This window comes from Lytechinus variegatus, chromosome 9 (genome assembly GCF_018143015.1).
Source record: "Lytechinus variegatus isolate NC3 chromosome 9, Lvar_3.0, whole genome shotgun sequence".
Classification (NCBI taxonomy): domain Eukaryota; kingdom Metazoa; phylum Echinodermata; class Echinoidea; order Temnopleuroida; family Toxopneustidae; genus Lytechinus; species Lytechinus variegatus.
This window is the reverse complement of record NC_054748.1, coordinates 2324008-2460607: the sequence shown is the minus strand read 5'-3', so window position 1 is coordinate 2460607 and position 136600 is coordinate 2324008. Positions and strand designations below refer to the sequence as shown.

Below are 136600 nucleotides of genomic sequence, written 5' to 3'. Positions count from 1 at the left end.
AGATGGATTTTCATCATTCTTTCACAAATAATTTTTCTCAAATAACGCTGGGATTTATCAAAACCCACTTATAGTAAGGGTGAACTTCCCCTTTCAGTGCTAGTAAATTTATTACCGTTTTAGTCAAATAAAATGTAACACCTCACAAATCCCCAATTTAAGAAGAAAAAAAGTAATGATTGCATGATCGTTGTATATGGTTGAAAAGAGTATCTTCTAAATAATTTGATACCATATTTATGTTGTATGTGTTCATGCTTGGATTATCAGTAGTTATTCTTTACAGTGATTTAAATTTTGATGTGCGCCAAAGTAAGGCATGATTGCAATAAATGAATCCAAATGCTAGTGATGTCGTAGTCCTACATGAGTTGGTAAACAAATTTGCTAATCCCTTTTTTATGAAATTAATTTGAGAATTTATACCAAAAGTATTGATTAAACAGCTATAATGTAAATCACTGAAAAGGTGTTTTGAAATAGATATTATTGCAACCCTTGTAGGATTATGACACTGACATCTGGATTCATTCATTGCAGTCATGCCTTACTTTGGTGCAAATCAAAATTTACATCACTGCAAAGAATACCTCTTGGTCATCCAAGCATTAACACATACCACATAAATACAGTACCAAATTATTTGGGAGAACATGCTCTTTCAGGCCATAAATGATAATTATGTGTTCATGACATATTTCCTCCTTGAATTGGGGATTTCTGAGGTATCATTTTTTTTTTACTCACTCAGTAGTGCAGCAGACTACAATGTAATTGGCAAAAGTCTAACGTAGCAATCGATTCATTTGATTTTATTGTATAAAGACAATTACATTTTCTGGCCTGTATTCTGAACTCGGATTTGAATTAAAGTGATTGGCTAACATTGGTTTGACTTTTAACAAATCTGAGCTAGATGGTCACACTTGTCACCTGTGTCTGTGATATGTTACAAAAATGAAGCACAGAAAAAATTGTGTTCGAAAATTATTATTTAGTGCTTCAAAAATTGAAATATAAAGTGGCCAGAAACACCATATTAATTTCATCCCATACACTTATGTGTACTATTTAAGTGTCTATAAGACGCCCATTTACAAAATTGGGGTTTGCCTTGTAGTTTTAGCTTTTCATTCTCAATAATGGTTGTTTTCAGAGTCTATTAGTTCTAATACATGCACTTGTACACATGTTTCAACTTAGTTTGAGAATTTTTTAAATCGGCTGCTCACATAGTTAAACAATACCTTTAAACCCCAGTTTAAAGTTGTGGTTTATCCATGGATAGCCAATTGAGGCAAAAATCCCTTACAGTATTCTGGTAATAACTGAAGTATTTGTCTTCATTATGAAAGCCGAAGGAAAAAAAATAAGAAACATTGGAAATATACAATATAAACATAATTATTGAATTTTGGCTCCCCATAATTTCAGCACAGAGTTAGACAATGGTCTAAGTTAAACCTGACTTCGGAATACGGGCCACTATGTATAACTGGCAATAGCTTGGGTTCCATCTGACATTTGCTCCTGTGATATTCCACGCATTAAGCCAAAGATAAACCTGAACTGTGAACCTAACCCTGATCTTAATCCCCTTTTTTTCATTTGAATTTTAAGAAACCCGATAGCAATCACGACCATACCTTCACCTCATCTCTTCAGGGAAATTAACAGAGGGGGCAAGTAATTATGGCAGGAAGAAAATGTGGCATTCCCATTGGGTGAGACTCTTGATTGAACTGCAACAATTGCTTTGGGCTTTATCTTGTCTATAATGTCGGGTAACGGTTACAATAGGGTTTTACATTGGATTTAGGGTAGGGTATACTTAGTAGTCACTGTGTTGAACCCAAGGTCAAAGTTGGCCATTCGATTACTGTGTGGAATTTACAGCAGAGCATTTGTCATCGTAGCAAAAGTTTTAGAACCGTCAGAACAATTTATTTTCCTCCATCTTTTTTATTCCAAGCAAGATGACAGAGTAAAATTACAATGCATGGTTGAAATGAAAATATTGATAATGACTTTGAGCACCAGCAAACGCCGGAAGCTCACCTTCAAGAAGAAATAAAAGACTGCCACGACTCATGAGGCTCTCTACAATAAGCCAGTTCGTAGTTCCTTTCTGCTCATGATCAAATGATTCTACGCATGATCAGAGGAAGGTCATTTGTACAAAGTGACATGGTGGCTTTATATCTAGTGAGATAAGCACCAACTTTGATGTCTTAATCATTCATATATTTTTCTGAATTGTGGTTTTCATTTATGTCCACAAAAAACAATGTGTGTCCACAAACGACTGGTATTTCAGTTTGCCAAGTACATTGTGCAACATGCTATGATATGCATTCAATGTAGGAATGCAACAAATACCTTCATAAAGTGTTCATTGGAGTGCTTTCTAGTCACCTGGTCTATTCAATTTCTTCATCCTGCTATGTAAGGCAAGCTTATGTAATATCCGCTTTGAAAGCTGCCTACCATAATGAAAGAAATGAAAGGTCATTTTACCAAAATTGTCCATGAAGTAACTACGAACTGGCCTATAGCTGGTACACATATAAAATAACATAATGTAAACATAAGTATGCTGAACTATTGACCTAATTGGACTTGTCAATTTATACTCCATAATTTATTTAAGCTATTTATTAGAGGATGACGATGCCATAAAGTAACTTGAAGATAGGCTTGCTGTTGGACTGTTGTACTAATATTTCTTTTCCAAAGGGAAACGCTCATTTGGGTTTGTATTTGGTATTTTGATTGCCAAATGAACACATTCTTGCCATATTTGTGAATATTTCAGTTCTATTGAATCTTTTCTTATTACCTATATTTTGTGCAGGTTGTATATATACCCCAGATGTATTTTATCCTTAGCCAGACTTTTTATGTGAATATTAGAAAGTTGAAGATTATTTATTGATGAAGGTGTATTGATTGTGGCCATACATCTTAAACATTGTGCCAGGAGGATACATCGTTATATTGTAAACAAAATTTCAGAAGGTTTTGGAGGAATGAGATATAGTCACAAAGAAATAATGTATTTTTGAGCAAAGGAAATAAAAACTTTTTAGACAAGCAACGTTTTGTAGCATATATTTTGTCTCTTAGTATTTTAGGTTTTTGTTCCTCTTGTGAAAAATGAGAACTTTCGAGACATAATTTCTTTCACAATTGCAGAGGCAAGGGAGTACCTCTGGTATATCACTGTGATACATGACCAGAAAAAAAAAATAGAGGAGGGGATGGTGTGTCTACCAGCGTGTGGGCTTAGTAGGTCGAGCCTCTGTCTGACAACTGGAAGGTTAGGACTTCAAGCTGCCGCAGAGTTGGACCAAAATGATATTAAATATTTAAGATGGGTATTACCTCTACTCCGTTTGGCTTTCAATGATTTAATGGAGGGAGCAACATGGATCTGGTGCAGCCCTGTGGCTGGTGGTGCCAGGACCAAATGGACAAATGAATGTTCAGAGTACACCCATTTCAGATTTCAATTTTGAACAATATGAATTTGAGATGTGAAGGGCATGTGCTGCATTGAAATTGATGAAATGACAAAATTAGAAAAAAGGTACAGTGTTTGTTGTTGAAGTTGGATGCCATGATATTTCTGAGCTTTACCTACCTATGTGTCATTTAAGTGTGCATTCTCTTGAAATTCAAAAGAGCAAGAACTAGTTTATTCTGGGCATGTTATGTTGGGGTTGCATTTGTTATTTATGGATTATTAGGCCTACTACTCAACATGCTCAAACACATAGCCATACAATTTGTGATCTGGGTCTATATTAAACAGCCAAGATCTTGGCCATCAAAGTTGTGTACCGCTCAATGTCGTACCCTTGTAATGTGCTATAAAAGAGGCAATACATTTCACCGGAAAGCGACCTCACAGTGAAGGGGAGAATGCTGCTGAGATTCCCTTGGGCATACAACAGCACTTTACTCTGCATAGGGTCAGTCCTAGGTCCTGGGATCCAGAGATCGACCTCCTGGTATGGTTTGGAGAGATTATAGAAAACACGGATGTCATTCACACTTGAATGGCTTTCGTCAAGTATAATGGGAGATGCGGCCACTATGAAAACCTCAATTCCATCCTGATCACCAAGCTTGCCTAACGTGTCAAACTGGTAGATGGTCATCGATAGGGTGCTTTCGTTGGATGGGGTGATGTGCCACGTGGTGATGAAGAATTCACTTTGCCGAAGTTCACAGTCAGTCGAATGGACCAGTTGGGGTATCCCAAGATAGAACTTGTCAAGGACTGTGATGTTATGCTCACTGAACTCCAGTGTGGGTTGTTGAAATGAATTATCGTAGTAAACGTCATAATCTGGCAGTTAAAACAAAGCAAGGTTTTTTTTCTTTTGTGAGAACAGTCGCTTCATTTGCACTCGTTAGCACAAGTATTCTAGCATGAAATTGCTTCATACATTTGTCATCCATGCCATTTGGCATTGGTTGAGAAGCCAATTTATTTTTCAGTACAGTGCAATTCCTAGATATTTACTGTAATTTGGTCAAGCTTAAAAATCGGTGTTCACCTAAGCAATGTTCTGTTTCAACGACGCAACTTTATGTTGTCAGACAGGATGGTATTAAATCTTGGGAGATATCTGTGGCCCATAAGACATAACGCATCGTTGTCTGAAATGGCGTTTGAATCAGAAAGTTGATTTTTTTACCAGTAAACATAACTTAATCGCAGGTTTATCCTGTGCTGAGTCCTAGAAGGACTAAGACATGTGAATAGAGGTAGAAGTGAACTGGAAAGGGGAGAAAAAAATAGGAGGTGGGAAGATTTGGTATTTTCATCTGAAATCAGTGTAGTCGTTAAGGACTGTAACCCAGAAAATGTCGAGAGATTTGAGTAATTGGAATGATCAAAGAAGATTGGCTTGAGTCTGTTAGTGGAGTTGCAGGGCAGGAGAGCAGACTCAAGGTTTTGGGGGATGTCAGGGGCGGCAATGTCTCCCAAAAGGTATAGGGGGACAACCGGACAAGGGGCTGGAAAATTTTACAAGCAAAAAAGAAGGGTTATCACCCCCACAAGTAAGGTGACCTCGTCCAAAGTATGTTTTATTTCGATTTTAAATAATGTACTTGTTTTTATTTCAAAAGACCAAAAATTGTAGTGGGGACATTTGTTATTGTATTCCCCCTACTATTTTGAGTGGGGGGGACTGATCTTCGTCTTCTTCCCTTATCCACTTTCTTTAGTCCTATTAGGACGCACAACATGGTGTACCGTAAGCCACTTCTTAGATTTTCCATACCACCATGCAAAGTTGCAAACCATCATCTAAACAAAACTAGTGCCACGATTATAATGTTCTGTTTACTGTGGCTCGGCACGCCATGACGGTGTTTCATTAACCCTAAATTGCGCGGGGGGCGCGTTTCCGTTTTACACCCTGGCGAAGGCATATTCCGGAAAAGTAGCCAAAAAGCGACTAGTAAAGAGTCTACGTCTACGTTTGTTTACATTATCAGCTGGGCGCGTGATCCAAAGTCCGCACCGAAGTTATCCGCAGAACATACCGTACTTGCAAATTCAGCTGAGCTTATACTCTCCAGGTACCGGTTCAATACGAATGTTTGCCTTGATCATTTGCCTTGCCGATTTGCTGTGGCCCGTTGCATAAAACTTTTTACCTGAGAAAACTCAGGTTATTTTTACCGGAGTTTTTGCCCTGTGTTAAAGTCAATGGCAGAAATCAGACTAACCATAGTTTTCAGTTTTTACCAGAGTTTTCTCAGGTAAAAAGTTTTATGCAACAGGCCCCTGATGTCTGTCTTTCTCTCTATCTGTCCCCGGGGGGCCACTTCCATTCACGAGTGGATACCATGCACAACCATGGGGTCTCGAAAAGCACCCTAAACACGTAATTTCCATATTCTGAAAATGCACCCCTTAACAAGTATTGGCGTGTGAAACCCTACCCTTAACAAGTTTTGGAAACAAAACGATACTCTTAGCAAATATTCCCCGAAATGAACCCACAAACAAGTACAGGAATGTTTTGTTACGGGTCCTTCGGTCTTTACCGTATTTGGTTTAGTACGATCCCATCTTCTACACCTCGTGCAAATCAGACTCTAAACACGAAGTGTTGGGGCAAAAAGGACATCCTTTATAAAACATTTTAATTTTCTTTTATCATCCTCGCAAATTCGACCCTAAATAAGTAATTTTCCTAGCGAAATAGATACCATTTTTTCATTATTTTTGTGTTTTTGACACCCTTATCACGTTACGTACGTAACGTGCCCTATCGTGAAAAAGACATCCTTTTTACGTGTTTTTTTGGTCGCGCATGGTATCCAATCGTCAATGTAAGTGGCCCCCCCCCCCGGGCTATCTGTCTATATATCTATCTCTCAAATTCTATCTCTAGCTATGTAACTGCAGGATCTATCTATCTAATAATCTTCTCTGTCTCTCTCATTCTTTATCTAACATCCATCTATCTCAAATTCTCTATCTCTCTCTATCTATCCATCCATCTGTCTGTCTCTCTCTACCTACCTATGTAACTACAGTATCTATCTGTTAATTTGTCGCTCTTCTCTCTCATTCTTGATCTATCTGACATCTATCTATCTCTCAAATTCTCCAGCTCTCTCTCTCTATCCATCTGTCTGTCTTTCTTCTATCTATTTATCTATCTATCTATGAAACTACAGTATCGGTTAATTTGTCTATCTTCTCTGTTTCTCTCATTCTTTATCTATCTAACATCTATTTATCTCTCAAATTCTCTATCTCTCTCCCTCCCTCTATCTATCTATCCATCTGTCTGTCTTTTTCTTTATTTCTCTTTTTCCGTCCATATATCTATAACATATCTCCATCTCTCAAGTTCTCTCCCCCATCCATCTATCTATCTTCTATCTATTTTTGTATACAGTATCTATCTATCTGTTAATTTGTTGATAATCTTCCCTGTCTCATTCTTTATCTATTTAACATCTATCTATCTCTCAAATTCTCTCTCTCTCTCCCTATCTATCTATCTGTCTGTCTTTCTCTATTTCTCTCTATCTATATATCTATCTATCTATGTATCTATCTATCTGTTAATTTGTCTATCTTCTCTGTCTCTCTCATTCTTTATCTTTCTATCTATCTAACATCTATCTATCTGTCTCTCAAATTCTCTATCTCTCTCCTTCTCTAGCATCTGTCTGTCTTTTTTCTCTCTTTCTCTTTGTCCGTCCATATTTCTATCTATAACATCTCTCTCTCTTTCTCTCCCTCCCCCCCCCCTCTCCATCTATATATCGACCTCTCTGTCTCCCCCCCCCCTCTCTCTATCTATCCATCCATCTCCCTCTTTCTCTCTCTTTCTATCTATCTATCCATCTCTCTCTCTCTCTCTATTTCTATCTATCTGTCTTTCTTGTCTCTATCTATTTATCAGTCTTCTATATCTATCTTTCGGCAGCTTCTAAGTGTATCAATCCATCAAACTTCAATTTGTCTTTCCATTATAAGTATCTGTTTATTTTTATTTTGTCTGTCATTCTATACATTTAGTTAATAATTTATTTTTAGAAAAAAAATATAAACAACGCGACTGCAAAAGCATGTTCGGATTTCACTCCTGACTGCCGCTCTCTCTGTACATGAAGTGCCGAGGAACTCTGTGCTCTGATCAGTAACTGTGCAAATTGCATGCGGTGGTGGACTCGCCTGTGTCGCACGCTGCATGCAACCTGAACCAGCGACGTGTGTAGACTCTTCACTAGTCGCTTTTTGGCTACTTTTCCGGAAAATGCCTTCGCCAGGGTGTAAAACGGAAACGCGCCCCCCGGCCACACAACAGCCAAAAATGCCCGGCCTAGTTAGGGTAAAAGCATATTTACAAACAGCCATTCCCTGATCGTTGCCATAGTAACAGAGATGGATGTTTATCGGAAAAACAAATCAAGTATTTCTGAGATTGTGACACTTTTAGTGCCAACATCTTTATTAAACAGTTCCGATATGAAAACACTCTTGTGCGACCTGTGTTTCGATTGTCCTCCAAAATACCATGAGCATCAATTTGCAAGGCAACAATTTATTTTTTGTACATTTTTTGGTACATGTTGTCCAGGTATGAGCCCTTCACATTATTTGGGACGGGCGATCCACCAATCACCTATTTGATGGTAGATACATATTGTTATCATGACAGGGTAACATTTCGGTGTCCATTTACCTTGTTCGCAAAATTCTCCAAAGAAGCAGGGATCGCAGATGCAGTAGAACCCTATTGTTGGATCATCGTGGCACGTTCCTCCGTTGACACAAGGATTCAAATAGCACATCGATCCTGTATAGGAGAATATAAAATAAGACCCATAAATGTTATATGGAAAATTCCTTTTATAGCAAAGGTCGCAAAGACAGAATCCTATGTTTTCTCCATTCATACAATGATGTGCCTAGCATGTGTTGGAATGACTTTCCAATGTTTTTTGTTAAACTTCAGTTATATTATACATAGACCAGATTTTGAACAACATTTGATGGAAATAAAAGTAATTGGGAATATGATTACATCGTACAAGAAAGAGTCATCGTTGTCTCCCAAGTTTCACATCTTTAGAACAGAACAGACTTGTCATGATAAAACTTGCCCCTTTCCTTGCCTGTCTTGGATTCAGTATTTATGTTGGTTCATTCCCGTGGATCAACACACAACTTCAACCTACCATACAAGGTACACCAAAGAATTAGATATCCCTGATATTGTCTATAACGACTTCGACCGAACATGCAGTGAGGGCGATGTTGATATCCATCATTTGGGTTTTCTTGTTGCTTCCCAGCCCCGTGTGAGCAGATGTAGCATCTAGACGAGTGATCATGTTTTGAATCTGGTTGTTGATGTGTGACAAGGGCGCCACATTCGTGAAGTCGACAAGTCGTCAAGATTTAGTGTTATTCAAGATTTAGGGTTAGGGTTAGGTCCAGATAGTCCAGACAATCCACAATCTGCAGTTGTCCCTGCTTGTTTACCGGAAGAAATAAAACGTTGACGTAAAACACTTCACTTTAAGGTTTTCTTACAGCTGGTCTGCATGGGGACTCCAGCAATTCATTTGCTTGTGGGTGCGCCTGGTGAATGACACCTTTCTAGGACACAAAAGTTGTTCAACTGCATTAGGGCTTCACTGTCAAACGCCTTCTCATAATCAGTGAAATTGATGAGGGGTGGCCCACCTGTAAGGGACTGCTCGACAATTGTGCATAGCCCGGCAATTTACAAAGTACATGATCTGTTCTAGTGAAGACTAGACCAAAAGCTCCAGTCTCTGTATTTTGGTTGTTCCCCTGAAGTACAGTAAAATGTCAGAAATTGTTGAATAAATCACCAGAAACGACGGTTATTCCTGTCTAAGTGAAGACTTGCCTGTTTGTCCCGGAGCTTGGCGGTCAACTGCATCCTTCATAAATCCCCCTGCCGTTGTTGCATTCCCAAGTCGGTCTCCTACAGTAGCTCGTAACAATAACTTTATTCCTCTGAGCTGGGATTTCCTTCCTATCCAAGATCTTACTGAAGAAACTCGATCTCTGGCGTGTTGGCTACTGCTTCTGTGATGTCGAATAGTCCTATATCATGTATCATCATGAAGAGGTTAATTTATCATCCTCTTGAAATGTTCTGTGGGTTGATCCTGTATATTTTGTTGCCAATTGTTTATTATTGTATTGCAATGACCTGTTTGTCGAGTCTCCTCGTCAGCTTCTTGGTCACTTGGTACGATTCCTTCTCTCTCTCTTTTCGCTGCTCTCTTTTCTCTCCTCTTCTCGCTTATCAGTTGTGCATTCTTGTGTTGGCTGCTGTTGTCCATTCAGTTCATTATGAGGACAGTCGTTTTTCCCCTACCGAGCTTCCATTATACTGATGGTACTTGCACATATCCATCCCTAGAGTTCAGGCTCCTTCCTGGGAACTTCCGCACAAGTCCAGCCATGAACGTAAGATTTCTTGGTGTGCTGCTTAGTGATATTGGGTCCCAAAGTCTGTTGCTGTCTTTTTCCCGCTCTTGTATTGTTTGAGACATGTTGGCAGGGCTGATCCGTCAAATTTAGACGGCAAATGACTACCATCTTGGAGTCGATACTGTTTGGTTATTAGTCTCTTTTTTTTTGCTTTTCGAAACTCTCGATAGGCAAATGTCGACCCATTCTAAAACAATTTCGGAGAAGGTGAACCCCTTCCCAAATATTTTGCAACATAAACACTTACTGGCTAGTTGGCAAGTGTTTCCTTCGTAGTTCTCCTGACAGTCGCACGAAAATCCGCCCGGACTCTCGCTGCAGGTTCCTCCGTTTAAACAAGGTGAAGAAAGGCATGCTGAAATTCAGGGAAGTGGTTAAACATGTTAAAGATATCTAGAAAATCAGTTTGGAACGCTTAGTACTGAAATCGAAGTGAGGATGGTTTCGTGTGGATGGGTATGTTTAGGCAGTAGAAGATCGTCATGACGTCGGGTGGGCACACTTTACGGATATTCCAATAGTCTATAGGCTCATCCGTATGTTACTTTAAAAAATTTCTCGTGTTTAACGTTATCTTCTTACTTTATTTTTATTATTATTGTTGTTATTGTATTTTATTCATGTATTAACTTTTTATCTGTCTGTTTCATATCTGTTTGTCATTTCTTTATTTATTTTAGGAGGTGGGTGTCGTATTTTTCGTTTCTAATAAAGGAATTGCAACCGATAAATACCATCCCCCCCCCCCCGGAAACTTGAAAATGATGTTTACCTGGAAGTGTGCAATGTAGATTAAGGGTACTCCCTTTCCTGACGAGTGAGGACCCTAACACGTTCCCACCGAGTATTGCCGAGTATTTTAGCACCAAGTGGATCGACTCTCCGTGTGTGGTACGAAGAAATGGGCACGTTAGGTTTTGGTTTAGGCAAGGTACAATTTCCATTTCTTTCTGGGCATGAATTATTCCTACAAGTGAACACACAAACCAGTCAAACTTTCGTTAAATAAAGGCAATGACTCAAATAGTGAATTCGAATTTAAAAAAAAAATCAGAACTCAAGTATTCGGGTATTAACAATATTATCTCGTAAGATAATAAAGAACATATTTTATGGAATTTGATGTTCAGCCTTTCAAAAAGTTGAATGTTAAAATAGCAAATACAATAATAACAAATGCTGAGGAAGATTTGAGGATAATCTATCAAAGAGTTTTCAGAAGGTATTTTTTTATTTTGACGTCTGGTGCGAGCAGTTTCCCTTATATCGTTTAGTAACACAAAATCAACAAAATGGCTTTAAAAATGAAAATGGTTTTTATAGTACCTTCAGTATATCACCAGACAAATAATTTTACGACCACTCTTGAAAGAAATGAATAGTCTTCATGAACCGTTCAACGATTGAAATTGTATATGTTTCTATTACATAACATATGGTCATCTGCTCGTATAGTGACGCCAGATGTCAAAGAGTAAAAAATCTATTAATTTGTGTTATCTTTAATAGATTATCCTCAAACCTTCACCGATATGTTTGATTTTTCTGTTTTTTACAGCAAAGTTATGTTTATTTAGTTAACTCCACCTTTTATTATTTCAACTTACCAATAAATGCCAAGTTGTACATCAGAATAAGCATGTATGAAGTTTTTAAATTTAGTCCCATTGCCGTAAATTTGAGGTACTTAGATTATCCTTCATTAATAGGCGCCAACACCATGGGCAAGCTTGTCGAGTAATAACCGTGACAAAACAAGATCATCGGCATAATACGGTTGTTGGTCACTAAATTCTGGTTCATATCTGAATTCTAGTTCATTACGTAGCTGCGCCATCGAACGCTTGATCCTTTCACATAAATAGACAATTCGACCACTCCAAATACGTGAGATTGTGACTGTTTCGTAGTGACAGCAAACACATTCACTCTATCTATTAATTATTTATTTCTTCTTACACCCCCAGAACTTTCTATCTATTACATTTCACGTAATCCCTAGAAAGGATGGTTTGTTGGCTTTATTTGAACCCCCCCCCCCCTTATATAAAGTTAATGATAATTCATCATTAAAATTAGCATGCTGATTTATTTATTTATATATATATATATATATATACATATATATATATATAATCATAAAAGTTATAGTAAATGCCGTAGAAATAAAATCATAGATTTTAAAAGGAGCATAGCTCTAAAAAATGAAAGGTAAAGTCACACTCTTCGTCAGTGCCCATGATGTGACAAAAAAGAGAATTCAAAATCCGTTTCTGAAACAGTCGTGAAAAACACGTCTGTTCATGGGCATACGGATTGTGAAACTCACCTTTCAAAGAAATCAATGCGCTGAAGATGGAGGAAGCGCACTGTAAAAGACGCATCTAAAGACGCGTTGCCAAGACTGCAAGATGACAATGGCGAATCTCCGGCTCCAAAACAGGAAAATCTGAAAAGGGCCTCACCGCCAACAGTCGAAGTTTAGCAGTAAAAAGTACCTGAGTAAAATAGAAATAGTCTGCTTCGGCATATGGAATAAAATAATCATAAAAGTTATAGTAAATGCCGTAGAAATAAAATCATAGATTTTAAAAGGAGCATAGCTCTAAAAAATGAAAGGTAAAGTCACACTCTTCGTCAGTGCCCATGATGTGACAAAAAAGAGAATTCAAAATCCGTTTCTGAAACAGTCGTGAAAAACACGTCTGTTCATGGGCATACGGATTGTGAAACTCACCTTTCAAAGAAATCAATGCGCTGAAGATGGAGGAAGCGCACTGTAAAAGACGCATCTAAAGACGCGTTGCCAAGACTGCAAGATGACAATGGCGAATCTCCGGCTCCAAAACAGGAAAATCTGAAAAGGGCCTCACCGCCAACAGTCGAAGTTTAGCAGTAAAAAGTACCTGAGTAAAATAGAAATAGTCTGCTTCGGCATATGGAATAAAATAATCATAAAAGTTATAGTAAATGCCGTAGAAATAAAATCATAGATTTTAAAAGGAGCATAGCTCTAAAAAATGAAAGGTAAAGTCACACTCTTCGTCAGTGCCCATGATGTGACAAAAAAGAGAATTCAAAATCCGTTTCTGAAACAGTCGTGAAAAACACGTCTGTTCATGGGCATACGGATTGTGAAACTCACCTTTCAAAGAAATCAATGCGCTGAAGATGGAGGAAGCGCACTGTAAAAGACGCATCTAAAGACGCGTTGCCAAGACTGCAAGATGACAATGGCGAATCTCCGGCTCCAAAACAGGAAAATCTGAAAAGGGCCTCACCGCCAACAGTCGAAGTTTAGCAGTAAAAAGTACCTGAGTAAAATAGAAATAGTCTGCTTCGGCATATGGAATAAAATAATCATAAAAGTTATAGTAAAGTTACATATATATATATATATATATATATATATATATATATATATATATATATATATATATATATTCATCTACATATCAGGCCTGAAAACAGTATACATTCTAAATACTATTTTTGCAATCATGTCACGTACAGTATTTAACTAACTATGCGAGCTGATTTGTTTTTTATGCATGCCTATTGACCAAAAGGGAAACGTTTTAAGCACTGACTGACATATGATGAAAAAGAAATATATCTATAATGCGAGTGCGAAGAGCGAGCTTAAACTTTCTTTTCAAATTGAAATCTTGAAACAGGAAAGCTCTTCTAAGCACAATAATCATAAAAATAATAGTGATCTTACTATTTTTTTTCATATTCGGAACTGAAAAGGGACAAAGTTCAAAGATTGTTTGTATAGAAATTCATTCAGAGCATAGTATTTTACTAAGAAATATGATATTCAGGCCTAAAAATTAGAACATTTAAAATCCTGAACACCTTACCTATCAAATTACTTAAGAAACGCGAGCGCACGAAGCGCATGCAGTTTTTTTTTAATATACATTAAGACCTAAATATTAAACGTTTTGAGCACTTTTATGTATTCCCTTACAAGACTTCTCATTCATTTTTGCAAACAATACTTTTCTTTAGCGTTCTATTTATCATGTTTATAGCATGTATAATGTATCTCACCCGCGGTTTCTTTGCAAATTTGCCGCATTTCTCTCCCATGGTTTTAGAGAGGGCAATATTTCATCCATGCCATTTTAACCTCCGAAATGCTTTGAAACATCACGAATCTAACTTTTTGTTTAATCTTTGTCTTGATACCATCGGTCCACTTTCAGTAAAAAGAAACGTGAGGTAGGAAAAGTCAGAGTATGCCTATTAGAGTGTAACCATGGTCCCTATTGAATGCTATCGGAATTCTGGCATTTGATTGGCTGAAGCTATGAATCTTTTATCAATAACAGATAAGAAAAAACAAGAACGATAACCATCCAGTAAATAGTACATTAGTTTGATCTCCATCTTCCAAGCATGGACCTACTAGTATAGTTGTCAATATTCTCCCCGATTCAAAAGATAGGGTATATAAACCTGAACTTCATTTTAAAGAAATGTCATACATGTACACTGTCTTACGCAAACATAGGTTCATCATGTTTATTGGAGATTGGAAATATGTCTTATTTCTATTCAGCCTCCTGTATATTCAAGTCGCACGTATGTTATTCATTTACATTAATTTCATCTGTCTTGTTTTATCCTATTTATTGAGAGCGTACACTTAAATTTAAGTCGTATTTTGAAAAGCAAATGTTATTTGAAAAATAAATATCTGAGGAACATATTTTTCTAACATTTGAACTATAATTTAAACAATTAATGTAACGTTTCCAACAATATCTCACAGAGTACAATTATGACTAAGTCGTAGCAACCATTCAAAATTAAGTCGTCTTTTAAATTATCACGAATGTATCCTTTGGAAATACGAGGGCGTCTTGTAAAAACGTCCTATTGTATTTCATTTAGTAAATTAAAGCAGTGATGCAAGAACCAGGATTTTTTCATCTCTATAACACCGTATAATATCATTTATTTTTCTTCTAGTAGTAGCATGCATGTATTATTTACTATATATATGACGTTATACTTTGTAATATATTACTTATTGACATGTTTCAGAGATAAAGGTTTATGTTTTCATTAAACATTCTTGGTGCAATATCAAATGTGTCATGGTTAATTATTTTGATTATTGAAATAATTTATTTGCAAGTTCTTTGTTTTTGTAAAATATGTTTGGTGAAGATTGTTCAAGAATTCGGGAGTACAGAAGCTGCCCTGTATCTCTCGTCTGCGGAACGTCCACACTGCCGGACGATTCAGTCGCTATCATGTCGATCAAGAGCCATGTCAATGCAGAGCAACTAGTGAACCTATCACAATCTGGCAGAGGGGACAAGGTGGATTGGATTCACGCTCACAGACACGAATCAAATCGCTGCATGTTACGAGGTATTAAGTGGAGAAACCAGGGCCGTCACCAGCTTTTTTCTAGGGGGGGGGGGGGTGCTTTTTATGAAAAAAAAAAACAAAAACACAAAAAACAACGTATTAACTCAATTTAATGCAGTTATATAGCCCGCCGGCCAGAATGGATATTTCGCCTAGATCTTTTTCAAAAGAGCCCTCAAGTATCCCTACCCCCCCCCCCTTCGGTTTTTTTTTTTTTTTTTTTTTTTTTTTGGGGGGGGGGTTCTGAAGGGGGGTGCGTTCGCACCCTCCGCACCCCCCCCTGGCGACGGCCCTGGAAACTATTTTGTTTTGACGAATAATAATGATGATAGTAAACACAAGGTAACATTTACGAAAAAAAAAACATATTAATATAATATAAAAAAATGATAAAAACAATTAATAAGAAATTAATAGAATTATATATGTATACTGTGTCTGATAATTTTTATATATTTACCCAGGTGTTTTTCTTTTATAAATCATGCCTGAGACAAGGTGGTACAGTATATTTACGGTGTAATAAGAGAATGATCAGGTAAATATGTGTCTTTAATGAAACTACGACTCTCTAAATAATTTAGCCTCTAGTCACACACCTCTCGGATTGATACTATAGTGTCCGATCCATATGGAGTGAAATGTACATTCTCATAGAGTGCATATTATAGCTCCTTTTGGATTGAACTGTTCATTTTTGTAGATATTTTAACTCTAAAACGGAGGTAAAGTACACACATTACAATTTCTCTCCAAAGCTTGTCCCCTTAATTGTCTCAGGGGGGGGGGGGGGGGTGGGTTATTTAAAGGTTGTCAACACTTACTAAATGAAAATTTCATTGAAATCTTTGGTTTTGGTTGGCTAACAGACACTGGCCTCTGACTGTTACTGTGGTGACTGTGGGAGAAAGACAACTTATCAATGCTGACAACGCTAAGAAAACGGTCACTGCATAATTCAATAGAAAGTATGTATGGGGCCGGTTTATAAAGTTGTTCATAAGTTAAGAGCGACAATAAGAACGACTGGTGAACCTTTCTTATGCGCTAAACCAACGCCAATTGTATATGCCATTAACCACAAGAATTTATCACCAGTCGTTCTTAAAGTCGCCCTTAACTTACGAACAGTTTTATGAAACACCTACCAGGCAATGTTTCGTATCCTGCCTTTTTTTTTTTTGCTTTTTCACCTTTCTGACAGATTGTCTTTCATATCCGTGTATGAATGATGGCGTTTGCCAGGAGACATTTGATGGTTATATCTGCCGTTGCGCAGGGTTAACCACGGGACATCGCTGTGAGACAGGTAGGCTATTATGTCATAATTCCATACCGCCCTCCTTCAGTGGATATATGAATGCGCGTATAAACGAAGGCGTCATAGATGCAACAGCTGCATATCAGCAACGCATGCAAGGCAATGGCGTCAGCCTCTAAGATGGCGGAGAGATGACGCCAATGTATATTATTGATTACATAATTGTAATAAATAGCCATGTCAGAGTAATATGATACTAAAATGGCCACAAAAGAAAGAAATTATTAAATGGGACCGAGGTAAACTTGAATTTTCAGTGTGTACTGAAAATTGAGTGCTTAAAAATACAACGATGATGATCGATTGTATGAAATGATAATGACTAATATTCAATATTGATGATAAGATTAATGATAAGAAGAATAACTGACACGCTCACCAACATATTTCATTGTACATGATAGTACAATGACTGTCTCACACAAACACCCCACCCACATAATCGCTGAAAAGTTCACACAAACGCCCTCACCCACATGATCACTGAGTCTAACATTAAAGGTCGGTCCCAGGTCGTTAAAGGTCGGACCCAGACGTAAATAATCATATCTGATTGATACTTTTTTTTTTTTTCATATTGTTTTATTCTGATTCCATGAACAAAAATATATAACATTTCAAATTAACATTTCAAAACACATAATATTTTACATTTCATATTTGGACATTTTTCACTAACTTAATACCAGCATAAATCATATATAACTTAAAGGAGAAACAATGAAATCAGTTATAAAAATGTTTGAAACACCACTCCTCCCCCCCCCCCCCCCCCCCGCCCCAATCAAAAAGTCTTCCCTTGCACATTTGTGGAGGGCTATTTATACATGGAATACAAAGAACAAAAACAAAGTAGACCCAAATCCAAAACAAACCAATTAACAAATAGATATACTGACACTCGGATCCCCTTAAAAAAAATACATATAATATGCCTAACACTTTTCCTATCATGTATCAAATATTCAACAATGATTTAAAACTATATGAGATTACTTGGCTTGCACTCATCAAAGACAAAGCAAATCAAAAAAAGAAATCGACAAGTAAAAAAAAAAAATAATGATAAATAAGTAAAAAAAAAAAAAAAAAACATCCCAAAGAATCACCCATCCCAAAGGAAAACTTCATTATCCCTCCCCCCCAAAACACACATACACACACCCTCACACACACCTACACAGTCACTTTCTCCCCAATCACACCTGGATATCGCCCTCAGTCCTGCCATTTCGGTACATTCTCTCCCATTTTAATAAATGCTTGTCTAACTTGTTCCTTTTAATAGCTATTGCTTTTTCTTCATTTCGATATTCTACGACTCTCTGAATACTCTCTTCTTGAGTAGGAACTCTACCTTCTGACCTTGATCTAAAAATGATATATTTCATTAAAAAGATTACCGTGTTACAAAATTTCACTTCAAGATCGGATCCATTAATTCCCACATGTATATCTTTCCACTCTGCATTTTGAAGCTTTATCAAACTAAGTTTTTCAATGACCCTCTGCCATAAAGCTTTAACATCATTACAAAGCCAGAATAAATGTTCATAAGATTCCGGGTTATGTTTACAGAATGAACAGATATTAGTATCTTTAAAACCAAATTTGAACAAATGTTCGTTGGTGTATATTGCACCATGAAGTAATTTATATTGAAATTCTCTTACTTTTGGTAAGATTATTGTGATTCTAGGTCTTATAAATATTCCTGAGATTTCTTTTTTTGAGACATCAAAATTATTGTGGCCATCCCTTATTTGTAAAGTATAGAGATGTTGTAAATTTATTACAAAATTTTCATAAACCTTTCTAGAAGGGACATCTTTCAGTAAAATTATCTTTCCAAACATCTTCAAAGAGATATTGTACTTGTGTACGTCATTCGAGCATAAATGGTGGAAATTCCCATTATATTTTCCGCTTTTCAAAATTACATCAGTTAACTTCCAAATTTCCATGATATTTTCAGCACTCAAACCTAAATTATGAAAATAATCGATTGTTCTCACCTGCTCTTCCTCGAGAATGTGACCTACTAGATAAATATTTTTCTTAAACAAGTCTTCATCAAAAATCATTTTACCTCTCAAAATATAATCTTTATTATTGAAAAAAATTGGATTAGCTTTTCCTGCACTAAAATTCCGATTTTCCTCCATATCTTGCCAAGCCCTTAACATATCAAAATAAAACACTGGTGCTTTTAAATTTAATAATTTAACATCGTAATTACAGAGTGAAATAAACCTACCTCCCACTTTTCTAAAGCTATAGTCAAAATAACGCTTCCAGCCCATATTTCTTTCCCCATAAAGCAACCGTTTTAACCACATTACTCTTTGAGTTTTCACAAATAAATCAAAATCTATCATCCTTAAGCCGCCATTTCCGTAGTCCTGGTAACAAATGTCTCTTTTAATTCTGTCTTTTCCGTTCCATATAAATTCAAAACAAATTTTCTTGATCTCTGTTACTACCCACTTTGGAACAACTAATGATGACGAAACATAATTCAGTTTTGACAAGGCATATGTCTTAAGCAAATGTACTTTCCCCATTATTGTCACGTCTCTCTGTTTCCACCATCCCAGAATCCTTTTTATTTTACTCAAAATCTCCTTATAATTCAGGTTTTCCATCCTCTTAACATCCAAGGAAAAATATACGCCTAAAATTTTCATTTCCGTTACAATATTGCCAAATGGTAGTGTTCCCAGGTCATTCCTGTTTTTTCCTATCCTCATTATATTAGTTTTTTCTATGTTAACCTTTAAACCGCTTAAGTCATGGAAAGCTTGGAATATGTCCTGTATTCTTTTAATTGATGTTTCATTCCTAACAAACAAAGTCATGTCATCGGCATATAAAATTTGTCGAACTTCAGAATCACCAAATTCCACTCCTTTAATAACACTATCATTCCTAAGCGCGTGAGCCATGGTTTCTATAACTACCAAAAACAGATACGGTGAAAGTGGGTCACCCTGCCTTAACCCTTTCTTAATATCAAAATAGCCAGTGGAGAAACCTCCATTCATAACACAACTACTAATTCCGTTATACATGGTTTTAACCCAAGAACAAAAATACTGTCCAAACCCAAAAATTTCTAATACTTTAAAAAGAAAGTTATGTGAGACAGAGTCAAAAGCCTTTTGGAAATCGACTGCTATAAGGAAAATCTCTTCCTCACAGTAATTGTTACAGTGAAAAATTACATCATCTATCAAACGTATAGCTTCACCAATGTGTCTGTCATTTATATAGCCAACTTGATCAGGAGAAATAATGTCATTCAAAACGTCCTTTATTCGTTTTGCCATTATTTTTGCGATTATCTTATAGTCAGTGTTTAACAATGTAATTGGTCTATAGTTTTTAGCATATAAAGGATTTTTGCCATCTTTTTCAATTAATGTTATAACACCTTGTTTTTGAGAGGTTGATAAACAACCCTTTTCAAATGCTTCGTTTAAGACATCTACCAGTAACCCTCCTAAAAGCGGCCAAAATGTAAGATAAAATTCTACAGTAAACCCGTCGTTTCCAGGAGATTTGTTAAGTTTCATACTTTGTAGCGCTTTATAACATTCTTCTTTGGTAATTTTTCCGTCACAAGTATTCATACTTTCAACACTTAGGTGCGGTAAGTCTTTACAAAATACACTGTTAGCTTTTAAGTCAGCCTCTATATTTAAATTTCCTGAATACAACTTTCCGTAAAACTCTCTAAGAATTAACTGTATTTCTTTCATTTCTTTCACTACTTCCCCAGTGTCATTGATCAGTATGACAAAACTCAAACACACACACACACACACCCACATGATCACCGGAAGTCTAACACACACCCTCACCCACATAATCACTGAAAATCTTGAACAACCGCCCTCACCCACATGATCACTGAAAGTCTAACACACACCCACAAGATCACTGAAAGTCTAACACACACCCTCACCCACATGATCAGTGAAAGTCTAACACACACCCTCACCCACATAATCACTGAAAATCTTGAACAACCGCCCTTACCCACATGATCACTGAAAGTCAAACACACACCCACATGATCACTGAAAGTGTAACACACCCACACCCACATGATCACTGAAAGTCTAACAGACACCCACACCCACATGATCACTGGAAGTCTAACAGACACCCACACCCACATGACCATGCACTGAAAATCTAAAACACACCCTCACCCACATGATCACTGAAAATCTTAAACAACCATCCTCACCCACATGATCACTGAAAGTCTAACACACACCCTCACCCACATGACCACTGAAAGTCTAACGCACACACACCCACATGATCACTGAAAGTCAAACACACACCCACACCCACAAGATCACTGAAAGTCAAACACACACCCACAAGATCACTGAAAGTCTAACACACACACCCTCACCCACATGATCACTGAAAGTCTAACACACACCCACACCCACATGATCACTGGAAGTCTAACAGACACCCACACCCACATGATCACTGAAAGTCTAACAGACACCCACACCCACATGATCACTGGAAGTCTAACAGACACCCACACCCACATGATCACTGAAAGTCTAACATACCCTCACCCACATGATCACTGAAAGTCTAACATACCTTCACCAACATGATCACTGAAAGTGTAACACACAGCCTCACCCACATGATCACTGAAAGTCTAACAGACACCCACACCCACATGATCACCGGAAGTCTAACAGACACCCACACCCACATGACCATGCACTGAAAGTCTAACACACACCCTCACCAACATGATCACTGAAAGTGTAACACACAGCCTCACCCACATGATCACTGAAAGTCTAACAGACACCCACACCCACATGATAACCGGAAGTCTAACAGACACCCACACCCACATGACCATGCACTGAAAGTCTAACACACACCCTCACCCACATGATCACTGAAAGTCTTACGCACACCCTCACCCACATGATCACTGAAAGTCTTACGCACACCCTCACCCACAAGATCACTGAAAGTCTAACACACACCCTCACCCACATGATCAGTGAAAGTCTAACACACACCCTCACCCACATAATCACTGAAAATCTTGAACAACCGCCCTTACCCACATGATCACTGAAAGTCTAACATACCCTCACCCACATGATCACTGAAAGTCTAACATACCCTCACCAACATGATCACTGAAAGTCTTGCACAACCACCCTCACCCACATGATCACTGAAAGTCTAACACCCTCACCCACATGATCACTGAGAATCTAACACACACCCTCACCCACATGATTACTGAAAGTTTAACACACACCCTCACCCACATGATCACTGAAAGTCTAACACACACCCTCACCCACATGATCACTGAAAGTCTAACACACACCCACACCCACATGATCACTGAAAGTCTAACACACACCCTCACCCACATGATCACTGAAAGTCTAACACACACCCACACCCACATGATCACCGGAAGTCTAACAGACACCCACACCCACATGACCATGCACTGAAAGTCTAACACACACCCTCACCCACATAATCACTGAAAATCTTGAACAACCATCCTTACCCACATGATCACTGAAAGTCAAACACACACCCTCACCCGCATGATCACTGAAAGTCTAACGCACACACACCCACATGATCACTGAAAGTCAAACACACACCCACACCCACAAGATCACTGAAAGTCAAACACACACCCACAAGATCACTGAAAGTCTAACACACACCCTCACCCACATGATCACTGAAAGTCTAACAGACACCCTCACCCACATGATCACTGGAAGTCTAACAGACACCCTCACCCACATGATCACTGAAAGTCTAACAGACACCCACACCCACATGATCACTGGAAGTCTAACAGACACCCACACCCACATGATCACTGAAAGTCTAACACACCCTCACCCACATGATCACTGAAAGTCTAACACACCCTCACCCACATGATCACTGAAAGTCTAACATACCCTCACCAACATGATCACTGAAAGTCTAACACACACCCTCACCCACATGATCACTGAAAGTCAAACACACACCCACATGATCACTGAAAGTCTAACAGACACCCACACCCACATGATCACTGGAAGTCTAACAGACACCCACACCCACATGACCATGCACTGAAAGTCTAACACACACCCTCACCCACATGATCACTGAAAGTCTAACACACACCCTCACCCACAAGATCACTGAAAGTCTAACACACACCCTCACCCACATGATCACTGAAAGTCTAACACACACCCTCACCCACATAATCACTGAAAATCTTGAACAACCACCCTTACCCACATGATCACTGAAAGTCAAACACACACCCTCACCCACATGATCACTGAAAGTCTTGCACACACCCTCACCCACATGATCACTGAAAGTCTAACACACCCTCACCCACATGATCACTGAAAGTCTAACACACCCTCACCCACATGATCACTGAAAGTCTAACACACACCCTCACCCACATGATCACCGGAAGTCTAACACACACCCTCACCCACATAATCACTGAAAATCTTGAACAACCGCCCTCACCCACATGATCACTGAAAGTCAAACACACACCCACATGATCACTGAAAGTCTAACACACACCCACATGATGACTAAAAGTCTAACACACATGCACCTTCAACCACATGATCATGCACTGAAAGTCTAACACACACCCTTACCCACATGATCACACACAAATTCTCAACAATATTTTGGAATACACACACATTTACTATTTTCTCACACATGAATTATAGTTTGCACACACACACCATCATACACATGTTCGTTATCGCACAACCTTACCCACATGCTTACCGATATTTTCTAAAACACACACACACATACTGCCTATCGCACACGATGTGACCCTCATGCTCACCGATGGGCTCGCACACACACATACCCTAACTCACATGCTCACTTATGTTTTGCACATACAGGCTCAATGTCTTCTCTGTAATTTCAAAAATTAGTGTTGTGTACTTACTATTTGCTCTTTTTTTGCTACGTTAAGATTTCAAGTAAATATGTAGTTTGATTTAATTCAAAGGCTTTCTGTGACCTTCTTTTCTCTTAATCATCTGTTTTATTCCTACCTGAAACGCTGTCTCTTTACCAGTTATGGATGCCTGTGGATGTCTCAATGATGGAGTATGCTCTGGGATGCAAGGAGAATTCCGCTGTGATTGCCTGGGAGGCTGGGGAGGGGAACGATGTCAAATCAAAAGTAATAAACCAACTACTTATTTAACATGTTTAAATTCCCAACTTTCAATAAAGTGCCAGCGCCAAAGTACGGCATGCAATGTGGGCCTATCAGGATGAGAAAATCCTCGTTACATATTTAAGATGTAATTTTGACAACTTTTCAAAGAAGCAACGGATTTTTACCCCTTTTTTTAGTATATGCCTAATTGGTACAAGGTACCGCTACTTTAGAGTTTCCCCATATCACAGAACCCTTCCAAGAACATAGAAATTTTATCGTCAAATGGCTTTTATGCCTTTATGACAATGAGCATCCAGGAAGTCTTTGTACAAAATTGGTTAATCAAAATAGCAGTTTCGTCCTGGACTCTTGGCAAGCGAAATATCCTTTATTCGTCAGCTCCGAAATTTAGAATGAAATTGCTGTTCCAATTTTTTCGATAAAGCTCTCCCGGGTGTCATATGACAAGAAATTTCATTACAGTTACTGTGTTCTTTGATTCGATCTGCATCACGGTACTAACACTCCCTATCCACTAATTCTGCATAAATTATTGACTTCTCGATGCGTTCTAAGTTGCGGCGATTAGGTGATGAGTTAGAACTAAAACTTTGTGTATATTTTAGGACCAGCGTCGTGTCAGGCTGAGACTTGCCGAAATGGAGGGACTTGCTACGATGATCCTAACATTGGATTCTACTGCTTGTGCACTGGGTGTTTCTATGGAGAGTTTTGTGAACGTGGTAAGTCATTGGAAGCACGCGGGTTTTGTAGGCTTTATTAACAGTCCTAAATAAGTTGTTCATTGGTATCACATGTTTATCATCATCACATCATCCACATTTCTGTCAGATAACTATTGCATGCGGTTCTTTCATTAAAAAAAACAGATATTGTGATATCTTATCTTGGTTTCAAGTGTTGGTTGGTTTCAAGGACACCATTATTGGTATATAGGAAGTTGATTGATTGATTGGTTGGTTGGTTGGTGGTGATTTTTTACCTGATTGCTAAGAAAGCATCAATGCTTGTAAGCAAGCAACCAGAGGTCCCCTCCGAAGGACCTGGTACTGAGGATTAATGCCTTACCAACGGGCACTAGCGCACCAAGTGGAAATCGAACCCGGGTCACTGTAAAGATGCAAGACATCTTAATAAATGATACTTTAGTCCATGTTTACCGAGTCACGGTGTTCCTTTATTCGTGTCTAAAACGTACAGTGAATCTAGCTGATCACTCTCAGCATAATCACATAGCATAGACTATGGTGTCTTCGAATCACAACATTACATCTCTCCCTTTTTTCAGAGATAAAAGCTTAACCTTTTGTCTGGTACAATATGAGACATAACATTTTAATTGCACTGGGCAAGTGTTGTCATGGATATTGGCTAAACATTGTTTACTTCGAGATTTCAAGCTTTGGTATCTAAAACACTGTCTGGTATTCTAATTATTAAAACTGTGAGCTATTGACTGATCAATAGACAAATATTTGTTTCAGGTTTTGTTCGACTACACGTTTGGCTGGTATGTATATCAAATTCAAAACAATAAAAACCTATAGCTAGAGAAAACAAAACATCAACAAAGTGACTACATCTACTGATACATTATGCATACTGTACATGTGTACATTAGCAGGCTTCATACATGTCATCTCACAAAATTAGCTGTATAATTTTCCATACATCCACCTCCTCCTCTTAAGGGTGAAGAAGTGCATTTTGTAAACAAACACAATCTTGACAGTACCAACCTTCAGACTCGAATATATGGGATACATGAATACATTTGAAAAAAACACATCATAGTTGACATATTGACAACTTATTTACAAGGAAAACAATATGTTGCCTAAACAATTTGGGATAAACCTGCAATAAGATACCAGTATACGGAACAAATTCAGGATTTTCTTTGCATAATAAAAAGTATCGTGGTGCAGATGCATTGCCTTCTCTTTTTTATGTGTGAATCAAGTAGAAAATCCGAAAGATAGAAACAATAACCTGTGAAAAAGAAAATTCTGCCTTATTAATTTTTTTTTCCAATGTAACATGCACCATGATAAGTGAATTTCTGTCGAGAAAAAAAATACACAAATATGGCAATAATCAAATTTTGCATAATTATTTTGTAGGCCTTGTGGTTTGTTGTTTTCTTGTTATGAAAATTTGAAGAACAAAAGCAAAATCCTGTGTAGGAACAGTTACGTGAATCAAACATACATGTGATTGTTTAAAGGCACTCAAAACAAAAAATCATGACGTACATAGAGAAAATAAAATCAAACAAGATATTATCACTGTCTTGTCCTTTCAAGTGATTACTGTTTTGTCATTTGGCCTTTTCTTGGCTAGACAAAATCATCGTAACGCCTAGGGCGTCTGCGTTCACGGATTGGATTTCTCCGTGGAATGTCAGGCATTTGCTCATTGTCTTGTTCATTGTCAGAGCAGTCAAAGTCAGAGTCAGTGTTATCCACAACTAGAGACATATCTAGCACCTTAAAGAAAGAAGCATTTCGAGTTATTGTTTGCTTTCCACGACGTGCAGTGATCATGGATCCTTTGGTGCTGACGACAAAAGGCTTAGGGTCGAAAGGGGTCGTGAACTTGTCGACGTAGCCATCACGCTTGACAAAGACTTTGTCACCACATTTGAGTGGCGTCAAACGCATCTTCATGTGTCGCTCCGCGTTTCGCTTCATTCGCGATTTATTCTGACTGTCGCGGTCACGAACACGAGAATTTTCAACTTGACGCGGAACTTCGGGGAGACGCGTACGCAGTGGACGGCCAAACATCAGTGTCGCCGGTGCTTCGCTAGTGGTCGCGTGCGGGGTAGCTCTGTAGTTTCGAAGAAACCGGTATAACTCCTGTTTCCACGATTTGCTCTCAGCGACAGCTGTGCGGACGACCTTCTTCAGGGTATGCATCAGGCGTTCAACTTCGCCATTGGCTCTCGGCCAGCGGGGTGTAATTTTCCTGTGAGAGAATCCGACATAGTGTGCGAATTTTGCGAATTCTATGCTATTGTATGGAGGTCCATTGTCGCTTCTGACAACTTCTGGGACTCCAAACATGGCAAACACGCGATCTAGCTTCGGGATAACCGCTTTCGCCGACGTGGAAGTTACGATTTCCACAACGGGATATCTGCTGTGGTCATCCACAATGACGAGTAAATGCTCTCCGCTGGGCAGATCTGCGAAATCTATGCTCACATTGACCCATGGACCGGAAGGTAACTCAGACATATTAATTGGGTCACGAAGATTGGACGCGGATGTGGCTTGACAAGGAATACACTGCTTGATTTTCCTTTCAACTATGGGGTCGATTCCGGAAACCAAACCTTTTCTCGAAGGAGCTGTTTCGTCTTAACAACTCCCTAGTGACCTTCATGGGCGATATCAACAATACGCTCTCTTAGCACCATTGGAACCACAATGCGAATATTGCGTAGAACGAGTTCAGAGGTCGCGTTTACTGTGAGATCATCTTTTACAGATTTCAGGCTAGCGATTTCATCATTACGCGATTCTTTCACAACCTTTTCCCATGAGCCTGATTTGATCGCTTCCATGCATAGATTGAGACATTCATCAGCTTTGGTTGTATCTTTGATGTCTTGCAGAGACATCATTTTTGACACCGCATGCGCACTGATGAAATTGATATGCTGCTCAGCAGCCTTCTCCTCGCGGCTAGTGGTTCGCGTGGACGGTAGCGGGTGTCGCGAGAGATAATCGGCCGGATTTGTCTTGCCCGGCTCGTAGGTGACACAGAATTCATATTCCTGCAACTTCAAGATCCAGCGCTCGATACGCGTTGGTGGCTTACTATTCGCGTTATTGAAGAGACTCACGAGCGGACGATGGTCAGTAATCACCGTGAAATTACTGCCATACACGTAGAGGTGAAAGTGAAGAATCGCCCATGTGATGGAAAGAGCTTCTCTTTCCGTCTGCGAATAGCGTTGCTCAACGGGTGTCAGGGATCTGCTCGCGAATGCGATCACCGATGTTTTTCCATCCTTGGCTGTCTGTGCGAGTAGAGCACCTAGACCTACTGGACTCGCGTCGACGATCAGCTGCGTCGACTTTTCGGGATCAAAGAACGCATTTGTGGATTCCTCCGAAAGGCTATTTCTAATCTCCTGCATTGCTCGCTTGTGTTGCGAAGTCCATTCCCACTTCACCTTGTCCTTTGTGAGATCACGAAGTGGAGCGGAGAGTGTAGCCAGATTTGGGATAAATCTGCTACAATAGGTTACAAGTCCGAGAAGACTCCGCACTTCCTGCACATTAGTGGGGTCTTGCGCAGAAGCGATGGCCTGGACTTTCAGCGGATCAGGTGAGACACCATCACTGGAGAAAACATGTCCGAAGAACTCGATCTCACGCTTGCCAAACTGACACTTCTTTCTGCCTAGTGTCAGGTTGCATTCTCTCAGTCGTTGTAGGCAGGCATGTAGGCGCGTATGATGCTCTTCTGGCGTGTTAGCGTAGATCAGAATATCATCACTGATATTCAGGCATCCATCAAGTCCTTGCAGGGCAGTCTGGATCATGTGCTCAAACACCTCAGCAGCTGAGTTTACTCCAAAGTTCAGTCTTTTGTATCGGAAAAGACCGACGTGCGTAGAAAACACTGTCAGGTGTCTTGATTCCTCCGATAGTTCTATCTGGTGATAGCCTGCGTTCAAGTCCAGTTTGCTGAAGATATTCGCGCCATTCACCTTCTGGATGATGTCATCAATGGTAGGTGTGACATGCCTTTCCCGCTTAATTGCACGATTAGGGGCACGCATATCAACGCAGATCCGAATACCATTCTCACTGTTGTGCTTTTTCACAACCTGGATGGGTGATACCCAGGGAGTGGGCTCACCTTGTACTGGCTCGATGATGTCAAGCTTCTTGAGACGATCAAGCTCTTTCTCTGTCTGCTTCCTTACATGAAAAGGTACGCGGCGATGTTGGTGAGTAACTGGAGGGACATCTGGGTCTACATGCAGCGTACATGTGGTTCCTTTCAGCTTACCGAGTCCTTTGAAGAGATCGGCATACTGGTCCTCCAGATCAGTGGCAGATGGAATCGCATATGTAAGTGCAATCATGCGAAGTGCGATTCCCCTATTGCAGCTCAGAAGGGTGTCGCTGTCCCCTTCAACGACATGGAAAATAGCAGTGGTCGTGTTATCTTTGAAGCTGATCGTGCACTTGAATGTGCCAATTGTTGGCAGCGGTTCATTGCTTCCATAGGAAACTATTTTCACCTTGTGTCGATTCCTGTTAAGTTTCGGGCAGTCAGATTGTATGTTTTTCTGCTCATGACGTTTACAGTTGCACCCGAGTCGATGAGAGCTTGAACTGGAGTGTTGTTTACGCAAACTGTAGCTCGAGGCTGGTCAGTATCCGATGAAGAGAGTTGGAAGACATAATCACTATCACTGGTCTCCTCTGCATCCTCTACAGATGTTAGCGCATTAGCCTTGCCTCCGCTTTTCACCCTCTTTTTCTGGTCTTTTGTAGATTTCTCGGCAGATTTGCAAACTTTTGCAAAATGATTGGGTTTTCCACAGGCGTTGCAGGTCATTCCTTTTGCAGGACACTTCTTGGTATGCGGATAGCTCCCGCCACAGTGATAGCATTGTTGCTTATGATCAGGAGTAGGTTTGAGCTTGGCCTTGACCCATGAGCGACTCTGCTTCTGCTTTCCTGCAGCTGTACGGAGGTGATTAGCTTCCGCACGTCCTACATGCTCAACCTCCTTTGTGCGGGTTTCCGACAGTGAGATGGATCGTGCTAGTTCGATTATCTCTTCCAGCCCGCGATCTTTCTCCAGCGCCTTCCTCCGAAGCTGACTGGATAGGCAATCCTCGATGATTTGGGTTTTGATTTCCCGCTCTGCATCCGTGAAATTGCATCGTTCTGCTAGTTTTCTCAACCGAGTGCAGTATTGATCGATGCTCTCTCCCTGCAGCTGATGTTCCCTTCTGAAAATTATTGTTTCATACAGGGTGTTCTGCTTTGGTTGGAAGTACGTTTCCAACACCTCTTTGGCCTTGGTATATGTGTTGTCAGTGAGTTTGATAGTCTGGAAGACATCGTCCAGGTCTTCTCCCCCGTAGTGTAGAAGTAACGCCTTCTTCCTGCCGTCATCTGTGATGCCAAACCCTGTCATAGCACCTTCAAACCTCCTAATCCATTTCTGCCAGCGAGAAAATAGCGAGGAAGGGTCGGAGTGGACATCAAAATTGGCCAGCGTGGGCATTGATGTCGCCATGATTGTGAAGTGATGAATAGTGTCAACAGCAAACGTGTAAAGACTGATAAGCAATGGCGATGTAGATCAACAGAGTCTCAGAGATACTGGAAAGCGTTCATAAAACTTCTCTGTTGTAAAGCAGGCACTCCATCACACACGCGTACACGTGTCACACAGGAACAGAGACAGTGCAGAAAGACGAAAGTTTGAGATGATGAAAATGTTCATTGTTTGTAGGCGCTTACCCATCGAAATTCGGGAACAAACTGACAGTTAATGTAGGCATGAGTTCAAAACTCACTCGTCGCCAGTGTAAATATGCAAGACATCTTAATAAATGATACTTTAGTCCATGTTTACCTAGTCACATTCGTGTCTAAAACGTACAGTGAATCTAGCTGATCACTCTCAGCATAATCACATAGCATAGGCTATGGTGTCTTCGAATCACAACATTACAGTCACCGGAATACGAATCCCCCGCTCTACCGACTGAGCTATCGCGCCTCCTCCAGCGTTGTGGAAATTACAAATTACATTTCAGACAATATTTGTAACTTCAAAAGGTCATTAAGATAACACATAATTTTCTGTTCTGAACTCATATCATCGAATCATTCACATATGGCCATGAATTATAAACAGTGCAAGTTTCAAGCAATTTCAGTAGGCCTACATTGGTAGGCACTTAATAAAACGTTCGCCGTTAAAGACATTGCATTTTGCGTGAAAATATCTTTAAGTTTGCAAACCTATACATTCATTGAAAAGTCCGTGAGTTGAGGTACCCAGTTACACCAATTTACTCCAAAATCCAAAGGTGAAAAGCTGAAATAATACATTTTCAAATTCAGGCCCATTTTTTTATTACATTTTTGTTGATATAATCCTTCCTGAATAATTTGCAGGTTTAAACAAATTTGTTATCATTTTTCATGAAATTGCCCATAAAGAGGGGGAAAATATTGAAATCATAACATACTGACAAAGTCACTGGAACTTGTAAGTGACGAAACAATGACGATAAATTCTATTAGAACCTATTCATATAGTTCCACCCTTGTAAGACAGGATATCCCATATCTCTCTAGATGTGGTTTTAAATTGCCTGTAACCAACAGAATCCCTACCAACTACCTAAATAGGGTGACAGCCCGCTAGACCGAAAGTCCGCGAGACCGAAGGTCCGCGAGACCGAGGGTCCGCGAGACCGAGGGTCCGCTAGACCGAGGGTCCGCTAGACCGAGGGTCCGCGAGACCGAGGGTCCGCGAGACCGAAGGCCCGCGAGGCCGAAGGTCCGCGAGACCGACTTTTTTTTCCCTTCATCGGTTGCCGGTTGAAAGCTTGATATTCCAAGCATTTTGGTAACAATGATTGAGATGGGTAACTAAAAGAACAATTGACGCAAGCGCGCGAGCTGAAAATTTTGATATTTCGATCTGAAAAAATTGACAGTTTAATGGACTTTTTAATAAAGAACAAGATGTATATCCAACCAAATATTATTGCAAATCGAAGCGGGAGTTTTTTTTTAGGCTTACCTGAAAACGGGACATTCTATTCACCTATTCAATCATGAAAAGTATGGGTTTATTGCTAAAGAAGTGATGCGAGCGCGAAACGCGAGCTGAAAATTTTGTTATATTCCACTGTGAAAAACGGATATTTTGAGCACGATTTTGAATACAGAACGAGTTGTGCATATCAATTTCGCTTGCCGATTTCTGTCTAACATTACAATCTTATTTTATTTTTACACATCCGGAATTAGGGGGGGGGGGTGGTAAAACGATATGTTTGCCCCCATCCCCCAGGATCGACGCCTCTGATCGTAAGTTTATACTGTAAGTTGCAGAAACACCCCCTCCCTGCACCACATCCCCCTACAGAGACGTTTCGCGCGCGCAGTACGTGTTTCGCACCACCGCTAGGGCGGTGGTGAGCAGGCGCGTGCTCGCATTATAATATGTTGGTGAGATATGTGTCTCTTTCTCATGAGTCATGAAATCCTAGCAACGCCAATGATTCTATATAGTTACCGGGAATTATTTGGCACCCCCCCCCCCTCGTTAACAGGCACCTGTTACGCCACTGCAACGAGGCGTCTTAAACCACTCGACCGCGCTGAAGGGAAAAAAGTCGGTCTCGCGGACCTTCGGTCTCGCGGGCCTTCGGTCTCGCGGACCCTCGGTCTCGCGGACCCTCGGCCTCGCGGACCTTCGGTCAAGTGGTCGGACCCCCCTAAATAGTGCTACGCTCCTAATCTTCTCTCTCCTCTCTATTCTTCGCCTTGTCTTTGTTTTTTTTTACTTGTGTTTTTAATGTCGTCCCGTATCTCTGTCATCTTATTATTATTTCTCGCCTTTACTTATCGTATTATTATTATTCCATTATTCTATATTAACTTATGGTATTTTCTTACGCATACGCATGTGAATGACTCCCTAATTTTCTATTGTTTGATAATGTCAGGGGATCCACGCTCTAGAAGCAATGCTTTTCAGTTGGTCCCCCTCATTTCCGTACAAGATTTTGTTAAAGCTATTTTGCAAATGTTTTGGAATTTGTACTTGATTTGTAATAATTGTAACCAAATTTTATTTGTATTTGTTTATATATATTATGATGTATGTCTGATTTGTACTTATTTGTAATGTTATTGATGGAAATGAAAATAAACTTGAACATGAACTAAAGGCACAACTGTTGTCCTCAATAATAACCAAGTGTCATCTTCCCCTCCCCATCTCGTTCTCCACCCCCTCCCCTCTCTCTCTCTCTCTTTCTCTCATCTTTCTTTTTATTGAGACAGAGATGTCACCCGACGAGGAACTCCTGACCGCACAATTGTCAAGTGAACCAGAGACGTACCCCGCCCAATGCAACCACATCGTAACAATGGAGCCCTCTATGGTCCTTCCTATATTCCTTCGCCAAGTGTACGCGACGTATCCAACTCCCGATGACTGTCCCAACCGATATTCAACTGGCTGCTTCTGGAACATCTACGCACCTGCTGGAAAGGTCCTAACCATCATGCTTTATGCCTTCAATCTGGTGTTTGAGTATGAGATATTTGCAGTGCACGAAGGTAAAATCGTTTATGACTTCGACAAGGACATCGCGGACCCTACTGTGTACGATTTCGCCTCGAAGTACGACATCGCCCTCAACCGATCGGATGGGATGGCTTTTTACCTGGTGGACGCTCCTGCAGAGGATTCCGACATCTTTCACTTCGTGGGGTCGGGTGATCTGACGGCAATCATGCCCTTGGCTATCAAGACCACGTCCACAAATATTTCGTGTGTCTTTTTTCCTGATAGCCAATCTATCCATGGCTTACAGCTTGCCGGAAAGGTTTTCCTTGAGTCGCTTGATTAATGTGCAATTATAATTAGTTGGTTATTCGTGTCTGGACATACTACGAAAATATTGACAAATGATTAGTTCATGAAGAGTTTGATTTAAAGCACTCTTTTTTCTGGGTTGGAAACTACACTTTATGTGGCATTATCTATCAGGTATATTGTTAGGTTGGTGGTGGGACAAAGTCGCAGTTCTCAGGATATGATCAAAGGGTGTGTTTGCTTGCTGAAATAATAATAAAAAAAGGCTCAGTCAATGCTAGGAGTTAAGCCTGATTGCTACTATTTGTCCAGCAGCACCCAAATGATAATTTAGCCATGTTAATTCACGATCTTGATGGATTTTTTCCCTACATATTCAGTAAATCTATGATTATTATTATATGCCTTTCCGTGAGATCGTGACCATTACACACTCACTAGTAATGCCATCTGAATTGAAATATAAATGATAAGAGATTTTGTGTTCTATCCTCATCTGCTTACAGGCGCATTTACATCCAATCATGTCTAAGGATGTAGCTCTAGTGGAGGCTAGACAGGACTCTTCCTGCAATACTTTCCTTTGTGTTCAAACCTGATAGGAAATATGATATTTTAACTATCCATATAATTATATGTTTTCAGGGAGGCAAAAAAACCTTCTGACGTTGTTTTTTCTTCTTGACTAAGATGACATCATAATTGTTGTCATTATGAATTTTGATATTATTTAAATTGTAATGATAAAAAATGTAATAAAAGTGAGGTGAACATTTCACATTTTGTTCTTGACCCCTGAGTTGAAAGAGATTAGTGTCATAACACTCGAAATAGTGGCAGTGGTGGTGATGCAGGAGGACCATGGTGGTGGTCGTGGTGATGACATTGCCTGGGGCTGTTGCCGGCAGCTGAACCTGGTAGTATAGTACTTGGATTAGTTTAATTCTGCTATTGACAACCAATACCTCACATGCGATAGTATGACATTCATTATTTCTTTTCATTCTCTTTTTTTCCTGAGCATTTTTACATTCTTCCTAAGGGTAGCGGCACCATAATCTTTCTGATAATAATGATAATAATAATAATACCTATGGTAGCCTCTTCAGTTCCGCGAATTGTTCTCCCATGCAGGCCCTGCTATTATTATATTACGTCTGTAAAGCACTTAGAGACGTCGTTCCGATGTATTAAGCGTTAAATAAATGCGGTATATTATTATTATTATTATTATTATCATTGTTATTATCACTATTATTATAATTATTATTATTATTACCCCGGCTAAGCTAGGCCACCTATTCAGGTTCACACAGCTCTGATCAATATATGCATGATATGATTTATACATCTGTTATGCGTGAGCAAGGCCTCGGATTATGTAGGCCTACGGTTTTAGGTGATATGAACACCTTGATTTTGGGAGAAGGAACCCGAAACTATCCACAGAGCAGTTCACGTCAGACTTGATAAAGAATAAAGGATCATGGCCATGATCATGAACGTATTACAATTTTTGTCAGTGTTTCCATGGTAACAGACGTATTCATGCATCATTAAATGTTATAATATACTTCTTTCGCTCGTAACTTGAGATTTCTCATGTTTCTTACATATTTCTTTGAGATATTACGAACCATAAAATCACGGCACACTCAGGGGGCACTTCGCAAAGAAGTAAATGGTATAAATATCGTAAATATTCATTTTTAAAATCAGTTTACGAACCTTCTTTAGTGGTAAAGTTTTTCATGTTTCTTCGACTAAATCCTATCTAGACCAGAGGTTTCAGTCCTTGTACATTGATTGCTCCGCTGAACGACGTTTGCTCTACTCATCAATTACATGTGTAGGGGAGAAATTTCTAAAAGTAACAAAAAATGTTTAGAAACTCCTTCAAACAGACTGATTTCTTTTTGACCAAGTCATGCATGTTGACTGTAGGATCAATGCTCCTGCAACTGGCAAGTATGTTTCTTATTGGTATTTTCTGCTGTTTCACTTTTTATTCATATTACGCTTGGTGGATCGGCTCGTGCATCGTGCTTTGTCCCGTATTTCATTTTGTGAAATCTGGTCACCCTGCTTAAGGCGGTTTCCACTAGGGCGCGGACAAGACAAGGAAGGGTTGCAGAAGCTACTTTTGTCATTTCGGCATGCTGTCCGCAACCAAATTCCGTACAAGATTATGCAAATTATCTTGTCTTAGGACACAACCAGGACTGTCTGTGTATTGTTGTAGGACATCATTCCTGGGACTGTCCTAGGACAAGATTATCTAAATAAATTTGTCGGCGTTCGATGCGGACAGCATGCAGATCGTATTAGGACAGAACCGGAGACATTTAGGACAACGTCACGAGTGGTATATTCAAGGACTAGGACAATCGGACAACTTGCGAATACTCCATGAAAATTATCGTTCATATATTTTTAAAAATTAATTTAGGGGTGTTATTTGGGTTTTCTTCGACTACAAAGACTATATAGGATTTCAAATCAAATTGCATACATTGGTGGACATCCCAGGGGGACAGGGGCGACTCGTCCCCTCACTTTTTGGAAAGGGGGGGATTTGATTTCAAATGCCCCCCCCCCCTCCCCAATATTTGGAACGAGCAAAAAAGAAAAATGGAAAGACAGGGAAAAGAACTAGAAGGGAAAAGAGAAGAGAAAATGAATAGTAAAAACAAGAGGAGAAAGAAGAGTGAATTAAATAAGATGAGGGGGGGGGGGGGGATTTCACGTCACTATTTTAAATTTTCGCTTACGCTTTGTGCTCGCATTGCCTAATCTATGAGATACATAACTTGCTCAATAGACTTATATTGAGCTTAAATATCAAGTTTTGAAGTAAATATACAACAGATTTCTCGGACATTAAGTTTTTAATTTGTTTGATTTACAAATATATTTTATAGTTTTCTGTAAAATAACTATATTTTATGGTCTAAATATAAACATTTTCCGCTCGCGCTGCGCGCTAGCATTATTTGATTTGTCAAATAACTATTCTCTTCGTGTATTCCATAATTTTTTTTAAAAATTCCCTTTTTAGGATGGTCTGATTGTGAAAAGTATCAGCTAAAGCTGCTCGCTTGCATTTTGATTGGGCACTTATGTATACCTGTATCAATTGTAACAAATTATTTAAATTCTTCTTTCATGACAATTTATCAAAATTTTCGGCTCGCAATTTGCGCTCGCATTATTTTTGTTGAAAATATATCAACCCATGCATCCTATTCATGATTACAAAATGTCCAGTTATCTGACCTTTATATCAATTTCGCGCCCTCATTGGGCCTATTAGATTAATAATAATATTTTCATGAAGTCCTAATAATCATTTTTTTTTTTCAGAATGGATTATCGACAAGTTTCATCTCTCGCTTAGGAAGATAGTCATTTTATTCATATAAAGACAAGAAATGTCCTTAAAATTTTATGTCTCGGTCGCATCTCAAAATATATGTAATGATAAAATTATAAACTTGAGCTTCGCATGTAGAAAGTCCAGATTCTAGGTCTGGATCTAAACACACGCACGCATGTTTATTTCGATACGCATGTTCATTTCGATACGACCGGACATGGTGGCTCAGTGGTAGAGCGCCCGCCTCATGGACGGGAGGTCGTGGGTTTGATCCCCGGCCGAGTCATACCAACGACTTATAAAATGGGACCTTCTGCCTTCTTGCTTGGCGCTCAGCATTTAGAATGGAGAAGGGTAATAATAACTCATTATGTTATGCAGGGCCCGCTGGAAGAACAGCTGAGAGTGGCTACCCTGGGTAAATAAGAGTTATTATTATTATTATTATTATTAATATTAATCTTGTGCCAGTTTCAAATCGGAATATCAAATATTGTTATTAATGTAGGAATATTATCCATCAATCAAATTATCCATCCTCTTCCTGATTTACAAAACATGAGATGTCAAATTTCGTTTCGGCTCACGCTTCGCGCTCACATCAAGTATGTAGTCATTCCCCTTTCCTCTTCATGCTTTTAAAAGGTGCTTAGAATGCCCAGTATTTAGGTCGGAAGGTAAAAAATGTTCAGCTCGCGCTTCGCGCTCGCATTATTTCATAGTTGGAATATGTAGGATAAAGGAAAGTGTGTTAGCGGTGTAATGTAGTACTCACTTTTTGAAAGCAGATTTTGTGCATTTTTATACATAACAATAAATTATCTCGGATCTGGATTTTTTCAACTAAGGTAACTTTAAAAAAGACTGCATATGTTCATAGCAAAGCCGGGGCTCTCTTTATAACATTATTTTCTTATAATTTTTCTACAAATTAATACGTATATTACAAAAGAGGAAGAAAACAGGAAGTTAGGATGCAAATTGCATTCGACAGGCACATGCGGATCAAGGGGTGAGGTGGTCTCCCCCCCCCCCCCTTTAAAACAGTACAAACAGAAGAAAAATAAGTGAAATGGAAAGGGAAACTTAAAAAAATATATGATGGAAAAGAAAAAGGGGGTGCCGTGCTGATGCGGCCCTCCTCTCCCTGCTGCTGGCTTACCCCTCCCAGTATTAAAGAGATATACAAACAGCACAAAAGAAATAGGAATAAACGAAGGAGATGAATGAAATAAGGTGAAATAAAATCAAGGAGGAAAAAATCGAGATAAAGAACAGAAAATAATTGGCCGAGATTACGAATGTGCAAGGTTAGAAATATCAGTTTTCATTTTTGGACGAAAGTGTGAATCCAGTGTCTAATCGCCTTTGCCTCCTCTTGTACCAATTGAAATAGACTAAGAAAGAAAATGTAAATGGGCAATTCCAGGAGGCCGAATGCGATCTCTACGCCCTGTTGACTGCGTAAAAATAGGAAAAATGGAGTAACCAAAGAAGAGGAGAAAAAAGGAAGAAGAGTGAAGAAATCGACAGACCCCCAGACGGGGAGAATATCAGCGTTTCAGCTAGGTCAATTTGTAAAAATTAATGGTCCATTTCGCGCTTCATACTTTCAATAGTTTAGTCATAAGAAGATTGTGCACGCTGTTCACTTTTTACGAAAATTACTTAGGTCTTTTCTTATTCGTCCTTGATGTTTGAAAGAAGTAAGTTCGCGCTCATATTCTATGTAAAGAATATTCTTTATGTTCTATGTTAAGAATATTCTTTTGTTAAGAGTCGTGGTGTAGTGGATCTGATTCCCACCTTGTAAACGGAGAGTCGTGTGTTCGATTCTCACCGCGGTCTAAACCGTCCTTTGGCAAGACGTATTGCATACATCACCACTCTCCACCCAGGTGCTAAATGGGTACCCGATTGGAAGCGAATGTTATTGTATGCTTGAATTTGCCAGCGCCAGTTTGAGGCTGGGATGAATGCAAGGAATGCTTCCCAGGGTGTGGAAATTGTGCACTTTTCATGCGGGATTGAAATGAATCCTGGGGTAAATCGTTTTGAGCCGTTCTGAGAAAAGCGATATTTATGAACTTGCTCTAATTTATTATTATTATATCTTATTAATGACACCTCATTCATGATCAAACAAAGTGCTTAAAATGTAATAGGAATATAAACTTGAATTTCAGTTTGAAATCTACACCTGTATTATTAATTTTTTTGTGATATTTGTCCCATTTGTAAAGTCAAGCGCTGCCTATACGGTCCTTTCTTTCAGTCGAGTACATTAAAATAATCTAGTTCATAGTCAAATGTTGCTTGAAGCATCTTTTATGTTCAGTACAGAACAAAATAATCTGCTCGCATCATTGCCAGCTAAACTATTGTAAGAAATATTTGAAAAGTCCACTTTTCAGATCAGTAGAAAATGCTTGAAATATTCCTCCTTCAAGTCTGTAACCCCCCCCCAAAAAAAAAAAAATCTACTCGTGCTTCGCGCTCGCGTAATGTTTAAACCACTGCTTGAAATATTAGGTTCTCAGGTTTGTTTAGTGATATACTAATTAAGCCCCTTGACCCCGTACTTCTTTACTTTTTGTAATTTTCTTGTCTTGTATTATCCCTTTGCCCCATCTAGTGCACTGACCACAAATGGCTTTTGCTACTTGTGTACTCTTTCCATACACATTAGCATTGGATCCACACATTCCTGAATCACTCCGCTTGCCTTCCTATTCCAGTCCGAACGTTCCTGAAACAGTCCGCTTGCCTTCTTATTCCAATCCGCATGTTCCTGAAACATTCCGCATGGCTTCTTCTTTCCTTCTTGAAGCTGACCTGATTGCGGATGGTTTCCGCAAGACGCGGAAGGGTTTAGGAAGGGTTGACGCGAGGCTTAATGAAAAGTTAATAGCATGGAATGAAGTATCAAAATTGTAGTATTTTATGTCGAGTATTTTTTGTACCGTTGACTAAGCATCACAGGCGACAAGATTCTATGAAAGGTAAATATATTGACTTCATTTCACTGTTTAAAGTTGTTAACCATCGTAGAAATAATCAGATATTCAAATTTATGACTATGCTACCATCTTTATTACAATAAAAACGAATTAAATTTTTAGTCGAAATATGATCGTACCTCATGGACCTATGCTCAGTACCCCCAGTAACAATAGAATTAGGGCATGCATGTCGTACCTGTGGCTCCGATTTGAAACAATTTTTCGCCTTTTCTTCAAAATAGAGGATTCAAATCTTCCAGATTTTTGTTATTCTTACAGATAATTTGAACCCCTCAGATCAATAGATCTCCCAAAAATCAGAAAATAGGGAAAATGTTATTTTATCCAAAATTCGATCGTAGACTAGTCGTACGGTGTGCGGAGGCCTTTTAACAATTAAAGATATTGTGGAGCGAAACTGGAAGTCTTTCCTCATCGAATTGGTTGATTTATTTTCTATGGTTTAAAGCCAATCCGTCCAATTACCGACTCGTCTATTGGTCTACCATCAGTTCGTCCACTATCCACAGGGTGTATTTGTCATTTCGTCCACTCACTATTTCGTCTAATAACCAGTTGGTCCAATAGCCAGTTAGTCCAAATAGCATGTAGTCTAATTGGACTTAGCTTAGTGAGAGAAAAGAAATGGGTATTAGACTTACTGGTTATGAGACGAAATGGTCATAGACGAACTGGTAATTATACAAACTTGGTGATCGTTGATGTGGTTTACGGTACACCATGTGGAGTGTTATAGAAACAGTGAATAGAAGAAGAGAAGAAATTGATAGGCGAGAAAGTTGAGATTTGAGAGTAAAGTATTCTTTCTTGAAAGTACTCCTGAAATGGACTGTAAACCAGAGGAGATTGATGAGTTGAGAACAGCTGAGTAGGAGAGCTGATGAGGAGATGCTGGCTTGAGTCGGCGAGTAGAGATGATGAGAAGTAGAGAGACTCGACGTTTCGGGCAGGACTGGTTGACTGTCCATCTTCAGGAGTCTTCTGGTTTACAGTCCTTTCAGGGCTACTCTCAAGAATGATTGCTCTGCTTTCAAACTTCCACTCTCTCGCCTATCCATTTCTCTTTCTTCTTCTATCCACTATTTCTATAACACTCCACATGGTGTACCGTAAACCACATCAACGATTGTACATGCCACCATGCAAACCTTCAATCAAACAACATCAAACTTGGTGATGATTGGATCAAATGATTGTTAGACGAAATGCTGATGGGCAGAATGAGATTAGACTAAAGGAAGGTAGATCATATGATGAGTGGACGAGCTGGCAATAGACAAACTGGCAATTTATCATGAAAATAATTGATAATGTATCTTGTTTATAGACTTTGCTGGAGCTAAAGAATATAGGAGCTGTCCAATGTCCATAGCATGCGGAAGAGCCGCACTGCCGGATGGAACAACTGCTATCATGTCGATCAAGGGAAGTGGCGATTCCAGTGAGATTTTGAAACTCTTACAAGAAGGCGGTGAGGGGGCCCCCAATTCCATTTTACCTTCCGGGACTGACTTTCCTAGGTGTATGTTAAGAGGTAATAAACAATAACAACAACAAAAATAATATTAACAAGAGATCCCCCAAAAAAAAAAATTAGTAGTAATAGTAGTGGAAGTAGTGGTAGTAGTAGTAGTAGAAGTATTAGTAGTAATAGGAGTAGTAGTATTAGTAATTATTGTAATAGCAGTATTAGTAGTAATTATTGTAGTAGTAGTATTACTATTATTATCATTACTATCATTACTACTACAAGTTGTACTACTACTACTACTGCGACTACTACTACTTCTACTACTGTACTACTACCGGAACTACTAATATAAACTGCTCATAATAATTATAGTAATACTACTTATTATACTTGCATCATTATGTTATGGCTCTTTGTACACTTTGCTTCTACATTTACATTGCAATTAATATTACCCCGTTCATCAGTTCCCAGCATGCATTTTCTCCACTCCCTGTGGAGCATTCCAACGAGAATATACATTGGCCCTTGAAAGACTTTCACATCCTCTTCCCTCTTAGTATACATGTATTTGCCTCATTATAATATAGCTCTTTATAAAGTTTGCCTCTACATTTATATTGCAGTTTTTATTACACCGTTCATCAGTTCCCAGCATGCATTTTCTCCACTCCCTGTGGAGCATTCCAACGAGAATATACATTGGCCCTTGAAAGACTTTCACATCCTCTTCCCTCTTAGTATACATGTATTTGCCTCATTATAATATAGCTCTTTATAAAGTTTGCCTCTACATTTATATTGCAGTTTTTATTACCCTGTTCATCAGTTCCCAGCATGCATTTCCCCACTCCCTGTGGAGCATTCCAACGAGAATATACGTTGGCCCTTGGCAGAATTTCACATCCTCTCTCCTCTTTTACAGATTGCCTTTCATCTCCATGTATGAATAATGGTGTCTGCCAGGAAACAGTTGATGGTTATATCTGCCATTGCTCAGAGCTAACCCAGGGACCTCGATGTGAGACAGGTGGGATAAGATTTAATATACTGGTATAGTGATGACTCAAGGTTGTTTCATTGGTCCATGAATGCTAGGCATATAAGGAAATTTAGTTTCCAATAGCTTTAAACACATAATATACACACAAAAATGCAAAATAAAATATATCATAGATATCTAACGATACATAAACAATACAACGTAGTGATAACTTTTCTGCAATAGGTTGATAACCCTTAGAATTCATAATTCGAAATTCATATATTATAAGTAATAGGTGATAAGATACCTGCATGCTGCTACCCCCCCCCCCCCCCATCCTAGTATGCGGTGTATAATCATCATAAATTGACACTTACAAAACACCCGTTCAAAAGAGAGTGATAGATATGTAGGAAAATATGAAAGGAAGCTGGAGGGACTGGTAAAGTGTAGAAGAGGAGAAAGAAAGGGGAAAAAAGAAAGGAGAGAAAAGGAGAAAAAGAAGAAGCAGAATAACTGAGTAGGAGGAGAAAAGGAAGGAGAACAAGAAATAGTAAAAGAGTGGGAAGAAGAAGAACGATATCGACGACGATGAGGATAGTGAAACTCTTGTTGCTGGTGGTGGTATAGACCAATTTCACAACGTGAGAGGGCAGCAGACTGGTCGCCATGCTGCGGTGGGCGAATCAACTTTTATAGTACACTAGTCAATAGGATATTTGGTACATTTGTTCGATTTTTTATTTTATTTTGGAACAATTGAGCAGATTTCTTGTAAGATTCACAATGAGCATTAATCGGAGAAGTTCAGGTCGCAGCTGTGCTGTGTTCAATTGCCACAACAATTGGAGAAAGCTTCAGAATTGGAAGCAAAGTGAATGTGAAATTCACTCGCCTTGGACTCATGAAGCCTGTTTGTGTGTGAAGCCGTACTATCTGCATAGGTTTCCAGGCCGTGATGAAGGAATGCGTCGCCAGTGGCCCTCTCTTCCCCTTCCTCTCTATTTTATTCTCTTGCCTTGTCCCCTCTTGGATACTTATAGGCCTGCATAAAATGTGGTGGTGGTGGGTTTTTTTGGGGGGGAGGGTGGGGGATTTATTTGATCATGCTTAGATGGAAATATCAGTCCCTCTCTCTCTCTCTCACTATCCCCCTCTCTCTCTCTCCCTCTCACTATCCCCTTCTCTGTATTACACTATCCCTCTCTCCCCTCTCTCTCCCTCTCTCACACACTCTCTCGCTAGCCCCCCCCCCCTCTCTCTCTCACTACCCCCCCCCCCTTTCTCACTATTCCCCTCTCCCCTCTCACTATCCCCATCCTCTCACACATACTCTCCCCCCCTCTCCCCTCTCTCATCCTCTCTCTCATCCTCTCTCTCTCACTCACTCTCTCGTTCACTCTCCCGCTACTCTAACACAATTTACTAGCAACAAGAAGTGAGCTCCCTGATGAAAACCAACAGCGATTCTTGGTCATCATCAACTCCCTTTTACTGACAAAACTAAGGGGAAAAAGTAGCCAAAGTGCAAAAATTCATCATACCTTCATCGGTCAGATATGGCCATTGTCTTACATCGTCTACCCAGGTGTCCATGCTTTATTTTATTGATTTATGATGAAGTTAATGACACAATATCAGAGCTTATCTGTCATCTTTCATTGAATTTGTACACAGAGCCAATCGCGGTCAGCGCACTTGCCCACCGCAGCAATGGCGTCGCCGATAGAGGGCCAAATACATAAACCGGCCGTGAAATTGGTCTATTGATATGCTGCAGATAATGATGGTGATGATGAGGATGGAATTGATGATGTTATTGATGATAGAGCTTACACGAAAGTTGGATATAAAGAGATTGACAAGTTCATGAACAGTCAATATTTGAATACTTTTAGACACGATGTTTAATCATTTCCTTTTCTTACTATTTCCAGTTGTGAACGCGTGCCAATGTCTTAATGGAGGAGTTTGCTCCGGAAGTGTAGGAGCCCTTCGGTGTGATTGTCCTGGAAAATGGGGCGGACAACGGTGTGACATTGAAAGTAAATAGGTTTACCTCAATAATCCATTTCAAATTCTGCATGAACTGACATGATTTTGATCTCATTCCACACAAAGAATGTTTACACTAAAAAAATATTAGGTACCAACGCTTTGCATTAAATTGTCTTCAGTCTTGTTTACTTTTCTATTTTGCTTAATTTTGTTTCAGAACAGGGTATACACTTTTGATATCATTTGTCGTAGTAATGATAGTCATAAATGATCCCAGCCCATTCTTGTCGCAGTCTTTTCCTAGCACGTTACGATATACTAGATGTGATATCAGTCTGAAGAAGAGGTTTCTTTTCAAATCAATCTCAGCTTACAAGGATTTTTCAGTTAGCAATTATATAAATTTTCTTTTTAATTATTCATGTTCTTCTGTTCGTAAAAAATAACAATGTAAAAATCGTAAACATAACCATTTTAAATATTCAATATGTATCCGCGGGACATTTATTTCATTTTCCTCCGCGGAAAGCTATCTTCTTAACGACACGGCTATATAGCTTTCAGAATGTAATCAGCTTACATTTATTATGCAATTAATCGATATGGTACATGCATCTCATTGACAGTGTCTAAATTTCTCCCTAAATAAAAAAAGGAGGGGGGGTCCTGTGATTAATATGTACCAACTAATCGAAGAGGGAGATAATCTTGATTTCATTTTAATGCGCTGTTAGCTGAGTTATAATAAATACATGTGTGCATCTATAATCTTTGTGTATATTTAGGACCAGTGTCGTGTCAATTAGAGGAGACGTGTAGAAATGGAGGGACTTGCTACGATGATCCTAACATGGGATTCTACTGCTTGTGCACTGGGTGTTTCTACGGAGAGTTTTGTGAGCGTGGTGAGCTTAAGGGACAAATATATTGTGATGGGCCCCTTTTCATATGGTGCTTCCATTCCTTTCAGAGAAAATTGTGACGGGGTAGGGGCACACTATTTAATAGCAGTGTGGGTATATGCGGCCTCAAGGAATCCCTTTTCACTCCTTGCCAGCTGCAGATCAGAAGCATATCACTTTTTTTAGATAGTAATAACCGTCGTGGGGATTTCCTTAACAGTTTGTGACATTTCACAATAATCCCCATTCACCATGCATTTGTGAGCGGGGCCAACGTAGTTCAGCGGAACAATCAAAACGCAGAGACTGAAGCTTTTGGTCGAATAATCTTTACCTTTTTTTCCACATACCAAACCGTTCTCTCCCGTATTCCAATACCCCCTTTTCAGGTTAATAAAGCACCTCGATGTGCAGAGGGCCATATGATTCTGGCCAAAAATACATTCCTATATTCAACGGTCCTAAATTCTGGAACTCCCTGTCTTATAATGTTAAAGACAGTGTCTCTTCAAAATTCTTTCAAGCGTAAACCTAAACTTATCCTGCTTCATTCCTATTCTTCGCAACGGAACTAAGATTTTGTTATCTTTTTATCTTGATTATCATCCTTATATATTTTATTTCTTATTTTTATCTTTTTCATCTTATATTGTCCAGTTATATCATATTTTGTTACTTCACCAGATCAAGCTGGTTTGTGGTCAGCCCTTCCCCATTCTGACTTTTCTCCTTTAAATTTTTTTTTATTATTATGTTATCTTGTTTTGTACTGTCCTGTCTCTTGTTATGTCTTGTCTTCAATGTCTTGTAATTCCCTCTCTCTTTCTGCTTTTTCTTCTGTCTACTGCGCAACATATCCTTCACAGCGAAGACCTCTTTGTGTGAATATAGCTTTGCACTTGTTCTGTGATTATATTTACATCAATAAGATTTCTACCCTTTTCTCCCTCCTCTCCCCCCCCCCTCCTGTATATAAACGCATATATGAATAAGTCGATTATATTTTCTTCATTTCCAGGGGGCACACTTTACAAGCTTTGCTTGTTAGTGGACACCCCTCATTTCCATTTATGCTCAATATTATACCGTGTCGTTTTGTTTTACGAAGTAAGGATACTCGTCTGTAAAATTGTATTTGATTTGTATTACTTTATATTACTTTTTTATATGTTTTGAATGGAAATGGACTAAAGAATTGAATTGAATTCTTAAACCGATCATCATGGTCATATCAGAGCAACTTCAGTTCTTAAGGGTGTTGTTAAAGATTTTGGGGTTGCTCACCCTTTCCTCCGGAATCCGAGTGCCTACTCCCACCCCCCCCCCCTCCTGCCGGATTATTAAACGCATGTTTTTGAAAATGCTCTCTACTTTCTACTGCAAGAAACAAAAATACGGCAAACTACCGGAGATTGATCTTCTGCACCTCTGGCAGGTTTCTTGAATTGTGAGTTAAAAGCATAGGTAATGAAAATGATGTTAGCATGAGCCTGGTAAGTCTGTTTTCCTCTATTACAGAGATGCAGCAGGAAGGCGCTTTTGAGCAAGAATCCTCCAGCGACGAAATGCTATTCGTCCCCAGTTATTGTAAACACTCAGTCACACTCCAACCCTCGATGGTCTACCCTATGTTTCTCCTTCAAGAGTTCATCGCTCCCGGAAACGGCGGTTGTCAGGAACGGTACTCCAGTAACTGCTTCTGGCTTTTTCAGGCTCCCGCTGGCACGACTTCGTGCATTACCCTATACGACCTCAACGTGGAATGGAAATATGGATTGTTCATCGTGCACAACGGAGATCTCGATTACGACTTCAGAAGGTGGAATTATAACGATATCACGGTGTACGAATTCGCCTTGGATCACGATATTGCCTTCGCCAAACATACTGAAACTGACAAACATAATGTCTACATTGCCGATGATCCAGATTCGCAGACCATTATGTTCATAGGATCTGGTAACTTTGATGGCACCCTGCCTTTGACCATTAAGACGAAGGCCAATGAGATTCATTGTGTGTACGTTTGGGATGATAATTCCTTCGAGGGAACACTGGCCGGAAAAGTCTACTTGCAGTCTGGCAATTAAGGATCATCAGTGATAGCAGCGACGCGCTGAAGGATGGTAAATCACACTTGCAAATTTGAAATGGTCGAGGCCGGTACTTCCGAGTCCCGAGGTCGCTGGAGAAATCTTCCCCCATATAGACAGTACGTGTATACATAGCTTGAACAGAAGCCGAGACCAAGGCCGGCGAAGTGCGGCCCTGCCCTCGAGGCCTGCCTCGATTACATTCCTGCATATTGGTTGTTTTCAGTTAATATCTGAAAACTACAAACACCAAATTCCATTGTTGTGAGGGATATGATCATTAATTAGAAAGTACAATAATATGAATCATTCATTGTTATCTCTAAGCTAAATGATAATATAGCAGATTTCAAAGGCATATTTTTACTGTTGCTCAGGCGACGAGCTTCTTGTAGTAAAGCCCAAGTTCTGACGACATTGCATAAAATGTATAATACGTTTACTCTATACAGTGTATACCATGTATATCATTGCATGCACCCCGTGGTACAATGACTGTATTTTTACGAAGTTATAATTTTTAGTCTATGGAATAAAACACATTTGCAACGTCCCGATTATGTATTATATACAAGCTCTAGACAAGGCAAGAAATTTTCATTCTTCAATATTAAAAATCGTGTTATTTCGTACATTAAAAAAATTTTTTATTCATCTATTGCTAGATGAAATTGTATCCTTTCTTTTAACATACGATTATCTGATTATTTTGGTGTAATTGTTGTAAAGAGTACTTATTCATCATTTACCCTTTTTAGACAGGCTAAAATTTCCTTAACCCCGTACTATTGGTGGGGCTAAATGGCAATTTAGCCCCACCTATAGTACGGGGTTAAGCTTAGCCCACTTTCGTTTTACACAGCGTTTTTGCAAAGTGGGCTAACCCCACCTATAGTACGGGATTATTTGGCCCTGCAAAAAAGCAGGGTTATCCCACCAATTGCGGTGCTAAGAGCAATAGTACGGGGTTAAGATCGCATGTGTAAAACGAAAGTGGGCTAAGCTTAAATAGTACGGGGTTAAGGAAATTGCGAGTGAAGCACTTGTACTACGAATGATCGACAAAAACCACTAGTCGGGGTTAGCGAGTTTCGTGTGTAAAAAGCAAGCATTCCTTATCCGGGGTTAGCAATAACAATTTGGCATGTGTGAAAAGGAAAAAAAATAGTACGGGGTTAAGGATAGTACGGGGTTAGCGATAGTCCGGGGTTAAGAAAATCCTGTGTAAAAAGGGCAATTATGAATTAGTCCCCTTTTATAGAATGTTGCGAGTTTCACACAGACTAGTATAACAAACCCGTTCCTCCATAGCTACTTAGCGTGTAAAAGTTCTGGATGAGCATACATTATAAAATAAGTTACCTTCACTCTAAAAGGGGCTGTGCTATGCCCCCCCCCAAAAAAAAAACATACCTAGTGGAAACAAAACGATTTCACTTTATTTACAAATACGATCTGCACGTCTATATTTCAAAATTACAAATGCCATGTAATTATATTTAGTTTGCATATTGCATGTTATATATATTCCGTGCATAAGATAGAGTACATTTAGAGTATTGAAATAAAAGCCTCTAGCATCATTAACCCTTAAAAAAGAAGGGAAAAAATGAAACTTGAACAGTGACTGCAGCTCTTTATTTTTTTTTTATCCCCACCTCCTAATCGAGGATTTATTTACAAAATGAAAAGCGTAACACGGAAAAAGATAGAAGGTGAGTTACAATAATGATCTTTTGACAAAAATCAATATTATACAATTAAATGTAATATAACAATCGGAGCGACAAAATCTAATCTCCGTCTTTCTTATTAAAGTATATCCATTTTCAATTCTCTCGTTTAAGAAAGAAAACATTACTGAATAAATTTTTCTTCTTGCAGAGTGAGTGCTGCTTGAAGATGCTGAATATAAACGCACTGGTTGTATGTGTATGTGTGGAACTTTTCACATACCATCCGTGCTCTTTTTCCTTGTAGTGCAAGTGCGCAGTTGCGTTGGGCACCCCCATCTGCTGCCCCCCCCCCCCCCAAAAAAAAGAAACCGGGAGAAATGGGGAAAAAGAAAGAGAAAAGTAGTGGGGAAGGTTATTGCATATATATATATATATACACTCTGAAAACAACCCAGTCAAATTGACTAGACTAGTAGTCAGCTGGATGCAACTGATATGGCAATCACTGATATTCGAATTTCTTACATATAGTCAGAAATAACCCCATTCTAGTAAAATATGACTAGAATAACAGTTGCTCCCAGCTGACCCTATAAACTAGTAATTTTTGACTGATTTGTTTTTAAAGTGTATTATATTCATATTACATAAGATTTTCTTCATAACTTCATGAAACATTAATTGGTGATATTTTGTCTGCTCTTCATGAATTCCTGAAATATTCCTTGAAATGTTCCTTTTTCTGGTCTGAATATCGCAAATTTTCGGCTCGCGCCTCGCACGAAATATTAAATTTAGATACGTTTCTAGTATCACGATCACAATGACTACAAAGAGGGCTTCATGTGTTTATTAGGTGGCATTCTAACAAATTCAGCAAGTGCTTGGGCTCACCATGGATGACTATGATGGTGCATGCTTTCCATCCACGAATTCCTAAAAGATGGTCCTTAAAATGTCCCTGTTTGGGGTCAATATATACAACAATTTCAACTCGCACTTCGCGCTCTCATTGTTTGTTTAGCGAAACAGGTACGTACATAAATAACAAAAATTTGCTTCAATGTACCTTTTTTAGGGGTGAATTTAAAAATTTTTTAACAACGGCATATATAACCGTTAAAGGGATGCTCCGGGCTGAAGATATTTTTATTTTAATAAAAAGAGTAAAATTCATAAAGCAAAATGCTGAAAATTTGATCAAAATCGGATAACTAGTAACAAAGTTATTGAATTTTGAATATTTGCATTATTCCGGTGAAACAGTTTAATTATGTCTTCATACAAAATAATGTCTACTCGTACTTCAACTTTTTTTCTGCCTCTATTTCTTTCTCCTTCTATGTCTGTTTTCTACTTCCCCTATCTCGTTCTCTTTTCTACTTCTTCAATCTCACTTTTTTCACCTCGATCCATTTCTAAATTTCCAATTTTAGGCTTAATTTGATTAATTTGAAGGTCCACTTCAGAAAAATATTGATTTGAATAAAAAAAATCAGACAAACACATGCTGAAAAAATCAGCAAAATTGGATGTAAAATAAAGAAAGTTATGTCATTTCAAAGTTTCGCTTATTTTTAACAAAGCAGTTGTATGAACGAGCCAGTTACATCCAAATGAGAGAGTCGATGATGTCCACTCACTATTTCTTTTATATATTTCAATTTTTACAAATTTGACGATTAGGACCTCTTTGCTTGAAGCACAAAATGATAAAATAATGGAATTCCACATGCTCAGGGAGGAATGAAACTTCATTTTACATGACAATGACGAGAAATAAAAAATATATTTCATATAATGAAATACAAAAGAAATAGTGACCAAGTGATGTCATCAGTTCCTCATTTTAATACCGACCGGGATGTGCATATAACAGTTAAAAACTTAAAAATGTCATAACTTTCTTATTTTACATCCGATTTTGATGAAAATTTCAGTTATACTTGTTAAATTTTTCTCTTATTTTTGAAATCAACCTTTTGCTGGGGTGGACTTGTCCTTTAAAGTAGAATATAATAGGATCCTATTGCTCAATTTGTTTTTCTCCCATATTTTCTACAATGTCTTCTTTTATATTTCTCCTTTCGTGCATTAATTCTTCCCTATTCTATCCATCTATTAATTTTCATTCTCCCTCTTCTCTTCCTCAATCCCCTGTCACACACTCCCACCACCCACCTGGTGTCGACTCAGCTGACCCCCCCCCCCCCGGACCCTCCATAATTGTTCACCCCGAATAGTAGGCCTTCATACAATGAATACGCAGCCTTTATATACGCAACAAAAAAGTAAGTCCCCCTTAATCAAATTGCTGTAACTTTTGAACGGAATTATTTCGTAGGTGTTTTTTTGGTTACACTTCGTAATTCCGAAGCTTCGTAATTCCGAAGGTTCTTTATTCCGAAGGTTCGTAATTCCGAAACACGTAAATTGCCTATACCTCGATGTTCGTTAATCCGAAAACGAAAAAGGGTTCGTTAATCCGAACATTTGTGGCGTAATTCCGACGATTCGTTATTCCGAAGGTTCGTTAATCCGAAGACGAAATAAGGTTCGTTTTTCCGAAGGTTCGTTAATCCGAAAACGAAATAAGGTTCGTTAATCCGAAAACAAAATAAGGTTCGTTAATCCGAAAACAAAATAAGGTTCGTTAATCCGAAAAATGAAAACCGGGAAAGCAGAGGCAGAGGCAAGGGGAGGGGGGCGGGGGACACTTTTGCCGTTCAATTATTATGAGGATGGGAAGGCAAGGGCGGCCGAACGAATTTTCGTTGGGGGTAAAGCCAAATTGAAACTCATACGTCAAAATGGGCACTTTGGTGATATTTTCACCTTAAGATTATCATCTGCTTGAAGTCATTGTGTGTTTGATAGTGATTAAGTAGAGAAAAACTTTTTTGAAGTGACTTCTTATTATGGCAAAATGTATATTTAGGCTTTATTTTTCGGGAGAGAGTATATGAGCGAGCGGCTTGGTAAAACAAATTCAAAGGTGAAGTTGTATAACGTTTTTTTGTGTGGTCAATTATTCTTAAAATGGCATTATTGCGAGGTGTTGCGAGCGTGAATCACAAGCTAAAACTTTAGGTTATTTCAATAAAAAATGAAAATTAGTTTTTAAAAATCCGAGCAGATTTCTGCTGTCATTAAAAAGATTTGCATCTAACTAAAGAATTAACACGAGCGCAAAACGCGAGCTTAAACATACTGACCAGAAAAGGAACCTGTTAAAGAAAGCATTTAGTGACCTTTTTAGGATGCATATTTCACCAATCGAATGAGAGTGCGAAGCGCAAACTGAAAATTTTCAATATTCCAGCCTGAAAACTTAACTCAACTTGTATACTTTAAAAAGAGTATCATATTTCGAAAAAAAAGCATGAAAGACGGCATATTTATTTTTGAAAAAGGAACTTTCCCATTTTGGAAAATATTAATTCCCCTGTTTTTTATTTCATTTTGATGCCCCCTGCCTCCCTCCCGGCGGATCCAACTTTCGTCAAATAGAGGGGGGAGGGGCAATTTTTTTAGCCATATATTCCTTGATCGGCAGTTTAAAGTTGATTTTTGTTTGTTTCTTTGAAAGGGTAGTCCTAACAGTCAATAATCAGATTTATCCTTATAAAATAAAGTAAATATGTAATAACATGATAAACCCTTTTTAAATAATGCGAGCGCAAGCTATATATTTTTGTTAATATGATGGGCAATATGTTTGTGATCTTCAAAGCGAGATGCCTATGTAACTAAATTTAGATAATAACTGCTAGCAAGAAGCGCGAACAGAATTCTTAAATATATATGCTCTGACTTGATCTAAAGGGGACATTTTAAAAACTTTTTGCAGTTAGCCATAAAGACGATGCATGTTTTAACCAATGGCGGCGGAACTTTTTTTTGGGGGGGGGGCAAAGCAAAAAAAAGGGGCCAATAGGGGCAATTTGGTGGAAACGGATATTTTCACCATTAGATTATCATCTGTGTAAAGGGGTTGTGTGTTTTGTAGTAACTAAATTGAGCACAATTTTTTAAGTGATCACTAAAGTTATATATTAACGTTTCATTTCTGCGAGCGTAGAGAGCAAGCGGTTTGGGGAAAAAGTCAAATCTGAAGATGTAAAATTCACCTTTTTGGTCAATTACTGTTAAAAGGGCATCCTTGTGAGATGTTGCGAGCGAATCACGTGCTCAAACTTTTGGAAATTTCATGTGGGCCTAGAATGATAATATTGATATAGATATTATTTACCCAGGGAAGCCACTTCAGTTCTGAAAACTATTCTCCCAGCTATTATTTTTTTTTTAACAAGAATGCTTAGAATGTCCAGTTTTCATGTTGGAAAATCGGAAAAATTTGGCTCACGTTTCTTGCTCGCATCAAGTATTGTTTATTGAGGGACTCATTCTATTCCTGGTTACAAAAAAGAAGTATGAAATGTCCAGTTTTCAGGTTGGAATATCACAAATTTTAAGCTTGCGGTTCGCGCTCTCATTATTTAGTTCGTGAGATATATATTCTATTCATGAGTCACTAAATGCAGTCCTTAAAAGATTACTTTCTGAAGCCTGTTGCATAAAACTTTTTTACCTGAGAAAACTCTGGTAAAACTGAAAACTAAGGTTAGTCTGATTTCCGCCATTGACTTTAGCACAGGGCAAAACTCTTGTAAAAACAACCTGAGTTTTCTCAGGTAAAAAGTTTTATGCAACGGGCCCCAGGTCAGTATACAAACAAATTACAGCTCGCCCTCGCATTAATTCTTTAGAAAGATACACATCTTTCTCACGATTACAAAAAATGCTCCGAATGCTCACTTTACGTCTTGTTACATGAAATGTCTACTAGTTTGAGCTTGCGATTCGCGCTTTCAACATCTCACAAGGATCATTATTAGTATTATTTTTATTACCAGCAGAAGCTGTTATTAAAAATGACATCCCCTCCAATACAAATCCTATTATCTAGAGGTTGCTCGCACGCTTCCAACACACTTGATCCCCTGCATCTTTAATTAAACCATTTGCTTATAGGCAGCAATTGCTCAGATAAAATCGAAATTAGCCTATGCTTGATCAGGGCGCCTATATTCTTAATGAAATACATGCTTTGGCCCCAACACACGCATGTATCATCGATCGTTATTACTATCATTGCATAATATCGTGTAATCTTGTAATAACAACATCGTTTTTGTTACCAAAATGAATTATTTTCATTTTCGGAAATACGAACCTTATTTCGTTTTCGGATTAACGAACCTTATTTCGTTTTCGGATTAACGAACCTTCGGAATTACGAACCTTATTTCGTTTTCGGATTAACGAACCTTCGGAATTACGAACCTTATTTTGTTTTCGGATTAACGAACCTTCGGAATTACGAACCTTATTTCGTTTTCGGATTAACGAACCTTCGGAATTACGAACCTTATTTCGTTTTCGGATTGACGAACCTTCGGAATTACGAACCTTCGGAAATACGAACCTTCGGAATAATCGAACCTTCGGAATTACGAAGCTTCGGAATTACGAATGTATGCGGTTTTTTTTACGCTCAGTAAGCAATTCCTCGAGAAAAATGAGATTAATCGGTTGAGTCATGCATGAGTAATTACAGATTGAATTAAAAATGACCATTTTTGAAAGTCACAAGAGTCGTTTTTTCAGATTGTGCAAAATGTTGTTAGGTGAATTTTATGGTGTTAATGCTGTTTTACTATCCATCATTTAGCCACTCCTCACACAATTTTGATATCGTGGTTGAGTGAGCAAAATATTCATTCATTCATTCATTTATTCAATTTTTCCAACAAAATTAAGAAGCATTAATTACAATAAATAAAATATGACATCAGAAAATACAAATGATAAATATTCAAGTAAACCAAATATTGCAGGGGCCGCAGGAAAAAAAATGTAAAAATGACCATACGATTGTGATTTTGTTGCATGGTCAGCCCCCCCCCCCGGCTAAGCCCCTCCCCCACACTTTGAAAACCATTCCGCGGTCCCTGTATTGTGACGTATCATTATAGGGGTTGTTGGTAGTATCCTCTACAACTTGTTAGGTCATATTCAAATTTTAAAATTTTGGTGGCTCCCCGATTATAAGCCCTCCCCCATTTTTAAATTCTGGATCCACCTCTGTTTTGTCCATAAATTAAACTGAAGTGTGAAATCGTTCGGAAAATAATACATTTATGCAGTATAAAAAGTATTCATTCCTAACTTTTCGAATGTGCTCACTCAACCATGAAAACGTTAAAAGTTCGGAAAGTGTGTGGTGATAAAAATGATGGATGATAAAAACTACAGCAATTAAAGTCTCATTTAAAACCAAATTTGCCCCCAATATTCACCTTATTACCCTTTAAAATGAGTCTGTGACATTGAAAATACCCATTTTCCCAATTTGATGCGTGCTCACTCATCAATAAATAAACAAATCGATTTCATTTTCGCACAGAATTCTGCCCATAGGTTGATGCCAAATGACATTGCTAAAGACAGCCTTGAAAAAAAAGTTCCACCATATTGAATAAGGGATTACTTATATGCACCCATAATGTACACAAGTCTAATAGAGAGGTTTCAACAAATATGAAATAAGGGTTTGCTTCATGGACGGTTTTGTTACTTCTACCAACAGTTATTTTATGAAACTTTGCACATGGCTTCAGAATAACAGACACAGAGTGGGGCCAAGGCCTTGAACTTTCTTCTCATTTGCACCATTTTCGAATATTGTGTGCTCACTGATGCATTAAACATCGGGATTTTCATAAAAATCAAATCAAATGAACTATGCAAGGAGGTTGTGAGTCACAGATACCCATAGTTACAAATTGCATTTTCTCCAATAACGTTTAAAAAAGAGCTAATCACATTCTACATGTTCATTCAAGCGTGAATGTTTAATTAAAAGCCTTTGAATCATTGAAGCATATTAATTGGTCATGAACACAGCAAAAAAGTTGATAAAAAATCAGTTACCAAAATGAAACAATACTTGCCTATGATAGTTGAAAATCGTATTTTTTTTTTCAATAAATGTTCATTGACCCGTGAAACGATGAATATTGTTGAAGATACTCTTCCCCAAAATAACTGTCATCATATTTTATCCTTTTTATTGATATAAATGTGTATAATCCAATTATAGCAAATTTTGACTTGTTTTTATTCAACCCTGAAATTTAGCCAAAAAAGTTGTATCGTCTTTTATAATGTACCTTTTACAAGTCTTCTGACTATTTTTCATGATGAGAATGTGGAATAAGTTTCAATAAAATGGAATCAAATCACGATATTTGGCTTTTGACTTTTGAAAAGTGACATTTTTGCCTTCTGACGGTGCTCACTGAAGCATGACATAAAATACGTTCATAACATTTACTCAGATGATAGCTCATAAAATTACCTACACGGTCATGTAAAAATATATCAAAAACTCGCATTGGTTCGGAAATTATTGATGTTTGTTCAAGGGGGACTTACTTTTTTTGTAGTGTATATTTCAACATTGCTATTCATATAAGCTTTCATTTTTCTCTAAGATGAACGAGAGATGGAGGAGGGTGATAAGTGGTCAGAAAGGGAAAGAGAGAGGGGGCGAGAGTGAGAGGTGGGAAGGGGTCGGGGAAACAGGCACAGATTAAGAGAGAGGGAGAAACAATCTGGAATCAGCGAAACATCTATTTTAGACGTTTTACATCGATCGTCCGCCGAATTTGGGGAACTGCGAAAAGAGGTGTACTATTATCACGTGATCAAAATAAAACCTGACATGTCAGGATGGCGGTAGTGCATCAAAATATCGAGTTCCAGCACTTGAATTTCCTTCTCAAGGTAATATTTAGAAAAATTTAGGCAGAATGTATTCTAATGAAATCATGATGACAGATATATGCATAAAGTTATGTCTAGATATTCCGTTGATTACCCGAATATTTGGTCCGTTAGTGTGTTTCACATTGTCCCACTCGTAGTGTTTTGTGTCAGCTCGACATTTGCAATGATTACCAAAAATGTTGTTCATTCAATTGATTTAACACTCGGGCACTGCATGTGTGTTCAGCCAAGGGTTGATCACTCTCGTGACAGGCCACCAAGAGAATACGGTAGGAGGTAATTCTGATGTGGAAAAGACCCACAAAAATCATAAATAATAAGCTAACTTTGCTGTCGTTTACTCGGTCTAAAACACTCTAGGCGACACCGCAATACTTACCCGTGTTAAGAAACTGAGACTCCACTCACGCGCATTTGGGCAGCCCTAGCTTAGAACTAAGCTTTCTTTCCGTAAAAAATCTTTATTCTTATGATTCAATAAATGTTAATGAATATATAATTACTCTTAAATCGGTACTCACCGGTTCTTTTCTTGAATTTTCTGCCAAATTCCCACGCTTCTTCAATTCTGCGATGGATTCTGTTGCCATAGACAGCTACACATGCAACTCTATTTATAAATGGAGCGCCCCTTACGAGAGTTGTTAATGCCGCGGAAAAATTGTTAGGCATTTTGGCCTGTGGTCAAGGCGTTCTTTTGTTCTATTTTTTTATAGGTATGAGATCGAAATCACAGCGACTATTCACACTGTTCCATAATGATTCCGAAAGGAGGTGCAGCACCCCCCACCCACATGGGCGCAAATCCCAGGGGGACACTTCCCCCTAACCCAAAATAGTAGGGGCACATTATCAAATGTCCCCCTACTATTTTTGTTCTTTTATATATGATGGAAAGAAATAGGCCTACATCATTTAAATCGAAGTAAAACATGTATTTTGGACGAGACGACCTTCTTTTGGGGGTGATAAACCTTCCTTTTTTTTTTTTGTTAGTTTGTTTTTGTTTTTTTTTGCCTGTTTTCCAGCCCCTGGTCCCCTACCTTAGATTTCCACCCTTGCCTCCCACTACTCTTGATATTGTTTGCGAATCTGTTTTGTAAATTAAAGGGGAATTTCACCCTGATAAAAAGATGATGAAAAATATGAGAAAAATCATTTCAAAATATCGATGAAGGTGTTATTTGACAAAAAATGGAGTTGATAGAATTTAGAATGCTTGATTTATTGTGACGTCTATAACGAGCAGTTGCTCTATCCTAAATATAAAATGCCCAAATTTCCCATTTTTAATGGTCCGTAACGACCCACTTTTTTCTTTTTGATAACAAGTATGAATTGATATAGGCCTACTAAAATGTACCATAAAAATCATTATGTATTTCTTGACATTTCATTTACTTTTTTACCATAATAATAGCTGCTTGCAAAGGCCTACGCCGTCACAAAAAAACCCGGGGGGCCGGGGGGGGGGCACTTACATTGACGAGTGGATACCATGCGCGACCAAAAAAAAACGTAAAAAGGATGTCCTTTTCACGATAGGGCACGTTACCTACGTAACGTGATAAGGGTGTCAAAAACACAAAAATAACGAAAAAAGGGTATCTATTAATTCGCTAGGAAAACCGTCGTGTTTAGGGTCTAATTTGCGGGGATGATAAAACAAAATCAAAATGTTTTATAAAGGATGTCCTTTTTGCTCCAACACTTCGTGTTTAGAGTCCGATTTGCGCGAGGTGTAGAAGGTGGGGTCGTACTAAACCAAATAAGGTAAAGCCGACGACCGAAGGACCCGTAACAATAAAACATTCCTGTACTTGTTTAGGGGTTCATTTCAGGGAATATTTGCCAAGAGTATCGTTTTGTTTCCAATACTTGTTAAGGGTAGGGTTTCACACGCCAATACTTGTTAAGGGGTGCATTTTCAGAATATGGAAATTACGTGTTTAGGGTGCTTTTCGAGACCCCATGGTCGCGCATGGTATCCACTCGTGAATGGAAGTGGCCCCCCCCCGGGCAAAAAAAAAAATCTTACCTTTGAAAAAGATTGGTGGGGGATGGATTTTCCTCGAACGCATACCAATTTTTTTCTGCTATTTTCATAATAAACTTTAAATGAATTCAACTTTGCACTACTTAATTTTTTCAAAGACAAAATAACAAAATTACATCTCGTCATCATCATCATCACCACTATCATTAGCATCACCATCATCATCACCACAACCGTCACCACAACCATCATCATCACCAAGATAATTTTCATCATCGTCATTGCCATCATCATCTTTTTTTTTTCTTTATTTTTTCCCCATCCCTTCTTCTTTTTTTTTTCTTCCAATATTCCTCCTTTTTTTTAGAGCGGCACACCGTCATGCTCCCTCACTGATTATCCGCCTCTATATGCTTGGTGTTGTATAAATTGGCGGATATATGAAATACTGAAGAGAAAATAAGGAAAGGGAAAAAGTAAGAAGAAAAAGAAGATGAGGAGAAGAAAAAAAGAAAGCCAAACAAATGAAACAAAACAATGTCAAAATTTCGTAATAAAGTCTTCTACATGTACGTCAGTTTAATAATGATGTTTTCATTGAAATGAGAACAAAAAAAGAATTGAAACCATAGGCGGCGGAAGCGGGGACGTTCCCCCCTAAATTTGTTGTTGACCTTTTTTTTTTGCTTGTCAATTTATTTTCCTACGTCCCCCCTAAAATGTTTGGGTTGAGAGCCTTTTTTTTTGCTTGTCAAAATTTGTTAGGTTGTCCCCTCCTAAAATTTGGGGCTTCCGCCGCCAATGATTGAAACAGGACTACATTATAATATAGTGTAAAGAAATAGAGGGAAGCTCCGAGACAATAAAAAGGTTGAAAAAGAAAAAAATGTGAAAACACAAAGCTCTCACAACATGAGCATAATAACAAATAATAACAAATAAGCGAGGACAAGTAGCTGAGGGACCCCCCCCCCCCCAACTCTCTCTCTCTAGTTATCTATCTATCTATCCGACTCGATTATATAAGAGAAGAATTTACTAATCAAAATATTATGAGCAAAAAGCACGAGCTGATATTTTTTATGAATATTCAAAACTGATAGAGAGACGCAATCGAATTATTCGATTGCGACAAAATTGATGATCTGAGAATTTATTGTTTTTAGGAATTCATTAAAAGCATAAAGTTGATCAGCATTAAAATATGGCAGGCGCAACGCATGAGCTAAAGCTTTATAGGCATACACCGATAAAAAATTTTAAGTATTTTTGGTAATCATGAAAAAAATTGATATTTCATGAAAGAAAGCTCAAATCCCGAGGAGGAATATTCTTATGAATTGACTTTAAAAAAAACTGTGGTAAGCCCCATTTAATATTTGATTATAAGTCGAATAAAACAGTAAAAGCTGACAAACGTTCGCGTGATATTTGGCAACCTCCCCCCCCAAAAAAAATAAATAAATAAATAAAAAATAAAAAAAAGTTTTTAACTATAATAATGATCGAAGGTAATTTTGTCTCGCGTAGAACTGGACAAATGAAAAAAAGATTGTCACTAAAAAATGAAGGTAATTTTGACCCACGTAAAATTTGGCGAGCCCCCCCCCAAAAAAAAAAAAGGAAAAAAGGTTTTAACAAGCAAAAAAAGGCTAAAAAGGAGAAAGAAGAGACAAGAATAATTATGAACGAAATATCCCCATTACAAATAATGCTGTGATCATCATAAAGGAGGGGTCGCATAACTAGTATGAACAACGTATTTAATTCCAAAATATTTACTACAAATCTCAATAGGGGATCGGGCAGAAATGCTCACCCCCACCCCCACCCCCCCGATCCGCCACTGATTCCAATCAATAATGACATTTATCTGCAATACTGATACTTTGGAATCAAGATACTGAAGATTGATATGCTTTACATAAATTATGAACGTCTGACAAAAAGATAATCTACCGATCACCTGACCGATCAGCTGACCAGTTCGCGTATCACTTCGGAGTTGATCACTCGTCGCAGCTGTGTGGAACGCTCACCGAAAATCAACAAAAAGGGCCTGAAATGTAAGTTTAATGATAATATATTTTAATTTGAACTACTTAATTAATACTTTTAATGTCTCCCCAACAAATGAAAGTCATATCACGTAACTCCAATTTGTATTAAGGCGTACATTTACCAAAGTCTTGGGTTGGAAATCAGAACAGCATTGTCTAACCCATATTTTTGGGTAATGTCGCCTATGAGGTCCATACATGTTAATGTTTGGACCTCATTGGTACTAGGAGTGGTCTAAAATTAAATTCATGAAATAATAATAATAGGCCTAATAGGCATTTATATAGTGCCATCTATCTAGAAATATTCTATTCCGAGGCGCACAAGAAAAGAAAGAATGAGAAAGTTTGGATGAGTGTCAAAGTGCCAATAACTAATACTGTAGTGTTAGAAAAGATAAGATTTGAGTTTAGATTTGAAGGTCTCTAGATCTAGTGATTGTATAATTGATTTAATTCTTAAATTTAACGGCAAATTATTCCAGAGAGAAGGTGCTGAGGCTGAGAAAGCTCGTGCACCATATGCTACACGTTTCTTGGCAGTTTTACGAAGTCGCTGGTGTGATGATCTCAGGCATCGAGCTAGTGCATAAGGCGTGATCATGACAAGGTCTTGTAGATATTTTGGTGCCAAACCATTTAACACTTTCCAAGTGAGAATAGCCAGGAGGCTTCTAGAGAGTTAAAATCATTTACTAATGTAAGGTTACTCTCATGCGAAGCCAGGGATTCTATACATGTGCATGTAGGCAGCCAAAATCTGAAACTATCACCCCCGATGTTTACGCCGCCATCTTGTTTTCTATAGTTCTTCACCGACGTTACGCGACGCAAGCGTCTGTATCATTTTTTTCTGAAACGCCTTGTCGATTCCAAAAAGTCCATTCAATTATGTGCCAGAAAGCAACGATGCCTGGAAATAAAAACTGCATCTGCGTTGGAGTGGTCATCTGGCTACTATGCAGGCATGGATGGGAGTGATTTTCATGTTGGCAGTCGCTTGGTACTTAGCAGTTTTAGACAGTTCAAGAGTGATCCCAAAGCCTGTATTTTCAACGCTGAAGCATAGTCTGTGTCCTTAAAGTGAGCGCACAGCTTACTATTGGTCTTTGACTCAATTTTGGAATTAAACATATTATAAATGAATGCTGATGTTAAGACGTGGAATATCTTACTGTGTAATGTTCGAAATCAACATAAAAATATCCATTTTCAAATTTGTGACTATGCTATCATCCTTCTTAGAATAAAAGCAATTTTAATAGCTAGTCGTAATGATGTCATAGTAGTCGTACGATTGGCTACGATTTGAAACTAATTTGGCATTTACTCTAAAATAAACGCTTACAATCTAACAAAATGGTGATCAGTATTCTTTCAATTTTAACCTAAAATAAAATGATGTGTTCCATTCACATTTTCAGAACATGAGTAAAATGTGATTTGTTTCAAAATCGGATTGCAAACAGTCGTAAGATGACTTTAAACATATTGATAACACTTTTTTGGAGAATAAAAATATATTTTGCTATATTCAATTCATGTTTTTCCTTTATCTAGGCAAGTGGGAAAGAGGTCGTTCAGCGTGCATGTGAACATGCCTTTCTCTATCATAATGTCATCTCCTTTCCGATAGAGGTCATAGCTAAGATGGCTGATGGATTGGGAATCAACGTAAGAGATGCCGAAAAGGTCAGTTGAAAGGTCACTGTCTCTCTGTAAATCTTGATTTACCATAGTGTCTGTAATTCAAACAGGATCTCATGCCACAACACAAAGCCAAGGGTCCACCATTCTGAGTAATTTGGCAACATACAGATTATTTTCTGTTTCTCATGGCTGAACCTATAAATGATGCTTTTGGTTTCTACTGGTACACTGTACGTAATTAAGATTTTTTTTTCAGTGTATTATTGAAACTGAATAAGTCACTTGTCCCATTGCCTTCTTCTAATTGGCAGCAAATGATATTGCTTGATTTAGACACATTTTTTTTTCCTGTGATGGCCTTGCAGTGTAAATCAGAAAATGTCATCGATCATTTGTTTCTAAGGCTAAATTGTGCTTCTATATGTTTACAAAATATGATTATGATCAGAGTAATACAAATGCCATGAAGCATCTTCAGTGCTTTCAAAATCATCCTTTTCTTCTTGTAAGTACTTTGAAACAATGCTAAATCTGCCTGAGAAATCACAGGTATTGTGAATATGAAGTATAAGTTTTTACTTGAATTCGATCTAAAGTAAATTTTGTTGCTTAAAATCAAAGATTCCACTTTATGTCAGCAGTATATTGATTGGTTTCATAGATAATAGTTTTCTACCAGTCTGTTATGCTGCCATGGATACGGTAAAACAAGATGAATATTGTGTGTGTGAAGAAATAATAAATGACGATTTTAATTTTGTTTCGTACAGCTTCTAGAGACACTAAGGAAAGTGATTAAACACACTCTCTACATTGGATGCACTGATGCTGCTTCTGTCCATGCTGTTTTCCCTGGTAAGTCTCCAGAGGGCACTTTTCTTTCTGCATATATATTCTTAAAGGACAAGTCTACCCGAACAAAAATTTGATTGAGTAAAAAGAGAAAAATCCAACAAGCATAACACTGAAAATTTCATCAATATCAGATATAAAATAAGAAAGTTATGGCATTTTAAAGTTTCGCTTAATTTCGCAAATATGTAAATATGGAGACTGATGACGTCATCCATTTACTATTTCTTTTTTATTTTATTATATGAAATACAAAATATTATAATTTTCTCATTGTCAACTGAAACATGTTCAATTCTTCTCTGAACATGTGGAGTTAGTATTGTTTAATACTAAGTGGTTCAGTGAAGTTGTTCCTTATTGTTAAATCTGTAAAAAATGAAATTTGTATTTTTCAAACAATAAAAACAAAACACGTAGTGAGTGGTGGACATCATTGACTGTCTCATTTGCATGTCACCGAGTTGTGCATATCACTGTTTTGTGAAAAATAAGAAAATTAGAAGGTCATAACTTTCATATTTTACATCTGATTTTGATGAAATTTGCAGTGTTATGGGAGTTTGATTATTCTCAACTTATTCAAATCAACAATTTTCTTGGGTGGTCTTGACCTTTTAGATACAGGTTTGGATTGAATATATTAGGGTAGTTTTTCATAAAGCTGTTTGTGAAAGTTAAGCTTGTCTTTACACACAAAATGGAACAAGTTCATAGTTGCTGTAAGTCAGCTTCTTACATATATATCTGTTAGCACAAGAAAGGACCACCAGTTGTTATTAAAGTCATATACGTAACTGACAAATAGTTTTGGAAATGGTCTCTAAGTGCTTTTTTATCAAATGTAAAGTTTCAAGAGCATCCAGAAATATGTACTGTATAAGCAAAAATATATAAGTAAATAACCACTCTTTGCTAAGAAAGCATGAATGCTTGTGAACAACCAACCATAGGACAGATAGATTTAGGTCCTCACTAGGCCTGGGACTTTCGGGTTTTTTTCTTTTCGGGTACCGGTGGTAATTTTCGGGCGGGTACCCGAAAATCATGTCGCTCGAAATATGACTGGTGGAAAAACCCCATAGGTGACGTCATCAAGCCAATGCGATGCAAGCCAATTTATGAATGAAAATATAGTAAGCATGCGCATTGCAAACCTCGGCCCAACGCAGTATTCCGTCAAAACAAGTCTGCAATACTCCGTCACCTCGTACCAAAATCGGCCTAGAAATCCACTTTTCTATATTTTATATGAAATATAAAAGGTATTCTCAGAGGATCTGTTTTCCCACCGATACCGCACTGGTAAGCAAATTTTTATTACTTCTTGCTTTTCCATCAAAATCTTACGAAGTAGCGTCGATATTACATCGTGTTCGTGAATTTCTAGAATCTATCGCTACGTGAACAAAGTCAATTGATTTCCGGGTTTCGGAGCGTCGAATGCGCCAGCCAATCACGATCGTGTTACCATTTTTGGTTTATGATAAACTGAAAATGGTATCAAGAACGTGATTGGCTAGCGCCTCGTATGCTCCGAAACCCGGAAATCAATTGACTTTGTTCACGTAGCGATAGATTCTACAAACTCACAAAGACGATGCAACATCGACGCTACTTCGTAAGATTTTGACAGAAAAGCAAGAAGTAATAAAATTTGCTTACTTGTGTGGTATCGGTGAGAAAACAGATCCTCTGAGAATACCTTTCATAATTCATATGAAATAAACGAAAGTGGAATTCTAGGTCGATTTTGGTACGAGGTGACACAGTATTGCAGACTTTTTTTGACGGAATACTGCGTGGGGCTGAGGCTTGCAATGCGCATGCTTACTATATTTTCATTCATAAATTGGCTTGCGTCGCAGTGGCTGGATGACGTCACTGCGCTGCAAAAGAAACATGGCGACGATTGAACGATCTCAGTCACATCGTCATCACTTGAAAAACTAATATATTTATTAAGGATATTTCGAGGGTAATTGGTGAGATTCAGAATGAGACTTGTGTACTCTTGTGATGAGTTTACAATCATGTCTTACACTACGCAATACAAATCAAATGTACGTTATACCGGTGAGCAATTTTCGGGTATTGGGTATTGATTTTTCTACCCGGGTACCCGACGCTTCCGGGCGGGACCCGGGTACCCGGGTTTTAGTCCCAGCCCTAGTCCTCACTGAGGGACCTGGAAATGATGATGAATTATGCCTTACCAAAGGGCCCTTGCACACCACGTGGGAATTGAATGTAATTCACTGCCTTGCAAAGCCTCCCCTAAACTGAAGTATATTATATGCCACCCCTCTGTGGTTTCATTTGCAACAGTGGAAATATGATCATGAAGGGAATGTTTTAGTGATTTGTTTCTTGCAAAGTTAGCCAAAATCATAAAAAAAATCAGTTTTATGTGTGTATTACCACACATGGTATTTCCACAATCATGGTGTGAGTATGAATTTTTTACTATAGTAATTTGTTTTATGTAGATGATCATATATTTGTATTACAAATGCCACACATAGTTTTTGAGCTACAATTATAATTTTACTCTCTTAAATTTTGTTTTCTCTCTCCAGCTAATTTTCACAAGAACCTGAAGGAACTTTTATCCAGAATAATAGGTGACAAATTGTAAGTTAATTTTTATGTTTTCTGAAATTCAAATGATTATGATTTCATACGAGATTTTGTTGCTGGTTTTTGATACATTGTTGATATCTTCATCTTCTCCACGTTCATGTTGCCTTTGATTTGCGTTGTTGAGGGTGGTGACCCCCCTCTAGAAAATTAACATATAGGCCCGTATTCTGAAGTCGGGTTTAACTTAAACTCAGGTTTAAAGTTGCGGTGTAAGTATGGACAGCCAATTGCTACATACCGGGCAATCACTAACAGTAGAGATATCATACTTCAGCTCATTTGGCTCTCAAATCATTCATAATTGTGTAGGAAGTATAAATGATGATTGTCTTCACCATCGATGAATCAGGAAAGAGCACAGTAAACATAAGAAACATGCGACTTAATAAAAATTTTGATACTTTTGGCTTTCCATACTTACACCACAACTTTAAACCTGAGTTTAAGTTAAACCTGACTTCAGAATACGGGCCATAGTGTCTACCATATCTTAGATATTTTCTTGTGAAGTCAGTGGATGAAATATTAAATTCAATAAAGTTTGCTGGCACACCTAACCATGTCGTGTTATATTGTTGTTCAACACTCAGCATTAATGAGTAAATTGTGTGATTGGGTTCACTAACTGCAGTCACACTCATTGAGTCATTTAACTACAAAATGTCGGAAGTTTATTACTAGTAGTTTTCACTTATAAATACGCAAACTTAACAGTATTCGTAATCTTTTGATAGAAGAAAGGAAACTACGCAAATTGATATTTATTGATAATTTTACAGAAACTGGGATTCAAAATGAAGTGGATTTCAAGGAAAAGGGAAAGGAATGTGAAAGTAATGGAAGAAAAGTTTATTGAAACAATACTATGTCAAATTCATTTAGATTTACTTCTTGTAATGTAATCATCTTGTGGATCCGTAGATAGATACAATATTTCTCTTCCATAGGTTTTGGATATAGTATTAACAGTGTGTAGGTTTCCTTTTCATAATTCACATTGTTTCATTTTTTTTCAGAGACAAGTGGAGACAGATAGCAATAGAAAACAAAGGTAAAATGGAGATGTTTTCATTAGTACTTGCAATATCCTTTTTCTTCATCTATACTTTTCTGCCATAGGCTATAATGGAGGCAGTAAACACAAATGCATCTGGTTTGGAGAGATCCCTTACAGTGGGTGGCAGTCACCCAGAATTCTCTACCCCCTAGTCTTGCTTGTATCATTGCTTTCTTGCTATTGAGGAATACTCTGTGGCAGTTAGTCATATGAAAAATCTGCCCTGGGAAGGATTTTTAAATAAGGGGGGGGGGGCTGTGCAGGGGGACTGCTCGATTGGTTGTCAGAGCAATCCCCCCCCCCCCTTTGTTTCCTTGTCACCCTGATTTCCAGGGGTGCTGCCTATGGTGAATAACAATTGCAGCATCCCCTCATTGTAAATCTTGAGGGGGGGGTTCAGTACTTCCACTTCCCAGGGCCATGACTGAATCATGGTAAATGTTTTTTGCAGCATCAACTGCATCAGTAAATGTTTTTGCATAGCAGCAAATATTAGCTTCAGGCTCTGCCTAGATAACAGGCTATCTTACCCTCCCCCCCCCTCACTTCCTTCCAGTTCTCTCTCTTTATCTCTCTCCCTTCCTCATGCCAAAAATAGATTTTGATACTTTTTTATTGGGGGGGGGGTGTTACACCCACAAATGTAATAATCGCCCACAAATGTAATAACGCCCACAAATGTAATAACACTTTACCCACAAATGTAATAACGCCCACAAATGTAATAACACTTTACCCACAAATGTAATAATTTCACCCACAAATGTAATAATGCACTTTACCCACAAATGTAATAATTTTTGATCGCCCACAAATGTAATAATGACTTTACCCACAAATGTAATAAATTTGAAGGGATTTTTGGCAAATCCGTTCTGAACTAAAATCGTATAGTAATGCGTTCATTTAGCACAAATGTGCAAAGTCTGTTTTCCTGACCCGGTCAATTAACAAATTATAATATAAATCCAAAGTCTTTATTCCAGACCCGGTTGTTTCAAAAATAATAATATGAGCCCAAAGTCTTTATTCCAGACCCGGTTGTTTCAAAAATTATAATATAAATCCAAAGTCTTTATTCCAGACCCTGTTGTTTCAAAAATGATAATATAAGTCCAAAGTCTTTTCTCCAGACCCGGTTGTTTAAAAAATTATAATATAAATCCAAAGTCTTTTTCCAGACCCTGTTGTTTCAAAAATTATAATATAAATCCAAAGTCTTTATTCCAGACCCTGTTGTTTCAAAAATTAATAATGACTTTACCCACAAATGTAATAAATTTGAAGGGATTTTTGGCAAATCCGTTCTGAACTAAAATCGTATAGTAATGCGTTCATTTAGCACAAAAGTGCAAAGTCTGTTTTCCTGACCCGGTCAATTAACAAATTATAATATAAATCCAAAGTCTTTATTCCAGACCCGGTTGTTTAGAAAATAATAATATAAGTCCAAAGTCTTTATTCCAGACCCGGTTGTTTAAAAAATAATCATATGATCCAAAAGTCTTTTCTCCAGACCCTGTTGTTTCAAAAATTATAATATAAATCAAAAGTCTTTATTCCAGACCCGGTTGTTTAAACAATAATAGTGCAAGTCGAAAGTCTTTTTCCAGACCCTGTTGTTCAAAAATCATGATATGAATCCAAAATCTTTTTTCCAGACCCGGGTGTTTAAAAAATTATAATTTTAGTCCCAAATGAGATACATTAATGATATTCCAGTGGAATAAAAATTAGAATCGAGCTTAATCTTTTCTCCAGACGCTAATGGTAAATTGAAAATCATGCATAGTCTTTGCTCCAGACCCGGTGACTAAAAGCTGAAACTTTATAGTAATGTGTTTATATAGCACAAAAATGCGAAATCTTTTTTCCCAGACCCGGTTAATTAAAAAATTATAATATAAGTCCAAAGTCTTTTTTCCAGACCCATTTATTTCAAAAATTATAATAATTATAAAAAACAAAGACCCACGATCCTATTTATGTTGAATAACATGGAAATGTAGCGTAGTCTTTCTGTCAGACCCAGTTATAAAAGTCATTAAAAACACAACAACAACAACAAAACAAAGACCCTGCAACCATTAAAGGTCAAGTCCTCTTCAGAAAAATGTTGATTTGAATCAATAGAGAAAAATCAGACAAGCACAATGCTGAAAATTTCATCAAAATCGGATGTAAAATAAGAAAGTTATGACATTAAAAATTTTGTTTATTTTTAACAAAATAGTTATATGAACGAGCCAGCTACATCCAAATGAGAGAGTCGATGATGTCACTCACTCACTATTTCTTTTGGTTTTCATTGTTTGAATTATACATTATTTCAATTTTTACGAATTTGACGATTAGGACCTCCTTGCCTAAAGCACAAAATGTTAAAATAATAAATTTCCACGTGTTGCAGGGAGGAATGAAACCTCATTTCACATGACAATGACGAGAAAATAAAAATATTTCATATTTCATTTAAGAAAATACAAAAGAAATAGTGAGTGAGTGATGTCATCAGTTCCTCATTTGCATACCGACCGAGATGTGCATATAACTGTTTTGTGAAATGAAGCGAAACATTAAAATGCCATAACTTTCTTATTTTACATCCGATTTTGATGAAATTTTCAGTGTTATGCTTGTTGAATTTTTCTCTTTTTATTCAAATCAAGTTTTTGTTGGGGTGGACTTGTCCTTTAAAAAAAATAATTTCTTGTATATTCCTTCCTTTTTTCTATGAAAAAACCTAAATAACAAAACATTAAAATACATATGAAAAAAAACTGAGAAATAAGATATCAGTAAGCAATAGGGGGATTACTTCCCGAAAACGATAAAGTTGTTGATTGACGATCTATGATATGTTATATAAAAGAAAAACATTCTAACAAGAGGGGATAACCATTCCATTCCATGTTTTTATTTGGCAATAAGTCATGATTGACTATTTATGCCACCCACTGTATGAGCAGTAGGGTAACAATTCTATTTAGTATTATTTTTATTACTTCTTTTTGTCTCACCTGCATAGCAGAGTGAGACTATAGGCGCTGCTTTTCCGACGGCGGCGGCGGCGTCAACATCAAATCTTAACCTAAGGTTAAGTTTTTGAAATGACATCATAACTTAGAAAGTATATGGACCTAGTTCATGAAACTTGGCCATAAGGTTAATCAAATATTATTTAACATCCTATCAGAGTTTCATGTCACATGACAAAAGTCAAAGGTCATTTAGGGTCAATGAACTTAGACCATGTTGGGGGAATCAACATCAAAATCTTAACCTCAGGTTAAGATTTTGAAATATCATCATAACTTAGAAAATATATAGACCTAGTTCATTAAACTTGGACATAAGATTAATCAAGTATCACCAAACATCCTGCATGAGTTTCACGTCACATGACCAAGGTCAAAGGTCATTTAGGGTCAATGAACTTTGGCCGATTTGGGGGTATCTGATGAATTACAATCAAAACTTTAAAAGGTTTTGGATCTGATTCATGAAACTTGGACATAATAGTAATCAAGTATCACTGAACATCCTGGGCAAGTTTCAGGTCACATGGTCAAGGTCAAAGGTCATTTAGGGTCAATTAACTTTGGCCGAATCGTTTTTTTTTTGGTGAATTACCATCATAACTTTGAAAGTATGTTGGTCTAGTTCATAAAACTTGGACATAAGAGTAATCAAGTATCACTGAACATCCTGTGTGCATTTTACGTCACATGACAATGGTCAAAGGTCAATGAACTTTGGCCATAATGGGGATATCTGTTGAATTACCATCATAACTTTGCAAGTTTATTGATCTGACTTTTGAAACTTGGACATAAGAGTAATAAAGTATCACTGAATATCCTGTGCAAGTTTCAGGTCACATGATCAAGGTCAAAGGTCATGTGAGGTCAATGAATTTTTGCCACATTGGGGGTATTTGTTGAATTACCATCCTATTTCTGTAAGTGTATTGGTCTAGTTCATAAAACGTGGAAATAAGAGTATCCAAGTATCACTTAACATCTTGTGCGAGTTATAGTAGTTTTTAAAGTCAGCACTGCTGCTATTTTGAATCGCGTGATGTAGGTGAGACGGCCAGAGGCATTCCACTTGTTTATTATTATTTTTTTTTGTATATTCATTCCTTTTTTTAATGAAAAAAAACACAAAACCTTTAAATACATATAAAACAAAAACCGAGGAATAAGATATCAGCACACAATATGGGGATTACTTCCCGTAAACGATAAGGTTGTTGATCGACGATCTATGAGATATTATATAAAAGAAAATCATTCTAGCAAGAGGGGATAAAGTTTTAACAAGTTCTTCGGTATTTTAAATTTTCAGTGTACCAAGCACTATTTGAAATATATTCAGCATTTCTTTTTATTAGTTACAATTCCAATAATCTCAGTGGCCTAAGATATATTTTCTGGGGTTATATTGACCCGTTAAGTAAGTAAAGAGAGAGAGAGAGAGGATTTATGTGATCAAGAAGTGATAAGATAGGAAAAAAAAACTGATTTGAAATGACTGAAAGAGAGACAGGCAAAGAAAGAAGGGCCCCCTCCCACACCCGTACCAGAGTTACGGAGTTAGGCTGTCCCGTCGGTGGATTCAGGTCCATCAACATTTTGAGGTTTAATCTTTCCATGGGGCAAACGTGTGTGTGTTTGAGTTTTGTCAGACGTGTCTAAATCAGATATGATTATTTACGTCTGGGACCGACCTTTAACGTCACCATCCGAAAGACGTGACCAGGGCTCGAACCTCGAACCTCTGCATCAATTTGTAACTTCCCCACGTTGTTGTTGTTGTTGTTATTTTGGGTCTTTAAGGCGCGTACCATTCAGATCTGAATATTTACGCCTTTTATTAATTTGACGTTTTTGTGGTATTCAATTCAATTCAATTTTATTTATTTCACTTCCATCAAACAAAAACAAGTTGTATACCAACTTACGGTATGCCTTATCACAGGGTTTTATAGTTTGGGAGATGCTGGTGTCTAAGTTTTTAGATTAATCTTTTGCTTAATTTGTATTTTAAGAGAACTGGATGTGGGGTAAAGACAACTCTCTAAACCCAAGCATTTAACTGGGTTTAATTTTAAAGATTGGTCTTAGCTTTGATTTTTTTTTCAATATTTATTTATCTTATAAATAGCTGGGTCTAGACGAAGGTCTAAGCATAATAATAATGTTATTCAACAGGAATAATAATATGACAAAGTCTTATGTTTTTAAGATAGTTTGAATTAATTTCTAAATGACTGGGTCTGGAATAGAGACAACGTTCTAAACATGTGCTTTTGTACTTGGTCTTAATTTGGAGGATTGTTGGTTCTTAGATTCGTTGTTGGGGGTTGGGTTTTATTGTTTTTTTATTCTTGAAATAATTGTGTCTGGAGAAAAGTCTACAATCGATCTCCATGTTATTCCACAGTAGTTAGATTATTGGGTATTTGTTTTAGACAATTTTATTTTTAAATAATAACCAAGTCTGGAAAATGGACGTTTTCTTTGCAAATGCATAATTACAATGTTTTGTAGGGGTCTTAGTATTATTATACAAAAGAATCTGGGTGTGGGGTACAGACATATTTTTTACTGGGTGTAACTTTTGAAAACTGGTTTTAGATTTGTTTTTCTTTTTTAATTCATTTCTTAGATAACCTAGTCTGGAGGAAAGAGTACGTTTTACAACTCATGTTATTCCAAGAGAATATGATAGGGTCTTATGTTAGATTTTTTTCGTAATTTTTGTAATAATTAGGTCTGGAATAAAGACAACATTCTAAACCTCTTTTTAAAAACATGTTCTTAGGTTCAAGGATTGCTTGGTATTAGATTTGGAGTTATTTATATTTTTACTCTTAGCCTTATTTTGAAAAACAAATGACTGGGTCTGGCTGAAAGACTACGCTATATGTCCATGTTATCCAGCATTAATAAGATTATGGGGTCTTTATACGGTTTTTGTTGTTGTTGTATTGTTATTTACAATTTTTGAATAACAGGGTTTGGAGAAAAGGCTAAGCTCGATTTTCCTTTTTTCCACTGGAATATCATTATGGTATCTTAGTTTGGACTTATATTATAATTTTTGAAATAACTGGGTCTGGAAAAAAGACTTTGGACTTACATTATAATTTTTGAAACTACTGCGTCTGAAAAAAGACTTTGGACTTTTGTGCTATATGAAGGCATTACTATAGGGTTTTAGTTTTTAGTTTTAAATAACCGGGTCTGGAGAAAAGACTATGCTTGATTCTCAATTTACTCATAGCGCGTATATTCACAATACGTTCAGTATAATTTAAAACGACAACAAAGACTTTGATTCCACCAGTTTTAATTAACTGGGTCTGGAGAGAAGACTAGGCTCGATTCTCATTTTTATTCCACCGGAACATCATTATCGTATCTTAGTTTGGACTTATATCATAATATTTGAAACAATCGGGTCTTTGGACATATATTATTATCTTTTGAACAACCGGGTCTGGAATAAAGACTTTGGATTTATATTATGATTTTTGAAACAACAGGGTCTGGAAAAAGACTTTGGATTTATATTATAATTTTTTAAACAACCGGGTCTGGAGAAAAGACTTTGGACTTATATTATCATTTTTGAAACAATCGGGTCTGGAATAAAGACTTTGGACTTATATTATTATTTTTTAAACAACCGGGTCTGGAATAAAGACTTTGGATTTATATCATAATTTTTGAAACAACAGGGTCTGGAAAAAGACTTTGGATTATATTATAATTTTTTAAACAACCGGGTCTGGAGAAACGACTTTGGACTTATATTATCATTTTTGAAACAATCGGGTCTGGAATAAAGACTTTAGGCTCACATGATTATTTCTTAAACAACCGGGTCTGGAATAAAGACTTTGTACTTATATTATCATTTTTGAAACAATCGGGTCTGGAATAAAGACTTTGGACTTATATTATTATTTTTTAAACAACCGGGTCTGGAATAAAGACTTTGGATTTATATTATAATTTTTGAAACAACAGGGTCTGGAAAAAGACTTTGGATTTATATTATAATTTTTTAAACAACCGGGTCTGGAGAAACGACTTTGGACTTATATTATCATTTTTTAAACAATCGGGTCTGGAATAAAGACTTTAGGCTCATATGATTATTTCTTAAACAACCGGGTCTGGAATAAAGACTTTGGGCTCATATTATTATTTTTGAAACAACCGGGTCTGGAATAAAGACTTTGGATTTATAGTATAATTTGTTAATTAACCGGGTCAGGAAAAGAGACTTTGCACTTTTGTGCTATATGAACGCATTACTATACGATTTTAGTTCAGAACGGATTTGCCAAAAATCCCTTCAAATTTATTACATTTGTGGGTAAAGTCATTATTACATTTGTGGGCGATCAAAAATTATTACATTTGTGGGTAAAGTGCATTATTACATTTGTGGGTGAAATTATTACATTTGTGGGTAAAGTGTTATTACATTTGTGGGCGTTATTACATTTGTGGGTAAAGTGTTATTACATTTGTGGGCGTTATTACATTTGTGGGCGTTATTACATTTGTGGGTGCAACAGGGGTGCATACTAGAGCCCCTCTCCATATAAAGTGCATCGTACATGTAGATGGAGAAGTTGTTCATGCTCTAGTAGTAGCAGCAGTAGGAGCTGTAATTACTGTTTCATTTATACTTAATTATTTTTGCATGGGCAGATACATTTTGCAATCACTGTTTGGTTTATCTGAGCTCCAAGTATTATTTTTTGTTACAAAATTTTACATTTAATATGTGTAGACCTGTGTATTAGGTGTATACATTATTAGGTGTATTAATAGGGGTCCGGACAGCCCGACCACCAGACAGCCCGACCCTGGACAGCCCGACCCGCTGCCCTGGACAACTCGTCCCGGTCGAGTTGTCCAGGGTTGGCTCTGAATCGGACAACTCGACCACTTGAATTCTTCTTCAAAATTTCATTAAATAAAATTTCAAACTTTACTTCAATAGTATTTTCCCGCATAATCCATGTTTCTTCAATGCATTCTCGACAGAAAAATTGAAATTTCAGTGCGTTTTGAGCTATTTTGAAAGAAAATATAGCGAGTTCCCTTGCAACGAGAATAATCCGATACCGCCGGCGAGCCGTGTTCATTAATCTTACAACTTGCAAATTTGAGTTGATTTTTCCGTCACTTTACATATTTTGATGGTGAGTGTGTGCTATTTTGTATTTTCATATTCCATTTTCACATTTCCTGTACTTATTTAAAGTTATTGCATTTTACAAAACTGATAATTAATGCAAACTTTTTGAGATAGTTCACCTGGAAAGGACACCGATGCGGTGCTTCGCCTCGCCGGCCGGCCAGCTGGGCGACCGGCTGTGCTGTGATTGTGACTGAGTGAGGCAGTCGGCTCAACTAGAGCGAAGTCAACTTACTTATTTTTAGTTAATATTTCCCATTTTCCAATGGCGAGAGTGTGCTATTTTTGTATTTTTACACTTCTACTTATTAAAAAGTGTTTTAATATCACTAAGCTGATTATCATTAGGACAGTGACTGCGTGGTCTGAGAATGCGCTTCCCAATTAAAGTAACCAGCCTTGACGCCCTTCAGGCCGCGGGGGGGGGGGGGTGGTGCTTCCAACCAACATCTAAACCAATTAAGGAAATACATTTGTAAGTTATGAAGTTTACGATATGGAATAGTTTATTGAAAAAATGTATTGTACCGAAATTGAAAAACTTGTTTTTATAAAAATCTAAATTTTAAAACTTGCTTTTTCTTATCGAAAAACATGTCTCTTATTTTTTTACCTGTCAGTATCTGTCACAGCTTTTTAAAATGCAAATTCCACTGGAAACAACGGGTCTTCTGGAGGATACAAGCACTTGGGCTGGTCCCAACCACCTACACCCGGGATGAGGAGAAGAGATTTCATACTCGACAAGCGATGGCCTTTCCATTTCTTTCACGAGCAGAAATGATACCGAGTTCCAATGACTTGGGCATCAGAGCAGCAGTCCCTTGATCAATGAGGTAAGTACAGCTTCTTAGATAATAATCAAATTTGTGCACTTCATGCAGGCATATCAAATTTCTATTTTTATTTCTTGGTATTTTCAAATTCTTTAAATGGAAGAAAGAACAATTGAATTGAACATTTACTTATTATTTCTTTTATACATTGTTTGAATTGAAAAAAAAATTAACTTTTTTTATATATATGCATTGTATTCATAAAAATTCAAAATTGCTTCTTAAAAATGTGAGTAACTACTACATGTTTAGGTTAAGTAGAAGTTGTAACATTCTAAATTAATTTTGGGTATGTAGGGGTTATGCTTAATTCATGAGGAACATTTATGTCATACATATAGATGATACCAAGTATCGTTCAAGTGAGCTTGAAGGGAAAGTTCACCCTGACAAAAAGTTAATTGTAAAAACAGCAGAAAAAATAATAAAAAAATATTGACAAAGGTTTGAGGAAAATCCATCAAAGAATTGAAGTTATTAGAATTTCAATTATTGGATTTGTGATGTCATGTGCGAGCAGCATTTCTGCATAATAAATGGTAAAAAGTCAAGAAATTGTAATTTTCTAAGAAAATTGAAACTGGTTTTACTATTCCTTTTGTATATATTCAAAGACAAAACATTTCACACCCAAACATGAAAAGAAAACAAAAATAAGTCATCAGGAACCATTGAAAAAAATTGAATTCATGAATTTTATATTACAAAACATATGGGGCAGCTGCTCATTTATGACGCCACAAATCTAAAACTTAAAATTCGAATAACGTTTTGAAACTTTTTCTCATACATTCACCAATATTTTTTTGGTATTTTCTGCTATTTTTACGACCAACTTTTTTCAGAGTGAACTTTCCCTTTATGATATTGAATTAGTTTCAATTAATTTAACTTTAATATATTTAAAAGTATTTGCTTCTAAACTGAAGGTTGAAATGATTTGATTTGTTTCAGTAGCAAAAGAGGTGCAGAGCTTCAAATAGTTGAAATTACTTTATTTTATTTCTATCTTTCCAGCTCTTTGAGACCACCTGAATTGCAAGCTCTGTATGGCCAGTTTTTGTGTGACAAAATAAAAGATAAGGGTTGAAAATCCCTCCAGCTAAGTTAGGGATCATGTAATTGCCATGGAAACCAAATATAGTAATGTATAACAGGTTGTATATTCATGAAAGTGCAATTGTTGGATAAATGTTAATTTATATTGGCACTAATGTAGTTTTAAGATTGTCCTTATTTTTAGCTTTACATAAACACCAAAAGCAGAGAATATTGTTCCCAGTTGGAATTGTGTCATATTTATTATCATAATAGTATTATCATAATTGTGGTAATGTAATCCTATTTGAAATTATGAACCAGTATTTATTTTGTGTGGGATATAATATGTTTTATATACACTGAAGTTCAATATGTGTTACTATGTAATTTTAGATCTGATCAAGTTTACCTTAATGTTACTTAATAAAACCCACTTAAATCCAAAGAAGTATTTTGAATATTTGGTTCTTGCACTATTTTGTATCCCTTTTCTCGCTAAATATTTACCTTTTATTGAGAGCTGTGTTGACGGGTTCCATGACATTTGCTCTGGCAAATTCCACACCATAATCTTATGAACAGCTTCAACCAGTAAGGTCTAAACCTAACTTAAAACCATATTGCAACCCTGAACCTCTATCTTAAGGGGCTTTCACAATTGCTCGTGTGATTGTTTGCGATCACTTGGTCACAATATATGTTGCACAGAATTGCAACGGTGAAGGGTCGTAAGTAGTCACGCAACCAATTGTGAAAGGGGCTTTAGACAAAATTAAGCCTGGGGCAATTGTCGCAGGAGCAAATGTTGTGTCACATGGTAATCAGATGGAGATGATTGGAGAGATGAAGATGGGAGGGGGTGAAGATGGTGAAAGGTGGGATGGCCATGATGAGGAGTGATGGAGTTGAGAGGGGTGTGGATGATGAGTGGGTGGAGATGAGAGGAGGGATGGGGATGATGCAAGGATGGATGGAGATGATGCGGGGAGGGATTGAGATAAGGTTTAGAGATGAGGATGGAGATGGTGAGGAGTGGTGGAGATGGTGAGAGGATCGAGTAGAGATGATGAGGTGAATGGAGATGATGTGGAAGGGTTGACAGGAGTAGGGGGTGGAGATGAGAGAGATTGAAATGAAATGGGGATGGAGATGCGAAAATGGTTGGAGAAGACGGGAATGGAGATAATGGGGGTGGAGATGTCAGGAGGCGTGTTGATAACGGGAGAAGAAAGATAAAGGGCAGGGGGGATCATCATCACAAACATTATTGCCTCCACCAACTTCATCATCATCAATATCATTACCGTCATCGTCATTATGACATCATCACCACAAACTTCATCATTATCATTGGCGCAATGAGTGAAAGATTTTGAGGGGTAAGATGTGGCCCATCATGCCAAAGTTATTTTTTTTTAATTGTGAATGAGTAAAATTTTTGACATTTTTATTAGACAAACTCATTTTTTTATTATAACATCATACTAAAACTTTTCTCTTTTCGTTTCTCTTTCATTCATTTTTTTGGGGTATTTTATCTTCTTTTTTTTGAGGGGGGTGCTCTTGCCCCCAAGACCATGATCCCCCACCACCTGTATTCCACTGTTCATTACCAACATCATCTACTATCGTCATAATCATCATCAACACCACTAGCTTCATTACCATCATCGTCATCACAACATCACCACCATCATCGACATCACTATCATCACCACCTCCCATCTCATAACAATCACCAGTCCATAATTATCTTCATCACATCATCATTATCCTCATCACCACATCATCTTGATCGTCATCATGATTATTTTATCTGTGATTTCATACACAGATACTAGTACTTATGTCACATTATTCATCTCTTACTGTAAGATGGACTTTACATATCACCCAAAAATGACATTTCAATCATTGTTAGTAAAAATCAATGAATAGGATTTATATCTCCCTTATCAAATCAGCGCGTGTTGAAAACGCTTTGAAAAGGGAACCAGATAAATAATAATGTATTTCATAACTATTAATGAGAATTAATGAAAAGTAAAATTTCAAGATTCAAACTCGCAGCTAAAGAAGTCATATTTGCGATTGACAAATGGAATATTTCAAGCTAAAGCTGTTTGTTGGAATTCTTGTAGAGAGTTGATATGATTATCATTAAAGGGGTGGTCCAGGCTGAAAATATATCTTAATACACAGAGTAGAATTCACTGAGCAAAACGCTGAAAATTTCATCAAAATCGGATAACAAATCATAAAGTTATTGAAGTTTAAAGTTTAGCAATATTCTGTGAAAACAGTCGTCATGAATATTCATTAGGCGAGCTGATGATGTCACATCTCCACTTTCTGTTTTCTTATATTATATAAAATCATATTTTTTTCATACTTGTGAAAATAATATGTCTCCCTTATGATGAAATAAGTTGCAGCAATAAATATCTAATGTACTAAATCAGTAACTGTTGTCAATCCAGTTTTTCTAGTTCTTGGAGGAAAAAATTTGAATAAACCTAATTTCATATAATAAAATACAAAGAACAAGTGGAGATGTGACATCATCAGCCCACCTAATGAATATTCATGATGACTATTTTTTACAAAATATTACTAAACTTTAAAATTCAATAACTTTGCTATCTGTTGTCCGATTTTGATGAAATTGACGGCATTTTGCTCAGTGCAGTGAATTCTACTCTATTTATTAAGCTATAAATACTTTCAGCCTGGACCACCCCTTTATTCAAAAAGTGGCACGAATATTCATCTTTGGATAAAGACATGCAAGATTCATTTTTAAATGTGTTGGAAACGGCATTACCATGGGAATAACAAAAGCCGGGGTATTAATTTCCTTCAGTTCAGTGGTATCCCTTTTCTGCACTTTTATTCCTTTGCATTATTTTTTCCTTTCTTTATTTGCGCCCTCTGAATGTGCCCCCTAGATACGACCCTGACTGACCTGGGTACAATACTAGTTTTATCTACTTGATGGTAGCTCCCCAAAATCTATCAACTTTTGACATGGCTGCCGAATAAAAAATATATCACTTTGGGGGGGGGGGGACCTACATATATAATAAAGCCAACTTTCAAATGACACCAAAATGTGTTGAGCGAGCACTTCCCACTTAAACAAAGGGTATGAAAATTAGGCTGGGCAGGAAATAGCCTTCCAATTTCAGTCAGTTTTTGATAGGCAAATCCGTTAGAACCTGCAAAGTTAAGGGTGTTGTGATAAATTAATGATCAATCGTGGCCAGTTTTGGTTGTTAAAGCAAATTCCATAAATTAATAAATTGAACTTAATGCATGAGTGAAGTTCAACACACATTGCATTTTGGGGGGCAGCATTTTAACTTTATTATGTGGATCTCAGCAATGTGTTCATGGGAGTCGGGAGAATAGAGGGTGAGATGGAACTTGGAAGTGGGAAAAGTAGGTTGATGGAATAAGGTTCAACAGAACATTTAGCCCCCCCCAAAAAAAAAAAAAAAAAAACCCTCTCACCCGCCCTCCCCTTCTGTTGAGAGACTGATTGCTCTTACATGTACGTATGAAGTCCAGAGCAGAATTTTCGGAATTTAAAGGACAAGTCCACCCCAACAAAAACTTGACTTGAATAAAAAGAGAAAAATCAACAAGCATAACACTGAAAATTTCATCAAAATCGGATGTAAAATAAGAAAGTTATGACATTTTAAAGTTTCGCTTCATTTCACAAAACAGTTATATGCACATCTCGGTCGGTATGCAAATGAGGGAACTGATGACATCACTCACTCACTTATTTCTTTTGTATTTTATTATATGAAATATGAATATTTTTATTTTCTCGACATTTCATGTGAAATGAAGTTTCATTCCTCCCTGAACACGTGGAATTCCATTATTTTAACATTTGTGCTTCAGGCAAGGAGGTCCTAATCATTAAATTTGTAAAAACGGAAATATTGTATAATTCAAACGATAAAAAACAAGAGAAGTAGTGAGTGGGTGACATCATCGACTCTCTCATTTGGATGTAACTGGCTCGTTCATATAACTATTTTGTTAAAAATAAGCGAAACTTTGAAATGTCATAACTTTCTTATTCTACATCCGATTTTAATGAAGTGTCAGCATTGTGCTTGTCTGATTTTTCTCTATTGATTCTAATCAAAATTTTCTGAGTTGGGACTTGACCTTTAATGATAAGTTCCGAAAATTGGGGCATCAAGTTTTACCCATCAATCCTTCTGTCAAAAATTTATCAATAAATCAACTCAATCAATGTGCAATATGCTTGATCAAACATTCATTTTTTTCAATAAATTATTTAATAAATCATCATCGGCCTTATCAGTCAATTTCTTGGTAATCATTTGGCACCCCCTAGTTCAAGTATCAACCCCCCCCCCTTAGTTCAAACATCAATTTTGCACTCCTACATGGATAGAACATGGCAGCGGATAAGGTTTTAATATCAATGACACCCTTAAAATTGTTATGAGGGAATGTGGTGACCGGGGATAAAATCTTTGAAGAATTTGAATAGTAAAAACTTAGTTGATTCTAGAGCAAATTGATGACATGAATGAAATAGTACATTAATACATAATATGGCCCACATATATAGCGATTATTTTTCTTTGTGGTCGAAAAAACTTGGTAGGGCTTGAGCGATTTTTTTGGGGGAAGGGGGGCTTTAATCCCCCCCCCCCAAAAAAAAAAAACACGCACCTGAAGAAGAGCAAAAGGGAGGGAAAGAAGAAGAGAAAAAGTGGAAAGACAGAGCGAATGAAACAGTGGAATGGGGGATAAAGGAAAAAGGAAAAAGAAAAAAAAACAGAAAAAGCGAGAGAAGAGGGGAAGAGAGTGACGGTCCAACTTTAGGCCTTTTGAGATAACCTAATCCTGTTTTTTAGAATGAAATTATGATTTTCTTAAACTTTGGTCTGCAGGATTATCCCCACAACATATTTATCTTGGTGCCCCCTACAAAAGTTCAAGGCCCCCAGTGCACCCAAAGCTGAATAAACCCAGCTACTTCATGCACTGATGAGATCGAGTCAATGGATTGCATCATTTCCAAGAGGTTCTCAATAATATTCCTGAGATGATGAAAAGGATATTGGTGGCGATGGTGATAATGATGAACATTGGTGATGACGGTGACAATGGTGGTGATGATGATATTGGTGATCATGATGATGATGATTATGATGGCGATTATACTGGTGATACGATGACAATAATGGATGATGTTGTGATGATGGTGGTGATGGTGGCGATGATGGTGATGTGATGAAGATTATGGTGATAATAATGATGGCGATGATTATGATGATGATGGATGAGAATGATATTGGTGGTGATGATAATGATGTTGGTGTGATGATGATGGTGGTGATGGCAATAATTGTGATATTGATGGTGGCGATGATAGAGACGATGATGTTGGTGATGATGTTGAATGATAATATGAAGATGATGATGATGACAGCGATAGTGATTATGGTGATGATGATAAGTGGTGATAATGATGGCGATGAAAATAGCGATAACGATTGTGGTGATGATGATGATAATTAAGATAATGGTGATGATAATGATGGCGATGATAATAGCATAGTGATTTGGTGGTGATGATGATGATGGTGGTGGTGATGGCAATGATTGTGACGATCGTGGTGGCGATGATAGAGATGATGTTGGTGGTGAACTGGTGATGATGTTCCATTCCTCCTCTACATCCCCTCATCTCCATCGCCTCCTCATCTCTGCTCCTCTCAGCTTCATCTCTCATCCTCTCAGCTTCATCTCTCATCGTCATCCCCTCCATCCTTTCCCTCATAATTTCAATCCCTCCTCTCATCATCTTTTCCTCTCATCTCCATCCTTCCTTTCATCTCCATGCCTCCTCTCATCATCTCTATCCCTCTCATCTCCATCCTTCTTCTCATCTCCAACCCACTTTTCATTACCATCCTTTTCACTTCACCGTCTCCATCCCTCCAATTTCAACTTCATCTCTCCCAAAATGTCCACCTGATCACCACAGCACTTAACAGTGAAATGTTCAGCAGAAAAAAATACATGGGAGTAATAGAACCCAATATTCACAATACTTTTTAGTAGACTCTTTATTTTCTATGTAACAATGTGATAAACTTGATCACAACTAAAATTACTAAGTAACACATAATTTTCTGTTATATCTTACAAACAGTAGGGGAAGGCGGGGTAAGTTGTGATAGTTTTTGCTTTTTGCATGTTAAAATTGATATGATTAATAATCTTGTCGAAATAAGTACCTTGCCTTTAAATTTAATTCTTCTGAAATATTTTCCACCTATATATAACTTTCTATCCCCACACTGAAAGTCATCGTGACCTTTAAAAAAAAACAATGTCAAATGGCTCAACTTGCCCCATATATGGGGTAAGTTTGAGCCATCTTCTGGGGTATGTTGAGCCTCAAAAACTATGTACAAAGTGTATGAGGGGGGAACCAGCATGTCAATTTTTTGTTTAGTCTTTTCACTTGCTAATTCTCTATAAATACTAACATCCTTTAAAAGGAAAAGAGCAGTCATGTAAATTTGCTCCTTTCAGCCGGCATTTCAATCGATTTTTATGGTTGGTTTGTTTTTTAAGATACATTACCATAGGAATTACCATGGCTCAACTTGCCACATGCTGTTCGGCTCAACTTACCCCAGTCCGAACTAAGTGCGATAATTTTGTATCCACACATTTATTATGCATCCATCATATAAAAGACTATGACAAGAATGAAGATCTACCGGTATACCTGGACTAACAATGTTGTTATCATGTCTTTATTATATTTAAAGACGTGTGTGTTTATAAAGCACTTATTTATTTCACACTCTTTTTTTACTTTTTTGGCTGAAATTCATATTTTTCCCTCTAAAAAACTACTTTTTGTTTCAAAGTTGAAAACATTGTGGTGGGGTTAGGGGTTATGCTATGGGTCATCAATACATGACACCACCACAGTGTCTGACTCATTCATTATTGGCCTGGGGCTGGTGGCTCAACTTGCCCCTATGCTCAACTTACCCCGCCTTCCCCTATAGCATAACAAAACATGGTCTTGTTATGCTGTTGAAAAAAAAACATACATAAAGAAAATCAAATAGTGCACCATTCCTGGTATATTTGTTTATTATTTATATATTCACAAATTCATGTGTGCCCAGTCATACTTTTGCCTCTTAGTATAAAAAGCAATTGCCAGTCCAACTTCAGACAAATAATTCCTGCTATACTTCCTTAAACTTAAAGCCTGCTATATTTGTATACTATTTGTGCATATTCACATATTCATGTGTGCCCATACTATATTTGTTGATTTGTAACTCTGATTGAGAACAATATCCTCTGCTTTGGGTGCGAATGTAACAATATAGACAATCTTAAAACTACAATAGTAACCATACACATTAACATGTAAAAATTAATTGCCCCTTTTGGTTTAAGAATATACATTTCAAAATTTATTGCATGATTACCATGACAACTAACTTAACCCTAACTTATGTAGAGGGCTCTTTCAAGGTTAATTAAGTCCACCCCAGAAAAATGCTAACTTGTATACATAGAGAAAATCAAACTAGTATAGTGCTAAAACTCATCAAAATCGGATTTAAAATAAAGTTATGACATTTTAAATTTTCGCTTATTTTTCGTAAAACAGTGATATGCACAAATAGGTACCGATAAGTAAGTCGATGATGCCCATCACTCACTATTTCTCCTTTTTTATTGTTTGAATAATAAATATTTCATCTTTTTAAATAGATCTGATTTGACAATAAGGACTAATTTGACTGAACCATATTAGCATTAAACAATGATAATTCCACATGTTCAGGGAGGAATTAATCGTTGTATCACTTGACAATGAGGAGAAAATTAGAATATTTCATACAATAAAATACAAAAGAAATAGTGAGTGGATAACGTCATAGTCTCCTCATTTGCATACCAGCCAGGATTTGCAGATAACTGTTTTGTGAAATTAAGCGAAACTTTAAAATGTCAAGACTTTCTAATTTTACATCCGACTTTGATGAAATTTTCAGTGTTATGCTTGTTGGATTTCTCTCTTTTTATTCAAATCAATTTTTTGTTAGAGTGGACTTGTCCTTTCAGCACTTCCTTACAATTTTGTTTTATAAATAAAAACAAGCTAAGTACGGTTTGCAATCCATGTTGTCTCAACTAAGTCAAACAGCTGAAAAGATGAAATGAAGTATGAAATGAATTATTGACAAAATTATTGTAATTTCAAATATTTGAAGATCTGCAGTCTGCACCTCTTGATAATAAAAGAAATTAGACCATTTTCAATCGTCACCTTGTCTTGAACAATTTAGAAGCAAATACAAGTTTAATATATCAAAGTTAAGTTAATTTGCTAAACACACTAGAACTATACCTGTTATATTCTGGAATAATTACATAACATAAAGGATCCACATAAATTTCGCATTACCATACCCAAAAATTAATTTGAAATGTTACAACTTCTACGAAACCTATAAGTAATTTTTTTGTTCAATTCAAACAATGTATAAAGAAAAAAAGTAAATTCATTTATATTCAATTGTCCATTCTTTCTTTTAAAGAATTTGAAAATACAAAAAAAAATTAAATTTCTCTTTGATATGCCTGCATGAAGTGCGCAAAAATTGATTTATTGTATCTATAAAGCTGTATTTACCTCATCGATCAGGGGACTGCCGCTCTGATGCCCAAGTCACTGGAACTCGGTAATATTTCTGCTCGTGAAAGAAATGGAAAGGCCATCGCTTACAAGTCGAGTATGAAACCTCTTCTCCTCATTCCTGGTACAGCCCAAGTGCTTGTATCCTCCAGAAGACCCACTGTTACCAATGGAAGTTGCATTAAAAAAAGCTGCGACAGTAATCGATAACGAAAAAGCAAGTTTTTAGATTTTGATAAAAAGTTAAGTTTTTCAATTTCGGCAGAGTACATTTCATTTTTCAATAAATTATTCAATTTTGATAATTATAAATACCCAATATATTGTCAGTTGTTTACCCCTGCCCTTCAAAACTTCGAAAACAATAAAAAAATTATAGTTATTTAAGAAAAAAAAATAAACAATGACACTTTCCTACAAAAATTGTAAACTTCATATCTACATGTAGTTACATGTATGTACATATGCCGGCTACGAAGACATTTTCAAATCTATTTCCCTTTTTTAGTTAGAGACATTAAAATTAAAAAAAAAACCTTTTCAATAAGTGGAAGAAGCGTAAAAATAAAAAAATAGCACACTCTCGCCACTGGAAAATGAGCAATATGTCAAGAGACGGAAAATTAACTGAAATAAGTAAGTTGACCTCGCATAGCATAGCTAGCTAGTTGAGCTGACTGCCTCACTCAGTCACAATCACAGCACAGCCGGTCGCCCAGCTGGCCGGCCGGCGAGGCGAAGCACCGTACCGTATCGGTGTCCTTTCCAGGTGAACTATCTCACAAAGTTTGCATTAAGTATCAGTTTTGTGAAATGCAATAACTTTAAATAAGTAAAGGAAATGTGAAAATGGAATATGAAAATACAAAATAGCACACACTCACCATTAAAATATGTAAAGTGACGGAAAAATCAACTCAAATTTGCAAGTTGTAAGTTGAATGAACACAGCTCGCCGGCGGTATCGGATTTTTCTCGTTGCAAGGAAACTCGCTTTATTTTCTTTCAAAATAGCTCAAAATGCACTGAAATGTCAATTTTTCTGTCGGGAATATATAAAAGAAACATAGATTATGCGGGAAAATACTTTTGAAGTAAATTTTGAAATTTAATTTAATGAAATTTTGAAGAAGAATTCAAGTGGTCGAGTTGTCCGATTCAGAGCCAACCCTGGACAACTCGACCGGGACGAGTTGTCCAGGGCAGCGGGTCGGGCTGTCCAGGGTCGGGCTGTCCGGTGGTCGGGCTGTCCCGGAACCGTATTAATACCACCTTGAAGTTCAAGAGTACCAGATATGTGTCTGAATCTGATCTGGAAATTTGCCCAGAAAGTACTTTCTATTTTTGCCTTGAATGTAAAGCAAATTGTAGTATCCCTGATAGAAAATACCCACTGAATAGAAGGTGCTTGTCAGAATTATGAAGACTTTCGCATAGATTTTTCCAACATCATGGCGATTTTGGCAGTGTCAAGCAAATGGTGAAAACTTTCTCAACCATGCAAGCATTTGGGCGCGAATGCTGTGGCCTCACCTGCTAATCAGACCACGGTGCGCATGCTTGTAACTTCGAGAACTTAACCCCGAAAAGGTCTGCTTTGGGTTGATGTGAATGTGAAAATTATTATTGGGTATTTTGAGGCCTGAGCAAGTTCTCGTAATTTAACAGGTACTCTGGAGAATGAGGCAGTCTGAATATATCTGGGCCTCGTCTTACAAAGAGTTGCGATTGATCCAATCAACCACAATTATGGAAAGCCTGCAACATCAACATCTATTATGCATGTTTGTTCAAAACATTTTCTAAATATGATGTATACATACATTCATTGTTCTCTTGAGAGTTCAGTGTGCTTCTTGTTGTTTTGCAAAGGACATTGTTCAAATTTCTTGTAGAAAGCAATATGACAATGATGGTTTTCCATAGAATTGAAATTGGTCGGACCAATCAAACCTCTTAGACGTGACCCTGTAATGTGATGTAATTTAGCCCAGGGCCCGTCTTACAAAGAGTTGTGATTGATCCCATCAATCTCAGCTATGGAAAGCCAACAATGTCAGAATTCTCCATGCAAGTATTACAATTTACACAACGTCCCTCTAGAAACAACAATGAAATCACTGATACGTCCAGAGAAGAATATGTTTATTTTTGGTCAGTGTTGACCCAATAAAACATAAATACAAAAAAAAGAATATGTGTTACATTAAAGATCTTACCATGGACCTCATCATACAGCTCTATGCATTCAAGATGGTGGTTGTGCTGGCTTTCCATAGTTAGTGATGGATCGATACATGGGGGTCGAAGCAGAGGGGTATGATTTGCGTTTTCATGAATACCTTATTTTCCTGTTCTATCTCTACTCCCCCTCCTTTTTCACTTCTGCTATTAATCAAACTGTTCTCGCTCTAATGCCAGCTTCGTAATTTAATAATAATTATAATAATATGTGGGCAATAGACGACCCCCCCCTCCAGGAACAGAGGATAATCCTGTTCGCCGACGCCCATGGATCGATCCATCACAATGCTGTAAGACGGGCCCTGATATCTTTTCAATGTGTAATTTAAGTGATTTTTTTTTCTTTGCAGTTTCCCAACCAAAGCTGGTAGACTTTGATTGGAGGGTGGACATCAAAACCTCATCGGATACCTTAGCCAGAATGTCAGTACCAACATGTATCCTGCAATTACAGGTATGTCAATAGGCCAAACGACGTAACCTTCATCACTCTGCTTTGATCCTCAAATTGGCAACCACTGCTAGGTTTCTGTTTCATTTTTTAAATTATTATATGAAAAAGTTAAATGAATGAATTTCTACAATATGTTGCCAATTTGCATATTTAAGAGATTTTCATGTTTTCAATTTATAGAGTGTAGTTTAGAGTTATTATCCATACAGGTGAATCTCTGGAAGTTGAATCTCGATCAGCTGTTTAGACCACATTAATTTGTTCATCTTTATTCAAAGATTGAATTTGAAGATATAAGATACATATATGCTTTTCAGATTCTGGTCTAAATATATTGCTTTGACTGCTAGATCTATATGCCTTGGTAAAATCTCATTAAACCATGATGAAATAAAAATATTCAGGATTTCCTCTTGAAACATTATGGCAGGCACGGACAGCATGTAGAGCCCCCGGGGCTATGATTATTGCAAATCTCCACAAAGTTACTCAATCCCTGAACGGACTAGATACCGTGCTTGATTGGTTATTTCAGCAAATCAGTGACAATCTCCTCTGTATGGAATCCAGGAAGTAAGGTGTAAAATGGAATTGAGAGGCTGGAAGATGATTATGAACCAGACATTGATTCGGGATCAACTTGACTGTGGCATCCATCAAGTGATGTGGGAAATAAAAATTGTGATACACAACTATTAGTTTAGAATATTTTTCTTGAACTTGTATTACAGATCGAGGAGACTGCATCCAACTCCCATCTCATGCCTGGCCTGTCAACCCAGAATGTAGAGTTGAGCAAAGAGACGTTAGATACCATGCTGGATGGGTTAGGCAAAATACGAGACCAACTCAACTCTGTAGCATCCAGAAAGTGAGGTGGGAAATGAAATTTGGAGGCAAAATCATGGACCAGCTTGACTCTGTCGCATCCAGGAAATGAGGTGGGAAATGAAATTTGGTGGCCAAGTATAGAGACATTATAAACTGTGCTTGGTCAGTTATTTCAGCGAATCAGGGGCCAACTCAACATTGTGTCATCCAGGAAGTGAGGTGGGATAAGACATTTTGAGGCAATATCATGTACAAGCTCAACTCGTTAGCATCCAGAAAGTGATGGGGGAAATAAAATTTGGAGGCTGGATAGAGAGACATTATAAACTGTGCTTGATCAGTTATTTTAGCAAATCAGGGGCAAACTCATCTCTGTATCATCCAGGAAGTGAGTTGTAAAATGAAATTTTGGAGGATAGAAGCCAAGGAGACATGGATAAGGGATCAAGTCTGTGGCATCAAGGTTGTGATGAGGGGAATTAAATTTGGTGGCCATGTGAAGAGACATATACTGTGCTTTATCACTTGCTTCAGCAAATCAGGGGCTATTTCAACTCTGTAAAATTTTGTTAAGAATTTTCTAGAATGGAATTTGTCAGAGCAGCTCCCAAGGCCCCGGAGCTTTTTGCTGCCTCAGGCAGAGGACTGTTAATGTGAAGATTCCAACGTAATAACAAGAGCTAGACCCACCTTAATAGACCAGTTAGTAGATACTTCATGGACAATTTTGGTCAAATGGCCATTCATTTCTTTCAGGCATATAGGCATATTTCAAAGCAAGATGTTACGTAAGCTTGCCTTACATAGCAGGATGAAGAAATTGAATAGACAAGGTGACTAGAATAGCACACCAATAAACACGTTATATGGTATTTGTTGCATTCCTACTTTGAAAGCATATCATAGCATGTTGCACAATGACAAACCGTGAAATACCAGTCTTTCGTGGATGCATTGTTCTTTTTTGTGAATGTAAATGAAAACCCTTATTCAAAAGAATATACAAATAATCAAGACATCAAACTTGTTGCTTATCTCATTAGATTTTAAACCACCATGTCACTTTAGTGCAAATGACCTTCCTCTGATCATGCGTAGAATTATTATTATTATCTATCAATATTATTTTATTCGGCAATTAAAAATACATAAATTATAGTACAATACAAATTACATAAACAATAGGACATAGGTGACATAGTACAAAGGACCTGGAATAGAGATGAAGGGGCTGCCTGGGTTTGGAAAAGGTTAACTTCATTACCATGGCCCACAGGCCTTCCTTCCCACAATCTTTTGATCATGCGCAGAAAGGAACTACGAACTGGCTTATTGGATTTGAAGTTGGTTAAATACCTTTGATTTTTCTCCCGCTCCCCCCTAAAGGAAAATATTAATATTTGTAGCTGTTTGCCTTAAATATGGTCTTCTTCCCTCCCCATAATACTAAAACTACAATGGAACTGAAGAGTATCATTTCTGCAGTTCAAATCCTTTCTGATGTGTATAAATCATTAAAACGATCTTAAATTATTCATAGGTTTTTTAAGTATAAGATGACAACAATAAAGATGCAAACGCACTTATAACATTGTCATATATATTTTTTTAATTTCAATGTACACAGAAGCACTTCATCATATACTAGTAAACTTTCAAATGCAGAAAACCTTTGCTCAAATGATTATAGTACAAGTGCAGAGAACACAGAAATACTGTACACTGTATACCACAGATTTATGTAAGTATGGTAGGAATAAATGTACAGAAAGCTATATTATCATTTACATTAAGTCACAATGTCTATTTACTGCTCTTCATTTTGTCATAGCTTTTGCAGCTTTCACTGCTGTAGACTTTGTACGCAAGGCAAGTGCACATCTGAGAAGGAAAGTGATAAAGTTTGCAATAAGGCCTGTGAAAAAAAGCAATGATATGAATATAAATGACATACAAAATGCATTGATGTTGATACATGTAATGTCTCCGTAGACATAATGAATGACTTTAAAATCAATGTCGGCGTTGGTGCTTAAAGCATAATTCAAATTACATTCCCTAAATCCAGCCACGCTGTCGTATGCACTATACATTACATGTACATCAAACATATTTGGAATAATTATATTTTTCAGCTAAACTGTCAATCCAGTCCGGGTGATTCGCAATATGGTGCACTATCTGTCGGTGGCTGCGAGCAGACCAAATTTCTAACTTCAGGGTCGACATCGTGCGCAGGTGTATGGTAATGTGACAGTGAAAATTTCTCTTCCATCTCCTGGACTGCAGTAACGGTTTATTAAAAATTCTGTAGCAGCCAAAAACTGAATTGCAGAAATTTTTACAAGTAATAGTATGAACATGATAATAAGTTACATAATTACAATATGCTTACGATCTCTTTATTAAAACAAACTTGCCTAGATAAACGAGTACGTAATATATCATGCATTATTTGAATTAAAAAAGTATAGGCACATTAAAAAAAGACAATTCATTTTAAACACACACGCCATGTCCATCAACTGTAACTAAGAAATGGGCATCAGGGCAAGAACAATTTTATTTAGCAGAAGTGAAGAAGGAAGGGTAGTAGAGATGGAACAGAAAATTCAGGCATGAACAGCATAGTAAACAACATTTTGCAAGCAAGTCGAGCCGCTTCACCGGCCGGCACTGAAAAATCAAATGTATGCATGCACTATCATAGCGCGCACAACAGATATCGACTTTTTCCCATGATGCATTGCAAATTTCGGCCTGACCGCTTCAACCGATAGATGGCGCACCGTATTGTAAATCCATTGAATTTTGTGATTTAGCATTACACAAAATGGAAGAAAATTAAATAATGGCTGTAATGTTTCTGTTTCTGGTAACTCCCTTAGGAACTCGGCAGGACAGCATTTTTTGCTGGTAAACGCCGAGCTGGTATATAACCAATTACCTATGAAACATTTTACGTCTAGGTTAGTCAGCCATAGTGGCTGACATAATAGATGACAGATATCACTCTTGGGCCTTTTTATCAAAGTGGAGACAATGGCAGAGTTGGGATTCGAACTCACAACCTTGCGATTATGAGTCCAATGCTCAAACCACTGGACCACACGACCCGTTGGTTAAAGAAGCAAGACTATTCAACTACTATACCAACTTCTGTTAATACATTGCACTATTTTTAATATAATGTTGCAACAAGTAAAACAAAATAATTCACATTACTGTTTTAATGTGAAGCCTATCATTCTATTCTGAAAATATCTGACTTCTAATGTACAGGTATACATATAAATAACCTAATCATCCACATACAAGTATTGACTGTAAAAAAATAATCGTGATAGAAGTTGGAAAATAGTGAAAATAGTGTGCAAAGTAATACAAGGGCATTCTGCCTGTGCCCTTCATGTACAAGGTATACATGTTTACCATGGTGACACGACATTTGCTCTGGCGACAATTGCTCTGGGCTTTATTTCGTCTAATATGATGATAATCTTAATAACGGCATAATTACCCAGGGCAGCCACTTCAGTTCCGAAAACTGTTCTCCCAGCGAGCCCTGCTACATGTATCATTATTACCCGGATAAGCTAGGCTACCGATTCAGGTGCACACAGCTTTTTGAGGAATTATTACCTGCCAGTACCCGTTTACCTCACCTGGGTTGAGTGCAGCACAGTGTTGATAAATTTCTTGCTGATAGAGAACACGCCATGGCTAAAATTCGAACCCATGATCCTCTGTTTGAAAGGCGAGAGTCAGAACCACTAGACCACAACGTGCCCACTGGGGTTAGGGTTAGTTAGGGTTACAATAGGGTTTTATGTTATGTTTAGGGTTAAGATAGGGTATAGTCTTAAATGCATGGTTGAAGTTGGTAATTCCATTAAAGGTATTGTCTAACTTTGTGAGCAGCCGATTTAAAACATTCTCAAACCAAGATTAAACATGTGTACAAGTGCATGTATTAGAACTAATAAACCCTGAAAACAACCATTATTGAGAATGAAAAGCTAAAGCTACAAGGCAAATCCCCATTTTGTAAATAGGCGTCTTATAGACGCCTAAACAGTACACATAAGTGTATGGGATGAAATTAAGATGGTGTTTCCGGTCACTTTATAATTCAATTTTTGAAGCACTATTAAATAATTATTTTCGAACACAATTTTTTCTGGGCTTCATTTTTGTAACATATCACAGACACAGGTGACAAGTGTGACCTTCTAGCCCAGATTTTTTCAAAGTCAAATCAATGTTAACCAACCACTTTAATGTGGGGCATTTGCAGCAGAGCAATTGTCGCCAGAGCAATTGTCGCCGGAGCAATTGTCGCCGGAGCAAATATCATGGAGCAGTAGGAGGAATTCATTTTTATTCAACTAACTGGAAATTGATATATAATGAACAACACTCATGAATATTCAAAAAATTGTAATAATGAATATTAAAACAACTGTAGAAATTGAAGTAATGAATATTTAATATCATTATTATGAAAAAATAGAAATGTTAGCCCACAAAACTGTGAAATATCATCAAGATCTAAATGTATGGAATTAATTCTATGTTCATGTGAATGAAATTCTGTTGTTATGCTTTCTTTATTCTGAATCACATGAATAAAGTATATATATTTTATATCTAAGTACCTAATCTGAAGGATTCAAGGTCTAGTTTGTTTCCTGTGATAAAAGTTTTTATTGGTATATATATTTCTTTGTTGGGAAAATTAATGACTTCCTGAATTTGGCATTCTATCTTTTTTTGTGGGGGGGGGGTATCGGTGCATCTTTTAAATTATTCATTTATTTTTATTTATTTATTCATTTATTTATTTACATATTTATTGTATTTGTGCCAGTTTCTTAATCATTTTTTCATTCATTTATTAATCTATTTATTCAGTCATTTAATTATGTGTTTATTCATTATTATGATTATTATTTTTGTTCTCTGCGGGGCGTTTCATGAAAGGACTTGTCAGACGTTTTCTCCGACAAGTCTCATTTTATCCGACAGTTACCATAGGAACAGTGCCTCTCAGCCAATCAAAATCATGGAGAGATGTCAGATCTGACAACTTGTCAGATGAAAATATAGATGAAACGCTCCCCAGGGGAGCGTTTCATGAAAGGACTTGTCAGACGTTTACTCCGACAAGTCTCATTTTATCCGACAGTTACCATAGGAACAGTGCCTCTCAGCCAATCAAAATCATGGAGAGATGTCAGATCTGACAACTTGTCAGATGAAAATATTGATGAAACGCTCCCCTGGTCTCCAAAATGCATTTTAGAAGTATATTTATTTGTTACCATGCAGAATTATGTTGAAAGAGACTGAAAGCTTTTTTACGAAACATGACAATATGAAATGATACACAAAAACACAATACATGTACTCTGTTGTTTGTAAAACCATCACAAATAACATGCAACGTAAATATATCCTAGTCTGCACACACAGACCCCGATTGAATGTGCGTCTCCACGCAAAGACTAGCATCCAAAACTTCTTACTTGCCGTTTCAATTCAGCGAGAGGGCCTTCAGTACACAAGGCATGAGTAGGCTGCATATTCAGACCCTTAACTCGAATGAAGGATTTGCACAGCAGACTACATATATTCTTCTACTCTCTAAAAACTTTTACATATACATGTACAGTGGTGCTAAAGAGTTCGTGAGCCCCAACAGAAAATAATACACTCCTTCATGCTGAATGTTGAATGGAGACAACAACACAACAATCAATGATTGGTGAGCCCAGAGAAACAATTTTTATTGGATGTTATATTTTATCACCTTATTTCACAACTAAGTATCTAAAACATGGCAGAACTTGAACACTTGAAATGTGTTCGTTTTCTGGTCACTTTTAGCACCACTGTACATATTAAAAGACAGTATGATTTTAACGTTAAGTGCAAAACTTCGAACTTCCGGAGCTTTATGACATCGATAAGACAGTTGAATACACTTTTCAAGAGCAACTGATCCCATTTATTCTCTGACGACTGTGTGTCCGATTCATGCAGACAAATTCAGTTCCTCAAACAAATGCCAATTCAAATTGAACGCACCCCTGTTGGGCAAAATGGTATCGTCACAATCGTCTGTCTTGAATGTCAGATTAAGGAGGACTTGGACCGTACCAATCTGGAATCGTGGAAAACATCGTCTTCTGAAAGGAGAGGGATGGCGCCGCCAAGATCCCCACCTATCGTTAAAAGGGACCGGTCCATGTCAATCACACACTGTCGCCCAGTAATATGAGAGAGAGAGAGAGAAAGGGGGAGGGGGATGGCGTGAGACAGTGTATCATGAAAAGATATAAACGGCAAAAACTTTGGTGTGAACTTGTGTATATACTCTCTGGCCCGTATTTTGTAGTCGGGTTTAGCTGAAACTCAGGTTTAAAGTTGTGATTTAAGTATGGATAGCCAACTGTTACATAAATCACTAAAAGTAGAGACATCATATTTCGACTCATTTTGCTCTCGAACCACTCATAGTTGTCTAGGAAGTATAAAGAGATGATTGTCTTCACCATCGATGAATCAGGAAAGAGCACAGTTAACATAAGAAACATACAACTTAATACAAATTTGGACGCTTTTGGCTTCCCATAATTTTATCACAGAGTTAGACCATGGTAAGATTATGGGCCTCTAAATGCAAAATAGCTAATCTATTCCCTAATCGCACTGATATCATAGTGATACTATGGACCAATCCATTTGGAAGGATCCCTGTAGAGTGCATTACTTTATTATGACTCCTTTGGATTGAACCGCCTCTTGTGGTTCACTCCAAAAGGAGTCGTAATACACTCTAAAAGGATTAAAGTCCACTCAAAAGGGATTGTTCCCTAGTATCTTCACTCCAAGAGGGATGTGATTAGGGACTAGATTATCTCTTTTGCATTTGGAGAGTGTAGAGGACCACACCTTTCATTAATACTCGTATGTTAAATTTACAGTGGTACACTGCAAAAACGCTGGTGTTGATTTAACACCGGCCTGGTATCTATATCGATCTACACCAGAGAAGTGTTGAAACAACACTGGTTTAGTTTTAGGCTAGCACCAATGTGGCATTTAGGCAATCACAATTAGTGTGACATCAATATCGGTTTGATTCTTAATTGGTGTTGTTTCAACAACTCTCTGGCGTTGACCGATATAGATACCGGGCTGGTGTTAAGTCCAGTGTTTTTGTAGTGTAGTTCAACACCCTTGGATAATGCAACACCATTGGTTTCTACTTTAACACCTGTTGGTGCTATATCTGGTCGTAATGACGTCATATATATAGCAGTCGTGCGATTGGCTAGGATTTGAAACTAATTTGGTCTTTACTCTAAAATAAAGGCTTGCAATCTTTCAAAATGGTTATATTAGTATTCTTTCAATTAATTTCAACCTTAAATGAAATAAAATATTCCCTTCACATTTTCAGAAAATGAGCAAAATGCGGTATGTTTCAAAAATCGGATGGCGAACAGTTGTAAGGTGTGCGGTGGCCTTTACATCTTCATTCTGTGATTATATGGTGAAACAATTTCTACAAGTAAATAAAATACAAACTTACCCTACATCTCCGTAAGACATCTATTCCAATAACGGGCAAGGCTTTTGAATCTTCATTTAAAAGAGAGAATATTTAAAAGAAGAATAAGATTGGGGAGAGATTGGTGATAATGTTGTTTTTTGGGTAGAATATCAGGTTCTCGGCAACATAACCCTCCCAAACATCATTTACCTTCATACATCTTATCACCACCCTTAACTACACCAAAAAATTGCCGCCCATTGGCATAACGAGTCAATATGTGAAGGGGGCCAATTATGGCAGTTAGAGGCGAAAGTTCTAAACAAATGCAAGCGAGCGAGGTTTTTTTACCTTTATAATACTAAAATCTATTTTTTTTAAATAATATTGACATAATATTCAGAGAAATAATATTAGATTTCACGATTTTACATTCCTTCCCTTTTTCCTTGGTTGTTGATTTTGATTTATTTATTTAACTTTTTTTGGGGGGGGGGGGGAGTTCCATGCCTCTCAAAAGACCTCCATTAGATAAGCTTTCTTTAAAAAAGATTGCTATTTGTAGATCAAATTACTATTTTGGCTGTCAAGAGATCACCTTCCACTGCGACTGCGACTGGTTTTGGGGTCGCTGGCTGTACACAATTTTTCTTTTCCTAGATTTTAATCCCTAACTTTCCCATGAATAACCAAAAATTCATACAAGGGACATGGGCGGATCCAGTATTTTTCAAAGGGGAAGGGTCATTTTTGTTTTATAAAGGTCATAAATATAACAAAAATAATAACATTATTTTCATGGCCATTGGCAGAAATCTCAGGGGAATGCGTCTTCCTTACTCAAAATAGTAGGGGAGGGGACACAATAACAAATGTCTCCCTTGATATATTCTCACCGTTATTTTCAAGGATCTCAAACGGTGTCTGTAGTAGCATCGGACCAAGACGTAAGGCTGCTGTCTGTCGACCGTTGTTCGTCTTGACGTTTCTTGAGACTCTGGATTGACATAGGGAGAGAGGGGGCGAGGGTGTATGTGTGTGTACAAGAGGGGAGGGAGGAGAGAGGAAAAAAGAGGGAGGGAGAGAGAGATGGAGAGAGGGGGGTGGGGACATGAAATGTGAGGGAGCGGCAAAGAGTTGGAGGGGGAACGAATGAGAGAGGAATGAAGAGAATAAATATGAGAGAATATCGTGGACATAATAATAATCCCTGTGGGGATTATACATCCTACACGCGACAGCGGGGGGGGGGGGTAGTCTTAAAAATAATTATAAACAATTTAACCAAAGTGAGCACGAATTAGGGCCCGTTTAATAAAGCTACTTACCCATGCAGCTTGGCCTTTTCTGTCGGGACTCCGCTTTTCAAACTCGATGTACTCAACTGGGCAAACGTTTCCATGTCATTCAGCTGCAGAAGACAAGGGGGAAAAGAGTGAAAGAGAGGGGTAGGGAGGGAGAGAGTGAGACGGATGGGGAGGGGTGGAGAGAGAAAACACAGGTTCAAAAGTTATTTTATCAGTGTTTATTTGTATCTGGGGGGTGGTGATGAAAAGTCACCCCCCCCCCCCCCGATACAAATCTTGCACAACGGCTTTTAACACCAGATTCATGACACGGCTAGTGCGGTTAATTCAGAAGTAACTTAACAACAGATGAGCCCCCCCCCCCCTCCCCCGACCCAATCGGCTGGCCAAAAAGAAAGAAAGAAAATGGAGGAAAGGAGAAAAAACAGGAAGAGAGATAAACGTGGGGGGATTACAATTATTTTATGTTATGTTATTATAGTACGTATAAGAAATAGGGCGTTTCTCTCTTACACAACTTAATGAAAAAATTGCTTAGAGCCGAGATGCGTTCGTCACGTCTGGTACTCGCACTTTCTGTTTAATGAGATTAATAATATTATTCAAGGGGGTTTGATGAGACTAAAACACTCCGTTTTCAAGTCAATCATGTCAATGTACACCAAATATATTTACTCGCACTTCGAGCTACATGTATACCATTCAATCTAGTGACATTTGCTACTTTTTCACGAGTACTTATTTGCCCCCTTCTAAGGTTTGAATATGAAACAAAATTGCTGTTTACTGTACATTATTTATATTTTCTTTGTCTGTTTATTGATTTATTTACTGATTTATTCATTTATTTACTTATTTATTCATTGAAATATAGTCTCGTAATAGCAATTTGAACAAATTACTGTTAAACGAGCGAAATGTACACGAATTCGGGGTTCCACGACATTTGGTCTGGCGATAATACCTCCGATAGAAAATATGTACGCTTTGCCAAGCATGAAATATAACCTCCAAAGCTACATCTTTACAATATTTTTATACCAAAAGCTCTGTTACAATCCTATAAAACATGATACAAAATCGGAGCAAATGTCACTCAGAAGCAAGTGTCGTGTTGTGTCACCGAATTGGTTTTGGACCATTTTGGGTAAGACCAAACGAATTGTATAAACGGAGGGTATTTGACCAAACGGGATTTGCCCGTTAAGAGTAGATTTTAGCACTAGGCGTAATGCGTCGCCCAGCGCTTCCAAAAAGACTATTTCCGCTGCCTCCACCGTCACGGAAATCCGATGCCGCAAGCCATCGCACTGTGGTGGTTAAGACATAGAACATTGAACATGAAACATTGAACATGAAACATGGAAATCATAGAGGTTAGAACAGGATGATATTTTACTAACAGCTTCTCGAGACGTTAAAATTGCTATATAATATACTTATCTTTCCTGAAACTAGTTTATACTAGAAATTTACTTTGATTATAACAAAGTGGCAATAATGAAGCTTTGCTATAAAATATTTTGTCTACATAAACAATTTTATTATTAAAAACATATTTTTTTCGCATTTTTTAACACTAAAAGCTAAAAGATTATTGTGTATTAAGCGGTTTTCCTTGACAACTTAATAATAATCGATTCTACACTTGAACTTATTCCGATCACTTCAATTCAGTCTTGTCGGCGGGGCTCGAGTGTTTTATGATTATGTTCTTATTTATAAGTGGCGCTGACGCGTGGGGGGTTAGAATGTTGACCCAATGCAAAATTGAAATGAAAGGAATTGTCTGTGCACAACCAGCTTTTTCTCCTCGTTTCAATACCACACATATCGATTGCCTTTTCATCAGGATGCAGAAGACTTGTAAACCCAAAAAGGAGAACAGTCTGGTAGAACAGAAATATCAGTGTCGTCAGAGAAAAATCATATATGCTTCTACTCCCATGACATCTTCAGAAGATAACTGATAAAATGTGGAACAGGACATTAGGCATAGCCGTTGTTGTTTATGACACAGTGTGTTTTATTTTTGTATAAGTGCGCAATCCATTTTTCATAAACTTTAATTTGATACCAAACATATTCCATACACTGGATCATAGATAAGTCATAATTAAGAGGTTGTCCTATGTGAAAAGGATGATGTGGTTTATGACGTCAAAAATGACGTTGCCCCAATTTAACCAAAGTAGCCCCTGTCAGATTCTTAAAATACACATCCTCAACATAACCTAAAGCCCTAGATACATATGATAACCCATTTGTTTTATTTCATTCATGAGATTCATGAGTCCGCATTATTTGTTGCAATGCTTAAATTTGTGACCTAATTTGACCTTCCATGACCTTAAATGACCTTTAATTGGTCTAAACGCAACATAAATGCCTTGTGATTCATATTTGTGGATTTCATTTAGCATATGCTATAATTTGATATCAAACATGATACGTTTATTCCTCACAATAGAAAATCAACAACTAAGAAGAATGTAAGAAAGTTTGTGTGGTTTATGACGTCCCAGAAATAAAAATTCTCAAGATGCCAAGGTCGCACCCATCGGATTCTTAATATGCGCATCCTAAACTTAAAGATAAATTCCAGTTGTGGTAACGAAATCAAAATGAGTTCGTACAGAATCCAATGAAATGACCACCAAAGTGTCTGTTTGTATAAATAAAGCATGTGTGCCAAAGGATTCTGGAAGAAATTGTGTAATTGCTGAGAAATCAGCAAATAGGCTCAGGATTCGGGTCAAGCGTCGGGCACGACATTCAAGGCAATAATTAAACACTGTCCCACGTGCGCTTATCTGTGTTGGTGATCTTCAGTGTGAACATTTTTCAGTGTAGATTTCAAGATTTCACAAAGTTCAGTTTATGTAACTGTACCAGATCTAGAGTAGATCTTCGATGATATACTGACAATTAAGCCTGGTTTTACAGACTTTCTCATGAAATCAGTATTTACTGCAACTACTGGCATTTCTCTTTAACTTTCAGCACAAAATGCACATAATTCCTAACTAATTTGTATTTAAAACATGATATTTTTCGCCTTATATGTATTACATGTTACTTTATTTCAAAGCAATTTGACCTTTTATGACCTAAAATGACGTTTAACTGACAAAAATGTCATTTAAATACCCAGTAATCAATATATTTACATTTGATGTTTCATTAGCTTTAATTTGATACCAAACATGACATGTTTATTTCATAAAATATGAAAGTCATATACAGTGCGTCCCAGAAAAAACGAAACCGAGATTTAGCGATGATTACCATAACATAATCATTAATAAAATAGACTAATGACCTACCAATGTAAAGCTTAGAATCTCTTCTTTCATCTGATATTACTTAGATTATTCCTCATTCACGCATGAGGGAGCAAAAACAATTTGAAGAAAGGATACCAAAAACTCACTTGGCGGGGGTTTCTGAGAAAATGACATTTCATTGAATTTTTACCCATTCGCTATATGGGAGTGCTGCTTGTTTATGACGTCACAAATCAAATAATTGAAATTCTATTTTTTCACTCTTTGATTGATTTTTCTCAAACCTTCGGCAATGTTTTAAACTATTTTCTGCGATTTTTACAATTTTTTCAGGGTGCACTCCCCCTTTAAATGCATTACAACATCATTATCGATCACAAATAACTGGAAATGCGACAGGCATTATGGCAACTTTTGGTGAACTTGTCTTAAAAAACACAAAAACATCAAACTTGAAAAAAAAATCCAACACAATCTAAAAAAATGTTCAATTTCAATCTGGGTTACCTTTTTAAAATATATTTTCCAATGACTTAAGAATAAGTATTATTTGTTGCAGTAATTGACATATTCCACTTCAATGCTTTTTTAACTAGCAAATGAAATATAAAACTTTTTATCTTTAATGTCGAATTTGTATTAGCGCTATGCGTAGGAAGGTTTTAAAAAATGTTAAATATTTTGGACGCATGGTGCTTTATAATCATCGTGCGACAAGTCTAAAAAAACGCAGCGTTTTATGTGCAAGAACGCAAACGGCCGTTGGAAACTCTTGACCCGGTGTCAAAAATAACATTTGAGTCTTTTAGCGTATTAAAGGCAGTTCGAGAAATGAGGAGATAGAAAAAAAATCATATCGAACCTAAATACATGATTTAACATTACCTATGTTAGGCACCATACGTATTTTAGACTGAAGTATGACCAGTTACTAGATAATGTATTATCAAGAAGTAGAATTTGTCTTTGAAAAATGTATCACTTTAACATATATTTAAAAGAGCGTTCTTTTATATTATCAGGAAGTTTATTCAATAAATGAGGAACTGAATATTGAAATGCTCTTCGTCCATATGTTATTGTATCAAAATGGAGTATACATAAAGGTACCTGCTGGCCCCCCCCCCCCCTTAAAGGTCAAGTCTACCTCAGAAAAATGTTCATTTGAATCAATAGAGAAAAATCAGACTAGCTCAATGCTGAAAATTTCATCAAAATCGGATGTAAAATAAGAAAGTTATGATATTTCAAAGTTTCGCTTATTTTCAACAAAATAGTTATATGAACGAGCCAGTTGCATACAAATGAGAGAGTCGATGATGTCACTCACTCACTATTTCTTTTGTTTTTTATTGTTTGAATTATACAATATTTCAATTTTTACGAATTTGACGGTTAGGACCTCCTTGCCTGAAGCACAAAATGTTAAAATAATGGAATTCCACGTGTTCAGGGAGGAATGAAACTTCATTTCACATGACAATGACGAGAAAATAAAAATGTTTCATATTTCATATAATAAAATACAAAAGAAATAGTGAGTGAGTGATGTCATCAACTCTCTCATTTGGATGTAACTGGCTCGTTCATATAACTATTTTGTTAAAAATAAGCAAAAATTTAAAATGCCATAACTTTCTTATTTTAAATCCGATTTTGATGAAATTTTCAGTGTAATGCTTGTTAAATTTTTCTTTTTTTTACTCAAATCAAGTTTTTGTTGGGGTGGACTTGTCCTTTTAAGTCCAGCCCAGACAAATGTTACATTGAATAAATAGAGAAAAATCAAGCAAGCAGAAAGATGAAAATTTCATCAAAAAGGATGTAGAGGAATAAAGTGATGAAGTTTAAGAGTTTCACGAATGTCTTATCAGCACGATGATCACATTTACCGTGCGGGCAAAAAGTATATTTTTTTCTTTTACGATTTATCACTGTTCTCTAGACAAGAAGAAAATTTATTCATACAAAAAATTACTGTTTTATTTACTAGTTATTAATAATAATGTAGTAAACAAATCGAATTCGTGAAAATTGTTGCATTATTTAATATTAATGATATAAATATATGTAATTTTAAAATTTCTTATATAAATTATAATAAAACTTACCAAAAATTAACGGAATATATTTTGCCCTGTTATGTTGGGTTTTTTCTTATCGGTAATCGATGCTATAATTTGTGATCGATAATGATGTTTCACTGCATTTAAAGAGAAAAGTTTACTACCCCCCCCCCCCCCCATATAAAAAGAGTTATTGTAACAACGGCTGAAAGTGAATTCTAAATATTGCAGAAGGTTGGAGAAAAGTCCATGGAAAGATGAAAAAGTTATTAGAATTTCAATAATTTGATTTATGACGTCATAAACAAGCAGCATTCCCAGATGGCGAACGGTAAAAATTCAATGAAATTTTCAGAAAATTGAATTGTTTTTTTAAACTCTACCCTTTGCTTATCAATAGAGAAATTATTTCACTCCCGACCATGTAAAGAAAAGAAAGATAAGTCATCAGGAACCATTAAAGATTGAAATTCCGGCATTTTATATTGCATAACATATATTTATTATATAGACGAGTAATGCAACAACTTTCACGAATTTGATTCCTTTAATCTATTATTATTAATACTAGTAAATACGGGAGTAAATTTTGTATAAATAAAGTTTCTTGCCAACATAAGTAGTGCCAAATCGTAAAAGATGAAAATCAACTTTCTCCGAGCACGGTAAATATGATTATCGTGCTGATAAGAAGAAATTCGCGTGTGGGCGCGTAACTTATGCCAGTGGACATCAGGTACCTGTGAATGCGTGCGGTTCAATGGTTCCTTAATAACCCAAATGCGGGAAATTTTGACGCTTCCAGGAAAGGTTTGGGAACTTATAAAAAAAATCCAGGAATTTCATGGAAATCTCGCACACCATTAAGCCAGCATATGCGTATTCATTTTTTTTATCGTGACGTCACATCCTAAAGCCGTGCAGTGGAACATTTTGGACGGGGGTATTTTGCGTTGTGAACCAACTAATGGCGGCTGCACGATCGCGAGCCGTCTGTGTACGAGAATTAAAAAAAAAATAAAAATGTATAAAACTCCTGAAAACAGAGCGACGGCTGCCAGTTGTCTAAATAAAACTGAGCATCATTAATATTATTGTCATTATTATCATTATTACGTTATTAAGAAACCACTGTCATATCCATGCCCTTTATTCACCATGTGGCACACACAAGGTCGTCTTTTGACCCATTTTTAAAACGAATTTTGCCAATGGGTCAAAAGTGTTCCGATATGTACCCGTGTTCACACGTGCATCGGTTTATAACTCAGATTTCAGTGGACAGTGGGGCTAATTAATGTGTTTTTCTGAAATAGGTTTTAGTAATGAAATGCTACCCATTAGTCGTACATAACATAATATTATGTGGGAATGCGACATCACCAGCCCACCTAATGAATATTCATGAGGCTGTGCATATAACTGTTTTCACAAAATATCGATAAACTTTTAAATTTAATAACCTCGTTCTTGTTTATCCTATTTTTTAAATAGAATTTTCAGCTTTTTGCTTTCAGAATTTTTCTATTTCTGTACGTATAATTATTTGGAGCCCGTACCATCCCTTTCACTTGGCGTTGTGGCGTGCGCCTGTAATCCATTCTGAGGGGAAGTTACAAATTTATGTAGAGGTTCGAAACCTGGTCAGTCTCTCAGATGGTAACGTTAAAGGTCGGTCCCAGACGTAAATAGTCATATCTGATTGATACACGTATGACAAAACTCAAATGCACACACACCGCTTTAACTGTTCTTTGATTGCTATTTTCGAATTTTCCAAACCTTTATTATTTTTTTTTTTGTATACCGACTGCCGAACCTTCCATGGTAAAAGCTAACTAATTAGAGATATTACCGGTAATGTGGGGATAGTGGAACACTTTCTATTCATGTCTTGAGGATGGCATTATGAAATTGTGCTTGCCATATATTTGCGGGCACTTTACATGCTTGCATGTCCAAGAAAGGTCAAATAATATGTTAAATATTTTTAAAAGTAAAAAAACCAGGTTAATAGAAAAAGAATTCTAAATTTGTCACATTTTCATCCCCATACCATGTAATTAAAAATATTTTCTGATGTTTTTATTTTTTTAAAGCATTAAAAACAATCATATTTCGGTGTTTGTTTTTTTGGGGGTTAACAATCTGTAATCGATGCAATATTTCGAGGTCGATTATGAAGTTGTATTGAATTTCACAGCTCGTATTTTTTTACGACCAATTGGTCATTATAGGCAGTTGTTGGTAAACTACGGTAAGACCATCTAAGATCACGTGACCAATGGAAAGTGGACAAAATGGGTGCTGACCAAGATGAACTTTATTTCGTCGTTGGTAAGTGAGGTTTTTCGGGCTAAAAAATATTTAGAACTGTCTAAATAGAGTACAGTTCACAGAGCAACACTGAAAATGTTTTAAAAATATAATTACTAATAACATGTTATTGAATTTGAAATTATAGCAATGTCTTTTTTTACAGTTTAATGAACGCACGTACAAATATATTTCGTTAAGATAACTTATTTTTCATGCATCGATAGTGGCTGGATTTATGATCATAAAGTCATTTCAATAGTTTATCTTTCATTCACAGGTTAATCTATCAGAGAAAAAGTTGCAGTGTTGAATATCATGCAACCATTAGCATGAAGAATAATAATATAAAAAGAAATGGTAATATAAAGTTTATTCTTATTGAGGGATGAGAAGGTTTACTGAGGTAAACTAAATACACCACTGAAATCCAACGAAAAAGGGATGTTTTTGTTGTTCTTCAAAAAACTGCATTTATCAATGCTTGATTTGGGGAAATATTTTTGGCGCCAATGGAGAAAATGTAATACTTTTTTCTCATGATTATTTTCATAAATGAAATTGTAGATTTTGTGTAGGAAAAAAATGTTTATCACACCTACCAGATGTGTATTTTTTCAGTATAAAGATGAATGCCACACTCCTGCAGCAAAAATCTTTAATCTATACTTCCCGTTTATCCTTTATCATATTGCTTCAGTAACAAATTACAATGTACCAGTACTTGAAAGTCATTTTCAAAGGTTTTTATTCCCTCAAAGATTTGTAATCGATATTATACTTTGGGATCGATCACGATATTTTCCCACCGACACGTGAATTACCAGTTGTGAAGGTACACTGCTGAACCTTATGACCTAAAAGGTAACAACAAAACAAAATATGACATAATCTAAAGGGATGTTTGCTTTGTCGCGTTTACATAGGGTTTATTGTGCAAATGTGGCGGGAAATATGTTTAGGAGAATGTTTAAGAGCAGTAGACACGTGCAATGCGCCATTGTCGCCCGTTTTCTTTTGTGCTTAGTCTGTTTGTAATAGGGTTCGTGGCTTGCTTAAATCATGTCGATTCGAACAACAAACAAGTGATATTGTATTTTTCAAAAGTAATTACGAGCAATGCAAGTTTGTTGTCTTGCTCTCAAAAAATTGTAATCGATGCTACACGAATTTGGCTTCATGTTATTTGGTATATCATTTTTTTACCCCGGTCGTAACAACAATCAGACAATAAAGGAAAATAAATATGAAATGCGGGTGCGGAGCGCGAGCAGAAATTTTGAGCTTCGTAGACCAGGTTTAGGCTCACTTTTTTTATTGTCCGATTTTTGTTGCGACCGGTGTAAAAAATTATATGCCAAGTATCGTAAAGCCAAATTTGTGTAGTATCGATTACAAATCTTTGAGAGGAAGGCATCAAACTTGCAATGCTTTTAATTAGTTAGCTGTTACCTTTTGAAAAGAAAATGTTATAGTTACTATATTTGATGCTTTAGTGAAATAGAAATGCTAAAAATATTTTTAAATGATATATTAATTTAAATTTTAAAATCTTGCATATTTTATTAATTGTAATTAATGTAAAGTAAATTAAACTTTACATTAACTTGTTTGTTATTATCTTTTTACATTTATATATATAAGAGAATTGTCTTATCTGACGCTCAAAAATGTAAAACTACAAATTTTAGAAGCACACTGGGGATTCTTTTCTCAACGTGCCATGTTCATGAAATACATGTACCTCGAAATTCCTCTTCAGCTCATATTTTGGGAAGACCTGACCTCTTTTTCACGGAAAACAACAATAAAACGCAGCAACTTCCAATATTCCTGATATATCCTATCTAACATACGTAACTCATTATTTCTGTTCCGCACCCGCATTTCAGTTGTTTAATTCCTTGTGATTGGTCACTTAGACCAGGTTTAGGCTCACTTTATTATTGCCCGAATTTTGTTACGACCGGGATAAAGAATGATATGCCAGTTGTCATGAAGCAATTTTTTTATGGTATCGATTACAAGTTTTTGAAAGCAAAGCAACTAATTTGCATTACTTGTAATTAGTTAGCGGTTACGCTTTGAACAAAATATAGTTACTATCTTTGAGATAAAAATGCCCAAAATATTACTTTATGATTTTTTTTGTGTAAACGAAAATAACGTGCATATTTCATTTCATGTAGTGAATGTATAGTAAATTAAACTTTATATTAACGTGTTTCCTATTAGTTTTCTACAGTTATATATAAAACAGTTTTAAAACAATTATTTTCATTGTTTCTTAGAAATATACAGATTATTGTGAAGCACGCTGGGGATTCTTTTCTCATCGTGCAAGGTGCTGGACTTACGTTGACTATTATTTTACAGCTCGCGATATTTCGGAAAATCCCGACTTCTTTTCCCAGAAAGTTTCGGTAAAAACAGAAAGTTACAAGTATACAACAATGAAACGCAGCAATTTTCAATTTTCAGGATCTATTCTATCTTAACATTTTAGGAAGCTAAAATAGATATCGTTCATATTTGGAACCATATCCGCCGGGTTTGACGCGGTTGGAAGTTTGCAGATTTGGTTCCTCGGCGGATTTGGTGCAGATTGACTACGTGTATTCATTATGACGTCACCGGCACCCTCGGCAGCGCATGCGCGGCAATATTGGGGATAGGTACAGTGTAAACGCGATTAACTTGCATCGGCTCGCGGTTCAGAACCGGCAAATTGCACCACCAAAGTAGTAGGTTCTGAACCGCGAGCCGATGCAGAATCGGCTTTTTTACTACGTGTAAACAGGGGAGCGTTTCATCAATATTTTTATCCAACAAGTTTTCAGATCTGACATCTTTCCGTGATTTTGATTGGCTGAAATGCACTGTTCCTATGGTAACTGTCGGATAAAACGTCCGACAAGTCCTTTCACGAATCGCCCCCCAGAAAGCCGATTCTGCATCGGCAATTTGTGCGCATTTCAGGTTTTTGCATCGGCTCGCGGTTCGTCACAGAATAAAATGTCATTATGAAAGTTTTGTTTCAACATCATACTGGTTAGAATATGTTTGGTAACGTGATGCTACTTGAATTAATCACCATACATGATTAACTCTATGTATGATGTAATAGATAATGAGTGCACTGAGCACTCGTAATATAACCCACACCAGTGAATGAATAGGCAACACATCATCATTATTTTACTTACCTTTTTTTTATATGTATGTTTATTTAAAACGTGACAGACACGAGTCATGATTGAAAATAGAAAGCTAAAGAGCATTCAATGACAAAATACATTAAAAATGATTGATTGACCAATCAATGCTTACCGCGCATCTGATATAAATGCCGCCTTCTACGACAGTGGTTGCTTCAAAGTGCATCTCTGCTGCCCTTCGTTGGTGTTCGATGTCTGTGGAAGATTTCCTACGGGTTGGTTCGCCAGGCACTTCAAGGCGTTGGACCTGTCGCTGTTTGACGATAGCTGCTGGTTGCTGGAAATAAATAAAGAAGAAAGAAAATAAAGATAAAACAAACGGAGAATGACATCAGCTGAGACCTAGACATTAAAAATACTGTTGGGGATGAAGGCGATGGCGGTGATGATGGTCGTGGACTTGTGGTGGTGGTGGTGGTGATGGAGGCGGTGGTTGGGATGATGACGAATTGATGATGAGGAGGAGACGGAGGATGTTATCATTAGATGAGAATCACGTTAGAGAGAGAAAAGAAACGAAGAAAGGCAGCATAAGGTTGATGATGAAGGTGATGGCGGTGAGAATCACGTTAGAGAGAGAAAAGAAACGAAGAAGGACAGCATTAGGTGGATTATGAAGGTGATGGCGGTGATGATCGTGGAGGGTGCTGGTGGTGATGAAGATTTCGTGGAGTTTTGTTGTGATGGTGATGATGATGATGATGATTAATATCATTATCGTTATTATTATTATTGTGACGGTAATGGTGGTAGTGATGATGGAGATGGTGATGGAGCTGATGATGATGATGATGACGATGAAGAAGATCATGATGGTGATGATGATCATGATGGTGATGACGGTAACTGTGGGGATGATGGTGGTGGAGTTATAGTGGTGATAGTAATGATGATTGTAACGGTGTCGAAGATGATGATGATTATGATGATGATGACGATGACGATGGTGATGATGACGATGATGATGTTATGATTTAGCGAAAATGATGAGGAGGAGGAGGGATAAGGAGGATGGTGGTGATGATGATTTTTATGACGACGACGATGATAATGATGATGATGGTGATGGAGGTGATGATGATTATGATGAGGGTGACGATGATGATGATGTTATGATTAAGCGAATGGCAGGAGGAGGGATTAGAAGGATGGTGGTGATGGTGGTGAAGATGGTGATGATGGTGATGATGATGATGATGATGACGACGACGATGATAATGATGATGATGGTGATGGAGGTGATGATGATTATGATGAGGGTGACGATGATGATGATGTTATGATTAAGCGAATGGCAGGAGGAGGGATTAGAAGGATGGTGGTGATGGTGGTGAAGATGGTGCTGCTGCTGATGATGATGATGATGGTTGTTGTGTTGGCGATGGTGATAATCATCATCATATTATTGTGACCAAGATCGTGACAAGTGTTAGTAGCAATGGCGACGGTGATATTGATAATTTACGTTCGATATTCTGAGCTCCTTCTTGAATAATTTCTCACAAAAATCCAACTTTCTGTTGAATTCCGATTCTGATTCCACCCTTTGTTTCTACACTGTAAAATGAAGTGCTAATTTAGTACTTACAGTGCTTGTATAGTGACTACACTACGAGTGCTGATTTTCTAGTTCAATTTTAAACTAGTAAATCAGCACTCGTAGTAGAATAATACTACTAATAATAGGCATTTATATAGCGCCATCTATCTAGAAATATTCTATTCCGAGGCGCATTGTTATTATTATTATTACCCCGGCTTTAGCTCGAGCTGCCTTTCAGGATCATGCATTCAAGGAATTAATCCTGCCGGGTACCCATTCACCTCACCTTGGTCGAGTGCAGCACAATGTGGATAAATTTCCTGCTGAAGGAAATTACGCCATGGCTGGGATTCGAACGCAAACCCTCTGTTTCAAAGTCAGAAGACTTATCCACTGGGCCACAACGCTCCACAATCACTATACAAGCACTCTAAGTGCTAAATTAGCACTTCATGATTTTATAGTGTAGTATTAACGGGGAAAATTGAAACGGATAGATAATGGATTCGTGTAGATCATCGTGAGTTTCAGAACATTCCACCCTTTTACTCTTCCATTCCTCCTTCCCCTGAGACGGAAATATAGATCCGCATCTGTTTTGAAACAGTTCTGGATGACGAGGTGATGAGGATGGTATTTGGAGCGTGGTCACCATGGCAACCCCCTCATCAACGATATTATGAGTAAAGCACCAAGCTGTGACTGCCCTAATCATCTTCGCCAGGCAGTTCGGCTTGAGAAAAATATCGTATTTAAAGGCTTGGTTTTTCAGAGCAACGATTTAATGGATGGGATGAGCAGAGGACAAATCCATATTTTTTTAATTCTTTGATAATCATTAACATGCCTTCCGAAATACAAAATCCAATAGTAACTCGCCAAAAGTGAATTGTTGATAATGGCAATAATAATGATGATGATGACGACGATGACCATAATAATAATAGTAATAGTGATAATAATGAAAATAATGATAATAATAATAATAATAACAATAATAATAATGATAATAATAATAATAATAATGATAATAATAATAATAATGATGATAATAATAATAATAATGATAATAATGAAAATAATAATGATACTAATAATGATAATAATAATAATAATGATAATAATAATGATAATAGTGACGTCTTATTGAGCGCCCACACAGTCCAGAGACGATTATGGTGCTTGCCAGCAAAAGTTCCTTTGTATGTACCATGGACAAATTTTGCTAGTAGGTCCGTGGAATGTACACAAATACATATTATAAACAACTACAAATACGAAAAATGAATAATTTAGATATTTATTGAGCTTGAAAAAGCACATCCAAAGATTTACAAGACTGTACTTATCGTTAGGAAATTAATCAAGAATAACCAAATCAAATACATGATTGGATGTAGAAGTAATTCAGTGAGAGCTTCAAAGAATAAGGAGTAAAGAAGGTTTGAAATTTGGGGTTCACTCAAGCATAGTATACTAGTATGCACTCTGTGCAATCGCAGCATAACATCCAAGCAGTCTGCAAAAAAGGGGGTCAGTCAAAGAAACGCTTGTGTCTCACCTTTTATTAACCTTTCAATTTTCAAGTTCCTGACAGTGGGAAGAAGAACTCCTCTTTCAAACATGATAATTGATGTATTTTACTTTTTGAAGACCAAATTAATATATTGGGCTATTTAAAAGTGGACTTGGTTTATCAATGGCTTGGTTTATCAATAGATCAATTAGCAACATTACCATGTCGCCATGTTAAACACAAAATTATCAAATTCGACTTGACAACTTACACAATATCTCGCAAGCTGGCAGTGTCGTCATGAGCCCCCCCCCCCAAAAAAAAAAAATAACAATAATAATAAAAATAGGGGCAACACATGGCCACTTTTAGATTATTTTTGTTCTTTTAATGCATGAGTTATATTGTACGCGTATATTCTTACTTTTTTTTAATCTTTCTTTACGTTAGAGTTTTGAAAGATCCTTTACTCTTTGTTTATTTTTCTTACTTCACCCCCCCCCCCCCCGATCAATAAACCCAGGCTATCAACATAATTGTAACACATTTCTGCAAACGATGTAGCAAAAAGCCCGTATTGGTTGGCTGTCAAAAATTAATCCCTAAAAATCCAATTTCGACACCATGAATGATTGGTGAGGATCAAATCCGCTCCGACAGAGCTCCAGGGCGAGACTACAGATCCTAATGCGCGTGCGCAGTAACATGAAATCTGTACCCTCGGGCGCGCTTTGCCATTTTTTCACAATATGCAGACAAAAAAAGCAATTTTAGAAGTCGAAATCCCCCAATAGCAATTGAGTTGAAGTAATTAAGAAAAATTGAAAAGAATTTCAGTGACAAATTTATAAAAATCCTATTTAAAATGAGATTCTGTTTACCTTCCAAAGATTTTTTTATTCATATATTTATTATTTATATAATATTTTCTCAAAACGCTCATAATTATAAAACGGAATCGTATGTGTGAATAAACAATCATCGGGGGAGTCCCAATATCCTACATCCTCTCTTTTTCCGTGATCAGGGGAGTGTTTTAATAACATTTTTCATCCGACAGGACAAGTTGTCATATCTGAAAACTTTCCATCAATTTGGTTGACTGAGAAGCAATGTTGCTATGGTAACAATCGGATAAAACGGACCTTTTATCCGACAAGTCCTTTCGTGAGATGCTCCCAAGATGATTATTATATTTCAATATTGTTTTTGTATTAAATCAAAACGGTAAAGGCTATGACATGAACCAAGCCCTGTTTTACGATGATAAATAAAAGATTCAGACCCACAACTTTATCTAACATCTTCATCATCATCATCACCATCATCATCATCATCGTTGTTGTCGTCGTTTTAGTTACCATTGAATTGTGCCATTTGCCTCAGTTGCCTGGTAATTTCACATCACCATTTTTATTGAAATCATTGAAATTCATCTTCGAGCAATCGATATTGATTAAAATGTTTTTTTGCCAAACCTATTCGTTCTTCGTTATAACCATGGTAACGGTTTTATATTGCATCATACTATCGCTGTATAACCTCGCTTGTCACTGGCAATGAGCTAGGTTGATAGATAGATATTACAATGTAATCCATTTAAATCTCAGACAGAATCTGGTGATCTATTTTTAATAACAGAGCGATATAGTCTAAATCTAGATAAATATAGGCCTGCGCCGGAGGATGGTGTTGATATTTACTATTTCCCAGTATATAAATTTTAGCGTTGATTTTATTTCATGTTTTTCCTTGCCCTCTTTTCTTTGTCTTCTTCTTCTTCTTTTTTACTTCCTTTTCTCATTTTTCTTCCACTTTTTTCCTTTTCGCCTTCTTTCTCTTCTTCTTCTCATTCTTCTTCTCCTTCTTCTTCTCCTTCTTCTCCTCCTTCCTCTCCCCCTCCTCTTCTTCCTCTTCTTCTTCTTCATCTTCTTCTCCTCCTCCTTCTTCGCCTCCTCCTTCTTCTTCGCCTCCTCCTAATTCTTCTTCACCTCCTCCTTCTTCTTTTCCTTCTTCTCCTCCTTCTTTTCTTCTTCCTCTTCTTCTTCTTCCTCTTATTCTTCTTCTCCTTCTTCTTCTTCCTGTTATTCTTCTTCTTCTCCTCCTCCTCCTTCTTCTTCTTTTTCTTCTTCCTCGTCTTCTTCTTCTTCTCCTCCTTATTCTTCTCCTCCCTCTTCTCCTTTGTAGCCCACCTCTCTCTTTAATAATTTACATGAGGCCACTATCAGTTTAAAGGGATTAAGTTCTCTTTGCATTTTTATCTCTGATCCCAATCCCCTTTTTTGAAATCCCGAATCAGCCCAGGAGGTTTAGGGCAGTAGACACGGAAAAAAAATGACCATCATACAAGAAATATAGACAACCCGCCCCCTGGTTTAAAGGTATTGTTTAACTTTGTGAGCAGCCGATTTAAAAAAATTCTCAAACGAAGATGAAACGTGTGTACAAGTGCATGTATTAGAACTAATAAACCCTAAAAACAACCATTATTAAGAATGAAAAGCTAAAACTACAAGGCAAACCCCGATTTTGTAAATAGGCGTCTTATAGACGCCTAAATAGTACACATAAGTGTATGGGATGAAATTTAGGATGGTGTTTCAGGTCACTTTATATTTCAATTTTTGAATCACTAAATAATTATTTTCGAATGCAGTTTTTTCTGGGCTTCATTTTTGTAACATATCACAGACACAGGCAACATTGGTGTGACTTTTAAAAGTCAAACCAATGTTAACCAATCCCTTTAACCATCTTCAGCAAACAAAAACGATTAAAGGAGAATGAAACCTTTGGACCAAGATAGCTTGTGTGAAAACAGAAAAATCAAAGAAACAGATCAACGAGTTTGAGAAAAATCGGACAAGTAATGAGAAAGTTATGAGCATTTGAATATTGCAATCACTAATGCTATGGAGATCCTCACATTGGCAATGCGACAAAGATGTGTGATGTCACTCTTGAACAACTCTCCCATTACTTTAGAATATATTTCACTTAAATTGCCTCTTTTATTACATCTATCAGTAGAACATGTATTCTTTCTATAGGAGGGCATGTTATACAGATTCTTAAAGAATACATCATGGATAAAGAGTTTGTATCACCATACGAAAAAGCAAAAAGACACATTTTCAGGGTGTTTTATAGTCCATCAAAGGGAAAGTTGTTCATGTGTGACATCACACATCCTTGTCGCGTTGCCAATGGGGGATCTCCATAGCATTAGAGATTGCAATATTCAAATGCTCATAACTTTCTCATTATTTGTCCGATTTTTCTCAAACTTTCTTTGTTCTTATTCTTTGATTTTTCTGTTTCGACACAAGCCTTCTTGTTCCAAAGGTTTCATTCCCCTTTAAAAACAAACAATAACTTACGGCGTCCTTACTCGTCCCAATGCGCATTTCGATCGGTAGTAGATCTGTAGAGCTTTTGGTGGTGAGCTGAGGGACACCGCCTCTTGTTGTTACCCGCTTCCGCCCCATCGATGGCAGGGGAGGAACCGTTAGTGCCTCCATAATCCACGTGGCCGCAATCACGCACCCCCGCGACGGGTTACCAGTCAGAGGTCAACCAAGGGCCAAGAATAGTCGTTTTACGCAACGCTGCAAGTTTAAAAAGATAGAGACAGAAATAAAGCTACAAATGAAAAAAAAATGACCACCGCGAAAAAAAGAATAAAAAGGTGAAACAGTAGGCCTACAGGAAAATCAAAAGCGTATTTGAAATTATTTTTTGTGAAAATTACGTCATATCATATTAACAAAATTAAAATTTCAGTTTTAAAAGGCCGAACTATGTGCTCGCTTGCTTTGCTTGTTTTGTATTGTGCATTTTGTGTTGTGCTCCGTCATTTATTTTTTATCTATTTATTTTTTAATTATTATATCTTTTTTTGGGGGGTGTCATAACGCCTTTTGAACTAACAAAGTGTTCACAGATGAAAATGATCTATCACATTTTAATAAAAAAAAACTGGGGGAGTGAGTTCATATCTAACGAAGATTGCATGTAGAAATCGATTAAAATGAATCCACAATAATTAGAAAGGGTTCCCTCTTGGAAAAAATCACAATGCCATACAGTGTGTTCAGATATAGAGGACTATGTGAAAATACCATTCACACTGTTAAATTGCTAAAATGCAGCAGTGAGAACATTATGAAGATAGCTTCACACTGAGGACCCCTCGACAGTGTGACTGTTCACAGACACAGCGGCCCATATTCTGAAGTCAGGTTTAATTTAGACCATGGTCTAACTCTGCTAAAATCATGGGAAGCTAAAAGTGTCAAATGTTTTATCAAGTTGTATGTTTCTTATGTTCACTGTGCTCTTTCCTGGTTCATTGATGGTGAAGGCAATCATCTATTTATACTTCCTAGACAGTTGTGAATGATTTTAGAGCCAAATGAGCTGAAATATGATATCTTTACTGTTCGTGATTTATGTAACAGTTGGCTATGCATACTTAAACCACAACTTTAAACCCGAGTTTAAGTTAAACCCGACTTCAGAATACGGGCCAGCGTGTTCACATGGTCGACCATGTGAATATGTGATTCATACTGTTGAAATGCTCAAATATAACAGTGTGGAGGTTATTTCACATTGTGTTCCACACTGTGAACACACTGTGGCACACACTGTGGGACACTGTGTTTTCTAGAAGGGTTACCAAACAAAGAGAGAGAAAAAAAATCTGAAAAAGTGTACCTTGTGCAACCTTACTGTTCAAAATACTACTACAAAATACTACTACTACTACTTCTACTACTACTACTACTACTTATTTTAATCATACTATTAGGTATTTATATTCAATAATACTTGCGCTTATTATTATTCATTTCAATGATATGTATTCCATTTTAATGTATTGATTTATTTTTTAATTTATATGTAAATGCATCACAATTCGGCTTGGCCGCCATGATGTATGAGTTTTATCAAATAAACCATTTATCTATCTATCTACATCATTTGTGTTATGAGGCCCGTATTATGAAGTCCGCTTTAAGTTAGGCCTTGGTCTAACTCTGTGCTAAAATTAGGACAAGCCACTAATTTCAAAATTGCATTCATGTTATATGTATCCTATTTTTACTTGACTCCTTTTCTCATGTTTTATTGATGAATAGAACTATTTTAGTAATTATTCCTAGTTAATCATGAATGGTTTGACGGTTACATGTGCTGATAGATTTATTTTTTACTGTTAGAGATACCTGCCACCTCTGGCCATCCATAGTTAAACCACAACTTTAGATTGGATTTATTGCGATAAAACTATCAAAATACATTTACAAGCAGCCAAAGACTGAAATGTGTGACTGTTTACATGTACAAATAGAAACATAAAAAATACAAAGTAAACATTATGAATAAATATTCAAATATAGATATTGATACAGATGAAAAATAAATGTATCACAAGTAAATGCCAAAAGCCAGGATGAAAGAGGAGAAGGAGAGGAAAAGGATGAGAAAGGGAAACAAATAGAGATAAGTCAAAGGAAATGAAAAACAAGAGGTGGAACTGAAAAGAGAATAAGAGGCAGAATAAGAGATTTGTGATGACAGTCTGTTGCGATTTTCTCAAAATTGCGCAAATAATGCAGCGCTATATCTTCTTTTTACTGAACTGGTTTAAGTACAGAAAAGGTTACATTAAAAAATTACCGCAAATTGTGCTGGCGCAAATATTCACTAATTAATGATACGCGCCGTATAAAACAACAACAATTTCAAGCGATAAGTTAAAAGAGAAGGAAAAGCAAGAGATGAAAACAGGAAAGAGAGTAAAAGGCAACCTTAAGAATAAAAACTCATTATACAAGACATTTCTAAAATGGTCATTAAAATGTAAGTTAAGTAATAATTCAATTCAAATCAAATCTGTTTTTATTGTGAAAATGGTACATGACAAAAGTCCGAAGACTCATATCATATTGACAAAGTAAAAAATGTACATGTATATTATTAAAAGATCACAATATATCACAATTCTAGTGCTAGACAAATAATCAACAAATAAAGCCAAAAAAAAAAGTCATTTGGACATTCTCAGAATAAAATTGATTGAAATTATAACATTGTAAAAATATCATTGTCAAAATTAAATCAGCAAAGTTGCGAGTATTAAAAACATATAGAAATTAACATTTACACTTAAAAATATCATGACAAATTACATGAAAAGTGAAGGTATAGATAATAATAATAATAATAGGCATTTATATAGCGCCATCTATCTAGAAATATTCTATTCCGAGGCGCGTTGTTATTATTATTACCCCGGCTTTAGCTCGAGCTGCCTCTCAGCGCTCATGCATTCAAGGAATTAATCCTGCCGGGTACCCATTCACCTCACCTGGGTCGAGTGCAGCACAATGTGGATAAATTTCTTGCTGAAGGAAATTACGCCATGGCTGGGATTCGAACCCACGACCCTCTGTTTCAAAGTCAGAAGACTTATCCACTGGGCCACAACGCTCCACATCCAGATGAGGTTACAGACTAGTACCTGGAAACTGACAAATATTTTAGCACTGTTTAAATCGAACCCGACTTCAGAATACGGTTGTCAGGGTTCAAAATACACCATTTGTGTTATGAGACGACCATTTCAACCATTTTGCACCAGTGTCAAAATCACAGTGTTAGTTAGTGTTTCTACACCTTTTTTGTGTGTTATTATTACACTTGCTTTTATTATTTTAACACTTTTCATTGTCATTGACAGACTCCTTGGATATTTTTAAAACCGTAGGCATGGTGTCCTTAGAGGGAAAAGCAGATATTAGGCTATAATCTAGAAAAAAGCAAATGGGAGAACACACATTTTTAATCAAGGTTTTCACCAATCTGCCATTTTGGTATATTTACAGTTAAGGTAATCAGACTTTTTGAACATTCATTATATTTTGTCATGTCCGATTTCATTCACTCTCAGTATTCTTGGGAAAGATGGGGTTCTATTTTTTTCATTATCATTATTATTGTTGTTGCTGTTGTTATTATTATTATCACTATTATTATAAATTTATGTAAACCATTTTATAACGGCCCTTTAAAAACTATTCCACAGCCAAATCAAGTGTTTGTTCGTTTTTTTGTTTGTTTGGTTTTTATTTTATTTTACTTTTTTTGGGGGGGTGTCATAGATTATTGGGTGTCCTACTGTCCTTAGACTTTGTACAAGAACCACTGGTTTCAATTGACGACAGTTTAAGAAAACATTATTCCCCCTGTCCCTAATATAAATAAAACATGGAGATAATAGTCATTTTTTCAATCTAAATGTAAATGAGCACTGTTGTAATGCTGAAACTGATCATATCTCAGAGGTTTGGTAAGAACATGAAGCAGAAATAATTCCATGAAATGAGAATCTAAGATTACGTCTGGGAAATAAATGCAGAAATGAATTCTTACTCTTTAGGTGTCCTCATGATATACAGGCAAGGAGGGCTGGGCTTAAATAATGAGTATTCTCGTCGTTCCTTAAGTGCGCCTGATCTTTCTTTACTTTGTATGTTTCAAATTAATGGTTGAGAATTGAAGTATTTGGAAATATTTTGATTAAGCTTGGCAAAGGGTCAAAAATGTGAAATAATAATAATAATGTTGGCTACCTATATAGCGCACATGTCCACCTATAATAGAGAATGCATGGTTCTCCCATTTGTGTTTTGTTCAAGGTGTCTGAAGCATGCGCATGGCGTTTCAAAAAAAAAAAAACACAGCACACAAACAATGATAGAAAACGAAAAATAATAGAATTTTGCATTTTCCTGAATAATCACAATATTAAACTGATAATAGGAGATCAAATAAGTTTTCAGTTAGGACTTGGATGTTTCTGTTGATGAAACCTGGCGTAATTGGAAAGGCAATTGATTCCGTATCTTTGGTACTACAACAGAGAATGCATGGTCCCCCACCCCCATTTATGTTTTGTTCTGGGTGTCTGGAGCAATAGAGCATCAGATGATGAGCGGAGACTACGTCAAGGTTGATATTTTGAGATAGAGCTGCGGAGATATGTAGTTAAGAGAGAATAAAATGAATGATGTGTTATTAAAAAAATGTGAAGGTTGTTCTTTTATCAATAGGCAGCCAATGTAAGGACTGGGGGGATCGGCGAGATAATGTCATACTTTTCAGTCATGTTAGTGTACGTTAGGAGACGGGCATAAGAGTTTTGTAGACGAGTGTCATCGAACATTACAACAGTTGAAAAAGCGAAGTGAACATTGATTGCATTTTCTAACCCATTAGAATCTTTAAAAAGGAGCTTCCAGGTCATAGGGGCTTACGTTTAAATCTAGCACACTCTCTTGGTAATGTTTGATTTTTTTTCGAAATAGTAGCTGAACACTTACTTTAGACATTTAGCAATGGATATATATTAGAGACGCACCCAGTCGAATTGTAAATGTAAAATCGGTGAAATTATTCGGCACATCATTCTTGGGTAGAATCACTAATAACATGTCTTAATGAAAAAGAATAGTGACATAATTATTTATGAAAACTCGAGGTAGACGTGAAAGTGATTGGTTAACATTGGTTTGACTTTTTAAAAATCTGAGCTGTGTCTGTGATATGTTACAAAAATGAAGCCCAGGAAAAAATGCGTTCGAAAATGATTATTTAGTGCTTCAAAAATTGAAATATCAAATGACCGAAAACGCCTTAATTTCATCCAATACACTTATGTGTACTAATTAGGCGTCTATAAGACGCCTATTGACAAAATCGGGGTTTGCCTTGTAGTTTTAGCTTTTCGTTTTCAATAATGGTTGTTTTCGTCGTTTATTAGTTCTAATACACGCACTTGTACACGTGTTACATATTGGTTTCAGATTTTTTTTAATCAGCTGCTCACAAAGTTAAACAATACCTTTAATCATCTCCTTAATTTTCAAACCAAGCATTTTTGCATCAATTTATTTAGCTGTGTTTCTTTTTTTTTGTAAAACGGTGGCAGCTATTTTGCGCGGACTGTCCTGTCTTACAAGAGTTACGTGTGTTCAGATCAACCACAACTATGGAAAGCCAGCAACGCCAGTTTGTTCAAAATATTTTCTAGCAATGATGAATATCATACATTCATAATTTTCTTGAGAATTCTGTGTGCTTCTTTGTGTTCTCAAAGGACCTTGTGCAAATTTTCTGAACAAAAAAAAATGTTATTGAAAGATTTCCATATTTGAGGTTGATCGATTCAATCGTAACTCTTTGTTAGAAGGGGCCCAGATTATGCTCTCGCGCGAAATAGGATTCGGAAGCTTTCGGAAAGTTTCGGACGGTTTCGTAAACGCGACGGAAGGCAAATTCAGAGTTTATGACAAATCGCTTTGACTGAGTCAATATGCGCGTGCTGAAGCTGACCCTCGGTATTTATTTTTTTTAAATCTGAATCTGTCATATCTACTCTTATTTTTCGCAAATTATGTCTTTATATTTCGAAGAAACCCTTGTGCATGGGATCGCTCTAGCATATAGGCCGACAGTGGTTGCAGTTGCAATGGGCCATTTTTTTTTTGGGGGGGGGAACACGCCGTACAAATTTCGACGTTTTTAATACATAAACCTGAACATTATATACAGAAAATGAGACCATATGTAATCAGTTTTGTTCACCCCCCATCTCTTTTTCTTTTCTTGGTCGTGAAAATTGTTGGAGTCAGTTGGCCCCAAGCGCCCTCCTCCCATATCTACGCCAACGCTCCCATACTAATTTATTTTCTCTATTAATGAAATAACTTTTTTTCCCGCTAGTAGGCCCCGAACTCTAACACATATCCTCTCCTTTATTTCCACTTCAGCATATTCAGGGTACTGAATATCCACGCTACCCCGAAGGTGTCAAGTAATTTTCAGTATAGGGTCAAGTCTTGGTTCAATATCCAGGCTCAGTCGCCCATTAAACTCCAGTTACTATGGGTACCGAAATTATATCGATACTCTAGAATGACATCAAGGATAATAGCGCGAGATAATCACGATAAGGAATTTGATATCGATATTAAAAACTGGAGGCAAAGAGCAAATGAAATTATCAACGTATACTCTGTCGATAAATTTAAACGTGGCTTGCGGCTGGAAACACTAGTCCGTCCCCTTCTTGCAAAGAGTTGGGATTGATCAAATCCACCACAACTATGGAAAGCCAGCACCATCAACATCTAAAACAGACGTTTATTAAAAATATTTCTAAGATATGCTGTATATTCATACATTTATTGTTTTCTTGAAAATTCAGTGTGCCTCTTTTTGTTTCAAAATGACTTTGTTCACTTTCTCCAATCTTTATGCTGAGCGCCTAGCAAGACGGCAGAAGGTCCCATTTTTAAGTCATTGGTACACTCTAAAAAACACTGAGTAACATTTTAACAAATATTTGGTAGAAAGGGAACAGCCGTTTTTGCATGCATTTTTTTACCCCATATTGGGCTAAATGCAAATTTCAACGCAACATTGCGTAAAATTTACAAAATATTTGGTATATTTTTACCCCACCAACATCAATGTTCCTATTTTACCCAATAATATATATGTATGGTAATATATATATGACAGAGCAGGGGAATGAACCCTGTCCATGAGGCGGGGTGCGGGCACTCTAACCACTGAGCCTTTATGTCCCGTCAATGATTAAAAAATCATCTCAAAATAGTGGGAAGAAGTGATGAATGGCATTTAAGACAAAACCTTTAGTATGTTACTGTATCAACCAATTTTATTTCATGACTTGGACTATAATTAAATTCTAGGGTAGGAACGATGAAATTGAAAAACCACAACAACTTTACAACTGAACTCAAAATGACCTTAACAGGAACAGAAAGAGCATAAAGCGATTGGGAAAAAACAGTAAAAACTAAAATATAATCTCGTGAATTATTTTCCTTTATGTACAGTTGAACGCAAAGTCACTTCCTGGTGCAGTTTATATAATTTTCTTCCTGTAAACCGCAAACGAGTGTCTGTTTAGCGAAACAACTCCTGATTTACATTGCGAGTAAAAAATTACAAAACCAATTTTACCACACCTCAATAGTGCTCGATTCGTAGAAATGATTGAATATTGTGGATTTGATGAGTATTACTTCTCTCTATGTACTATGTGCAATATTATTTTTTTCTTGGTCTTATTTTCGTTTGTTTACAACTTAAGCGTTATCAATTTCGCATATATTGAACAATTTGTCTTAAAACTTACTTGTTTCCGTAAATGTGAAATTTTCCCTCTTCCTCTCTCTATCACACGCACACACACAAACACTCACACACACCCTCTCTCTCTCTCTCTCATATAGTGGAAACCCTACATACAGAGTGAAACAGAAAAATATCTGCCACAGTGACCAAGATTCACTCTAAAAAAAAAGAGTTATCAAAAAGTGCCCAGTTTGACATTCTTTTTACAAGAATGACAGTTTCCTTTCATTTTTATTTTCATTTAGAAAAAAGATTAGAATGAATGTATGGTTTATTTATTTTTTGTATACCACACATCCATCCCTTTTCCGTCAAATTAACCGTGTACGATGATCGAACATTTACTGCCCTCTTGTATTTTTTAAAATAAATATTTTTTAAAATAAATAATATATATATATATATATATATATATATATATATATATATATATATATGTATGTATATTAGAGCATGACATCTGTACAGACTAGATAAAGATACCAACACTAATAACAGGGTGTATGTGGGGGGTGTAAAACTACAAGGGGATGTAACAATACTTAACCCCCCCCCCTCCAGAATATTAGTTTATCATCTTGATTTACGCAAGAGAGAATGAATAATGTACATAGTTGGCCCCATTCATTCGTCCATTTTTCTGTTTGTTTGTTCGTTTATTTGCGTTGTCTTCATCGTATGGACAAGCGTGTCAACATAAATGATGTAACTCGAAACAGTTGCCGAATATATTTCAATCAATTATCTTTCAGTAGTTACGAAAGGACTTTTTATGTGTTTAAGAAGCTTTTAAGAAATCATAAATCTAATCAATGTCTTTCTTTACGTTTAAAGAGATTTCTCAAGTTCCAGGAAATGTATTATTTTCCAGGGAATTTACAAGTAATCGAGGAAATCCGGAAATGTAAATGCACATTCATTCAATGTAAAAAGTTTGAGCGTAATGATATTGATGGGGTAACTTCTGAAGGCAGTGGCGTAACTACGGGGGGGCATGGGGGGCACGTGCCCCCCAATCGACTGGCCAAAAAAAAAAACGGGGAAAAGGAGAAAAGAGGGAAAAAAAGGAAGAAAAACGTATTGGGGGGGAGAAGAAATTGTTGTTTATCATAGTGTTATATTGTATTATATAACATAAGAAGCATTTGTTCACAACTTTATGAAACATTATTTGCTGAATTGTGTCTTTATTGTTCCTGTTTTAACTAGTGATATATTCTTCTTTTTCATGACTACTGAAAGTTATTGCCCTATTTTAAGGTTTTAATATAAAACATTTCCTGTCCGTGCTAACGTTCGCATTAGTGGATTGGTGAGATGTCTGCTCTTCATGAACTCCTAAAATCAGTCCTTATAAAATGTCAATTTTTCTGATCTGAATATCAAAAAATTTTAGCTCGCGCTTCGCGCTCGCATCATTTGGTTAGTGAAATAGGTGGGGTCTTAGTGAATACCTACAAACAAGCCTTGGAATGCCCCTCTTCATGTCTGAATTTCCTAGATTTTCTGCTCGCGCTTCGCGCTCGCAATATTTCATTAGTGAGATGCGTATGATAATCATGATTACAATGACTTCAAAAAGGTGTTTAGATGTAGTTCTAACAAAATCAGCAAGCGCTTGGTACTCGCATTAGATGACTATGGTGAGATATGTATACTCTGACTTAATGGATTCGTAACTATAGTCCTTAAAATATCCATGTTTGGGGTCAATATATACTAAAATTTCAGCTCGCGCTTCGCGCTCGCATCATTTGGTTAGTAAAATACGTAGGGTCTTAGAGAATTCCTACAAACAACCCTTAGAATGCCCTCTTCAGGTATATATTTCCTAAATTTTCAGCTCGCGCTTTTGCGCTTGCAGTATTTGATTAGTAAGATGCGTATGATAATCATAATTACATGACTACAAAGGTGCTTCATGACTGTGTTAAGATGTAATACTAACAAAATCAGCAAAGGATGGCAATAGCATTAGATGACTATGGCGAGATATTTATGCTCTTAATGGATTCTAAAATATAATCCTTATAATTTCCTTGTTTAGGGTCAGTATATACAAAAAATTTAGCTCGCGCTTCGCGCTCGCATTATTTGTTTAGCGAGACAGTTAAGTATCATGATTACAAAACAATTTGCTTATAATGTCAATTTTTAGCCCTCAATATAAAAAAAAAATTCAGCTCGCGCTTCGTGCTCGCATTATTTAATCAGTGATATACATATCCGTTTGATGGCACTGCATGTCCTTAAAATATCTCTATTAGGTCAGTGTACCTGACAACTGAGCGCGCTTCGCGCGCTCCCTAAGTGACCCGAAATTTTTGCTGGTGCCCCCCCAATGCCGTGACCCACGGTACGCCACTGTCTGAAGGGTTCCATGGCGAAAAATAATAGTTAGTAGGTTTCACGGTACACCGTGTATCTTTCTTGGGCAATCTCGACGTTTCGACAAGTGTTTTTCTTTGTCTTTCTTTTATTTGCCTAAATTTCTTGCCAAATTTTGAACTTTTGCGCTTCACTCTTGCATTACTAATTGTGCCATTCCAGAAGATGCGTCAAGAAAGACATACAATTTTCCTAATTTCTAGTCGCTGCACCTTCTTTATTCCTGCAGATGCATGTACGCACATACGCCTGACACGCCCACACACTCACATTCACTCTACATGATAATACACATACGACACACACCCACACACACGTTGTCCGAAGTTTGTCTTACAAGAAAATATTGAGATTCTTGGAAATGCCACTAAATTTTGGTCATTTGGGGACTCAGTTTCGGGGTGAATAACATAATTGTGCTGCAGGAAGAAACGTGGTCTCATCTGGTTGCCCCAGATTGTTGTTGAAAATTTTTACACAACACTTACAGTGTTGTTTTAAGAGTTTGAACAAGTGTATAAAATCTAAACAACAAATTGTATTTTTTTAGAACTTAATTCGCAATAAACTTAAGCATGGTTGTTTAAATTGTTAAACAACTAGTGCAAGGTTCGTATACTTAACATTTCCAATATCTTTTTTTTTACTGTGCCGAGCTTCACGGATGTGGTGTTGACATGTGCATTACCCCAAGGTATGAACTGTCTTAGACCATCCAGCTATATAAATAATATGCCATTCTATTGTCAAAGAAGTGACACATTTTCTAGGTTGCTCAAACCGGAGGGAAATCATAGGTATTCTTCTGCATGACTAGATTGGTCGGCCATAGCGTCGGGGTGGTGGAGAGAAACCCGGTGATGGGGGTAGGGAAAAGGGAAGGACCAAATCGTTCCCCGCCCCCATCGCGCATACAAGATGACAGAAGATGCTTGCACGCACACATCGCCCCCACCCCACACACGCTCTCCAACCCCAAATATATAAAACACATACGCACACATGCACCACACACACTCAACCCAAATTAACAACACACACGCACACACAACCACACATAACCCACACCCACCCACCCTCACCCACACGTACAACACCTAACCACACACATGCCCCACCCACTCATCCATATAAACAATATATACGCACACATATCCCACCTACCCTCATACAACACATACCCCCGAGGGGGAATCGAAATTCGGGCATCAATTTGATTTGATTTGATTTATTTTTTTGCACATTCCAATAATGAAAGTATATGAAGAGTAATCATTTTTTCTTAGCAAAACAATACAATAAGCAAATAACATAATGAATAACATATGCATATATATATTCTAGCAATCTAATTGAAATATATTTATACCTGATAAATTCCTTTTTTTATTATTAAAAGAAATAGCAGAAAAAAATATATATACATTATATTGACATAATACATTTGAAATGTGTGAGACCTCCATCTTAACCTTAGAGCTTGAAATTGATAAAGGAAAAGGGAAGGAAAACAAGACAAACAATGTAATAAAAGAGACTCATCTTCTCCAATAAAATACCAAAATAAAATATCAATGTTCCCTATTTAAAACTTAATGGGGTTTGCATGCATGAAGAAAGTAATTATAAAATGACGCATCTACAATCACTTTGACTTAGATTTCAATACAAGAAAGAACATCCCCTGTGATAATAAGTCATTTCGTGCAGGCTGATGTATAGAAACTAAATATATTTCACTCAATCTTTATGCCACCTCAATATTCCTTCGCCCGTTCTCCCCGACGATAGTCTTACAGTCCAACAAGACTTAGTGTAAAATCGAATGATATTTCCGTAACAGGTGTGCATTTCGACAATTCGAAAACTGTTGTTTTGATAACAGTTACTTCGTTTCCCTACAATATTACAGGAAACTTGTTGATATTGTGGAATGATTTGCTTCGTATCCCCGAAGGCATGCATGGCATGATTAAATGACGGAAACACAATGATGACTATATTTCTTGTTTGATAGTATATACATGTACATATAAAAATCACCCTCATATTCTTTTCCATCTTATTCTCTTTCTCTCCGTCTTATCAATTTCATAGAAGAAAAATAAAAAACAGATTTTACAGAAACAAGTAACCAAATCAATCTGTAAATTGTTAAAACGGGAAAGATTTTATACAATTTTTGTAGAATTTTACAGAACATGTCTGTTTTAAAAACGGGGAAATAGTTTTATTACAATAAATTTGCAAGGCTACATACACCAAATGTATATTTTCTGTAATTTTACACAAATGCATGTTAGATTACACAGTGCAGTAATATTACAGGTGTTCCCGAGACTCTGCCGCAGGAATTTCTATTTTTTAAGTAGAATTTTTCTAACAGTGTATATTTTCTTCTCCTTCTCTCTGATTCTCTTTCTCTCTCCACATCCTCCCTTTCACCGTATTCACCTCTCTAGCTCGTCAACCCCTCCCTCATTCTATCACACACACGCACACGCGCCATCATGACACACAAACACACACACTCTCGCCGTCTTTTTTTTTGTGTTATTCCCTTCCGCCGATCCCAACCTAAACAACTTTCCTCTCTTGTTCCTCCTCTTTCTCCCACCCCTTTTCTCTCTCCTTCACTTCTTCTCTTCACCCCCTACACTGCAAAAAACTCCGGTGTTGATTTAACACCAGCCCGGAATCTATAGATCTCCACACCGGAGAAGCATTTAAACAACACCAGTTTGGAATCGAACCGATGCTGGTTTAATACTAATTGGTGTTGTATAAACACCTATCTGGTGTTAGACCAAAACGAAACTGGTGTTTAACACTTCTCTGGTGTGGACATGTATAGATTCCGGGCTGGTGTTAAATCATCACCGGAGTTTTTGCAGTGTACCCCCCCCCCACTTTCTTTATATCTCCCCTCTCAATTTCTCGTTCTCTTTTTCTTCCCTATACACCCCACCCCTCCCCCTCTCTCTCTTTCTCTCTGATATTTTTCTCACTTGATCCATCCTTTCCCCCTTCTCTCTCTCTCTCTCTCCCTCTTTCTCCTCCACTTTTATCCGATGTCCATCTTGACAGGGATGCAAAGAGATTCACTATTGGGGTATTTTTGTCATAACACCCTCCAGGGCAAATACAAAAGGAAAATATTAAAAACCGGTTAAAACATTACAGCAAATTAATCGCCTCGTCTGATCAGGTGCTGTCAAAAAAAATGTAAAAATGTATTCATTTTTGATCGCCTGGAGATCTACCTCTGCACTGCAATTATCGTAATCGTCATACCTCGGGCAAAGATATAAGTAGATGATATGACAAAGTGACATGCTAGAACCATGGATATTCATCGGTGGATAGAGCTTTCACGCGCCCTGACACCAACGGAAACAATAGAAGTTCTCCAAAATGTCAAGCGCGCAAAAAGTTCCACACATTTTTTTTTTGTGTGTGTGCGTGCCGTGGAGTACTTTACGCGTTCGTACATCGCCCCATATACTGTTTATTTTGTCATAGAGTACTGTTACTCGGCCTTTATGGTCGTGTGTGCGTGCAAGCGTGCGTGCGTCAAGGAATTGCGTGCATGCGTGCAAGCTCCATCCAGCTTATATATATATACATGTAGATATCCATGGCAAGAACCTAGAAGGGACATTTCTTTTTTTCGTTGACTCAATGATTTCCGCCATGATGTTGAATGCAGTTTGAATGTCACGTATGAAAATAACGCCGACTGCTGTCTGCATTGTTGCGATTTTAGATATCTTGAATTAAACATGATCTACGTTGTTATGTAACCATCCGATTCAGCAATTCATAACACAATCTTTAATTTTTCAAAACGTTCATATGCAATACTAACATCAGGGGCCGTTCCACAAAGCCATTCATAAGTAAAGAGCGACTTTAAGAACGACTGGACAGGTGAACATTTCTTACGCGTACATCATTTACCCCAAGAAAGGATCACCAGTCTTTCTTAAAATCGTTGTTAACTTACAAACAGCTTTATGAAACGACCACCTGGCAACTATATCTACTGAAACTACACAAATTCAATTAAGCTGACTGCTATGACGCGTGTTCTCTATGGGGAAACCCCAAAGACATTGTGAGCCTGACTAATACAAATTTGTTGAAATTATGTATATGACGATGTATTCATTTTTTCAGTTTTATTTTCAAAATGAATATCATTTCAAAATCTCCATAATGTCCGTCTCGTTTAATCAGATTTGAAAAAGTGCACTCTTAATCTTGTTTTGTCATCATTCACTGGTCCGACAAGTTTCCTATGGGGGCTGGTGCCCTTATTTGCGAGAGTTCATGTGAGTACTAAACTGACCGAGCTTGCCCCTTAAACTGTCGGTGAACGGAGCAGCAAGAAGGGGGAGACCAATCCCACCGGGATGTAGCTATGAACTTCAGTGCGCAATGCCAAACTGTACCGTAGTAACTTAATATGTCTTTGTCTACTACGTTTACATTTGTATTTGTGGATGATTATATGTTTATGTACACAACAAATTACTGATGCTGCGCTAGAGCCATGAGCGTCTCTGGACGGTGTCTGCGCTCTAGACACCAACATTTATTACTATCATTGTTATTGCTATCATTATTATTTTGCTGAGCTTGTAGGCTGCCCTTTATACGTAGTGGAGCTAAATGACCTTCATTAACACAAAATTGATCCCTAACATACTTGGCTATAAAAATTATTGTGGAGGAGAAAAGCACTCTTCTCGAGTTCGATTTTTCAAAATGTTGTGCTTATCAGGCATCTTTATTCCCTTTTTGTCGGCGTCATGGTAATTCTTTGGTACTTTATACTTTTATTTATTTATTAATTTATGTATTCATTGATTTACTTATTCATTTCTGATATTTATATAGGGTGGCACATATCACCAACTTGTTGTTTTATCCATGTTGCCCTGTCAACAAACAACAATAACAATAAATAGCAATGATGATAAACAGGATATAATGCAGGACTGTCAACTAACAAAAACCAATGCCTGTTAATCTGACGAAACTTGGTCAGGCAAGCATGTACTCTTATTAACATCAATATGGTCACTTTTGAATTTTGAATAATGGCATATTTTTAGAATCATGCTTTAAAGTCATTAGAAGGACACGACTCAAGATATTGCATGATCTGACAAAATGATTATGAATAAAGTCAGGGAATACTTGGAAACACTTAATTTGAAGGGGGGGGGTAGAGAAATGTAGAAGGTCGGGGCGACCAAGAAAAATTTTAGAGTATGACTGTATGGCAAATTCGGGCGCAAAACGGGAACGCGAAAATTTGTCATTTTTAGGAGAAAAAAAGTAAGAATCCGAGGCAGATAAATCTCAACTTCAGTGTAATAGGTAAAACACTATATAGATGCTGCTCCTTTTTACACAGGAGAGGTTACCTTTTTAACTATTCATTTGTCCTTCGTCGTCACAAGGACCTACTTGTGACTCTTCCCCCTGACAAACTGTAGGCCCTGCTTTGCATATATATCGCATGATATCTGGTGTTATTTCTGTCCTGAAACCTTAGAGGAATTGTGAAGCCTTTTGGAGGGCAACATAATACGTCCACATTAACTACTAGTTATTCCAATGTTATCAAGGACCTCTTTTTCGTTTGAAGGGAATCTGGGTTATTTAAGGCGAAACATGTTTTATTCTGGGCTACTTTACAATGACTATAATCGAATCATATAGTCCCATGCTATCGAAAGCATGTAAATAACGGTACAGATCTATTGACAGTGATATTGGTTGAAGCACGTTTCAAGTACATACATGGTAAAAAGTTTGAAATCATGATGTGTATGTTGAGAGCTCGAGTGGTTGTTCATATATATATATATATATCTTTTCATTTCACCCCTTTCATTTTTACATATACACACGAATACTCATACTTTTTTAAGAATGTTCAGTTGTATTAAATGATGATAGAAGTATCGTATTTTGTTCGTATAATTTACATGACCAAATTTTTGAATATGCATAACTGAAAAATTATCATTATCGATTTAAGGTTTGTACAAATACCATTCTTCGTTGTTCATTATTCATTCATTTATTTATTTTTCTGATTTGGTAAAGTTATGCAACTCTTTGTACAACATAATTACAATGACAAGTCAATGACCATCCGGGGGTCAATAAAAATAATAATGATGATTTTCTATTTTTATTTTGTGACATTTTGTATACTCAAATCGACTCATATCCCCTCGATAAAAATACATGCGACAAACTGAAAAGATTGGAAATCAGGGAAAAGATATTGGAAGTAGTTCTTTATTCTATATACACGGTAATAGAGCAATGTCCCTGCAGGGGGTACAGTGTTATAAGAACTTGACGGATTCGACCATGTAAAAGGATATGTTTTTAGAAGAAACGCACTTTTGGGGCATATCACCTCTGTAAGCTGATTTCACCTATTCCTCAGAAGACGTTTTATATGGTTCGACTATCCAATCCCTATAACCCAGCTTACAGAGGTTAAAAGAAAAAACACGTAACACTACGACGAATATATTGCTCCCCACTATGAAAAATAATAATATTAAGGGGAAAAAATGCATAAACCTTTGAAAGTTCATTAATCAGATTACTATGATATTTTGACATTCCTTTTTAATAACGGTAATAATAATGATAATAACAATGATAACTAATGAATATAATATAAGAAGATAAAGAAGAAGAAAAAGAAGAAGAAAAAGAATAGGAAAGCATTTCGAGCGCCATCTATCGAGTCTATAACCTTTTAATTCCGAGGTGCACTGCTTTTACTACACCAGATTTAGCTCGAGCTGCCGTCTCTAATGCTGTGCTCAATAAAATTAATATCAATTTATTCTTCGTAAACCTCTGATTATTGGAAAAAATCTAGGTAAATCTGAAATGAAATATTTCTTTTCAAAAATCCCTAAACATTATGCTACACATACGGTCAATTATTAATAATATATCAAATAGTTTACAGAATACGTGTTGATGAAAATGTGATGCATTTATATTTTTACCTCAAATGGTAATTGTCTTTTTAGATCTTACGGGCATACACGTGAAACATTTTTAGTGAACATCATGCATAACCAACGGAATTCCTTGGCATAACTACATGGTAAAATAACACATGCAATTTCTATATCTTGATAAGAGTGTGAATCTTTTAAAGCGCAAATCAAAACATTAGCTGTATCTTTTTATATTCATTGGCTATTGGAAATTTGAAGTAGGCTCAAGTGACTCCCATACCCTTTAAATGATAATGACTTATTACAGTGATGTATTGAACCCTTATTCAAATGCAAGTGTATCGCTTTCTCAACAGGAGTCCACTTTGATTTTGACCTAAATATTACGATTCAAATTAGCATCTGCTGGTTAATACACGTTTCCGTCAAGTATGCAGCTTTCATTGCCCCGATTTCTCTCTTTCTCTCACTCCTTCTTTCTTTATTTCTGTCTTTTTCTTCTTTTTTTCCTTTTCTTATTGTTGTCATTTATAATAATATTATTATCATCATCATCATTAATATTATTATTATCATCATGATCATTTTCATCATCATTGTCATTACTACAAGTAAAATCTTCATCAAGTAAAATCATTGTTCGGTGTTTTTATCAGTGAATAAATGATACAACTTGTATTTTTATAATTAGTAACTGTTCCCTTTTGTAACTTAAAATATTTTAGTTTGATTCATATGATCATATAATTAACAATATTTGTTTATTTATGTTACTAAGTATTGTTTTGACTTGTTTTTTACTTTATTTTCATGTATGATATGATGATTAATGTTGTTCCTTATGTTTCATCAGGTCATTGAAAAACAGTTTTATGCTGATCTTTGTACCTGAATAAATATGTTCTAATAAATAAATTATTATATTGTTACTTTTATCATTCCCCCTTCCTCTTTTTTCTCCTTAAGGAGGAGCGTCGTGGCCCAGTGGATTAGTCTCCGGACTCTGAAACAGAGGGTCGTGGGTTCAAATCACAACCATGGCGTAATTTCCTTCAGCAAGAAATTGATCCACAATGTGCTGCACTTTACCCAGGTGAGGTAAATGGGTACCTGGCAGGAATTTATTCCTTGCAACGCAGCGCGCGTAAAAGCTGCACTGCTAAAGCCAGGGTAATTATGCTGCATACTGTAGAGCGCTTAGAGACTTCTGACAAAGTCAGTATTAAGCGCTATATAAGCAAGTATAATTATTATGAAGCTTTTCCTTCTTCTCATTCTTCCTCTTCTTCTTGCCATTATTTTATTTGTATTAGCATTATTGTTCTCTTCATCATCATTATTATATTGTTATTTTCCTTCCATCTTTCTCCTCCTCCTCATTATCTTCTTCCTGCTCCTCCGTCCTTCAAGCAAACACCATATTATCGCCATCTCTCCATCCCTTATCAATTCACATCACACGAGCTTAGAACACACCTTCCCCCCCCCCCTCCCTCTCATCCTTTATCACCATGACAACCGATGCATGATGTATCTGGGGTCAACTTGACAATACAAAGCAAATCCCGAGGTGGCGAAACTACTTCAACCACCATACGATGGGTAAAGTTACCCATAAACCCGGCGAGCAGTCGGATATCAAAACCCGACACCCAATCCCCACTGGAGAATTGATAAGCACCTTACATATTTTTCAATTTCTTCTCTATTTCTGGAAGAGAGTAAAATTGTTTAAAGGTGGAGAACGTGCGGCGCCGACGAGATTTGTGAATATTTCAACAAAATGGGTGCGAGCCTTCGTATAACCCGAAAGCTTTAATACGTAAGAACTGCCGCCCTTTTACACGGTGGAAAAAAAGGAATTTGAATGATGATTTCAGTGGAAAATAAGGCAAACGACGGATTGTTGGCACGTGTGAAACCAAACTAGAATCACGAACGTTAATTACAATCACGAATTCAAATTCTACTCTAGAGGTGAATTCCAGTTAGGTTTCATTCAAATTACGGTACGAATTTAACGTGTGAAAGGCTTGACCTCCAAAAGATCCTCTGGGGTGGAGCTTACGTGTCGTTTCAAGCACTTCCGTAGAGGATACAATTGTCATTCACTCATCATCTCGATGTAGTGCTTTGATTGACAATTCACGAAAGACACATACCGCCTTCGCTCGGGAATTCGATTTCAAATCACAGTTTTCGAATGAGCGTGTGAAAGGTCCAACGATTCTGAAGACGAATTGCAATCATCAATAGAATGATGATTTAAGATTCATATGTGAAAAGGCCCTTAGTAAAAACAAGTGCCATATTTGGGTAATTTTTTACTCAATCTTGTTAAAGTGCACCTATATACTTATCTTGACCAAACACCATAAAGTTAACACCAGTGTAAAATGGGTGAAGTGTTCCTTTATCATATCTATGTACACCAAGGAATACTACAGACTTTCCTGCGTGATGTACCCAAGTATTTTCGGCAGGAAAGTCATTCAACAATGGTGTTCATTTTTCTTTGTTTGTTTTTTGTTAACTTCTGTCAAAAATTGATTGAGTTTGATATTGTTTTATTCTTACATACTCTTTTTAGGGAGAGGGGGTTCAGTAAATTGAAACGAATAATATTCCATACAAAAAATAAAAGACAGTTAAAATGAAAAAAAATATATATAATTATGGATAACATTACTCTGATTTATTTTGGAAGAATCATTCTCCAACTCGTTTTCAATCAGCCATTTATTTTTTTCCTTTTAAACATCGAAAATTAACTTTAAAGTAAACAATGAAAAGGGTTTCACCTGCAGGCATTGATCAAAAAAAGGGTACAACAGTTTAATTGCCAGTTTGCTATTTTAAAACTGCTTTATTATAGTCATAGATGATAATAATCCCGTGTCTTAAGCATTTGAGACACATAATTAAAAATGATATTTATATGTTCATAGAAAGTTAAAATAAACAGATTTTTCTGTTCAAAAGTAACGAGCAATAATTAACACAGTCAATAAAAAAGCAAAACCTTATACAACATTAAATCTACATTAAACCACAACTATAGATTCTTAATGGTGAAACACTAGTTTGTATTTAATGGGCGTATGTTTAACGTTCATTATGCTGATATTCTCTTATGGTGGTTGAACGAACTTCGCACGCAAAAGTCATTATTGAATAACGTTTTGATGTGAAGAGAGGCGTCGTCAGAAATAAATGGAAGGGGCATTTAGATTTCTAAAGGTACGAGGAGTATCATGAAGAAGAATTCCCAATGCAATGCCTCTATGAAACCAAAAAAGTAACAAACAAAAAAATAGGCACTGACTAATTTGGGGGCAATTTTACCGTAGTGAAAGGGGTATTCAAGATTTATTATTGAATTTGTCCACGATATCAACTAATGTCTGCATAAGTTTTTATTATTTTCATTGAAAGGGTTAGAAAGGTTAACCTGATTCCATATGCTATGTGCCCCTTCCCTTTGGAAAATCCTGGGTTCAAACCTGCTTAGAGGGTCTTTGCTTGTTCCCCAT

General features: G+C 36.9%; 5 protein-coding genes and 2 long non-coding RNA genes across 8 annotated transcripts; 2 read left to right on the top strand and 5 right to left on the bottom strand.

Moving 5' to 3' along the window:
• Positions 1 to 3284: 3284 nt before the first annotated feature.
• Positions 3285 to 11855, bottom strand: LOC121421196 (neurogenic locus notch homolog protein 3-like). Its single transcript, XM_041615858.1, has 4 exons — positions 11738 to 11855; positions 10266 to 10373; positions 8229 to 8342; positions 3285 to 4354 (listed from the first exon to the last, which is right to left on the bottom strand). The coding sequence occupies exons 1-4, from the start codon at positions 11853 to 11855 to the stop codon at positions 3807 to 3809; spliced, it is 888 nt and encodes a 295-aa protein (XP_041471792.1). The 3' UTR covers positions 3285 to 3806.
• A 14487-nt stretch (positions 11856 to 26342) lies between these two features.
• On the bottom strand, positions 26343 to 27245 carry LOC121421195 (uncharacterized protein K02A2.6-like). Its single transcript, XM_041615857.1, has one exon. The coding sequence runs from the start codon at positions 27243 to 27245 to the stop codon at positions 26343 to 26345; it is 903 nt and encodes a 300-aa protein (XP_041471791.1).
• A 2020-nt stretch (positions 27246 to 29265) lies between these two features.
• LOC121421194 lies at positions 29266 to 30279 on the bottom strand. The gene has a single exon (XM_041615856.1). The coding sequence runs from the start codon at positions 30277 to 30279 to the stop codon at positions 29266 to 29268; it is 1014 nt and encodes a 337-aa protein (XP_041471790.1).
• Positions 30280 to 56871: 26592 nt separating this feature from the next.
• Positions 56872 to 92566, top strand: LOC121421058 (COMM domain-containing protein 9-like). 2 transcript variants are annotated; one of them, XR_005970927.1, is made up of 8 exons: positions 56872 to 56987; positions 62607 to 62738; positions 63467 to 63551; positions 66128 to 66182; positions 67208 to 67242; positions 88686 to 88789; positions 89521 to 89730; positions 91756 to 92566. XR_005970927.1 is itself a non-coding variant. In XM_041615670.1 (7 exons), exons 1-7 carry the CDS (start codon positions 56934 to 56936, stop codon positions 89662 to 89664), a joined length of 609 nt encoding a protein of 202 aa, XP_041471604.1. In that variant the 5' UTR covers positions 56872 to 56933; the 3' UTR covers positions 89665 to 90409. The 2 variants fall into 2 exon arrangements, 1 of the variants encoding a protein (XP_041471604.1); XM_041615670.1 differs by lacking the exon at positions 91756 to 92566 and having other exon boundaries at positions 89521 to 90409.
• On the top strand, positions 75110 to 79557 carry LOC121421060. The gene is made up of 3 exons (XR_005970929.1): positions 75110 to 75478; positions 76095 to 76310; positions 77328 to 79557. It is a non-coding gene; the product is annotated as an uncharacterized LOC121421060 (long non-coding RNA).
• Positions 85480 to 87153, bottom strand: LOC121421059. Its single transcript, XR_005970928.1, has 3 exons — positions 86976 to 87153; positions 86089 to 86282; positions 85480 to 85599 (listed from the first exon to the last, which is right to left on the bottom strand). It is a non-coding gene; the product is annotated as an uncharacterized LOC121421059 (long non-coding RNA).
• A 2336-nt stretch (positions 92567 to 94902) lies between the features above and the next one.
• Positions 94903 to 116014, bottom strand: LOC121421434. The gene is made up of 6 exons (XM_041616127.1): positions 115815 to 116014; positions 109488 to 109652; positions 98510 to 98592; positions 98078 to 98178; positions 97221 to 97270; positions 94903 to 95884 (listed from the first exon to the last, which is right to left on the bottom strand). Exons 1-6 carry the CDS (start codon positions 115953 to 115955, stop codon positions 95756 to 95758), a joined length of 669 nt encoding a protein of 222 aa, XP_041472061.1. The 5' UTR covers positions 115956 to 116014; the 3' UTR covers positions 94903 to 95755.
• Between the last annotated feature and the right edge of the window lie 20586 nt (positions 116015 to 136600).

Excerpts from the sequence above, each read along its gene's own strand:
- LOC121421196 (XM_041615858.1), bottom strand. The coding sequence starts at position 11,855 with ATGGCGCAGCTACGTAATGAACTAGAATTCAGATATGAACCAGAATTT. Across the intron at positions 10,374-11,737 it reads ACTCGACAAGCTTGCCCATG|CATGCCTTTCTTCACCTTGT; the intron begins GTGTTGGCGCCT and ends CCTGAATTTCAG. Across the intron at positions 4,355-8,228 it reads TGGAGAATTTTGCGAACAAG|ATTATGACGTTTACTACGAT; the intron begins GTAAATGGACAC and ends TTTAACTGCCAG.
- LOC121421195 (XM_041615857.1), bottom strand. The coding sequence starts at position 27,245 with ATGTCTGAGTTACCTTCCGGTCCATGGGTCAATGTGAGCATAGATTTC.
- LOC121421194 (XM_041615856.1), bottom strand. The coding sequence starts at position 30,279 with ATGGCGACATCAATGCCCACGCTGGCCAATTTTGATGTCCACTCCGAC.
- LOC121421058 (XM_041615670.1), top strand. The coding sequence starts at position 56,934 with ATGGCGGTAGTGCATCAAAATATCGAGTTCCAGCACTTGAATTTCCTT. Across the intron at positions 56,988-62,606 it reads ACTTGAATTTCCTTCTCAAG|GCAAGTGGGAAAGAGGTCGT; the intron begins GTAATATTTAGA and ends TCCTTTATCTAG. Across the intron at positions 66,183-67,207 it reads AGAATAATAGGTGACAAATT|AGACAAGTGGAGACAGATAG; the intron begins GTAAGTTAATTT and ends ATTTTTTTTCAG.
- LOC121421434 (XM_041616127.1), bottom strand. The coding sequence starts at position 115,955 with ATGGAGGCACTAACGGTTCCTCCCCTGCCATCGATGGGGCGGAAGCGG. Across the intron at positions 97,271-98,077 it reads TGAGATCCTTGAAAATAACG|ATTCAAAAGCCTTGCCCGTT; the intron begins GTGAGAATATAT and ends TTTTAAATGAAG. Across the intron at positions 95,885-97,220 it reads ATGTCTTACGGAGATGTAGG|TGTGTGATTGACATGGACCG; the intron begins GTAAGTTTGTAT and ends ACTGGGCGACAG.